The sequence below is a fragment of the Saccostrea cucullata genome, unplaced genomic scaffold (assembly GCF_032062105.1).
Source record: "Saccostrea cucullata isolate Sc308-1 unplaced genomic scaffold, CSIRO_AGI_Scuc_v1 ctg947, whole genome shotgun sequence".
Taxonomy (NCBI): Eukaryota; Metazoa; Mollusca; class Bivalvia; order Ostreida; family Ostreidae; genus Saccostrea; species Saccostrea cuccullata.
In genome coordinates, this window is record NW_026922127.1 from 23,532 (window position 1) to 126,594 (window position 103,063).

Sequence of the window (103,063 nt, forward strand, 5' to 3'; positions counted from 1 at the left end):
TAAAACCTGAAAAAATATTTTCTTTCCTTGGATACGCACCCTTAAATGTAGATTCCCAAAACTTATATGGTTGATATTTATTAACAGCTAACCTGACTTTTAATTTTGACTATCATCCTATCTCTAAGTGGCCATGGATGCAAGAAGTTGGCACACAGGGTTTAATATTGATATAAAGTTCACAAAATCGAACATTTTTCCTCCTTGGTAACCATAGCAACCATGTTGTTTTCTTTATCAAAATTTATCAATATATAATATTCAATTTCAGTTCTAACAGATAAGTACTATTCAAGCTAAGTCCTTTAATTTGTTTCTTGATTAAATGGCAATTTAATTCTTAATACAGCGAAAAATATTTCAGTTTTAAGCACTGGTTCTTTGTTTCCATGATAACACTGCAAAGTAGCAATTATACCCAATTTTTCTAATGGTTTTGGTATTGCAAGGACCTAAGGATGCATATTTGCCAGTCTTGAATTTTCATGTTTTTCCTAAAGACAGTAGCATTAACCCAATCTTAGTTACTGGTTTTGCATGGTTACACTGTGTTACCATGGCAACAATGAAAGTTATTTATAGAATAATATTGCTTATACTTATATACTTAAGGTCAAACATTTTCATTATTTTTCTTAAGTCGTTGATTGAGTTTGAGCATGTAACACCTACCATTAGTGAATACGGAGTGTTTTTTAGCATATCTAAACATTTTCTTTACTGTATAAGTGACATCAAGGTGTCACGTTTTTGTGAGAATGGTTTGTTTGCTTTTTCTAGTTTTTCTTAAGCCACAGTCAAGATTTAAAGTTTCTGAAAATCTCGATTTTTCAAACTTTTCGGGCTGTTGCCATAGCAAAGGAGACACATGGCAACGAAATTTTGTTTGATATTTGTTTCTGGTGTCAAGAACTAAGCATGGGTGAAGTTTAATCAAAATCGGTGACCTAGCGTGGCAACGAAGTTTAAGTGGCTACAGAGAATGACTATTAATATGATTTTATTGATAAAGTAACAGAGCCCTGAACTAAAATAGAGCTCTCTTTTAGAATAATTAATTTGTTTACCCTGATTTTTTTGTCTTTATTTATGTCAACCGATGCTTGAAGTATCTTTTAGGCATGATAAATGTTTTTGTCATCGGTCTTTTCCCCGAGATATGGGGTAAAACATACAGGTAACCCCATTGCAGTTTAATAGCTCAAACCTTTTGCGTCAAAAAAGAATTTTATAAATCAGCTAAAAAGTAAAATATTCTTTTAAAGTACAATTTTTTTAAAATTTAAGCACACTTTCTTAATCACAAACATAAATTTTATTCTCAATTTCATTCTGAATATACTAGTACAGTGGACCTTCAGATATCCGGACCCCAGATATCCGGATGCTTCGGTATCCGGACAATTTTTCATCGGGACGAAATTTTTAAATGTAAACTTGTCTTGTTTAACTGGTGATTCAGGTATCCGGACGCTTCACATATCCGGACAAATTGACTAGGAACCATAGCGTCCGGATAAATGAGGCTCCACTGTATTATATACAGGGAACATGTCCACTACTGATGATACGGCTTCCTGGATGCCTATTACTACTTTCAAAAGATTTTTAGCAAGATATACAAATGGCTTTCAAGCAAAAATTATGTCTAAAATTTCATATACATCATTAGTAGCCTGTGCTGATTTTTTTTTATTGCAACTGAGTACCTTCGCTCGTATGTAGAAAATTTGCCATCAAAAACGAAGGTAGGAAAATCCCATCTGCACAGCATACCAGTTGTGCACAAATGAAGACAATGAACCAAAAGTATTATTTATAACTGATATAAGAGCAATTTATTTGCTATGTTTTCTGTAAATAGGTATCAGAAATATTAGAGTTGTACCAATGCAATCATAAACGTATAGTATCAATATAACCTCCTAGAAAAAAAATATCTGAAATGTCCGGCATTTGACCTCGCGCTTGTGTTTTAAATCAATTCAATTTTCTACATACTGTATAAATCTCGGTCCTTGCACAAAAATATCCTCAATCATCTTAGTACACCCCTCCAACATTTCTGTAGACATTGTTTACGTTTCTGCTAATGTTTTATGTACCATAATTTTAAAACCGAAAACGGCTAAATCCGGCTTCCGGTTTACCACGAGTAGGCCCCTACTTTAATTTAGCATATAATCAAGGGTCAGCATAGAACATTCCACAGCACAAAATTACTCTATGAGCAGTCTGCATTTAAAAATAGGAATCCAAAATTAGCAATACCGAATACTGTGAAAGAGGACAAATTGATTATTTTTCATCTGAAAAACCTTCCGCCACAAAATAAAGTTTCTCTTTAAGGAGACCGACTGGTATTTATTGTGTAAAAACTATAATAGCGAAACTCTTCATTTTTATACCATAAATAACTTACATTAATTTCAGCGTACATGCCAAGTTTGGAAAAAAATCTGCCGTCCAGGTATTCTTTAGGGACCGTCTCAAAATATAGGTACATGTACATTTACTATAGGATTAAATGGGAAAGTGCCACTTTTTAGCACTTTAAAGCATATAATACAAATACTACAATAAACATTTTGTTAAAACTATAATATATGATGAGTAAAACTGTATTATACATTATATGTAAGGAACACATATTTCTATGGTCTTGTTACAACTGTACCAGAGTGGGCATCACAAAATGCAAAAAATTAAAGATTTTTTTTCTGTTTTTATAAAATATTACAAAATACGAGTATAACAGACACATGAGATTTATATAAAAATATAATAAAAATATTGGAGATATTCTTAAATTATTATGTTTTAAATTTCAAAAGTGTATGCTTATTACTTTTTCTTAATTTTTTTTATTACCTACATGTATTTCTTAAGAGATTTAGTTTATCATAACGTCGAAAACACCCTATAACGACGTCAACCTACGTATCCATTGCAAAATTGGTTAAAAAAGCAATTGTATAAAATTGTAATTTCACTTTAAACCTGTTATTTCTTAAATTCGTTTAATTTTATTAATCAAGGGAAAAAAGTTGTTTTAAAAAGGTACATACACATCATTTTACTATGATGCGCGAAATACCGCGCAATGAAAACCAAAGTCGGCCCTCTTAAATGTTTTCTGTATGAAATTTAATCATGGGGTCTTAATTGACAAAAAATCTGTTGAAAAGTTGAGTAACAAACCTCTTTTGACAACTGTGGGTGTAAAATTTCATTGCTTTTTATTAGTTCATATATGCCGCTCAAAGATAAAGCCATAGTAAATGAATTGATTGGAAGCAAGTGGACTTAATAACTGATACACAGACCTAGCATGCATGATGTCTGTTACATATCTGTCTGTACATGTTGTAAGATCGATTTACTGTTTGAAGTTAAAGGTACATTTATTAAATCTAGATCTGGAATTTCCCATGAATTCCGAGGACTGGAAATGAGAGGATTGTATGGATACAGATGATTCAGCTGGTTGTCAGGGGTGTGTGTCCCCATACCAAACCAGGTTATTAAGAAATAATTGGTGTTCCTTTTGCTACAATACAATCAAAATTGAATTATTCTGCATTTAATAATCACTTCATCCTAAATGAGGGAAGAATGTTTTTTTTTTTTTTGAAAATAATTTTGACTCTAAGCCCTTCTATAACATACATGAACGCAGTATAATTGAGACGTTGATTCCTTAAATAGCTGACCTATTACAAAATACAATAGCATAAATTATATACCCAGTGCAATCCTTCACTATCATTAAGATAGGCTGTCAGCAGGACAACGTTGATTTAAACCAGCTTGAATTAATTTTTAGTCATGACACAAGTCTGCTCCAAATATAATGCATTTTATTGCCTTGGTATATGAAGAAAGTTATATATTCTTTTATTTACATATACTTATGTAAATCTGTATTTTTATCGAAAACTTGAAATCAAGAGTCTTGATAAGATGTTTTTTTTCGTTTTCCCGTCTTCCTACATTTTTTTCTGTTTTCAGTTTTTAAAAGGAATGAACTGAGAATTATTTTATTTTTTTCTGTTCTCGACTTGGTTGTCTATGTACTGTATGTGTATACGAGTGCGTATTGCGTAATGTCTTCTCCGTTTCTCCTATAATATAACTGTCCGCGTCCAGCGCATGCTATACAATGAATAAGATTTTTAGACGCATGGATCTTATTCGTATTTATAGTAAATTCTTTATTTCCAAGTGTAAAAGCATTTTCCTCATTGATATTTCATATATCCTTGCAGGTTTACAACGGGGATCGGATTATTTATTTCCTATACATGAATTCCATACGTGAAATGTATAAGTACACAATATTCTTCTTAGGTTTTTAGGTTATCTTTATCAGGTCTTGGCGGCTTCCCTTTTTGTAGGATAGATTTTATCCTCTCAAACCAGAGGATAGAGGTGTCGTCACCTACCCGACTTTTCAAAACAAAAGGCAGTCTAAACCAAACAAATAACAGCAACTCTTGCATTTCTCAGTTTACGAAGGATTCACTGATTTGAACGGGACTACGGTAGGCGGAGCTACCTTCCGTTCTGTATTAGCCTTGAATACTGTTGTTTTAGCCAAATATTCTGTATCTAAAATACAGCACGGTCTAAAAATAGATCTGATTATCAAAGGCACGTACAAATATAAATGCTGATTTTTTTTTATTATAAATTTTGTAGAAATATTTCCCTAGCAATGTATAATGTAAAAAAATTCTCAATTACTTTAAAAAAATTATTCTACACAGATTCTTCACGTTATATGTCGATCCAAACGAAAACGTAAATTCAAAGCTATAGAAAAAATCCTATGTTGGACAAATTCTTGAAAACATGTTTGCTTTCCCTGCTTTTATTGTGTCCCCATCAAAAAAAGTAAAGTCAATGGGTTCAAGGATACATAAGGTGAAATTCGCAACCCCCCCCCCCCCCACATTTTCCTCTCTTCTCGTGCATACTCATTCAAGTCCAATTCAAGCTCCTTTTTTATTTTATCATAAATCTTTCTCGCTGACAATTGTCGTACAGCTCTTTCACTACGTTTTTAATGTCGCACTTCAATAACAATATAAAAATCCTTGACATCAAAGCCCATCGAAGAACTACCGCCCCTCTTATTAATTAAGACTGCCTTTAATTCAATTACGTCTACCCTGTTGTCAAAACTAATCTGACTGAAACTTACTTTGTCTGTGGAAATATATACTGCGGATGCATACTCCCAATAGAGGCCTCATCTAGGAACTCTGGGGGATGTTAGGCACGAGGCGTTTGAAAATTATATGTGTTATCCTCTGAAATCAGAAGATAAACACTCCGATATTGCATAGCGATTTCCATATTTGGTAAAACATTTTGGCCGCCATATTGAATCTAGCCATCCCCCCAAAAACGGAGGTCTCCCAGACCTGTTTATCTGTTGATGAATTAATATTTTATCTAATTCTTTAACATTTTCTCATCCACCTGTAGAATGATGTTGAAGTGGCACACTGTTGGTTGAATATTATACTATTAAAGAATGAAGTTAATGTGACGCACTGATGGGTTAATATTATAATCCTGAAAAAATTTTTTGAAGTGACGCACTGTTGGGTTAATTATATTCCTGTTCTTTGGGTTGTATGTATTTATAAAAGGTAATACTGCTGAATCAATCCCATGTTACACATTTTGAATAATTAACAATTTTTCTCTATTCGATTTCTTTACCATCTTTGATTTCATCCTCAAGAGGATAGAAAAATTCAGATAAATTCTAAGGTGTCACCTGTTTCGTATGACTTAGTGACAGGAACTGTAATAAAGATATTGATGGGGTCTGTAGGTTTGTAGTGCATGTCATGTCCTTAAAAATTTTAGTATAAGGACATGCACATATGAAATGCTTTATAAACTTTCGTTCATTGTGAAATTGATGTCAGGATTTAGATCCAGATCATACATGTACCTAAAGGCTACAGTATTTATTAGATTCGTATCACTGTCTATCCAAATAATAAAACGATCGTCAAGATATTTCTTTCCAGTTTTTTTTTTATTTTACGAGGGTTGTCCAAAAAGTTCGTGGACAATGACGTTTTTGTTAAAATAAATGGTTCTATATTTATCATTTGTATCTCAAAATATTTTTTTATGACAAACAAAGTCACATAGATATCATTTTTACTAATGTAACTTTACATTTTTGTAAAAATCGTGTCTTTAAAGGTCGCAGATAGTGTGTACAGACCAATGTTAAAACGACATAAACTTTGAAATAAAGTGTTAGAACTAAAATGATTTTTTTTATATAAAACAAGTCAAAGCTTAATAGAAATTATATGTAACACAAATAAAGAGGCTTTAATCATTTTTTGGATATCTTAAGTATCGATTACTACATAGACAATGGAAAAACTGAACAAAAACTCTTACAAATATGTGTAAAAACTCGACAGAAAAAGCGACGTCGGTCGTCCGAAAGGGGCAGCTTCCGATTAAAACATGTTTTAATAAGATTGAAAAGACATCAGAGACAAAATATTTGTTCAAAGAACTAAAGTTATATCTCAAACCTATTTGAGATAGGTACATACGATTTTTTAGCGGTGCGTACAAATTCGAAGGCAAAACAAGGATATGAAAGCATGTTATTTCATGAAATGGGACATTTCTGCTCATGACGATGTTATAAATCTAGTGCAATGCCGGACTGAACAGTGCAACCTGTGAATAGTTTATATTGATGACGCTAATAAATTATTATGTATTGTTTTGAATTTTAAAAATTAAATAAATCATAATCTATCATGTCTAAACTAAGGTCAGACGAGACGTTCCTCGAAATCGGTTTCGTATATCTTTATAATGTATGGAAAATATTAAAAATTTTAATTACATTCTGACTTCTAAACCCATTTCTAAACGTCTAAACGTTTTTGCATACGTCGTCTAAGCGTAAAAACGTTAAAAATTAAAGGCGTAACAAATTAGACTAGACATCCAATTTTTGTTCTCGTTTTCTTAAAAATGTTTAACTTTTTACTATTTTTTTTTTATATAAAATTTTATTCATGCGCACATTTTAAAAGTAAGATTTTATTTGTAATAAGTTTAGCCATTTAAAAAAGAATATAGCTCAAATTAATGATATTCGTCCTGAGAAATACCGAAATTCGTATATTTATGTTGTAGTAACAAAACCGACTAGACATCAAAAATCGCTCTATCAATATCTCTTATTACTTGCATATTATTTTTAAAAGAAATATTTGACTACTCCTTTATATGCACATTTCATTTATTCATCAGTTTTACCAAAAGAACCTGTTATATAGAAAAACAGTTAAACCAAACCGTCCATCTTTTCTTGCTACTCGTCAAGATTACGGATACTTCCCTTATTCTTGACGGAAGTGAGGAGTCTCTTTTAGAAACACTGAATACCTTGAACACTTTTTCGAATATGTCTGGACTATGTATTAATTACTCAAAAACAGACACTGTGTGGATTGGATCCAAAAAATACAGTGATGAGGTTTTACTCCCAAATTACCAACTTAATTGGGGAACAACTAGATTTACTTTGTTAGGAATAAATTTTGATGTTGACTTAGAAAAAGTGCCTGAAATAAATTACCAACCAAAGCTAGTACAAATAAAATCCATTCTTAGTCAATGGGGAAAAAGGTTTATAACACCAATAGGAAAAATTACTGTTATAAAGACGTTGGCTTTACCAATATTAAATCATTTACTTATGTCAATCCCAAATCCATCTAATGTTTATTGTAAAGAATTGGAAAAACTTTTTTTCTCATTCTTATGGAATAACTCAACACATAGAGTTAAGAAAGATGTCATTGTTAAAAGCTACGAAGATGGAGGACTGAAAATGATAAATTTATATTCTTTCATTGCTTCATTGAAATTATTTTGGATTAGACATCTGGTTTATACTAATAAAGGGTGGGAAAATTTCATAAAGAATATGAACATGTATAAATTTACATCCTGTGGAATTGAATACATCACTCAACTTATAAAAAGCTTAAAAAATAAATTCTGGATTGATGTGTTCAAGTCCTGGATTGATTTGAATAAAATTTGTAGTAATTCTGAGGTAAATGTGGACTGTCCATTGTTTTATAACCCTAATATCCATATTGGAGGGAAAACCTTTTATAGTAAAAAACTTTTTGAAAATAATATTAGATATATCAATGATATCATTGGAGTAGATGGTACCTTTTATAGCTATGAATGCTTTTGCAATATTTATCCAGATGTAAAGATTAATTTTTTAGAATATTCTAGTTTAATCCATGCAGTTAAAGCTTGGATAAAGAGGAGTAATTTTGAGAAAAATTTACAAAAATCAGAAAATCCTCTTATTACATCTAATTGTTATCTGGTATCAAAATGTAAAAAATCAAAAAATTTCTATGAAAAATTAAATCAAAACTCTTCTGTGTCAGCTGGTTTTAAGAAATGGATTGAATTATTTGAATTAGATAACAAGGAATCCAAAATAATCCATAAATTACCTTTTAAAATTACAAAAAACTGTAAACTCCAGTGGTTTCAGTACAGAATTCTAAATAAGATATTGGCAACTAATTCATTTTTATTCAAAATCAGAAGGGTAGATTCTAAACAGTGTAATTTTTGTCAAAGAGAAGTAGAGACAATTGAACATATCCTATGGGAATGTGATTTTGTACAACTATTCCTTGAAAATTTTGAATATCATCTTCAACAGAGAAATCTCCAGTTGCCCATAACCAAAAAGAACTTCATTTTAGGCATTAAAGGAAAAAATAATGAAATAGCGAATATTATAGTTTTATGGCTAAAATATTATATTTATACTTCTAGATGTACCGAAAAACCTCTAAATGTGCACTATGCAATATCACATTTAAATCAATTTTACCAAACACAAAAATATATATCATATAAAAATGGTGAAAAAGAAAAATTTGACACTCAGTGGAACAGGTGGAACCAACTCTTTTTCTAGCTCTCTCTACTCTCACTCTCTTCCCCCTCCCCCTCCCTCCCCCCTCTCTCTATCCTTCTCTCTCTCTCTCTCTCTCTTTCTCATATATGTAAAAATACACAATTATGTAACAATAACTAATTATGAATATTCTGTATGAAATGAATTGTGTTTAAAAAAATAAAATAAAAAAAAAAAAAAAAAAAAAAAAAATAAGGCAATGAACCGAAAAATTAAAAATTAACAAAAAGACGAAATTGGCCAGTTTGGGAAATTTATTAATGAACTTTGTGTGACATCATCACAGGACGTTATACATGATTTATACAAATTAGCAGAAAAATCAACCAGCCCAAAACGATAAAATGACCAAAAATACTAACGCCAGTCGTTTATAGTGTTACAAGTTACGTAATTTAGAACCCCAATACTCTGGTCCGTGCACACTATCCGCGACCTTTAAAGGCCCTAATTTTAAAGAAAATATAAAGTTCCATCAACGAATATTAAATCTCTCTGACTTGATTTTTAATAAGTAATATTTTGATATACATTAAATACTCATTGTCCACAAACTTTTTGGACAACCCTCGTATTTTCTGAAGTCTGTTGGTGTTCATCAGTTTATCGAACAATTAGTTTTTTATATACATATTCTGCCCTAGATATAATGGTGTAAGTTGTCATAAGCAGGGGACATCTTTGTAGTCCATAAAGTTCATAACCAATCAAGCTTTATACATTTTAAAACATGGGATTCTACATATGCGTAGTACTATTTAAAGCGAAACTAACAAATATTTTATAATAGCCTCATTTTGCGATAAACAAAAATCATTTTTGAAAGATATATATGCCATATTAGTTTTTTTTTATCTTTGATGAAATAAATATAATTATGTGGTATCTCATCAAGTTATATAAGTTTTGTACTTTCTGCAAATAAAGAGACTATCCCTCTCCATTACTTAAAAAAGTTATGAATTATTATTTGGTAAAAATCATTTTCTCTCCGAGTCGGATGTTAATCCGCCTCTTATTGAAATACGAGGGGCTATCAAAAAGTTCTTGGACAAGAGACATAAAATCAAAACCGCTTTAGGTACATCAATGAATTCTAAAATATCTAGTAAGCATAATCTTTTTTATCTATAGAATAACCACAAATCATAAATTTCATTTAAAAAAAGAATTATGTTTTTGTAAGCAATGGTATGTCCAGGCGGCGCAACCTCAATAACAATGCTTTTTGGACCTAATTGTAACTGAGAAAAACTCTCTTGGTATGAACATTTGGCATCCAAAAATCCGGTTAATTCAGGCATGTGTTCGGACACTATTTTTCAAAAAAAAAAATGGAATTTTTATCTCATTCTGGAAGTTCTATAAAAAATTACCGTAAATTTTACATGGATTGTCTGAACAGATAAGGCCTTGAAAATGGCGTCAAAAGAGGGAGGGTTTCCCTTTTCCAACATTTTTTAAAGTTTTGCTCCTGAAAAAAGTGGAGAAGAAAAATGGAAATGTTCAAACTGGGTGCGGAAAAATAAAATGCATCCAGACCTAGAGTTTTTGTTTTTTTTTTTTTTTTTATTGCCAAATGAATTTCAGAGAGAAAAAAATGAAAAGTTAATGTCGATTAGTAGTCAAAGTGTGAAAAATCAATCACGTCAAAAATGACGTTGATCATGTGTGTAGATATTAAAATCCAAAAGCAAAAATATGATGACACTATGAAGCGAGGATCTCTCCAAATGTTTAAATCCATTTGCAATATTTTATGCATTGAAAGCCGTTGTTCATGTCATTGTAAAGTTAAATTAACAAGAAGATTTACGTACGTTCTCAGCTCCAGGGAATCTAGATCTCATCAAAATAAGTGTATGAGGTAAAAGAAACGAACATCAAAAACAATGGCTGTGTCGGACGTCAAGAAACTTAACGGCGACGGCGCCAGGTGATCGCGTAATGTCGGTTTTATTTTAAAATAATTTGGCAAATAATGAAGGTATCAAGCTGAAATTTTCAACATTTCTTTATTTTCTGTTGTTTTAGGTTCCTTTTAAATTTTGAAAGCACAGACTACATAGTACTAATTTCATAGCCTCAGTCCACGAACATTTGATAACCCCTTGTATTCATGCTCTCAGCAAACAGTGGTCCAATCTCATGAATAAACCGAAAAACATGATGGCCTACTGTATGTTTATTTATATTTCTTTTTACAAACACCTGGGTTAGGGAAATTTAGGATGCGATTTGAAATGTCTGCTGGAAAGCCAATTTACAATTTTTTGAAACAAGTTTGAAAAAAATAAGAAAGAATAGATATTTATTAAGAATTCCCATGCTCACAGAAGGAAACAAATTGAGTTTTCCTTGTTAAAAAGTACTTTAAAATACTGCTCACAAAGTCTCCACAAGTAAATAAGACTTCAGTTTTTTAACTCGATATTCGTAAATTTGTAATTCAACTGATTGAATTAGTTGTTGCTCAGTTATTTGTTACTGAAAATTTAAATTTTATGCATTTATATAAAAAAGACAAGTTGCACGTTTTTTAAAAACATCCCCTCTGTATTAATTCTCGTGTGCAATGATCGTATAACGTATATTTTGAGTAACATGTACTGAGTATTTTATGTAGTAACCTATAATCCAACTCATTGAAAATAGTTTCCTCGACGCGATACTTTTCCCGCGCACATGCGCAGATCCAACATAAACGTCAATCCTTCATAAATATGCATTAGAATACCATGTTCTTTTCCTGACTAGTCCTTTGTTAATAACCAATAATATTTCGTCGAATTTGCAAGAATGCTTCATTTTTTTTTTTAGCTTATCATACTTCAGAAATTTTTGTTTAATTTCAGCTGTGCAAAAATACTGTTTAAAACGGCATATATTTCCACAAAAAAGTTACACAGAGAAGTTCATTCTCCTGCTGAATTAAACGTTTGTTAAGTGATAAAGAATTCATGGGGAACATATCGTCTTGATTCCCAAAATGACTCTGATTGTGTGGACGTTAGTTCTCTGTGTTCTGATGTACGGACCTGTGATTGATGCTTGTCCTGTTGCCTGTTACTGTAGATGGAGTTCCTCCTGTAATGGGACATATGTATACTGTTATCATACAGTGTTAACTAAAGTACCTACAAACATTCCTGCAGATACATGTAAATTGTAAGTAACTGTTTCAAAGCATTCTTACGTAGAACAAAAGACATAGATGACTTCTTGTGTACTACTTTTGAATTATTTTCGATGTTCAAAGTTCAAAGTGATGTTAATTTTTATAGCCATCTGTTTAATATAACATTATGGTGATTTTTGGAATAAAAATGACAAAAATAAAGTATAGATTTAATAATTCTTCAAAAATGAAGATAATCTAAGTTTCTAGTATGTGAAAATATATAAGGCATAAACATTAGTTAGTATATATTTAAGTATATAAGCAATAGAATAAATTCTATCATGGGATATTGAGGAAAAATGTATAAATTGTAATATATAAATCAACGAAAAAAAAAACAACAATAAAAAAAAACACAAAAATAAAGAATTAGTAAAGCAAAAAAAATTTTTTTTTTAAATTAATGATTAGAACTTGTCAACAACATGTAGGAACACGTTCGATATTTTTTCTAATGTACTGATACTGCTAGCAGTTTCAGACTATGAATTTTGAGAATAAAATGTAAAAGTTGGTCTATAAAATTCTGCATTAAGGTTACTTGGCACAGAATGCATTTACACTATACACATTGAAATAATATAAAATTACAGAAAAAATCAACAGCGCACAACTTGCTCCCAGCACTCTTCAAAATAGTAGAGATAACAGTGAGCTACATGTGCTCAAAATAACATAATTTATAGTAAAGCAGATATCGTTGAACTTTCAAGATTTTTAAGGGTGTGTGCATGTGATTGTAGTACGTTTGTGTATAAAGATGCATGACTGCGGCTCTATAAGAGACCCTTCCGTTATCAATTTATTAAGATTGTGGAATATTTTTAATTAATGCATTTAAAAATATGACTCAATTTTTGTCAGATCACGCTTATTTAGTTTTAAATTTCACATTTACAAATTTCAATTATAGCCTGATCTTCGTCTCATGTGCAGAGAACCTGCATGTCAAACTAGTCTATGTCGTCATATCTGTCAGTACACGAGATCAAGTTGGCTTTAATTTAACATTCAAATAGTGTTGTAATGACAAGATAAATTACACATTAATTCATGCTTATCATAATTAGGAGAAATCACTGTACGTAAAAGTGTATGAAAAAGAATACTATTATTAATTTTATTCGCCAAGATTCATTTGTGCAGTCTCACAGTGACGTCATAATCGAATTCCCGAAGCTCTGCATAGAATGATCTACCTATGGCAGTCCTTACTGTAATCTAGCTGCAAATGGTTTTGGTAATTAAATCATGATTGAGTTGAGGAAGAATTCACTCATGAAAAGCTTCGTTTACGTCATAAGGATAAATATTTATCAAATGTCTTGGACAAAAGATCGGTTCAGTCCTTGACATTTAATCTAGTGAACATTCAGGGGGATGAAAGAATGGCATGCTCATTGAATTCTTTGTAGTTGACATCTTTTTGGCACTTGATTTTCTTTGTTTCCTACTGAAAAACAAAGATGAAAAGAATAACTTTTATTTACAAAATGAATATTCATCCTCACAATTATTTATACATGTAGTAAACAAAATGTTTATTCATGCATTAGAAGATTTGAAAACTATACATAATCCGAAAAATACAAGGAAATTGTGTTTATTTTTAGCAAAACTTCTATCAAATTAATACTAAAATAATCTATGTATCTGCGTAATACATTTATCTCTAAGTGGCACGACTTTACTGATAACAAAGTCTGGCTATACAGTGAGCACTTTTCAGGAATGTTTACTTTGGTAGAACTCACGTGACTATCAGTATTTTAAATAATTTATTCCACAGGCGGGTTCAAAAGAGGCCATACAGATAAATAGTTTTCGTTTCGTATAGAAAAAACATTGAACTTTTTATACATTTTAGATATATAATTTAGGTACCAGCCTAATCTTTTTCAAACTTCCTACTTTCACACAAGTTGTATAAGTATATAATACGTCTTTTGTCGTTGGGACAATTTTGCACAACGTGAGGTTCATAGTAAATAAAAGCTTAGAAATAAATCATCAATTTTCAAAATCAAAAGTCCATAAAACAAAACAAAATAAGAGCAGAACAAAGATTAGACTGAAACATGCTTTCTGGTCTCTCTTGAATGATATACGAGTCAAAATTTTTAAGTCTCTAGGCAAGCTTTTGCTTAACACAGCGCTTATATTGAATTATTTACACAGTATAATTTAATGAGTATACAGGATAAAAAAGTAGCAAAACAATTTTTTGTACGTGGGAGTCCAGTGTAGATGAAATAGTTATTTTCTGATAATTTTATCAATTTAGGAATTTCAATAAATTTTCGATCTAATGTACAAAAAACAAACTATGTATTTGAACACTAGTATTTTATTAATAATTAGTAGAAAAAATGTAGAGTATGTATAACGAAACGCTTATATACTTATAAATGAAAACAACCAGAAAAAGACTGTTAAAGCTTGAAACCCACTTTATTACTATGTTCCAAATTAATTAATCAATATCATTTTGATGAAATAAATTTAATGTCAGTTGAAAATATAGCTGCAGAACTGTAGCTCTCCGAAAAAATATAATGACAGACCGGAGAACTACAGTGCCACCCATTGAAAAAACTGTATATCTATTGCGCACAAAAAGTGCGTTTTTTCTCGATTTATTTCTCTGTGTTTTTAAAATGTCATCTCAAAATATTACTAACCGTGTGTTTCTAACATATTCTTTCACTGTTTCCCCAACAAAAATTCCTTATAAATGTTGTCAATAGCCCTCCTGGCCCTGAAATCGAGATCATCAAAAATTTCTTCAATATATACTGCCATTTAGGTTTGCAAGATCATTCGGTCCAACGTACTTTGTGCCGATGTCAACTACGAGAACACTTCATAGAGGAGAAAGAATTTTATTTTTAATGTATCTTTTTGGCGATGAGGTAAGAATTTGGAAGAATTAACCAAGAACTTAGTGCAACTTTTTGTGCGTAATAAATATACAATTTTTATAATGGGTGGCACTGTAGCTCTGTGGTCTGTCAAAATATTTTTTTTTTCGGAGAGCTACAGATCTGCAGCTATAAAAAAATACATGTACTTGTATATTTTCATTTCTAATTTTTTCTGTGTTATAACTCTTTGAAAGTTAGAGTTGATTTCTTGATAATTCTACCGGAATGAGATCGGTAGGTCAGGAGCTATGGAAGCGTAATATTACTGCAAATTTCATGCACATCTGTCTCTATGCCTGATGTTAAGGAGGCAAAATATGCATGTAAATTTCGTGCTACTGCCTTTGTGTTTGACTCGAGGACTACTTAAATTGGCATGGAAGTCCTCGTGTAATTTAAATCTATGTCTACATTTACAAAATCGAAATCTACCATTTTATTTCACAACGAAAAGAAATTATAAGGAATCACTGTCTATTTAGTAAAGTATGCCAGGAACCAACCCAAATTGTTGATGCCCTGGCATACTATACTATGTAGACAGAGATTCCTTAAATAGATTATGTTAAATGAAACGAATGCAAATTGTTTATCTCAAAAATCTGTTGTAGGATGATATATTTCAACAGAATGACCAGTATTCAGACCAATGCCTTCAATGGTTTGTCAAATTTACAGAAATTGTAAGTATATATTTGTCAGCTGTAAGTATCTTCTGTAGGTACCATGATCAAATATCTATTGAATTTATAGGTTCGTGTCTTATCTACTCATAATTTGTTTATCTTACCTTATTTGAGAATGATTACGATTCATTGTTTATAGATTTCATTTTTAGATCACCCGAGTAAACGTCCCTTATCGTGCGTCTGTACGTCGTCCGCCGTGCGTTACCATTTTAACATTCTCAGTTTCTTCTCTGTAACCGCTCAACGAATTTCAACCAATTTAGGCATAAAGCATTTATGGGTAAAGGGAAACAACAAGGGTGATTTTCATGGACCCTGCCCCCTGATGCCTAGGTGGTGGGTACAAAATGATAAAAATTAATGCAATATAAAAATATCCTTCTATATTCATGGACATCAAGCAGTCAAATTGTTGGTTTGATTGTAAAAAGATTTGAATCTACTGTCAAAATGAATTGTATGGCCTAGGTCAAGGAGATCTGGCTCACTGGCGGGGCTCTAATGATTATTTAGTAAAAATGCATTGAAAACTTCTGCTCTAAGGTATTTAGCTGATAATTGAAGCAAAATAGTTATAATTAGGCAGGCTGCTTCTTCCAAAATTGGGAATTTCATGACCCCTGGGTAAAGAGTTCTGGTGTTATGGCGGGGCTCTAGAGATTGTCTGGTGAAAATGCATTATATCTTTGAAAATCTTTACCCCTCCTCTTGAGTATTAAATTAAAAAAATTAAATACATAGATATGTTGAGAAAGAGAGTTTCTTCCAAATTTGTGAATTTCATGGGCCCTGAGTCAGGAGTTCTGGTGTTAATGCAGGGCTCTAATAATTTTGTAGTGAAAATGCATTAAATCTTTAAAAATCTTTTCTCTGCTCCTGGATAGTACGCCGACAGACTAAGTACATGGTTATGATTTTGGAAGAGAGCCCAGGGTCAGGGGTTCTGTTGTTCGGTTAAAGTTTCAGATAAAAAGCTATGTAGGTCACAGTCAAGGTCACAAGGCCATTGTCCATGGTGCCATTTGAAATAACTTAATTAGTTGAGTATGCATACCAAATATCTCTATCTTTCATGGTTGAAAAGGTATAGCGACGGTTAAAGTTTGCAAACAAACAAACAGACGGACAGACAGGCAGTCAGACAGACAGGACAAAAACAATATATGCCCGGATCTATCAATTCGGGCGCATAAAAATAATTGGAGAATACGCCTTCTTTCGTTTGTCAAATTTAGAAACAATGTTCATGTTTGTATATAGAAATTGGAGTTTTTTTTCTGAGCGGATAACATATTATAATCAATAAAAATATTGGGAAAAAATGGAATGCTTTAATCATGGGTCATATATTTTAGAATTAATAGGTTTGAATATCTAATTTGATTTTCATGAAAAATGAGAAGATATAATTATTTTTATAATATATTGAACTACTGTTTCTACTACGAAACATGAAATTTTCAAACATGATAGACATAACTCTATGTATTTACAAAAGGTATTGCATTTTTATCGAAAGTCCTGCACGTCAATGCTCGCCATGGCCTGAAAATAGTCCTATCGCGAAATTCAAAATTTCTAACCCTTTATCTACTATATCTTTTTACCTGGACATATTTTGTTAAAATTTATAGAACAAAAGAAGCGTAGAATTTTAAGATCTTTCAAATGATATCTCAAAAAAAGGGCTGGCTCCCAAAAATAAGAGATGTAGTGAAGCAAGAAGTTTTTTCCTGATATCCTTAAACGTATTGATAATTTGCAATTCATCAAAAAAGCAAAAAATCGTGCAAAATGTCTCGTTAAGTCCATTGAGATAATCAAAATACGTCCAATGACGTCTTTTCAGGCCAAACTGGAAGTTTTTTAAAATGCATATTTTTGCCGTTAGTAATACCTTTCCGGATAATATATATCTCATGAAGGATAAAACATTTTTTTTCATCGACGTCACTTTTGGTCAAACTGGAAATAGCCAGAAAAGACTTTCTGTTGCAATAATCAACATATATTTGGGTAATGACTTTTCCAACGATTTATATCGACATATACAGTACCCGCATCGTTATTCTTTACAGGATACACGCACGATACGATAGGATACACGCACGATACGATAGGATACACGCACGATAGGACAGGATACACGTACGATAGGATAAACGCAAAACACGATACATGCAAAACACGATAAACGCAAAACATGATAGACCTGATAAACGATCTTCACGATAGGATAAACGCAAAACCTGATAGGATTGTTTCAAAATGCGGAACGTTTTCTGACAAGACGAAAAAATTATTTTAAATCAAATTTAAAGATTAAAAATTATTTAGATTAAATAATATTTTAATTTAAATACTTGTAGATCTTCAAATCTAAACTATAAAGTACATTTAATTATTATAAAAAGAACCTGATATCTCTGTGGTAATTTTACAAAAGTTGCTTATTTATAAAAAAAAAAAAATGACAGTGATTAAATGGATTACTATGAAATGGAGACTGTATTTTTTCTAAATTTCTTCTCAAGGGTGTGAATTTTGAAACTCTATTCATAAATAGATTTATTATTTATGAAAAAAAAATATAAATTTTAATTTTCTATCTAATAAATTAATCTACACGTACCAAGTTATTTCACGCAATAAATTAAATATTTGTATTTAATGTCTAGAGCTGACAATCAGCGATGTATCCAAAAATCGCAATAAAATATTAATATCTTAGGAAAAAAATTCAAGTAGAAGACCGAAAGAAAGGTTTAAAGAAAACTGCTTTAACAACATTAATAAATTTAACATGAAAGATCTATCAAGAACTAAACAGTACAAGAAAATTAATTTCCTGAATAGAAATGTAAATAATTGTTAAAATAATGGCGCTCTGCATTAATACATCTGCTACAACTGCACGTTCACGCTAAGCTCTGACTTACGTTCATGTAAACATTTATATATCAGATACTTAAAACCTCGTATTTATTAACGAACATTGAATGGTTATATACTTTCTTCTATACAATACAAAACACAAAAATTAATTAACAAATATTAAGAGATTGAAATGCGACTTTTCCGACTAAATAATTATAAATCATTGCTATTAAACTCTGTGTGTACTGTTTCTAATAATAAGAAAAAATAGGTTTAATTCGGCAAATGAATTATTAAACCTTAAAATTCATTTTAGACAGACCCGGTAATCTTATATTAGACATACTCGAAGGGCGGTATGTTGAAAGTCCGCAACCAATTTAAAATTAAATAAACAAGATCTAACCAAATAGCCAAATATAATATTGAATTCTTAAATAAAGTTATATACGTATGGAATAAAATCGATTAATACTATAAACTGATTCGGTGTATTTTTTAGTCTTGCATGGTCACGGCGGATCAGACGACTCCTTTTGTTTAATTTGTATAGTAAGATACCGTAAAAAAAATAATGCGAGCTAATTTTCATAGTTTAGAATGTTAAAACTATTTTATCTGTTTCAACGATCAATGATATTGTTTCCTAGAATTATTTTGTCCGTATTACGTAGAAAACTCGATGATCCGAAAGTGCCTGTACCATAAGTGCAGTATTTTATTTTTAGTTTATTAAAAGACTTATTTACATAAACATAATGAAAACATTGTACGAAATGAAAAAAAAAATCAGCGGAGTGAGTTTAGGGACTTCATTTCATTAAATTGATTTATTTGAATTTTTATTTAACATTCAAGCAATGAGATGATTTTTTAATCCATAAATTGTACAATTATTTAATATATTTTGAATTAAATCTTTGATAAGTTTGTTCAAACAAGTTAGGAACAAAATCCCCAAAATAACTAGATGCGTTTCATTAGAAACAGGTAGTATTCGAGGTTACTAATTGTTCCCAGGTGTGAAATCAGTACAGGTATGTTGACGGTGATCACACACACGGGCCAAGTGTCAGTTGGGGGAATAGTGGGAGAGGGTGGTTGACCGCACAAGAAGGCAGTGTCAGACGTGTCAGTTTTCTGGTAAGGAAAGGTCTTCGATTTATTTTGATTTTCAGTTTATTTCCACGTCGAAAAGGTAAGCTGTTTAAAAACTTCATGTTTTTCCCTGTATATTTTATTTTTTGTTATCTAATGCCAGATAAAATTAATGAAAATCTTCTATTTTATAGTAACAGCCATGGTGTGATAAATTGGATAGAATATTTTCATGCATTATATTTTATAATTTTGAATTTTTTAAAATTACTTTAGACATATGTCAAGGAATTTATAATTAGCTTTAAAAATAAATCTAAAATTTGAACGTATACGGCCAAAATCGTCAACTTGTTAAAATCATCTAGATCAATGTCTTATGTTTTACTATATTTGTAACATCAAGACTTTAAATAATTGTGCATACATGCAGATCAGAGGCGTAAACATATTACACACTAACGTTATTTTCAGACGATAAACAAGGAAAAACAGAATATTGCATGAAGAAAAGATACATATCAATATCCTGCTTATTACTTATTTATTTGCTTTTTGTGTACGCGAACATTGTAGCTTACCAAAAATCTTTCTCCGGTAACTCCGATTCATTTAAGAAAATCATATTAATAGTATTTAATTTTGACAAAATAAATCATACAATTCGATAAATTATTTATTTAAAAAAAAGACCAGGTGATCAATCTACTTATAGTTTCATTTCCGAAAGATAAAGTTACTGTTTAAAGTTTGACAATCACTCTCTGCTTTACCATGATATCATTATTTTATTTATTTATTTAATTATTTATTAATAAATCAATTTATTCATTCATGAAATACGCTATTAATTTTCTTTCCTTCTACGCTTTAATATTTCTTAAATATATTGATGAAAAAGAAAGGGATTAAACTTTATTTTCTATTTTTCGGTTGAATTAATCTTATTTTTATTAACAAAACGAAAAAGAAACTCGGAATAGCTCAGTAGTTTCTTTGTATAGTAAAGATAAAAAGCGAGGGTTTCCGAATATACACGATAAACGCAAAACACGATACACGATAGAACCTGATAAACGATCTACACGATAAACGCAAAACACGATAAACGGAAAACACGATAGAAAACGCAAAACCTGATAAACGGAAAACTCGATACGATAAGATACGATAGGATACACGCACGATACGATAGGATACACGCACGATAGAACACGATAGAATTGTAAAGAATAACGATGCGGGTACTGTATTTGGGTGATATAAATCTTTGGAAAAGTCATGACACATTTTTTTTTTTAATTAAAAGTATCTTCCGGTAAACACGACGGAAGACCTACTCGTTGCTCTGAAACGAGCTTTGTTCTAGTTATACTTATCATGCTTTTTCGTCAGCAGATCAGTTTTTGTTTTCCTTTGAAGCAGAATATATTTCAAACGTATTTGAAATACGAAACCTTTGCAGTCTCATTTAGTTTGAGATAAAGATATTTGTTTTAATTGAATTTTCCCATTGAAAGCTAGACATAAGTCATTGCTGGAAAAAGAACAACTGAATGATATTTTATACATGATTGTCTAAACTGTTCTAAATCAGATATATGGCCGAAATAATGATGACTCTTCGTAAAAAATCAACTTTTTTTTTCGAAAGGAAAAATCTTACTCGGCTATGTTAAGGACCGATATGGAAAATGTGACCTAAGCACTGTTTCAATATGTATAACTTCCTATTAAAAAAATGTAACACAGCTACTGAATATCAGTAGAAAATATATTATAGTTATCCACAATGGATAAGTCTGGGCCGTAAACAGTACCAATTATGTCGCATGTATCAGCTGTTTGTCACGTGACTTGTATAAAAATACAATTGTTAAGCTGAATGAAGGAAACGGGGATAGTGCAAGGACATACGCTTGTTTTTCTAGAAAAAATTGATACATGTTTAAAGATGTTAATTTCCTTTACCACAAAAGTGCTGAGAGCTAACCTTTGGCGTTTGGGAAGTACGGAAAATTTTGCCGAAAATGCGTATAATAGCTATAAATTTCCATTTTGCTAAAATTCTGTTATAAATAAAAATAATATCATTCACACCTTTTCAAAGTATACACTTTATAAGCAATAAATATTCCATTTTTCAGTTCAAACAAAATAGTCTATGTCCTTGCACGTTTGATGTAAATCACGGACATGCTTATCGCTCCAGCGATATTCTCTACATTCCTTAACCCTGTGCAGCTTCAATGCTGCCAGAAAAATTCATATTCTATACAAATGGTATTTAACAAATTATTTTATTTTAGTTTTATGATTATTAAAAAAAATGGCGATGATATCATATTTAATTTAGTACTTTTGTAATTATTAAACCAGTGAAACTTGTCCTCTGGATCACCTGTACTGCGTCATGTCAAGGCTGATGACGTCATATTTGATGAGAAGCTTTCCTCTATCACTCAACTGTATTGCTATCAAATGTTGCAATTTTACAAGATTTTATGAATAATTGATAAAATAAATACGTTCAAGTTGTTTTTTACGCATCACAATGTCGTTAATTAACGAGGCTGAGTCTAAGTATTTCTGCCCTAGGGATTTTGATAATTTTTTGATAATTAATTTTTACTGTTATATTTATTGTTTTAAGATTAAAAAATCGAATGTTTACCACCCCGATTTCTTAGTGAGCCATCTCAAATTATGTCAAACTTTACTATTGGACCCTATGGGAATTTGTTAGAAAATCGCCAAATTATTACATTTTTTCCATATTTTTTGTACTTTTTCCCTAGGGATTTCTTTTTCATTCAAGTAAATGAAAGTTAATGTAAAAAGTCCCCAAATTGTGAAATTTCAAAAAAGTTCACCATTTTGATTGGTCTAGGTAGTAATTAATAAGTTTTTTTTCGAAACCAGATACCTCTAAAATTGCCATATTACGGCATAAATACATATCCCTGCAGATGAATTATCGGAGCATACATTTTTTTCGGCAAAAATAGCAACCTTTATATTGCTTGTATGTATCGTGGGAAGTTATTTCATAAGTTTTCAGTATATTATCCATGGACGTCTTGAACATACAAGTGAGTCATATGTTATTCTTCAGAATCATGCATTGCTTACGAAATCCGAAAATGGTGACGTTGTTAGGGCAATATCAACGTTCTTCTTCCAATTATTGTCGTAAAATCACATTTTCAGATCAGTAGGAGTTATAAATGATGTTAATTTTGTATCAAAATTAAAATAATTTTAATGGTGTACTGTCATACAAATGACTGCATGAAATTAAAGAGCTGCGCAAAGTGTTGCGCACTCGAATTATCCTAACAAAAAAATGCTATAGGTAACTATAGTTAACTATAGTTTACTATAATTAACTATAGTGATAACTTTGACACTTTGAAAACTTTGATTTACTATAGTGATAACTTTGACACTCTGAAAAACTTTGACAAAAACTTTGACACTTTGAAAAACTTTGACGAAAATTTTGACATTTTGAAAAACTTTGACGAAAACTTTGACACTTTGAAAAACTTTGACGAAAACTTTGACACTTTGAAAAACTTTGACGAAAACTTTGGCACTTTGAAAAACTTTGACAAAAACTTTGGCACTTTGAAAAACTTTGACAAAAACTTTTGCACTTTGAAAAACTTTGACGAAAACTTTGACACTTTGAAAAACTTTGGCGAAAACTTTGACACTGTGATTTACTTTAGTTAACTATAGTAAACTATAGTTAACTATAGTATTTTTTTAGGGTATAGACTCGGCCTCGTTAATTTTGTGGCTCGTTAAATTATCCGTGACGTCACAATTAAACTTCTATACAGTGTACCACGAATTTGAACTCTGACCTTCCTTAACATAGCTGAGTAGACAGCTTGACCCTGGTTCAATTATAGATCTTTTCAGGCGTCCATATTTTCTCTGCTTTCTCAGTTTGTTCTGTTTACCATACCATTTCATTAGAGATTTGAATTTAACCAATCAATATTTTATTTAACAGCAAAAAAAAAAAAAAAATGCCGATGCTTAAAAGATAAGGTTCTTTATATTTGTTAATTTAACATAGCTACATCTTTATGATAAAACCCATTCGAGCTTAAATGTACTTGTGTTGCAAGATCCCTCTTTTTTTTTATCTTTAATGTTTAAACTCACTGAAGAATTTCCAGTATGCTCATGAAAAAAAAAATGAAATATTAACTCTCCAGACATCTGTTCTCAGGAGTAACAACAGATGTAATGCTTAAACTGTTATCCTTTTTTTGTTAAATTTTTTTTTTTTTTAATTTGTGTGATACAGTTTTCACGTAGCTATTTCTATACCCTTGGTCCTTTTTAAAGAATGTATGGACCAGGAATATGCAATGCATGCCCTTGTTTTACAACTTGGGACGGTTATTTTAAAAATAAATAGCACAATTTATAATTGCAAACTGAAGACGGTAATGAAGGTATGAGAAATGTTAAATGGTTCCTTAACAACAATTAAAAATATCAATGATTATTAAATTCGCATTTTAGCTATACATATGTTTTTCAGTACGTACGTGTGTATGACTATATGTTTTTGAATTTTTTTTAGGAATGACAATTAATTGTATGCACAAATAACTATAAAAGATAATAACCTGCAATACAGAGTAACTAGAATGTAATTATATTTCTTAAATTTTATCAATTCCAAAAAAAAAAAAATGAAACTGATTTATTTGGGAATTACATTTCAAAATCAAAGTGAGTAACATAGGTAATCAATATTACGTATGAAAGTAATCTGTCTTATGTTTCACCGCTCTGAACAATTTAGGTTTTTACACATCGTATTTTTAAAATAGACTTTTATGAATATCAAGATTTTTAAAGGTATTTATTGTATAAGGACTATCCACACTTGATTTCTAATATTCTTTTAGTAGACATCTTTACGGAACCAAAATCACCATGATCAAACCCATTCGAGTTTAAATCTTTTTGTGTTTGTTGGGTCCCTCTATACTTTTTTTTACTAAAATGTTTGAAATTGATTGAAGGAATACCAGCAGGCTCATGAAGGAAACATAATCTCTCCTGATATTTTTACTGCGGAGTAACATCAGCTGTAAAACTTTAACTGTTGTTTCTGTTAAAGTAGTTTTTTAATTTTTTTTTATTTGCATTTGGATTTCAAGTAGATCGTTGTATACCATTTCTCTATTTCATTTTGTAAATAATGTATGGATATGCATGAATATGAAACGCATACTCTTGATTTTATAACATGTAACTGTAACGGTATATACTTGTATCCAACAGTAACCTTCACCTCAAATAAGTGAACAGAAGTAATTCTTAAAATAAAAAGTAAAATTCATAATCGCTAGCAAAAGACGGTAAGGAGGTAAATGTATGTCACTTTATGATACTTTGCACCTAAATAATAATTCTAAAATGACATTTTTTCAAATTCGAAGTAAAGCTTTTTATTATGAAACATGCATTGTTCAGTAATAACATGCATACGTTGTGCAATTTTCATAGGAATGACATTTTATTGTATGCACGCAAATTATCAAGAAAAATAATTTGCAAAGGACAGTAATTATACTATAATTATATTTCTAACTACTTATCAATTCCAAAAAAATCAAATTAATTTATTTGATAAAATACATTTCAAAATCAATGCAAGTGACAAAGGTAATCAATATTACGTATGAAAATATTCGGAACAATGCTTGACCGCTATGAACAATTGAGGGTTTGATTTATCTTATTTTTGAAATAGGATTTGATACGTATTATGATTCTTAATGGTTTTTATTGTAAAATGACTATCTTCACTTGATTTCTGTTATACTTTTTTGTAGATATCTTGACGGAAACAATATAACCACGATACAGGACAATGCCTTCGCCAGCTTACAAAATTTACTGGAACTGTAAGTATGTCTAGAACTTATTGTAACAGAAACCGTTATATATGTTCTATAAACGTCTAACACAGTCTCTGCATGTGAATCTTTTCCTACCAATTTTCTACTTTTGCTTTCATACATGTTTTGTTTGCATTTGGAGTTTATTTCAATTTTAGTTGAGAAATCTTAAAAAAAAAGCAATGATTTTTACATGACATTTAACCAAACGATATTTAATTCAACAACAAAAAAATATGCATATGATTTAGACAAATACATATGGTGCTTAATACTTGTTAGTTTAATATAGCAACATCTTTATGATGACTCCAATCAAGTTTAAATGTGTTTGTGTTTGTTGGCGCCCACTATATGTTTTTCACCATAATGTTTGAACTTGATGGCTAGAAGAAATACCAGTAGGTTCATGAGGGAAAACATAAAATAGAATCTCTCCTGAAATCTGTTCTCAGAAGTAACATCAGCTGTAATACTTTAAATCATGTTTTTGTTAAAGTCGTTTTTATTTCTTTTAATTTTTTTGTAAAAACCCACCATTGGTCCTTTGTAAATAATGTATAGAGCAGCCTACGAATATGAAAATCATGCCATTGACTTACAACCTGTGACGGTATATACATGTATTGTACTGCAACCTTTACTTCAAATATTTGAACTGAAATTGATTTAAAAAAAAATAGTAAAAACACAAATTTCGAGCAAAAGACGGTAATGGAGGTTAGTGTATCCACTTTATATGATAAGTTGTCCCCTAAATATATAATGAAAATTACGTTTTTTTAAAAATTTGCAGTTAAGCTATGGATTTGTTTTTCTGTATATACTTGTACATGTTGTTAAGGATGCTTGGGGATCAACAAATTAACCACAAATTAACCACCAGGGGCTCGTTTCTCAAAACGTCGTAGATTTGGGCCTAAGTTAGTCCGACTAAAAAAGTTACGCCAATATTTAGGCGGACCTAAATCGCGTTTCAGAAAGTAGGACTAAGACCTCTCCGATAGGTACTAAGCATGCGCAGATCGCATTTTATTTGATGTTTACAGAATACAATGACATGTGGCGGATCAAAATATTACTACACTTGAACCTAAAAAAAGGATGCAAAGCACAGGAAGCACGAGCACGCTTGCATATTAACCCTTTTTACCGTCTTTCAAACAGATCTATTACGCAAACCTATCTGTATTTTCAAGTTCAAAGCAATAACATAGTAGCAGATTCAGAAATCTTGAAAAAGTTGGGGTGGGGTTAGGCGCCCACAGCAACATTTAGCAAAACAGATTGAGTAAATCTTTTATTATAATTTTGGACACAGCCTCCCTCCCCCTCTACATCCACTAGTGTTACATGTATATTAGATATCTACATTAAAACCAAATGATGTTACATACATATTGTACATACATATACTTGCTAAATTCTGAAATAAAAAGTAATTTTCCTATATCATGTATATACGAGTAAAAGTCATAGGAACAGGCTCGTAGCAAAAAGCTTTGAAAGTCAGGGGAGGGGGGGGGGGGGGGCAACCAGTATCTGAACAAGTAAATGTACCGACCATCAGACGTACAGTCAAAAATTTATCAGTTATGAAATCATAATAATCATAGAAAGAATTATTAAAAGATATGGATAAGAGAATGATTTTTAAAAATGATCAGACCTATACATGGTTTTCGTTGGCTCCCGTTTTTTGTTAAAATTTAGACGAAATAAACTTCAGTGAAATTTACACATGTAAAACACTTTCTGAATATGCGCCTAGAATGGCCCATACCATATACCAGTATAATTCTTTATAAAATTTCAATCAATTTATTCAAAATGAATTAGACATATATTGGCAATCTAGGTGATACATGTACCTGCATCTATGATACAGGTTTTACATTTTGGACATACAGTTTTACATTGATATCGTTATAATAATTTACATAGGCCATGTAGAAATAGTATATAATTCTGTATATACACCATTTGCATTATTAACACTCGTATTCTCAATTTTAATGGAAATATTTTAGAAATTTATAAAAATTACTAGATTTTTTGCCTGCAATATGGTTCACAAGAGTTTGATTTAAAACTATTAATCTTTTGCAAGCCATTATGAAAAAAAGGATTAACACATCTACACTTCTCACCGGCACCTCTCGACAATGATTGAACAGTCTTATGAACAGAATACTTTAAGTACAATACTCAAATATTTTACAAATTTAATTTTTTTGTTTTATTAATATCATATTTAAATACATACAATTAAAGCGGATAATGAAAGACGCATTGACTTTATTGATGGTATAGTTATCGAATATTTCTCATTATCTGAAATATATTTTTAAAAATAAATATTGTTTGAGGATTTATTGAATCATTATTCATTAATAAAAATTACTAATGGAACTAAAAACTGACATGAGAGGCGCACAATATTGGCTATCCTCCCTACCTGCAACCAGGAAATCATCTAAATAATGAACTACATTGTTTTTGGCCCGCGGCTAAAGTACCCATTCTAAAAAGGTATAAATATTTTTCAAACATGGAGCAGCTTACAGAACATCCAAAAGGCAAGCACTAATCTTGATCAATAAATATGATAACCTATATTTTGAAACCAAATAATTCATAATCTGATTTGTGAATCGGCAATTATCTGAATGCATTTTTATGTCTAATAGACCTTTCTGTGCGCCTGGACCTAATTCTGCAGGCGTCGTCAAATGATGAGTACTTAAATGAACAATGCTCCTTAATAATAAAATCATTGACGCTAGACCAGGGGGGGGGGATTGATGAATCAATCTGTAAGAATCTGCCTTCTTTTGTACCATGCCTATTGGGGACAACCTAAGATTTGGTACTGTAGAGGGGGCTGCTCAAATAGACCTACAATTCTGCCTGACATGATTTCATAAGTGACAAACTGAATAGCTTAATACTGTTACCCAAACATTGACGTAAGATTATTACAATTAGAAGCTACTCAAGGCCCTTTGTAACACAACCTAGAATCAAATGTAAATCCCTGTAAGAGTTCTAAGCCTAACAATCCAAGTTGGTAATTTGCAAATAATTTGCCTAATTTACGTACATTGATAGGGCTAGCTGCAGTATTAGTGAGGTAGAGGAAGGATATGGAGATAACAAACAGTATTCCATCTCAAAGTACGTAAAACAATACAAAATAAGAGCAGAGCAAACAAGGACCCCCGAAAATCAGAGGTGGGATCAGGTGCCATGGAGGAGTGAGCATCCCCTGCCGACCGGTCACACCGGCCGTGTGTTTCCTTGTCATGATGAGGTCTAGCTGATTGGGTATAAGGAGCTCTAATAGCTTAACTTGGTACAGTGAGTCTCTTGGGTAGCTGAGACCACCATGTTGCTTGACCTAAAATTCAAATTAGAGCCTGGGGATGTCTTGTGTTTAATGTAGGGATGATTTTGTGAACATATCATGCATTCGTGTTTGCATTGACATGCCATTTTATTGCATCCTGTTGCTTTCCATACATATGCCCTTGTAATTAAATTCGTAACACTTAAGAATTGAGGTCTGAGGTGAGAAAGTCTGGGAGCTAGGGGCACTGTACATGTACAAGAGCCATAGTTCCTGGTAGACAACAGCAAATGAGAGAGATGGGTTAGCTTCCTTATTGAGCCTGAACTGAATATCACAAACACGCCACCCTTGTGGTATTTACTCTACCTGTCCCTAACCTAATAGTATGAATAAATTTAATTAATTGATCCCTGCTCTCAGGAGGGGCTGGGGCATAAATGGATGACAAAAGCATCCGTCCATACTTCAATGTCGTTAATTACATTTTCTTTAGTTTTTAGGGCCAGGTTGAGGCTACCTTTTTTCATGAAAACATATTTTGTCTCGTCATTTCGGTCAACACCATTTCAATTTTCGACTAACAGGCCAAAATTGATGTAACAATTTTAAAATTGAATTTATCTGACTCTTTGTGGCCTAAATAATTATCATAGCTTGTTGTTAGAGCAAGATAACATTGTCATATCGGATTGTGTACCTTGATTCTGTTTGCGTGTGGTCAAGGGGGTTTCTAGTGGCTCTGTTGGACCCACTCTGTTTGCTTAGAATATTTGCTTCTGCTTCCGACACCTGTTGTAACTGCTCGTAAGATAAAGACAACTGGCCGCCCATGTTTCCACTAGTTTCAGGTTGACCCTGACTGGCCTTAGAGGGAGGAGCGTCATTATTGCGCTTGGTAGACCTTCTTGGTAATGGCGTCGAATCACGCTTCCTTTTTGGCATTGCCGTTGACGTTTGGATTCCTTTTTGGGTACTCGCTATGAAATACACAAAACAAGAAAAAAAAAATATTAAAATATCAAAATCTGACAAAGAAAAGCAGTTGCATCATTGAGACACTTAATGGAATTTATGCAGATTTATCTAAGACAACGTGTAGCTAGGCGAACAGAAGAAAAAATAAATCAAATTAAAATCAGATAATTATTCGACATCGACGACCGTTTACGGTAACTCAGTCAGTAGAGCACTTGCTCCATGATCGGGAGGTCGTGAGTTCGTATCTCGGCGGCGACTGGCCTAGTCGTTAAAATGGGTAGCAATTGTTCCTTCGCCATGTGCTTGGCACTTTGAAGTGAAAATTTCGGGTCCTTCGGATGAGACTTTAAAAACCGAGGCCCCGTGTCAACGGCAGGCGTTTGCACGATAAAGATCCCTCACTGCTCAATGGCCCTGAGTGCCGAGTACAGGTAAAAATTTGAAGCTCTTCACCGGCATACGGTGATGTTTCCATATGAGTGAAAAATTCTCGAGAGGGACGTTAAACAATATACAATCACTCAATCTATCGACATCGACGATGTTGAAATTGTTAAACATGGATCGAGCACAATCTACAATGCTTCACATGACAAAAAAGAAGGAATTTTAGCCAAAGGCGGTTGTGCACTTAGAAAAAAATCACTGAATAAAAAACAGCTTATCTCTTTGAAATTTTGCAAAATACTTGATTTTTTGTGCTTGGCGTCATGTGCCTAGGTGCTTGGGTTTGACTAATAACCCCCAAATCCCCGAGCACAGGATGACACTAATACGAGGACAGGACCGAAATTAAAAGCCAAAAGACGAAAAATTATAAAAACGTTATTGGCATTTTGATAAATGGATTTAACATTGACTTGTTAAATCACATTAATTACATAAAAAAAAAATAGAATTCGTTTATTTGAGAAATTTCATTTCAAAATCAATGCAAGTGACAAAGGTAATCAACATATAAAAACATTCCAACCATGCTTGTACCACTCTGAACAATTAAGGATTTATAAATCTCATTTTTAATATAATTTTTTATGAAGATAAAGATTTTTAAAGGGCGTGTGTAAAGTTTGTAAAAGGAGTATTTACACTTTATTTCTGTTATTCTTTTCGTAGATATCTTTCCCGCAACAAAATCACCACGATACAGGACAATGCCTTCGCCAGCTTACAAAATTTACGTGAACTGTAAGTATTGCAAGCACTTTTTGTAACACAAAACGGATATTTATGTTCTATAAACGTTTACCACAGTCTCTGCTGGTGAATCATTTCTTAGCATTATTGAACTTTTACTTTCATGCATTTTTGTATATACAGTTTGAGATTTTTTCAATTTAAGTTTTAAAAATATGAAAAAGAGATGATTTTCATGTGACATTCAATCAACAAATATTTTATTCAACATCGCAGCACAGTTAAGGTTACAGTAAAGAGGTGGGGCCTAATTTGTACGGGAAATGTACACTCTGACGTCACACAAAATATAGGATCTTGAAAATACCAAAAAATTAACTTATTTGCTATTTCCTTCTTAATAGCTGTATACTACATAAAAAAATTACTATCACATGCAGTTATGTCGTTTGTTAATAAAAAAACCCCCAGAATATAGACGATGCATCGATCGCATTTCACTTGTCAATGTGACGTCATCTCGCAAAAATGATGCAGTTTGTACATAGTGAGAGACTGATCAAGACACATTTTGTACAATGATAAATGCGAAAATCTACAGATCTAGCGAGGTGAAATTACAGTTATTTTGTTTTTTCTCAAATGATGACGTATAAATATCTATATTACAAAAAAAGCTATTCTCTTTCTTTCTCTTTGCACAGAAATAAAGGGGGGGGGGGTCAAACCCCGGAACCACCCTCTGGTGTGCCAATCTTTTGATATGACATGGATCAATTTTACTTTATTACAAGTGTAATAAAAGAAATAAATACACACCTGAACATACGCACATATTTATATCTTACTGGAAGATGGAACAGAATGATCCACAAGTAACATACAAGGAAGATTCTAGCGAACTTTAGCTTTACCATATTTGGACCATCTTCAGAAGGAACTAACTTTTAGAAGTATGCATAAGTATTTTTTTTATCAATATAGAAAATGCTAAAAAGTTCCTGTAGTATGCAGAAGGAGGGGGTTTACGTTTTCTGTTAATAATCTTTTGCTGCAGTTTTAAACAATATTTTGTTTTGGAAGCTCCCTTCACATCTTTTGTTGCCGGAAAATACGCAGATTCAAGACTGTACCGAGCCGAAAAGTGACACGAAGCCCCCCCCCCCCGCCCCCTCCCCGCCTGTACCCCCTACCCCGTTCCAATTTTAAGGGGTGGTAGTTTAGTTTGTTTTTTGTTTTTTTTTTGTTTTTGTTTGCTTGTTTGATTTTTTTCTCTGAAACTATAGTTAACAACCGTTAAATATAGTTTTACAGATGTAAATTATATTTAACTAATTGTTAACTATAGTTTACGGTTTGTAAACTATATTTCACAGTTGATAAATGTAATCCATTTTTTGTGAATTTGGCGTGCCATACTTACATATATGTTGAATGATCCGATATTGAACACTTACAGGACAATCGTTAATTTCAATACCGATACTAAAAAATCATAACGTTGAGTTTTTTTTAGATAGAATAATTCTTATAAATTATGACGAAATGTTTAAGCTATATAATGAAATAGTTATTGAACTTATATTGGAGAATATTGGCACAAGTTCGCTGTTCAAATACCTTTTGTGTTCTAGTATATAGGTCCCTTAAAATATACTTTTCTCATAAAATAAAGTCATATACATGTATTTTGTATCCACAAGATAGATGCTAATATTACTATAAAAGTATTCCGACCCATGGTTAACCGATGTGAACAATTATGGTTTTTATTTATCTTATTTTTTGAAACAGATTCCGATGAAGATCATGATTCTAAAAAGGGTGTGTATTGTAAAAGGACTACATGTGTATTTACACTTGATGTCTGTTATTCTTTTCGTAGATATCTTAACGACAACAAAATTACCACGATACAGGACAATGCCTTCGCCAGCTTATACAATTTAAGACGCCTGTAAGTATGTATATACTTATTGTAACAGAAATAGTTATATGTTCACTAGATGTCTACCACAGTCTCTGCATATGAATCATTTCCTGCCAATATCTAACTTTTGCTTTTTACATTTTTTGTTTGCAATTGGAGTTTATTTCAACCCTTAGTTTGAAAAAAAAATATAAGAAGTTCACGCAGACAGCAGTTGGGGATTCAGAGGTGGGGAGGGGGGTCAAAATTATAATCCTCCCGGTTTATGATTTTACATTTTAGAAAAGTCAAAATGTTGCGAAAATGAAATAGACTTAATCTAAATCCTTTGTCTTTCAAAAAGGCGTAAATTATACCCAGTACAGTAGGAAATCCCTCTCCGCTTGAACGCACACAGTACACAGGAATCCAACAGTTACTAGGGAGTCCACAATAATTCCGTGCAGCTACATGTACACACTGTGTTTACTTGTACATGTACTAGATCTACCGAGGACAAAATAGGTTTACTTACCAATGCTAGCTACACAAACAATGTAATTTTGATATTGTATTTGGTAGAGCTTTATGAATTGTTTTTTCAGTAAATTTCTTAGTGTATGCCCTTGCGAAAGAACGATTTAATGAGGCACCTCGATGGAAATTATACCTTACATGATCATAAAAATTATTTAAATACATTCTCCCGATAGTTAATGAATAATCGAACAAAACATAGGATATGCATTGGTATCAATAGCCTATTTAGATAATAAAACGCATTTTTCATTGTTAATAAATCCCTCAATCTGCTTTCACTGCACATGAAATACGTCATTTTTACAAAAAAAGACGTCATGATTGACAATTTTATCAAGATCAGTGATTTGTTTATAACCAGCTTTATGGGATTTAACTAGCAACTTTTTAAAATGCATTGATAAGTTTTATTGTTGTTTATTATGCTAATGCAGTTTCAAGTTAAAAATTATTTCATTTTCCGGTATTATGAGGAAGAAATAGAAGTCGTATTTGAGTGTGACGTCACAGTAAACTTTTCCTGTATAAATTATATTCCGCTACTTTATTTTAGCCTTAACAATGCTGTGTAAAACAATAACCGATTTATTTCCGACTCGGGATAAAGATATCATATCAAACACAGTTTAAAGTCATTTTAATCTACATGTATAACTAACCCTAACCCTGATATTTGGGTTCCAAATCGGTGATTTTATTTTGAATTAGATAGCAAATATTATCTTTGTTAAATCTTGTGTTTTACTTTATAGTTCAGATACACCATACCTAGATGTAATTATGTGGCTACATTACTCCAAATATTAAATTAAAATTATTTGTTGCTAAAAATTGCATTTATTCAAATATTCAATGAGACAAATTTCAAAGACATTGGTCAAGACCTGCTTTTCTGACAATAATTATGTTCCCCAAACGAAGTTGGGGAACATATTGTTTTTACTCTGTTTCTTATTATTATTAAGGTCTTCCGTCTTCAGCGGAAGACCTTCTTGTTATTCTTAGGTTTCTTTTCCACTATTTTTATTATTATTATTATTATTGTTTTTTTTTCTTACCGATTTTGTGCACGCGATTTCTCGAAAACGGCTGGATAGATTTTCATGAAACTTTCAGGACTGATAGAACATCAAACAAACCTGATATATAATTTTTTGTTTTGATGACGTCACTTCCGGTTTTGAGATTTCCGCGATTTTATGATTTTCAGGGGGTCTCATTGTCCATCATTTTTCTCGAAAATGCCTTAAGACAGAAACATGAGATTTTCAGCGATGATAGAGCAACATGTGCTCTTTTGTCACACACCACTCTCTTTCTCCGGAAGTGCTGCACGTCGGCGCTCGCTATGGCCCGAAAAAAGTCCTATCGCGAATTTCAAAATTTTTGACACCTTTTTTATGATATCTTTTTACCTGGAAATATTTTGTTAAAACATGTAGAACAAAAAAAGTATAGAATTCTGAGATCTTTCAATTGATACCCAAAAAGAAGGGCTGGCCCCTTAAATCAGGGGCTGAGAGGGGCCGAATGTTTTTTCTTTATATCTCAAAAAGTATTAAGAATTTGTAATACGTCAAAGAAGCAAAGTTGTTCAAAATTTCAAGCTCAATCTACTGGAGTCGTCAAAATACGTCCGGCGAAGTCACTTCCGGCCAAACCGGAAGTAGTCGGAAAACATGTTTTTTTTGCCGTTCTCGACAAGATTTTGGGTTACATTTGTCTCTGGGAGCATTAAAAGTAATTTTTCCGTCCGTCGTCGTCACTTCCGGTCAAACCGGAAGTAGCAAAAATTGGCTTTTTTTGAAGGTTTTGATGCAAAATTGAAATTATAAAGTCACTGGAGACTACTTAGCTCATCGCTTTCTTTTGTTCCGTCACTTCCGGCACTTCAGATCAAAACCGGACGGAAGACCTACTCGTTGCTTTGCAACGAGCTTTGCTCTAGTTATTATTATTATTTTTCTTCTTCCTGGGAAAATTTTGTCCACGAATGATCTAGTAAACTACACATCCGACTTAGGTAAAATGTTTTTAGGGTCAGTAGACATGTTGTGTAGATTTGCCGAACGAAGGTCATTTTGCGCGCACGTGCTTGCAAGAGCGTGCACGTGCAACACGAGAAATGACCAATATAATGTGTATTGCCGTAACTTTTTCAATTTTTAATGAAATGCGTTGAAACTCATAATATAAGTATATATTAGAAGCTTAGACAAGAAGACATGGTCAAAATAGCAAGATCTCACGCGCATTCACGTGCGCTTCGCTCTGATTGGCTAAAACTTAAGTCTCAATATCTTTCTTGTTTTTTGATAAAATCCTTTGAAATTTTGAACATAGTCATATATTAGGGAGATCTACAGCATGATATATAAGAATTATCATGAAAGCACTTACATGCACGTGTGCGAGCAAGAGCGCGCACGTGCAACATGTGAAATTACCAATATAATGGATTTAGCCTTCACTTTTCTATTTCTTGATGGAATTTTTTGAAACTCACACTGCATGGATATATTAGTAGTATCAACAAGATGACATGGTCAAAATTGCAAAATCTGACGCGCATGCACGTGCGCTTCGCTCTGATTAGCTGAAACTAAAGTTTCAATATCTTTCTTGTTTTTTGTCATAATCCTTTGAAATTTTGAACATAGTCATACATTATGAAGATCTACAGCATGATATATAAGAATTGTCATGAAAGCATGCGCATGCACGTGTGCTGCAATCTGATTGGCTGAAACTTTAAATGCCTATATCCCCTTTGTTTTTCGACGAAATGCTTTGAAATTTAAAACATAGTCATGCATTAGGATATCTTTCAATACGATAAAGATAAAAATTTATGAAATCATGCGCATGCATGTGTGCTGCAATCTGATTGGCTGAAACTTCAAATGGCTATAACTCCCTTGTTTTTCAACCAAACAGGATGGGATTTAGAACATAGATAAATATAAGGGACTCCTACAATACGGTGTAGTCATTATTCACGTGCGTGCACGTGAAATGAGTAAAATTAAAAATACACTTGAATGAGTATATTTTTAAATACTTTTGGGTTAAATGCTGTGATATTAAGGATATTAAAATTTTAGATAGTGTAGACAAGATAATATGGTCGTTACGCACTGGAACACGCGTGCAATGCCTATTTTTAAATATATTTTGTATTTTTCTGGGAAGATCTTGATTAAGTCTAAATTCCATAAAGTATTTCTTATTTAATAGAGATTACAGGGAATATGGCACCAAAAGGGAGTTGGGGAGCGTTTGGGGAACATCTGTAACGGTTCCCGTTACAATTAGCACTAGTTTAAAATGGTTTCATAAATAATGGGACACCCTGTATATAGCTTTATTCTTAAATGGCCCCTTATATATCGAAGTACAGAGTACGAGTTAGCTGGAAATGTCTATTTGGACTACTGCTCTAAATATTACTTGTATATACATGTACTTCTGAAACAATGCATCTGTCTTAGAATTACGAAAGGCGGGTCACTATTCATAATTTCCCGTCAAACGTTACGAGTAAGTCTTTGCACCCTTTCTTTGGAATCTTCTATCAAAGAGGTGTGATAGCTTGAATGAAATTAAAAAAAAAACGTTCCTATAGCCTTAATTCGAGGTTTATACTGTATATTTTTTACACTTTTTTAAACTGATTGAGGAATTACCGGTATGGTCATGAAAAAAAAAACATGAAATATAATCTCTCCTGAAATCTGTTGTCAGAAGTAACATCAGCTGTAATACTTTAGCTGTTTTTGTTCAAGCCTTTTTTAATTCGGTATTTCATGTAGTTTTTTGTATACCATTGGTCCTTTAAAATAATGTATGGACCACGAATTTGAAACACATGCACTTGATTTACAACACTTATGACGGTATATACATGTATTGCACTTGTACGATAACAAGCACTTCAAATAATTGAGCTGAGTTACTTTTTAAAATAAACAGAAAATTCATAATCGGATATATGAAATGTAAGTCCCCCCTTAATGATAATGAAAAATAACTTTTAATTATCAAATTTGCAGTTTAGCTATATATATAATGCAGTATGTACATGTATATGACTATATGTTTTAAATAATCTATTTTTAGGAATGACATTTTAGTGTATGCACAAATAATTATTAAGACTAATGAAATGTAATGCAAAGTAATAATAATGCTATTATATTTCTAATATTTTATCTATTACAAGAACAGAAACTCATTTATTTGAGAAATTATATCTCAAATTTAATACAATTGACATTTGTAATCTATATTACGTATGAAAGTATTCCATCTCATTGCTTGATCGCTCTGAACAATTCAGTTTTTCATTCATCGTTTTTCTTAAACATATTTTGATGAATATTAAGATTCTAAAAGGGGTATATATTGTAATAGGAGTATCTTCATTTGATTTTTGTTATTCTTTTTGTAGAGATCTTGACGGAAACCAAATCTCCTCCATACAGGAAAATGCCTTCGCCAGCTTACACAATTTAAGTTACTTGTAAGTATGTCTAGCACTTGTTTTAACAGTAACCATTTTATATGTTTACTTAACATCTACCACAATTCCTAACAATATTTAAGTATTACTTTAATTTATATATTTTTTGGTTTTCAAATGATATTTATTTAATTTTTTAAGGGGTGGGGGGAGGGGGGGGGGCTATGTCGTTCTACGTCAAGGCAGCGTTATGTGACGTCACAATAGCGACGTTTGTTTTTACCTGTTGACTTTTGCAACTGTGATATAGGCATAACATTGTTGATAATCAATAACGTACACAATTTACAAAAAAGAAAAATTATTCATTATTAATAACAGTTTTATTTGATTTATGGATTTGTTGATATTAGAATGCTCTTCCTTTGGTTGATAATTTATAGCAATTTCTGTTGTGAAAAAATACCTCGATAATATGCTGATATAATAGTGCAAATTTATAAGAGATAAAATTCAGCAAAGAAAGCGGCTTAAATCAGGGAAATTTGTTTAGGCTAATTTTATAATTACCATTAATCGATTTTCTGGAGAAAATCAAGGGAAAAAAAAAAGAAATGTACCTGTACAGGTGTATATTTGCTTATTGGTTTATATAGTACATGTAGATTTTATTGTATAAAGTCATTCATTGGTTCTAATAGGCATTGGTTGTTGACGGGGAAATGGGGGGGGGGGGAGAAACAGAATGAATGGAATGTAGAAGAAAATTTATCTAACTATTGTTTCTAAACAAAACAAAATACTCGTTTTCCGCAAAATAGTTTTATATTCAGATGTTTGTCGTTGCTCACTTACCCTTTTTAGTGCAGAAAGGTCGTTATTCATGACACAAGAGTACAAAAATAAAAGAAAACGTCATATTTCTCGTTTATTTTATCATAAAGGTATACTTTTTCCTTTGTTCAAATAAAGAGATGAATCATTTCTTTAAAAAAATATGAATTACATTTTCACACAAAGACTTTTTAAGATATTACCTGTTACGTATGTTGGAATTGTAAAAAATACGACAAGAAAAATGGGGTAATACTTATATTACATTGTGCTCCATTATAGTTTTCCATGCAAGGTGGATTTTAATAAATTTACCTCCATTTTAAAGATACAAGTCAAATGAATTAAATAAGTGTTGATTTTGAATATAAATTGACTTTTTTGGTTCTTTTTAGCACATTTTTTGGGTAGAACAATAATGTCTGAAAATAATCTATTTTTAGCATTTCACACTGTTTTTGCACGTACTCCTGTGTAAAAATAAGCATATAAAGGTATTGTTTTTAATACCTAAAAATAAAGAGCAAGTGGTCAAGAAAGAAATGTCAAAGTTTTGAAAACTTTACACAAAGACTTTTTGGACATAGGTCTCCCCTTAATTTTGGGAAAATTGCGTGCAAAAAAAATTAGAAAGTAAAAAAAATAAAAAATAAGAATATATAGGATCTGATATATGTTTATAATTTTTTATAGGAATGACATTTTGGTGTATGCACAAATAATTATTAAGAATAATGAAATGTAATGCAAAATAATAATAATGTTATTATATTTCAAACATTTTATCAATTACAAAAAAAAATGAAAATCATTTATTTGAGAAAATACGAGGGTTGATCCAAAAGTTCTTGGAATTTCTTCATAATTTAATCATTTTTAAGTGGAATGGGTTGAAAATTACAAATGAAAATATAGACACTTGATGAATATTTAAAATGAAAACACATTTTTAATATCTTTGATAGTAACACTATGGCAGTTGCCATAGAAACGGTTGTTTGGAAATGCGGGGGAGACATTTATGTGTTTATTATTACTTTAATTCTTAAAACGTGAAATGAGATTTAAACCGCCCTATGCGGTATATAAAACTAAAATTATGTCATTATTACGATTGCTTGATCTTTATTATAAACCTTTGTATGAGAGTTTTACTGATTTTACTGGATATTTAGTTTATAAGTTGATGATTTATTGTCCATCTTTAAGTTGTTATACAACGTCAAATACCGGTCAAGTCATATTTTTAGCGAAAATCCTGGGATCACTCTATCTTAAACGCATATACTATTGTCATAGACTTGGGAAAAATACATTTAATTACTGGTTTTCCAGTGGCATAAGAAATTTAAAAAAAATAGAACTTCCATAGATGTTGATTAAAGATGTGGTCGCTTTTTGGAGGCTCTGTTTTGAGTGCATACTCCCCTATACAAATCAAAAGCGTAAATGGACGTTGTGGGCTGCTGCACTATTCTTGACATTGCTAATGATATTGGAACATCATATAGAAAGATGGGTAGTATTTTGAAATATGAGTAAAAAATGGAGATAAGTTGGTGCAAGAGGATACCCAGGCTTTTCTTAAGAAAAAAAAAAATGGAGGAAAGGGCAGCATTATGTAGAATAACGTATTCAAATTGGTCAGTAGGATGAGATACTTCTATAACGTGACGTGACATATCTAACTTTACGTAACGTCGAAGTCTCCCCCGGGTTTCACAACTATCAATTTTCAGAAAGCTCGTGTAACCTTATTGGTGATTAGAAAGTGATGAAATTTTCCTATATTGTTGCATTATGACTCTATATTATAAATATGCCTATTGTTCGTTTTCATCAAATCACGATAAAATTTTAGAAAGAAATTCCACGAACTTTTGGATCAACCCTCGTATATCTCAAATTCAATGCAATTGACACCTGTTATCAATATTACGTAAGAAAGAATTCCATCCCATTGCTTGATCGCTCTGAACAATTAAGGTTTTCATTTATCGTTTTACTTCAACAAATTTGATGAAGATTAAGATTCTTAAAGGGGCATATATTGTAAAAGGAGTATGTTCACATGATTTCTGTTATTCTTTTCGTAGAGATCTTGACGGAAATAAAATCTCTTCGATACAGGAAAGTGCCTTCGCCAGCTTACACAATTTAAGTTACTTGTAAGTATGTGTAGTACTTGTTGTAACACAAACCGTTATATATGTTCACTTAACATCTACCACAGTTCCTACCAATATTTAACCATTACTTTTTACATTTTTTTTTTTTGTTTTCAATTTGAATTTATTTAAACGTTTTCTTTTAATTTTGAAAAAAGCAACGATTTTCAAATGACATTCAATCAACCAATATTTGATTAAACAACGACAAATATGCACAGACTGAAGACAAATACATATGGTGCTTAATACTTCTTAATTCAGCATAGCTACATATTTATGATGAACCCATTCAAGCTGAAAGGAGCATGCGTTCGTTGGATTCTTCTTTATGTTTTTTACCATAATGTTTGAAACTGATTGAGGAAATACAAGTAGGCTCATGAACGAAAACATGAAATGTAATCTCTCCTGAAATCTTTTCTCAGGAGTAACATCAGCTGTTATACTTTAACTATCGTTTTTGTTAAAGTTTTTGTTTTGTTTGTTTAATTTGTTTTTCATGTAGATTTTTGTATAGGCCTATCACTGGTCCTTTGTAAATAATGTATGGAACATAAATACGAAACACTTGGCATCGATTTACAACCCGTGACGGTATAAACATCTATTGTACGGCAACCATTCTGCAAAAAATAGAACTGAAATTATAAATAATTATTTTTTGAAAAATAAATAATGAAATTGACAATTGCGAGCAAAAGACGATAATGAAGGTAAGTGTATGCCACTCTATGATAAGTCGTCCCTTAGATATATAAACAAAAATAACATTTATTTACAATTGCCAATGCAAATTCATTTTGATAAAATAACTGATCTGTAGGACTTCTCATCCTTTACCCTTTCCGTGTACTGTCCTGAATCCATCTCAAAATTTTTATACTATCGCAGAATTTTCAAAAACCGCCATCACGTTCCATTTTCATTAACAACAAGGCACTTAGGTATGTTGCACTTTTTCACTTATGTAACTTTAATTATAGAGAAAACGTGTAAATAATTATGTAAAAATTGGTCAAGAAATCCTAAAAATTACTGATAAAGTACTTATTATCTGCTTGAAAAATTCTAATGAAACCGAATTATGAATATGATTAATATGTCAACAGTGATTACATAAAATGTTGCATAATTGAATACATAATATATAAAACCTTCTTGTGGTCAGAAATCGCCATGTACTTAATTACATGTATGATGTTCACTCAGGTTTCAGAAAACAGAAAGGAAATTTTATAAAGCATAATATGTTAAATCAAAAATTGTTCTAAATGCATAAAATATCCAAGTTTTAACTACATGTAAATATCAATTTTGAAAATTTGACATTTTATTATTCGAAGAAACTAAACGGGAACACAAATCAATGTATGGTAATGCTGAGGAAATTCGGACTTAATTTTTTATTTTTCATTTATGTCAAAATTTATTATTTCTTACAATTACTAAAACCAATAATAGATGACGTTTGAGAACACCTTGGATAAAAACTGAATTTGTGACAGAATTGCAACGTAACTACGACGTGACAATCCATATATTCTTTAACATTCCATTTATCCGTATCTAAGTTTCGTCCAAAACGCTATGCTGTCTCTGTAAACCGTTACTTTCTAAATGGCGGATTAAACGGACACAGCCGCCATTTTGGACCCGCTTCTGATATTTAAATGTTAATATCTAGAGTTTGGATTTTTCAATTTTCAAACAAATTAAATATTAAGCATAACTAGAAGGGTTTCTATTAACCATGCTGTAATAATTCAAAAATATTGAAAAACTAAAAAAAAATAAATAAATAAAAAAAATCGATTTTTTAGGTCACCTGAGTAAAGTCAGGTGACCTATTGCTATCCGTTTTCGTCCGTCGTCGTCCGTCGTTCATCGTGTGTTTACGTTTGAACATTTTCAACTTCTTTTCTGCAACCGCTCAACCAATTTCATCCAAATTTGATACAAAGAATATATGGGTTAATGGAAATAAAAATTTGCCCCTTGATCCTGAGGGGTGGGGCTAAATCCACAAAAATTAATACAATCTTTAAAAATCTTCTTCTTTACTCCATGATATCAAGCAGTTGAACTGTTTCATGATTGTAATCCGCATGTAGTCCTCTACCAAAACTGTGGAATTCATGACCCTTGGATCAGTAGTTCTAGTTCTAGGGCAGGGCTATATAGATTATATAGTGAAAATGCATTATTTCTTTGAAAATCATCTTGTCTGCTCCTGGGCATTAAAGAAACTAACCAAGTTCATAGTTATGTTGAATACGGCTGCCTCTTCCAAAATTGTTAATTTCATGGCCCCAGGACCAGGGGTTCTTAAGTGCTAGTGCGGGGCTCTATAGATTATATAGTGAAAATACATTATTTCTTTGAAAATCTACTTCTCTGATCCCGGGTATTTTATAAGCAAACATATAGTTATGTTGAGTTAGGCTGTTTCTTCCAAAATTGCGAACTTCATGGCCCCTGGGTCATGAGTTCTGTGTTAGGGTGGGGCTGTATTGATTATATAGTAAAAAACTTTAATTCTTTAAAAATTTTCTTCTTCTCTGATCCCGGGTATTACGCAGATAAACTGCCTATTTAGTTATGATGAACAAGGGCCCTTCTTCCAGAATTGTAAATTTCATAGTCCATGGGTCAGGGGTTCTGGTGTTAGGATCGGGCTCTAATGATTAAATAATGAAAATGCATAAATTCTTTAAAAATCTTACCCTTTGCTTCTGGGTATTCTGCCAAAGATCAATGTACATATTTTTGATCAGGAAAGGTGCTTCTTAAAAAAAAAAGATTAATTCTAGGGCGGGGGTGGGGTTACATATTCTAAAAAAAATAATGCTTTGAAATCTGCTCTTTTGGTAATTATCATCCATCTATGATGAAATAGAATTTATGGTAATATGTCCAGAATTTTTGAATATGTGGCCCCAGTGTCAGGGGCTCCTGTGGGATGGGGTGCACAACTGGTCATACAGTGGAAAAGCACTTTCTCTTTGTTACTCTAATATACCTCTGGGAATAAAACAATTAAAGTACAATTAAAGTGTATAGTTATGATAAGCAATTGCGCTTCTTTCAAAATTGTTAATTTCATGGCCTTTGGTTTAAGAAAAGAAGAAATTCAATTGTTGGAAAGTTATTACTTTATACTCAGGAGCGTTTTCACCTCGAACTCTAGTTTTGACTCTGGTCACAAGAGTTAAACTTAAAGAGCGAGAGTTTGAATGCGGGATTAAATCGAGTTCAACTCTCACACGATGCTGGGTTTGAGAAAGAAAGACGGCGTAAGGCGGTAAAGAGCTCATGTGAGTAATATCTTTTTTCTTATATTTCGAATCAGCAAAGGGATTTTTTAAGATTTTTAAAACGTAATACAGACCTGTAATATTATTATCAATATTTTTGTTTTCAAAAAACGATCGGCAACGTAATTGCCGTCTTGTACCCTGATATTTAGTTATTATGAATTGTACAGTAAAACTCGTTTAGTACGAACACGGCTATAGCGAATTGACGGATACAGCGAATTTTTTCTGGGTCCCCGGCAAAATTCTTAACAAATCTTTGTAAAATGTTACGGTTATAACGAACTCTGATATAACGAATTTACGGATATAGCGAACTGATTTTGAGTCCCGTTGGTTTTATTTAATGAAATTTACATCTTTTATAACGAACTTTCAAAGATTATTAAAAAATGATAAAATGAACTTACTTTATTTCCTATTAGCATTTGTATATAAAATTCAAATCATTAGAAAACCTTACTTATCGAGGATTTGTTTTGTAATATTTGCTTCACTAACATAGTTGGTAGTAATACTTGAAGGAAAAAATGCATAGTGCGAATTCGCTATAATGGTTATACGAATTCCTTATACGGATATAACGAATTACGGAAATAGCGAATTAAATTCACAGGTCCCCAGGACTTCGCTATAACCGAGTTTTACTGTAGTCCGAAAAATCTGACGTTTTCCTGGCTTATTTACGAGTTTGATATTTTAAATGTCAGAAAAACGTAAAAATTTGTTGACTACAGTTTATCATAACTACAAATCTGACGTTTTCCTGGCATGAAAATATAGAATCGTAAAAACTCCCGGAAAACGTAAAATTGTTGGACTGTATGAACCAGATGAATAGAGCTGTCGCATAACGGGTTAAAAACGGTTAATGAATAGGTTGAATATAATTTTTCTGTATTAAAGGCATGAAGATCTGGGCAAGAAACATGTGAGTTCTATAACTAATAAATTTAAATGTAGATCCCGTTTTTTTCTCTATTTTAGGGTAGAAATACAGATAGATGGACAATACTGTTTGTTAGATGAGAGTTCGGCTACAATTTTTCTGTCAGAAGATGGTAAGTATACAATTTAAATATTATTTCATAAATATATATCTCAATCAGTAACATATTTTATGCGGCTGAAGAAACATCATTAATTTTATGTGCTTATTTTACTAAAATTGATTTAAATGAAAAACTTTTTGTTTAGATAAAAAAATTCTTTTCTTATAAATTTAGCTCATGTATTTTTTTAATGTGATTATGAATAACATCATTTTATACACAGATCCAGAGACAAAAGGGGCCATCAGGGAAGCAACGCGTGCATCAACTTCTTGAGAACTTCTCCCAGTGGATGTGAGATCCCCGGGCCTTCTGAGTCACGCTCAGCTTCACCGGAATTTGCATCTGGCCGTTCTACACCCTCCAGTGTCTCAACTTCAAGCTTCGACTCACAGGTAGACTGGAATTTTGCTGAAAATTTTAGAGAAAATTCTTCCTGACTTTTTCTTAATTTCAACATGTGCCAGTACAAAGTGCTTCTCTTCTCTATTCACAAACTCATTCTCTAGTCAGTCTAAATCTGAAAAAGATGTTGATTTAAATTGTTCTGAAATAAGAGTGAGAGTATCTAATGAAATTGTTTTAACCTGTCACAAGTTTCACAATTTTCTTACTGAAAAACTAAATTTACTTACAGAGAACAATGCATGTGTGGACGGAGAATGATGAAAAATAGTTAATTGATTTAAGGCTTCAGAGGGAAGATAAGTTTACAGGCACAAAATACCATGACTCCTTATGGGGAAGAAATAGAAAGCGAAATGCATAAAAAAAAAATAAATAATATCCAAGTTTCCAAGACACAATTGATCAATAAATGGAAGGCATTGAAAAAGAAATACAAGGAAATAAATGACGAACATAACAAAACTGGAAATAAAAAAACATTCCTGGAAATATTTAGATCAGTTCAGCGAGGTATAACAATAAGGCCCCCACCAAGGTAGCTGTTTCCTTTGACACAGGACGCCCTAGAGAAAAACTAAAAATCGACAGTGCATTGGACAAGGAGGAAGACATTATGATAGTTTCTGAAGAAGAAAAGCAGTCAACATCAGCAAGTGACACAGATTCCAAATCCACAACTCGTACTAAACTATGAAATCAAAATCTACCAAATGCAAGATATCCGATAGCACCAAATTAATTGAGAATATCCAAGAACAAAACAAGGAACTTATGGACTACATGAAAACACAGCATGAAGACAAAATGCGACGCATCGATCGTATGCCAGAGCTAATGGAGAAGTCTTTGGACAAATAATTATCTACACAATGTACTACAATATGTGTATATTTTGATTTGAATCAACAAAAATTCATGGTTTTGTGCAGTTTTAACGTTGCATAAATTTTGGTGAAATCCACACCATTGATTTTATTTATTTTAATTTTTGCAGTAGTTTTTATAACTTTTGTGATTCAAATATGATGACATTTCAAACTATTTATTGATGCTGTATAAAGAAGCCTTAACCATTTTTTTTAAGTGAAAATACATTTAAATGGGACTCAACAAATCAAACTTATAAACTATAATAACATGTCTTAGCAATCAAAATTATACCCTGGGCCTCTTATTGTGTTTAAATTTGCATTGTATTGTTGACAATTTTTTCTCTATATTTGTTTTGTTCTTTAACAAAAAGTGAATAAAAGATTGACAACATTTCAGAAATCTTTTATTTAATATCTTGATTATACATTTGTGTACTATATACTGTAGAAGAATCATAATCAATTTAAAATCAGTGTCAATAAAATCAGTTACAATGGCAATTTGTTAAGTAACTGTTGTCTGAATAAGGCACCATCCCTTCCATCAACTAGAGGTACTGTGAGCGATGAGCTCACTAAATGATACCCCCCGCCTCCCATATGGTTATAACTGGTGAAAAAGTCCATCTTTTCCTGTGGCCGGGAAACCCAAAATATCTGTCGGATCAAAAAGTAAAATAGGAGGTGCACAATGGCAATATGTAATAAAGATTCTGTGAAAGTTTCATCAAATTTCATTCAGTGGTATGAGAGGAGTTGCGGATAAGAGATGGGTACCCCAAAGCGTAACAGACGGACGGACAGACGGACGGACGGACCCACGAAATGCAGGTTATGTGACTGACAAATTTATGTGACTTTTTCCAAAAAAATTATGTGGCGCAAAACATGATACATGGGGTAAGGGAGGTAAATCTCAAAACCTTTTGACGGACGTCCATATACGGACAATATTGTCCGTATTTTTTTATGTGACACTTCTTTAGAATGATTTTTTAAGTCACATAACACTCATTTCTGCTAAAAAAAATCAAATTTGTATGTGACAGTCACATAAAATAAAAGAGTCACATAAATCTTAAATGGGCACAAAAACTGTCACTTAACCATTATTTCGTGAGAACGGACAGACGTACAGACGGACGGACGGACGGACGGACGGACGGAAATACCGATTACTATATACCCCCACTTTTCAAGCGGGGGGTATAATAAAAATGTTGAGGAAGGCATTGGAATGCCCATTGTCATCATTGTCTATAAAGGTTTCAACGTCATCATGATGCAAAACACATAAATCATGCAAAATGCATCCTGAAATAATCAGTGAAACTATACGAGATAGCTTTCGAACGGTTAATCCCCATAGTCTCCGAAACCTTCCTTTTAAGTGTCCATATACCTGTTCAACAATTTGTCTGGCCGAGGACAACATCTGACTAAATCTGCGTTGCTGTGCCTTAAGTCTTCCATTATCTCGGTAAGGTGTGATCAACCAATCCCTTAATAGATAGGCACTGTCTGCAATAATAAAATTTCAACCACAACACGTCCGTTTTCGGCTTTGTCAAACAAAGAGGAATTTCTGAGGACGCGTGCATCGTGGATGCACCCAGGCCAGCCCGTATATGCATCTCTAATCAACATTTCACAGTCTGCAACAATCTGTTCATTAAACAAAAGGCATTTTATTAATGGTTTTTTTCCACAAAAATAAGTAAATAAAAGTAAGTTTTATACAGTTTACATTAATTACCAGCTGAGGTTTATTTAATGAAATAAAAAAAAAAAATAGTTTACATGATGTCAACTCACAGTAAATAAAATATTTTACCGGTATCTGAATTGAAGGGAATGTTTTTTCTTGTTCAAATAGTCCTTGTCTCCACCAGGAGCTGAAGCTAACCTACTATGTCTGCCAACCAAAAGGCCGATAATACCATGTAGCCCGAACTGGAGTTGAAATTGTCTTGATAAAACTTGCTGTGTTTATTAGCATCTGGCCAGTTGATCACCTCAAATATTTAGAACACGCATGGATGAAAACCTTTATTGATAATTTTATAATTAAGGGGATTGAAAATTATCTTTATTTTAAAATATTGAAATAATCTTATCCACAAATATTCACTTACATTAACTAAGTTTTTGTTTATTGGTTCTGACACTTCCATTACAATTTCATGAACAGTTGTGCTTCCTATTGCAAATATATTGCTAACTTCTCTTAATGTTTCCTGATTTGCCATGTACCACAGAAACATTAAAAGTTTTTTGTTAGGAAGTATCGGTTCTGATCCACCGGGCCATGCGTTATCATCTGTGAGGGAATGTTCAATTGCGTTCATGATTATATCAAAAATTTCTGGGCTCACTCTGAGATGTCTTGAAAACTGTTTGCTATCAAACTGCGGCACAATATTTTCGGAAAATCCTCCAAGTCTTGGAATAAAATTATGCTGCTCTAAATTTAGGAGAATTGCGAACCAGGTCTGCTCTATCGCAAGGAAAAATGAAATGTCCGTGTCATCCTCAATAAATAAATCTCCGTACAACTGTGGTTTGATAACTTCCGCCATTTTGGAGAATCTAACCAGTCAAGTAAAGTCATTCTCGTCTTACTTTGCGTGCGCATATCGAGTTTCGTATCCCGGGTTAAAACCCGAGTAGGACAAGAAAACGCTCCAGGTGACCTATAAGGCCTGTGGGCCCCTTCTTAATTTCGCATTTAGTACCGATAGGTAGTACTGATGACGAACGAAAAGCCGCATCCTGGATAGTGTTTATCACGATCTATGATTCCTGAAAGTGTCACATTGATATCTTTTACCGTTCTAGAGATTATCCGTAGACAAAATGTCAATTTTATTTGAGAATTTGGTCTGTGACTTGGCTCCAGAAATGAATTTCCAGTTTTACTGACCGTTCACGGTAGCTCAGTCGGTAGAGCACTCGCTCCGTGATCGGGAGATGTTTAGTTCGTATCTCGGCCACGACTGACCCAGTCGATAAAATGGGTAGCAAATGTTCCTTCGCCATGCGCTGGGCACTTTGAAGTGAAAGTTGCGGGTCATTTGGATGAGACTTTAAAAACCGAGGCCCCGTCTTAGCGGCAGGCGTTGGCACGAAATAGATCCCTCACTGCTCATGGGCCCTGAGTGCCGAGTTAAGGTCAAAATTTGAAGCCCTTCACCGGCATACGGTGATGTCTCCATATGAGTGAAAAATTCTCGAGAGGGACGTTAAACAATATACAATCAATTAATCAATCCAATTTTACTCCCAGATATAATAAATTCATGTAACAACACATCTGTCTTTACATTTTCGCGTAATTCGACCAGGTAGTCTTCAAGAAACTGCGTGCACAAAAGATATAATAAAAACTAGATACGATCTCGTTGCAAGGAACGAGTAGGTCTTCAGATTTCTGGATTTCGTAAATTTCTCGATAAGATATGATATGATTATGACTGAGATATTCGTTAACGACGACGGACCTAATTCATTTCTACAATAGAAAATTTACCCAAATTTTAATATGAGGTAAAGTGACTTTTTGTGAGTTAAAATCGATGAAAAAAATATATGGTCATCGATATAGATTTTTAATAGGGAGCGTTTCAAAAGTAGGCAACGAAAATCGATGATTACTATAGGAAGTAATGGGAAAATGCGAGTTTATAGTATAAAAGTGATGATTAAAAAAATTCTGCAATAGAATTTTTGTTCATATTAAGATACAATGTTAACAAGATAATTTACTAGAAATTATGCCAAAAAATAAATAGGTCATCGGCCTAAATTTTTAAGGGGGTGTGTTAGTTTCCGGTGAATGGCATATTTTTGGAAAATATATTGGCAAAAGAAATTGTGTTGTTTTTTTCCCTATTCTTCAATTTACTTTTACACTAAATAAAAATAATAATTTAAAGTTGTTTAAAATTTCTAGGGATGGTGATTAATAAGGATTTATGTGAAATAAATGCGTATAATACTCTAGGGATTGTCTCAAAGTACGATTTTGTGACCCACATCCCAATGGAATCAATATTTGAAAGCCTGATTATTTCATTAGTTAATGTTTTCTTAGCATACCTGTAATTAACTAAAATACTTGTACCTGATACAGTGTTTGTCAAATTTAAAATAAGCATAGATAGTAAAAGTTCAAGTATAAGGGACTGTTTCAAGATAGGTGTTTTTGATTTTTCATTATATGCGTGCTTTACTGTATATGATCAAATAGTCAAATACTGATGCATTCATCACGAAAATAGTACAGAAAAACAAAAGGCTCATGGGCGACATTGCTCATCTTAGCACACTGGCTAGAGAAAAAAAATCACTTCAGTATTGAGAGTTTACATTGGGGGGGGGGGCATTGCTCATCTTAGCACACTGGCTAGAGAAAAAAAAATCACTTCAGTATTGAGAGTTTACATTGGGGGGGGCTTGAATCTTTGAATTTAAACAACCTGATGATGCTTCCATATCAATATAACAACTGGCTTTGCTGTTATTGAGCAGATTTTTTTTTAATATAGCAAGACCTTTCATTTGATACTAATTACATTGACCTTTTGACCTTGATATTGGAGATTTTTGTACTTATTAAAAAAACTTTAACATTGGCTTACTTTCAAATTTCACAATTGTTTTCCAGTGAGAATACCCTACTCTTGGTACCAATGAATTAAATTTGCATTTAAGAAAAGCTTAATCTTAGCTATGTTGCCATACGGGGGCATCAGTGTTTCACAAACACATCTTGTTTCTTGGTATTTCTAGGTAAAACTTTGATCCCCTATTGTGTCCCACCTTAAACCCCCCTCCCCCTGAGCTGAAATATCTATCAATTTGTAATCTGGGAATGTTTTTGCAAAATTTGACAATAATGCACCTGTGTTATTTTACTCTGAGTCTAGGTTACTATAATTGTAAAAGTTTAAGAATTTCACACACAGGTAAAAAACTTTATTGATAAAGTATTTCACATTTCAGGAAAAAATGATGACAGGTATAATAGATTTAACTATGGAATATCAAACAGTACCATTGGGTATCAAATACATGTATTGATGAAATTTAATATACAAAAAGATTTTTGTTGTATATGTTTGTTTATAATGATTTCACTCAGTCATTTTAAATAGCTACATGTATTAGCTGTTACCTTATAAACAAACTTTGATTTTTTGAACTAGTTTTTTTATGAGATATATATATATATTATTATAACAGTAACTTGATCCGAAGGGTCGTATCACGTCGAGTTGATAGGCACGGATCCTCAGATCTAACGAGACGCGAAGCGTCGAGTTTGATCTGATGATCCGCGCCTGTCAACGAGACGTGATACGGCTCTTCGGATCAAGTTACTGTTATAATGATAAATTTATTATATACCCCTTTATAACTAGCAAAATATAGCAAAAGAAAACTTTAGAGAACAATTGCATAACATTTATCCATAAAACAAAGCATAATAACAAGGGACTTTTTTAATGCGCAAGAAAAATAACGTCATATTTCTGCGTACTACTTCATCAGTTTCAGAGAGTGGTGATATGGATTCAGAAAACAACATGTTGGTGATCCGGAAAATCGGATCACGACGTCATGTGATAACGTAAATTCAACAGTAAAATTGGGTGATACACATTAGGTATATAATTAAACATATGTACAAGTGGGATAAAACTAACCGTACACAAACTAGAGTTCCTAATTATTTCATCACATCTGTACGTATATCTAAAAAATGATGTACATGCTGTTTACATGTAGAACAACACTAAAAACTTGCACTATTGTTACATATGAAAAGTTTGTAAAAATTTTCCCAGTGGCTAATCATATATTCTGGTGCTGTAAAGTTGGAGGTTTTTGGTTGAGAGAGTAAAGGTTGGAACAGCAGACATTGGCACAATAAAGAACCCTCACTCTTCATTGCTCCCAAGTGTCATTCACTGCATCTTGTGACTTCTCATCAGGGTTGAATAATCTTGTAACATGTGTTAAGGCTTAAGCTACAACAATCAATCCATGCCTGCAAGGTGCATTTTTGGAAATGCTGGAAATTCAAGAAAAATTCCTGACGATGATGGGTGCTCCAATAGATGCAGCAATTTTAACTATCTGCATATTGTTGTTTCTACCTGAAATACACAAAAAGCTATGTGATACTCAGATAAATCAATAACATTCAATCAATCAATATCAAGTGTACACATTTTTTTGCATTTTGTTAACAAAGGTAAAATAAAAAAAAAAAAACACTATGCCCCCAGAGGCAACAAAGATTTGAAAAGCTATTTTTAGCTTAAGGGTCACAGTCAAGGTCAAACTAAGGGTCATTTACCATTTACCTTGGTGTCTTTTGAAAACTTAATTAGTGGATGATGCATATCAAATATGAAGTCTCTATCTGTTAAAACTTATGGCTATATAAGGCTAAAGTTGACAACAGACAGACAAACAGATAAACAGACAAACAGACAGGACAAAAACAATATACACCTCTGATCTATCGATTAGGGCGCATAAAAAACAAAATGTGTTTGTTAAACACTATGCGCTTGGCGGCAACAAAGTTCGAAAAAGCTATTTTAAGAATATAGATTACAGTCAAGGTCACAAGATCATTGATCTTGGTGTCGTTTGAAAGCACTTGATAAGTGAAGTATGCAAACCAAATATAAATTCTCTACCTTTAATGGTTTATAAGTTATAGCAAAAGTTCGAAAAATCTATTTTTAGCAAATAGGTCACAGTTAAGGTCACAAGGTCACTGTCCTTGGTGTCAGTTGAAAGTGTTTAATTAGTGGAGTAATCATTACAAATATGAAGTCTCTATCTCTCATGGTTAAAAAGTTATGGCGAAAGTTCGAAAAAGCTATTTTTAGCATAAAGGTCACAGTCAAGCTCACTAGGTCATTGACCTTGGTGTCAGTTGAAAGTATTTCATTAGTGGATTACACATATCAAATATAAAGTCTACACCTCTTACGGTTCAAAAGTTATGACGAAGGTTAAAATTGACAACAGACAGACAGACAGATAAACAGACAAACAGACAGACAAACAGACAAACAGGACAAAAACAATTTGGCTCCGAAAAAATTCAGGCGCATAATATATGAATAAACTGAAAGACTCCAAATAAAAATTAATATTCACACCCTAATAAAACATATGATTAATCAGCATTGTCAGTGTACAAAGAATAGGAGAATGACTTTTAACATTTACCTCCCTTTTGAAAAGTCACGTCATTGAGTGAAGTTTTCATTTTAAAGGACTTCAAAAACATACCTAAACAAGTCTTGGGTAATTTTTTCTTCAACAGCAGGTATTTCCTCAGTACAAGTATCTCAGTCTGCAGATTTTTTCTGTGGTAAAAAAAATAAAACATTAAATTTGAAATGCAAAATACATTTTTGAGTATTGTGATCTACATACATGTACATGCATCTTAAATTTGTATAAAATAGTATTATAAGTGTGATTCAGTTTTGAGTTGTTAATTTTTTAAAGCCGCGAGTGCATGTACTGTAAAAGATGAAGGCAACCTATTATTATCTTTTTTGGAGGAAACAATTATGAATGATACACAGCTTTTTGCATTAAAACAAATGATTCAAGGGTTCAAATACCATATAATCCCTATTAACCGCCCGGGCGTTTAGAAAATTGTAAAAAGGGGGTGTTTTTTTTTTGGTACTCTATTTATGATATCCAATGTCATATTTTAACTTTAAAAAATCTTTTGAAAAAAAGAAAAAAATACAAGGAACCAATAAAATAATGTCTAACTTTACGTAAAGTGAAGATGACCCATGCACCCAAATTATGCTAAATTATTCATTACCATTGAAATATTGGATAATAGATAAGTTTAATTTTCACTTTCTTCAATATTTTGATACAATTCTTGTTTGATTTTAATTACTTTACAGCCAGAGGGCCCTTATTTCCTGACAATTGAAAAAGACCTAAGGCGCTTATAGAGGCAGGGGCGGTTAATATGGATTATATGGTATATAACGTATAAGATAGCATACTGCCATACTTGATTCTAATGATTACATGTTGGTAACACAGGGGAATTACCAACAACACATGTGTAAAATATCTTTAAAGAAATTTGCTAGTTTAATTTCATTGCTATATAGGAAAAATTTTATCAATGATTGAATGAAGCTAGCACAAAATACATGTACATATATTTAAAAATAACGTGATTCATCTCTAAGCAGGTAAATAGCCAGGTTTATCTGCATGGCTTTATATTTAAGCTTGGTTGAATATTCTTTGAGAATTAAGTATGCTTATAAATTAACTCAGCTACTCTAATAAGGTATTTTGCTTAACATTTACAACCTATTGCAATTGCATCCAAAATTTTTAACATTTTTACATAGACCTAAAGATGCATTAAAAGAAATATATTCAACAATAATAATAAAACATAATGAATAAATGCAATATTTAGCCTACAACAAAAAATCTATTTATGGGTTACCTGTTCCAAATGAAATACTGAATAGTGTTGATATCACATCAGAAATTTCAAGCTTTGGCAGTTGTTAGGTACTGGCATTCCGGGCTTTTGTTTTCTCCTTCATTTACAAACACTTTTATGTTCATTTAGCATCATGCATGTTTAGTTCATCTTTAGGACGAAAAGGCAACGTAACAGACATTATTCAGAAAAAGATCTTTACTTAAAAATCATCGCCATCAGAATTGTCTCAGGCCACGGTCCAGAATCCGCTCTAGAATCTTATCGATAATGAGAGACAGGGGTCGTACATTTGGCCGTAGTTTATGACGATGTTTGTACTTGCTGCACTTCATTTTTTAATGAAAAACGAAGCTTCAAATGAACAAAACCAGCCTAACCGGCGAGTCAGGAAAGTCATCAACATCAAAACACGTTTTTGTTTACTCGCCATGCGCTTATGGCAAATGTCGTAAAATAATCATTTACTTACAGAATCAACAAATAAATGTAGATCGAATTGTGTAAAATATTTTTGAATTGGGAATAAAGGTATGAAACTCCTTGTAAACATTAAAGATGTATATCAATCATCTTTAGCAATACATAATTACGTCAATCTGATTCAAGGCAGATGCGCGACTTCCTGCGCAGTTACGCGAAATTTCGAATTAGGTCTGTCGTCCTTAAATGAGATTGGCATTAAATTTTCCTTCATTAAATTTAATTCTTTTGATTTATATCACAATATCTTGAGCATCAAAGATTTAGTATTCTGTTCTGACCCATTGTGACCCCCTAATTACGTAACGTATGATTGAAATTTTATACTATGTTGTTGCAAATCATTGAGATGAATACCCTTGCTTCGGTAGTGCATTACAAAATATTGTTCATTAGAAAGTTTAAGATGAAATATATTTTGCCCCTCTGATCCCCTTATTTGAGGTGTCACCCTCTTTTTCTTGATTTCAACTGAAAGGTCTCGTGATTTTTATAAACTTTTTGTTCAACACCTATTCACAGATTTCTTCTCGTTGAAGAAATATCCTGAAAGGAAATATTTAGGGACCACCTCACCAAGTCCTTAATTGGGCTGTTTTTCAAAAATTCAAACGGTGCATATTGTTTGGAACATTAGTCTGAGCATCTTTTGTTCCATATTGCTTATCAAAATATTCCTCAGTTTCGACATATAAAGCCTCAAAGATTTAGCATTCTGACCCCTTGTGACCCTTATTACGTATTGTATAATTCAAATTTTATTACGTTATATTGCAAATTGTTAAGATGAATAGCTTTGCTTCAGTACTGTATAGCAAAATATTGATCAATAAAGAGTTGAAAATAAAAGACGTTTGACCACTCTGGGTCCCTAATTTTAGGGGTCAGACACTTTTTCTTGAGATTAATGGAAGGCCTCATGATTTGGAAGATTTTTTGTTCAATACCTATTCAGAGAATTCTTTTCGTTGTGGAGATATACTAAATGGAAATGTTTAGGGGCCACCACTCAAAGTCATTAACGGGGCCGTTTTACAAAAAATTAAACGGTGTGTGCACACTGTTTAGAAGATTATTCTGACCATCTTTTCTCAACATTGCTTATCAAAATATTCCCCTTTTTAGATAGAAAACGTCAAAGATTTGACCTTCTGGCCCCTTGTGACCCCTAATAACGCAACACATGATCCAACTTTTATCATATATTATTGAAAATCGTTACGATAAATATCTTTGCTTCACTAATGTATAACAAAATACTGATCATTAAAGAGTTAAAGATAAAAGACTTTTATCCACCCTGGGCCCCTAATTTGAGCAGCTAGTTCCTTTTTCTTTATTTAAAATGAAAGGTCTAATGATTTTAAAGATTACGCTATTTTTTATTTTTTTAGGGATGACATTTAAGTGTATGCACAAATAATTATTAAGAATAATGAACTGCAATGCAAAGTAATTATAATGTAATTATATTTCTAACATTTTATCAATTACAAAAAAAGAAGAAACTCATTTATTTGAGAAATTACATCTCAAAATCAATGCAATTGACATCCGTTATCAATATTAAGTATAAAAATATTCCATCCCATTGCTTGATTGCTCTGAACAAATAAAGTTTTCATTCATCATTTTTTTTTCAAACATATTTTGATGAAGATTAAGATTCTTAGAGGGGCATATATTGTAAAATGAGTATCTTCATTTGATTTCTGTCATTCTTTTCGTAGAGATCTTGACGGAAACAAAATCTCCTCAATACAGGAAAATGCCTTCGCCAGCTTACACAATTTAAGTTACTTGTAAGTATGTGTAGTACTTGTTGTAACACAAACCGTTATATATGTTCACTTAAAATCTACCACAGTTCCTACCAATATTTAACCTTTACTTTTTACATTTTTTTTGTTGTTTTCAGTTGAAGTTTATTGTAATTTTTTCTTTTAATTTTGGAAAAAAAACAACGATTTTCAAATGACATTCAACCAACCAATAATTAATTCAACAACGAAATATGCACAGGCTAAAGACAAATACACAAATACATATGGTGCTTAATTCTTGTTAATGTAACATAGGTTTATCTTTATGATGAACCCATTCAAGTTTAAAGGAGCTTGCGTTCGTTGGATCCTTCTATATGTTTTTAACCATAATGTTTGAAACTGATTGAAGAATTACCAGTAGGTTCTAATATCTTAGATTTAATCTCTTTTGAAATCTGTTGTCAGAAGTTACATCAACGGTAATAATTTAGCTGTTTTTGTTAAAGTCGATCGTTTTTCTGTTTTTTAATTTGTTTTACATGTAGATTTTTGTATAGGCCAGCACTGGTCCTTTGTTTATAATGTATGTACAAAACACGTAATTTTAATTTACAACACGTGACCGTATATACATATATCTTTCAGCAACTTTGAATATATATACAAATAATTAAACTGAAATTATTTTTTTAAAAATAAATGATAAAATTGACAATTTCGAGCTAAAGACGGTTATGAAGGTAAGTGTATGCCACTTTATAATAAGTCGTCCCTTAGATACATAAATAAAAATAACATTTATTTACAATTGCCAATGTAAATTAATTTTGATAAAATAACTAATCTGTAGGACTTCTCATCTTTTACCCATTCCGTGTACTGTCCTGAATCCATCTCACAATTTTTATACTATCGCAGAATTTAAAAAAAAACCGCCTTCACTTTCCATTTCATTAGCAACAAAACACTATGTTGCACTTTGTAACTAATGTGACTTTATTTTAAATTAGAAGAGAATACTTGTAATTAATCATTTAATAATTAGTCAAGAAATCCATAAAATTACTGATTCTGTTTTTATTATTTGTATCAAAAATTCAAATAAAACCGAATAATGAATATCATTACTATGTCAACAGAGATTACATAATATGTGGCGTAATTGATTACATAATATTATAAAATCTTCTTGTGGTTTAAATTGCTATGTACTTAAAGATGACGTTTACGCAGGTTTCAGAAAACAGACAGGATATTATATAGCATGATATCTTAAATCAAACATTGTTCTAAATGAATAACATAAACAAGTTTTAACTCAATATCAATTTAAAAATTTGATATTTTATTTTTCGAAGAAATTAACGGGAACAAAAATCAATATATGGTAATGCTGAGAAAATTCGGACTGAAATTTTCATTTTTCATTTATGTCAAAATTTATTATTTCTTGTCTCAATGTAAAATCAACATGTATTTTTAAACATCATTTTTCAAAAATTATATGCGTTTAAGCTTATAAATTATTTCAGATATTTGAATGCTATGAAATTAGGAAATTCAAATATATGAACAAAAACCACCCCAGACAATATATCTCAATAATTTGATCATTGAACCCATATTATATTATTACAATGGAATTAAAGACAAAAAAGTAACCTGAGGATATAAATAATTTAGAGTTCTTATCATTAAGACTTGTTAAATTTTCGATAAAAAAATGGGAAAATATAAGTATGATAGAGGAAATTCGGACTGAAATAATTGTTAAGTTTATGGCCCAAACTCTAGTGGTTTCTTTAAATGAATCATCGCTGTTCAATTGCTGTAATATTTCATTTTTAAAGAGTTGTGCTGCTTGTAATTTTTGAGAGTAAAGAAAAAAATTGGTCTTAGTGTAAAAAAAGAGGTATTTTCTGAGAAATACTCAGGGGCCACTAGTATGAAAAGTTGGTTATTAACCTAGGTATTTTAAATTGAATTCTAACACAAGAATCATAATTGTACAATGTGTAAGAGGTGGTTTTTTGTTCTTTTTAGTGGATTTTTTAGTCATCTGAGTAAAGGTATTACTTAAATTAAATTTAATCAAATGTGCATTTTAGCTAATTATGCATATATCTTTCAGCATAAACATGTATTTGTATAAAGTGTTAAATGTTCATATGAGTGACATTTTATTGTATGTTCCAAAAATATCAAGAATAATAAACTGCTATGCAGAATAAATAATTATGTATTGTATTTTAATTTCTAGCATTTTATTAATTACATAAAAATAATAAAACTCGTTAATTGGGGAAATTACATTTCAAAACGAATGCAAGTGACATAGCTAATCGATATAACGTATAAAAGGTATTCAAATCAATGCTTGCAGCGCTCTGAACAATAGAGGGTTTTATTCATCTTATTTTTCAATATAGATTTTGAGGGAGATCAAATTTCTTAAAGGGTGAATGTTGTAAAAGGACAATATACACTTGTTTTCATTTATTTTTTTCGTAGATCCCTCTCCAAAAACAAAATATCCACGATACAGGACAATGCCTTCGCCAGTTTACACAATTTACGTGAACTGTAAGTATGTCTAGTACTTATTGAAACATCTACAATAGTCTCTGCTGGTTAATCATTTCCTACAATATATTTCTTCTTTTTCTTTCATTCATTATTTTGTTTGCAGTTGGATTTCAATTTTAGTTAAGAAATCTCTTTTAAAAAGCAATGATTTTTAAATGACATTTATCCAAGCAATATTTTACGTAACAACGAAACAAAAATTACCCATGCTTAAGACAAATACATATTGTGCTTGATACTTGTTTATTTAACATAACTGCATCTTTATGATAAACCCATTCAGGTTTATATGTGCCTGTGTTTGTTGGATCGCTCTATATTTCGTTGATCATAATGTTTAAAATTGCTTGAAGAATAATTAGTATGCTCCTAAAAAACATGAAATATAATGTATCCTGAAATCTGTTCTCAGGAATAACATAATCTGTAATACTTTAGCTTTTATATTTGTAAAGTCGTTTTTTTTGAATTTGATAAACTCCGTTTTTAAGTAGATTTTTTGTACCATTGTACCTTCATAAATAATGTTTGGGACATGAATATGAAATATGTGCATTGATATAAAACCCGTGAAGATACATATTGTACGGCAATAACTGTATCTATCTTCACTTCAAATAATTAAACCTGAGTAATCTTTGAAATAAGTATTAAATATCATAATAACAGATATGTATTTTGAAATGTCCTTTTAAATAAAAGTTTAACTAGTTTACGCATTAGGTGTATTTGTGATTGATTTTTTTTAATTCGTTACTTTTTATTAATGTAATGAAGTGTTTAAAACGTTTGAAAAGAAAAGGTTGAAATTCGTTCCAATATTTTTTCGCTAATCCATGTGATATCCAATGAATTGCAATTTAGCATTCCTTTCCGACAAGCCAGAAACTACCAGCCCTCTGGAAATCCCATGAATATGCGCATAGTAGCATATAATGAAACACCTTTTAATACATTCCAATTGTAATAAAGATTCGTTGTATTTCATAAATTAGTTTGTTCTAACAATAATACATTACACTTAAATACTAATGTCAACAAAAAGATATGTTATCTAAAAATTGTGTAAACTATTCAAATCACAAAAATCACAAAAATCATCATTAATTGTGATAAATTGTTTCTTAAATAATACCAATTTTACTTTCCGACTTAAACGATGAGCGAAAGGTGAGTGAACGATGTGTGAACGCTGAATGCAACTTAATGAATGATATGTTAACGGTGAGCAAACGCGAACGGAGTGCAAACGCAAAGTAAACAATGGACGAACGATGAACGAAAAAAGAACGATTTATTCGGAATGCCTTATTTTTTTCCTTTCATTGAAACTATTTTTTGCATTCTTATGACAGGTGCTAAAATATGAATAAACAATTAATAATTAAATAAATAGATTATTAATAATAATAAAGTTTCCAAAATTGTCGTAAGAAAGACGATACATGCACATTAAATGATGTCATTAAATTAAGTTTCTTACAATATTTTCTGTTAGTAAATGTTTCAAAGGGGACCGACAGTAGTTTTAATCGCACAGTATTTCGTGCATCATAGTAATATGAAGCGTATTCACTGTTTTAATGAAACTTTTTTTCACTTAAGGGGGATTACTGGGGTTTTATTGTGTAAAAACTACTATAGCGAAACTCTTCACTTTTATAGCATATATAACTTACATTAACTTCAGTGTACATGCCACGTTTTGGGACAACTACCGTCGAGGTATTTTTAAGGGATATAGATACATTTACAATAAGATTTTTTAAGAAAATGCCGAATTTTAGCACTTAAGGAGGAACAGGACCTTTAGCTGAAAAAATTCCTGTCAATGAATTTTTTTCGTATTTTTCATAAATATCACAGGGTGAAGCTTACTTCAATATTGCACAGGACATCGATGAATTAGACGTAAGCATGGTAAACACGCTTCACGTTCGTATTTTCCGAGTGCGGGAAATCAATTGTGACGTCACACGAAAACATAAACATTCAAAATTATCTAAATAGAGAGAATCTCTGATACTTAACACGAAAAAATATTAATTAAAAAAAAATGCTTCAGAAATTGATCACGATACATTGACTGTGACCTGTTTATTTAAGAAATAAGGTATCATTTTTTGAGTTTTATTAGGTCACCTGAGTAAACTCAGGTGACCTATTGCTATCCGTTTTCGTCTGTCGTCGTACGTCGTACGTTGTACGTCGTTCGTAAACTTTTGAACATTTTCAGCTTCTTCTCCGCAACCACTGAACCAATTTTAACCAAATTTGGTACAAAGCATCTATGGGTGAAGGGGAACAAAAATTGTGAATTTCATGATCCCTGCCCCCCTGGGGCCTGAGGGGTGGGGCCAAAACCACTAAAATTAGTGCAATCTTTAAAAATCTTCAGCTTTACTCCTGGACATCAAGCAGTCAAACTGTTTGCATGATTGTAATCAGCATTGAGTCCTCTACCAAAATTGTGAAATTCATGGCCCTGGGGTCAGGGGTTCTAGTGCTAGGGCGGGGCTAAATAAGTAGGTAGTAAAAATGCATTATTTCTTTGAAAATCTTCTTCTCTGCTCCTGGGTATTAAATAAACCAACTAAGTAGATAGTTATGATAAGCAAGAGTGCCTCTACCAAAATTGTGAATTTTATGGCCCCAGGGTCAGGGGTTCTGGTGTTAGGGCGGGGCTCTATTGATTATATACAGTGAAAATACATGATTTCTTTGAAAATCTTCTTCTCTGCCCCTGGGTATTAAATAAACTAACTAAGTGCATAGTTATGATAAGCATGAGTGCCTCTACCAAAATTGTAAATTTTATGGCCCCAGGGTCAAGAGTTCTGGTGTTGGGGGGGGGGGAGGGGGGGCTCTATTGATTATATAGTGAAAATAGACGAATTCTTTGAAAATCTTCTACTATGCTCCTAGGTATTAAATAAACTAACTAAGTGCATAGTTATGATGAGCAAGAGTGCTTTTACCCAAATTGTGAATTTTATGGTCCCAGGGTCAGGGGTTCTGGTGTTGGGGGGGGGGGGGGGCTCTATTGATTATATAGTGAAAATACATTAAATCTTTGAAAATTTTCTTCTCTGTCTCTGGGTTTGAAGCAGATGAACTACCTTTATATTTATGATGAGAAAGGGCCCTAATCTTGCAGAATTGTGAATTTCAAGGCCCCAGGGGTCGGGGGGGGGCGGCTCTACTTATATACTGAAAATAAATTAATTGTTTGAAATCTGCTCCTTTGTATTTATAAAACATTTATTTATTTTTTTGATAGGCAATTTTAAGGGTGCCTTTTTAAAATTTGTGCAATGTGTGGACCTAGGGTCAGGGGTTTTTTTCACAGTGTTAGGGGCACTACTGATTATTGCTGAATATTACTGATTAGTTGGAATGCTTTTTTGTTTCCCTACCTTGTGTATGGGTATTCAGTACCCCTGCGAGGTGATCATGAATAATTCATGAATTTCCTTGAATTTTTCATGAATTTTATTAGGTCACCTGAGTAACTCAGGTGACCTATTGCTATCCGTTTTTGTCCGTCGTCGTGCGTCGTCCATCGTGCGTCGTGTGTTAACATTTGAAGATTTTCAGCTTCTTCTTTGAAACCACTGAACCAATTTCAACCAAATTTAATATACAGCATCTATGGGTGGAGGGGAACAAAAATTATGAATTTCATGGTCCCCGCCTCCCTGGGGCCTGAGGGGTGGGGCCAAAACCACTAAAATTACTGCAATCTTTAAAAATCTTCTTCTTTACTCCTGGACATCAAGCAGGCAAACTGTTGGCATGAATGTAATGAGCATTGAGTCCTCTACCAAAACTGTGAAATTCATGGCCCCAGGGTCAGGGGTTCTAGTGCTAGGGCGGGGCTAAATAGGTTATATTGTGAAAATGCATTTATTCTTTGAAAATCTTCCCCTCTGCTTCTGGGTATTAAAAAAAATTACTAAGCACATCGTTATGATGAGCAAGAGTCTCTCTTCTGAAATTGTGAATTTTATGGCCCCAGGGTCAGGGGTTCTGGTATTAGGGTGGGGCTCTATTGATTATATAGTGAAAATGCATTTTATTCTTTGAAAATCTTCTTCTCTGCTTCTGAGTATTAAATCAACTAACTAAGTACATTGTTATGATGAGCAAGAGTCCTCTTCCAAAATTGTGAATTTTATGACCCCAGGGTCAGGGGTTCTGGTGTTAGGGTGCGGCTCTGTTGATTATATAGTAAAAATACATTAACTCTTTGAAAATATTTTCCTTTGCTTCTGGGTTTTATGCCAATGATCCAAGTATATATATATTTATGATGAAGAAAGGTGCATCTAGTAAAGTGGTTTTTTATGCCCCCTGGGTCAGAGTGGTGGTGGGGGGGGGGGGGTTACATAGTCTGAAAATAAATTAATGCTTTGAAATCTGCTCTTTGGTATAAATTAACCATTTTATGATAAAATTTGCAAAATTTTGAAATATGTGGCCCCTGGGTCAGTGGTTCCTTTGGTGTCAGGTGCACAACTGGGTATAAAGTGGAAGTGCATTTTCTCTTTGTTACTTTGATCTACCTCTGGTTATTAAGTAAATAGAGTAAGCATGCTAAGTTTATAATTTTGATAAGCAGTGGTGCCTCTTTCAAAATTGTGAATTGTGAATTTCATGGCCTCTGGTTTAAAACACGTACCAAATTTAATTGTTTGAAAGTTGTTACAAAATACTCAGGTGACCTATAAGGCCCGTGGGCCTCTTGTTGAGATGTAAAACGGGTTGGTTACGTGATCAAATCCCATAAAGCCCGATTGGTACGTAAAACATAGAAATTTGATAAAACCTCCATCATTTTACTTATATTGTCCTTTAAATCCTTCGTACATGTCATGTTTTGTAATACTCTATAGAAACAGGAAAATTCGTTAATTTTTGGGCATTTTTAGATGCCCCCTTTGGTAACAAGAAAGTAGAAATTTGTGTTCCTTATATATATTGCACACTGTAGTATAACTCATCATATATTATGTTTTGAACAAAAAGTCTATTGTAGTATTTGTATAATTTTTTAAAGTGATAAAAATTGGTACTTTCCTATATATTCCTATAGATAATGACCGTTCACGGTAGCTCAGTCTGTAGAGCGCTCGCTCCGTGATCGGGAGGTCGTGAGTTCGTATCTCGGCCGCGACTTTGACCTGACCTGGTCGATAAAATGGGTAGCAACTGTTTCTTCGCCATGCGCTCGGCACTTTGAAGTGAAAGTTCTGGCTCCTTCGGATGAGACCTTCAAAACCGAAGCCCCGTGTCAGCGGCAGGTATTGGCACGATAAATATCCCTCTCTACTCAATGGCCCTGAGTGCCGAGTAAAGGTTCAAATTTGAAGCCCTTCACTGGCATACGGTGACGTCTCCATATGAGTGATAAATTCTCGAGGGAGACGTTAAACAATTTACAGTAAAACTCGCTTAGTACGAACACGGATATAGCAAATTCACGGATAAAGCTTTTTCTGGGTCCCCGGCAAAATTCTTAATAAATCTTTGTAAAATTTTACGGTTACTACGAACTCTGATATAACGAATTTACGGATATAGCAAACTCATTCTGAGTCCCGATGAGGTTAAATATAATGAAATTTACATCTTTTATAACGAACTTTCAAAGATCTTAAAATTTGCTAAATTGAACTGATTTTATTTTATTGTAGCATTTGTATATAAAATTCAATTCATTATAAAACCTTAGTTATCGACGGTATGTTTTGTAATATTTGCTTCCCTAACATATTTGGTAGTAATACTTGAAGGAAAACATTGGTATTGCAAACTCGCTATATATGTTTATACGAATTCGTTATACGGATATAACGAATTACGGATATAGCGAATTAAATTCACAGGTCCCCAGGACTTCGCTATAATCGTTTTTTACTCTACAATCAATCTATCAATCAATCCAATAGTAAATGTACCTTCATTTTAAGATGATCCCTTAAGAATATATATCTGAACGGTAGATTTCCCCCTAAACTTGGCATGTACACTGAAGTTAATGTTATATTTGGTATAAAAAAGAAGAGCTTCGCTATTGTAATTTACATACAATAAAACCAGAGTCAGTGCCCTTAAATCAATATTTAATACGATTTGATTGCTGAAAAACGTGTAATAGTTACCAAAATAATGTAGTTTTTGAACAAAAAACCACATACATAAAATAAAATACCGCGGTTGTAACAACCATTCATATATTTCGTGTCAAGGGGATTCCGTGTAAAATAATTTTTTTTTCAATAACAAAGGATTTTTAAGTATTGAATACATATTCATATTTTAATGCAACGATATATATTTATGTGTCATTTTTTGTTGTTTTCTCATTTTTAGCAAACTTCTACAGTGTACATGTATCTTTCGACGTTTCCCGGACGTTGTTTATAATCGTACAAAATGATGCAAAGAACATTTAATTTCTTTTAACATATTAGATAACTACATAAGTAATAGGCTGTGATAATTGTTATAGAACAGACAAATGAGAGAGAAAAAAAAGAGAGAGAGGGGGGTAGCCTTCTCATTTCTCAGATATCTGTTCGTGTATCAAATAAAAATTCAGATTTCTTTCCCTAAATATACTGGGCAGGTAAGGTAATCAATTTTTGAAAATCAGCTATTAAATCCATTTGTTAAACAGTCATCGTTGGTTTCCTTAATTTTCTTAAAGTCTACAGAGTTCACACATAGTCCACATTTTTTTATTACCATTAACGTGTAAATTCTAACCTTCATAAAAGATAAGTCCTTTCAATTTAGAGTTCCGAATGACAATAAAGACTGAACGATAAGTGAACGCTGAACACAACGTAAACGCAAAGTGAACGGACCGAAAAGCCAATGCTGAACATTTTGTGAACGGTGAACGCAAAAATGTGAATGGAGAGCGAACGGTGAACAGACGATAAAAGAACGGTGAACGCACGCTGATCGAATGGTGAGCGAACGGAAAGATGGGAAATAGATCGTTTCAGGGACTGTATGATGTAATGCATTTTATTTTTGTGACGTTGTTATCAGGTGTGAACAAGAAAGTGTCCAAATTAAAGAAATTGCGTTCCAAGTTCTAACCCTTTACATGGCATATACGCATTTCTACGGATCTGATTTTTTTAAAAAAAGGTCTACACTGAAAAAAAAAATTCATAACTTTGTCAATACTGCAAATATCAGAATAATTCCTGCACCATTAGAAAGAGACCATGATAAAAATTAATTATTGTAAAAAAAAGATAGATTGAACCAGTTTTTTGCTAGCTTAAGTTAGTCTTAGTGCACTATTTGAGGGATTTTGCGATTCGTTTTGCCGTCATTCAAATCAACACAATGGTAGTGCGTGTGTTGTGTTATGGGATACAGCATAATATAACAGCTTTAGAAATCCATGTATTAAGACGAATAACTTAAATGATAATATTTAAACTTACATTTTTGAATTTTAAAAAAGCAAAGAAAAATCTAATTTTTAAAAATATTTAATCAAGAAAAAGACAAAATGAAACTCATTTATAAATAAATTATTTATATATAATTAAAAGTATCTGTAACACCAATGGGCTTGCAAACATGCTTCTTCGACAATAATAAGAAAAATAAACACTGAACAGGCTATAGCGACGTCAAAGTTTTCCGATTTTGTAAGCAACAGATACCGCTGAAGAATGACACGTTGTTCAGTTGTATATTGAAGATGTTCATGGATATTTTACTACGCGGGTATGTAAAGGCAGCACGTGGATCAGAATTCGGCGAACTAACACTTTTTTAATAAAATGTAACACTAATAAATCGGAAAAGTCATGGATAAATCTTTTGTTATCATATGCATTTTATAGACGCCAATGAGACATATACTACAAGAGGCACTACACCACAACGTCACCACGTGACGTCTATAATTAGAAAAAATGCCTTAATGAAAAAGTGAAAAGTTCAACACTACCCCGGGGATAATTAATTTCAATTTGTACTCATAGTTATGTTATAACATCTCTGCACCATGAAAAGTGCTGCTAGAATCCTACTGTCCTATCACAGAAATAATTATTCAACACTTTCGGAGGAAACCTTCCCAAAATCTTTACATTTTGTTCATAACATCGAGAAAAATGCATCAATTCCTGTAAACCATATGATTCTAGAGCACTTTCCAAAAACAATAGAAAAAGAACTTTAGATAGAAACAAAAATTAAGATTCAAAGTATGTGGCGTAGTGTTGAACTTTTGCATTTTTTTTTTGCTACGAACGATGAGGAAAAGCTGATTGGCATGTAAACAACCTTTCTGCTTTTATTTTACGATGACACTGTAGAGTTATATTGCATACCTTATCCATAAGCTTTATTCCCACATGAATCACACATGATATTCATTCTAAATGCTTTTAAACTCCGATTTCTTGTGTTTGTTTACATGGATTCTCGTTACATTTCACTTTCACTCTGCTACTGCATGATCAACAGTTATGACGTCACGGGTTTGGTATTAAACCCCTGTGATAAATACAGAGACCCAGAAAGAACAACATTCCGTTTATATTATGACTCTGCATATTTTGATCCAATTTACGACCTCAAATCAATCTTAGATATCGATTTTAAGAAATTGTTATCTTTGAAACTTCACGTCATATAGCTTACTATGACGTCATATCATACAGGCACGTAGAATTTTTTGTTGTAACCTTAACATACCTTCGTAAAATTTCTGACAGAACATCAAAAGAAACATACAAGCACACTAAGGTAGATGTATTTTTACCATACCAATTCATCTGCGCCGATAATTCCTCTGTTATGATGTATTCATATATGTATACCGCATACATATTTAGAGGTACAAGTATTGGGCATTAAAAAATCTTTGTTATAATTTCTACACATACCTAGAGGTCAACATATTTGAAAATGCACAATTTTATGACTATTTACAAAGCTTTCATGTACTTGACTGAAAAAGAAATCTCTAAAACAAAAAACATGAAAAATATGATAATTTGGAGTTTTTCCAATAAATTCCCCAGGATCTTGTAGTATTAACAGGACAACCTTTGAGATGGCCCCTAAGGAATCGGGAGTTAAATATTCAATATTTAAATCCAAACATAATATATATGATAGTGTAACAGGGTTCTCTATGAGCTTCTATATTGTGTTGGTCCCGTCGCAGTAACATTTTCTTCGTCTCTGTAACGATTCAAATTGCATGCGTGCGACACAATAAAGACTCAAGATACATGTATCTGATTATCGCAAAATCCAAGCATTAAATTCTCTCTATTTGAAACTTTGATCAAACATAACTCAGGGCCCTAAAAGAACATTTGAAACGCTATCAATATTTGACTGAAACAGCAGTTACTTTAGCAAACAGCAATCAGCAGTATTCGCAAAAGGACAATATTAAGTTCACCAAATGGAATGAGCAAAAAAACGAAAATCTGCGTGCAGATCTCTGTGCAATCTTGAAGGAGACAGTTAACGTTGATCTACAACCAACAGATATACTGGCCATACACAGAGTGCCAGGATCGGGTGGTAATGTCGGACCACGGCCAGTCATCGCCAAATTCAGGAATACCGAGACGAAAGTGATGGTCATAAAGAATCGCTCAAATGCGGAGTTGAAGAAGCGCTTTGTGATGCACGATCACGTAACTCCTATGAACGCCAAACTTATAAAAGACTTGAACGAGGACGAGCGTATTGAAAGTGCCTGGTACTTTAATGGCAAAGTGTTTGCGTTGGATTACGATGGAGACAGACACCGATTTGACATCCTGGACAGTGTGTCTGACAAACTTAAACACAAATAGCACGATTTATGCGTAAACAGCTGGAGCACGAAAAACTTCCAAGAACTTTTAAGATCGGGATCGGGAAGCAGTAAACTTTGTGATCGTGATTGATTGAAGCGAGAGAATGCGAAAGTGTGTGACATGGTATGTGTGTGAAGATTATCCACTTTTCTTTTGTTTTGTTGCTTATTTCTCCAAAAATTATATACTTCAATCGTCATCCGCTTCCTTGTCTAGGTACTATTCTTTTATTTTGTACAGATTTAATGTCAGATAATATAAAAGTTGTTACAGTGAACTGTCAGGGCCTTGCAACACAATCAAAACGACTAGATGTTTTAAATTTTTACAGAAAAAAAGGATATTCAATTATATGTCTGCAAGATACTCATTTTACTACAGAAATTGAACCATATGTTGAAGCACAGTGGGGTTTCAAATGTATATTTAATTCTTTTAAATCTAATGCAAGAGGGGTTGCTATAATGTTTAATAATAATTTTGAATTTAAAATACACAGTATAAAACGTGATAATAGTGGGAATATGCTGGCATTAGACATTACAATTGAAGATAATAGAACTACTATCATAAACATATATGGTCCTAATTCTGATAATCCAGAATTTTGTGATATAGTTAGAGAAACTTTTCTTGAATTTGATAATGAATATCTGTTACTTTGTGGTGACTTTAATCTTGCTTTAAACCCTTCTTTAGATACTTTCAATTATCGTAGTGTCAGTAACCCAAAAGCACGTGAGAAATTATTAGAGGTTATGGAAGATATTCAGTTAATTGACTACTATAGAATTTTAAACCCAGACAAAAAAATATATACCTGGTTGAAAAAAAATCCATTAAAACAAGGTCGCCTTGACTATATTCTTATTTCAGAAAGTCTTTCAAATTTGGTTGAAAACTTTGCTATTAAACCTGGTTACAGGTCTGACCATTCTTCAGTTATAATGGAATTAAAATTTAATTCTTTTGAAAGAGGGCGAGGTCTATGGAAATTCAATAACAGCTTATTAACAGATAAAACATATGTTGGAAAAGTGAAAGAAACTATAGAAAAGGTAGTTGCCCAATATTTACATGTTCCAAATAATGACGGTAATCAATGTAATGTTCAAATTGATGACAGTCTGTTTTTTGAAGTTCTTTTGATGGAAATTCGAGGGGTTACTAATTCTTATTCATCTTTCAGAAAAAAAGAAAGACAAAATTCAGAAAAATTATTACTAGAGGAAATTGAACATTTAGAAACAATGACAGAAATTAATTTTGAACTTTTAGAAGAAAAAAAGCTGAGTCTTGAAAATTTGAGAAAAGAAAAATTGCAGGGGCATATCATAAGATCACGAGCTCGATGGATTGAAGAAGGGGAAAAACCGACAAAGTATTTTTGTAATTTAGAAGCCAGGAATTTTTTAAATAAAACTATTAAAAAGGTAGAAGTAGAGAGTGAGGGTACAATATATAATCAGGCAGAGATCTTAAATCATGTGAAATTATTCTATAAGCATTTATATATAAGTTCAGATTCTGAGCTCTTAGATATTAATTTAGAAGAAATTATTCAAGGACAAGATGTCCCAAAGTTAGATAAGCATGCATCTGAGAAACTTGAGTGTGATATTAATGAAAAGGAAGTAGCAGAAGTGCTTAAAAATATGAAAAATAACAAATCTCCAGGTAGTGATGGTTACACGGTTGAATTTTTTAAATTCTTTTGGAATGATTTAAAGGCTTATTTACTTAAGGCAATTAAATGTATTTTTATCAATAACGAGCTCCCAATATCACAAAGATTAGGTATAATTTCATGTATTCCAAAAGGTGATAAACCTAGACAGTTTCTAAAAAATTGGCGCCCAATAACACTTCTAAATGTTTTATATAAAATAATATCAGGATGTCTCGCACAAAGAATTAAAACAACATTAGATTATTTAATATCAGATACTCAATCAGGATTTATGAAAGGGAGGTATATAGGTGAAAATACAAGATTCATGTATGACTTAATCCACTACACAGATTCCAAAAGCATCCCAGGTCTATTAGTTTTGATTGACTTCGAAAAAGCCTTTGATTCAATTTCATGGACATTTACATACAAAGTTTTGAAGTATTTTGGTTTTGGTTCAAAGATTATAAATTGGGTCAAGATTCTAAATTTTAATTTTAAAGCTTCTATTTTACAAAGTGGATTTTTATCTGATCAGTTTGATATACAAAGAGGTTGCAGACAAGGTGACCCTGTTTCTCCATATTTATTTATTCTATGTGCAGAAATTCTGGCAATTCTAATTAAACAGAATAAGGACATTAAAGGTATTGTGGTAGATAATAAAGAACATAAATTATCTCAGTATGCTGATGACACTTTTCTTGCTTTAGATGGTTCACAAAAATCCCTTTTTGCTGCTCTTGATACCATTGATTTTTATTCAAAACTTTCAGGATTGAAAATTAACATATCAAAAACTAAAATAGTGTGGATTGGATCAAAAAAGTATTCAAAAGAAGTTTTCCATCACACAAGGTGGAAACTAGAATGGGGAACTACAACTTTCAACTTACTAGGAATTCAGTTCTCAGTTCATCTTAAAGAAACTGTTGATATTAATTATGACTTACAACTACCTAAAATAAGAGCTTTGATTAAACAATGGAAGCGAAGAATCCTAACTCCAATTGGTCGCATAACTGTTGTTAAGACGCTTATCCTACCTAAGCTTAATCATTTATTTATTTCTTTGCCATCTCCTAGAAAACAGCTTTTAGTTGATTTGCAAAAAGATATTTTTGAATTTATATGGAAATCCAAATCGGATAAGATAAAGCGATCCCTTGTCACACAAGACCATCTTTCTGGAGGTTTAAAAATGGTCAACTTAGACAATTTTATAATTGCTTTAAAATCTTCTTGGATGAAAAGGTTAACTCAAAAACAAAAACCATGGATGGATTTCTTTTTTGCATTAAATGGAAAAGGTGTTATTGAGAAGTTATTTCATTTTGGGGATCTGTTTATTTCAGAGCATTTACTTCCTAAAAACAATTTTTTCTGGCAAGATGTATTAAAATCATGGCTGGAAGTTATGAAGTGTTTAAATAATTGTAAACATGTAAAAAGTAATTTTTTAAATATCCCGGTGTGGTACAATTCTAATATCTTGGTTGGCAAACGGTCTGTTTTTATCAAAAATTGGTACGAGAAGGGTATCAGAGTAATAGGAGATTTTTTAGATAGCGAAGGAAAATTTTTATGCTTTGATTCTTTACAAAAAAGATTTTGCCTCTCACAAACGGATACAAATAAGCAGATTATGCAATATAATAGTGTTCTTACTGCAGTATCAAAATATTTGAAATGTATGTCTATTGACAACCACTTATTCACAAAATCTTACAATACACTTATGCCCTTTTATTATGAATTGTTGTTACAGTCAGAAAAATGCACTAAGCCAATTTACTCCATATTAAACACAAATAATGTTAAACCTACATCTATATCAAAATGGATTTCCATTTTGAGTATCTATGGGCAGTGTAATTTTGAAATACATGATGTTTTTAAAGTTTGTTTTAAAGTAACAAGTGATACAGCTGTTCAATGGCTGCAGTTTAGAATACTGCATAGGATTCTTCCTGTAGGTTATTATCTTAAAAAGATTAATATCAAAACTACTGATTTGTGTACCTTTTGTAAGAATGAAAGTGAAACAATCCAACATGTATTTTTATTTTGTAATAATATTTTGGCATTGTGGAGTAGTCTTAGCCAACATATATATAGAGCTACTTCAAAAAGGGTCGGATTTAACATTAATAATGTTATATTAGGAGAGATTCCTTTGTCAAAAAATAATAGAGCTGTGAATTTTATTATATTATACACTAAACAATATATCTTTACTTGTTTGATGCAGAAGAAAATGCCAAATCTCAATGCACTCTTATGTCATCTAAGAATCAAATATAATGTCGAAAAATTTGTTTCAATCCAAAAGAATAAAATTGTGTATTTTAATTCTATATGGTCTACATGGAAACCTGTTTTTGAGGAGTGACAGTTCAGATGGCATTCACTATTGTTATTGTCTTTTATCCGCATATTGATAAAAGAATATATGTATAATTCAGATAATTTATGCACAATGTTATAAGGCGTTGGAGGAAATAGTGACGAATTGAATTTTCATTTATTATCTTTTTTTATCTCTCTTTTTTAATATTATCTATAGATGGATAGTGGATAGTGTGAAATGGTGAGTGTGTTTGTGTGTAAGGCATAAATGTAAATATGTTCTTCTATCTCTTTGTTTATTATGAGAAAAAATATAAATGAAAAAAAAAACAAAAAAACTTTGATCAAACATTTCTATTGCCTTTCAATTCTTAAAGGTAAGACACTTATATAGAGTTTCCCAAGCATAATCAATTATAACCTAGACCCTTGCTGGATTTATAGACATGAAGGAACAAAGAAAAATAATTTTTTCTCAAACTTCCTGTAACGTTTAATTGGTAGTTGTAATAAAAAATACATTGTATTTTCTACTATACATATATTTTTAAATTCAAAAATTTATTTTCAAAAGAGCCACGGCTCTAGACTAGAATTATGTTTGTAAACAATCAAACATAATATCGTATCAAAATTATTTTATTGATATGAATAAATAGTTTTAAATTCACATTTTTAAGGAACTCGTAATTTAAAAAGTGTTATACTATCCTGAAGTTTCTTTTTTTTTTGTTATTTGCTAATTCGATCAAGAAAACTCGGACTATCTCAGGACAGCACTTGTGGAAGAGAGCTCTGTAATTTCTCATTTATTTACCTGTTTGGAATTCCTTATCATTCTCGCTAGAATGCCTTCCACAATATTTCGAATTATAAGATGTCGATATGTTTTGAGTAGGATCCAGTCTTGCTTATTTTTACCTTAAAAATTATTTTACTTAGAATCAGGACTTTTCCAGGGCATTCATTTAAGCATTTTTTCTGCTTTTAAAAAATTATTATTATTGCCTTTTCCCTAGTAAAACACACAAACTGTTTCCATTGATATACTTAATACATGTAAGTATATGTTAATGAACATAAGAAAGCTACACTTACAAGACCTACATACTAAAACTCAGTGTTATTTTACGTTGACATAAGAAGACATTTATAAAAATACCAACGGCTTCATGTAAGATATACGAAACACGGACAGGGATTCTCATGACTCAATTCCAAGGCAGTTCCTTGTAAACTTAATTCACACAAAACCTTGTACATTAACGCTAGTTTTTGTGCAAAAATGGAGCAGTTATAAGCACTAAACTTCATGATTGCCAAATCTTTAACGACATTGCAATATTTATCATTATCTTCTAAATGTACTTTTGTCAGCAATATATTACCAAATTGTACACAAAGAGTGTATAATTTCACGTAATGTTTTTGGAAATTTTTTTTAATTTGTATTATTAACTTTTTTTAATTCAATGCATAAAACAATGAATATGCAAGTTGTTTTTTAAATTATCATTTACTTAACATAAAATATCAAATTGAATGCACGAATATTATAGATTTGTTGTCAATTAATAAAATGCATTTTTATTGTAGGTACATTCAATACAATAACATTACCGTATTGGACAAAGATATTTTCCTGGGACTTTCAAAATTAGAGACTCTGTAAGGATGGTGTATATATATAATTTTTCAATATTTCCAGTCTTGATAACATCGAAAAGCCTAATTAACATTGTTTTTGTATTTTCTGTTTCTACAAATTAATTCAATTGCTTTATGTTTGTATCAGTTGATATGCTTATCAAATGATTGTGATATTTTGATACCAAATTTAAGCACGCACATTAAACTTTTAACTTATTATAGGGCAGTAGCAAACAATCCTCTGCACTGTGACTGCATCTTGGCCGATTTTGTCAAGTTTGCCCAATCAAAAAACTTGACGTTAGGATTTTGGTCTGAACCGACATGTTCAACTCCCAGTAATCTGACAGGAGTTTTTTTTAAAGATCTATCCTCGGAGGACATGAATTGTGAAGTCACTACATCAACAACACCAATAACGGAAACAACAAGTAAAATGATCATTTTCTTACTTTAAAAATCTCTCACTGCTTTCTGCGTTTCCTCATAGACAATATATCTTTATAAGTACTTAGTAACTTAATATGTTTACTTGCAATATTCTACCTTCGTGTAAATTGGTAAAATCCGATTCATCAAGAAACATTTCCTTAAAAATCAATTTTACCCGCTGAATAATGAAGCTCCGCCCTCCAGCGCAGCAAAAGTCGGCATTGCTTGATTTCAGATGATAAATTCCAAAATAAATGTTGACTGCGCGGAATTTATGCGCTCAAGGTTCTCTGTAATATGTATTTGTATAGAACTTTCTGTATAATATGATAAAAATTATTGTCACTCGAAAACCATCGTCAACAATTGCTGCGTTTCGGTTGACAATCGTTTTTGGGAGAAAAGTTTTCAATGTTACTCTCATCTACATTCAATATTTATATATAATATCATTAATCTTTATTTTATGAATTCTTTCCCATAAACTATGAGCTATATTTAACTTCATATTCGTCCTACAAGGTAATCATAATGTTCATGTTACCAAACATGGTAATGAATGCAATTTTCTATGAAAATCTAAAAAGGGATCTTGTTTAATCACTTTTATCAAATTTTGCACGTCAGAATTGCTTCATTGATACTTAGTATTCTTTGCGGACTAGAAAAGGGATTCTATGGCTTACAAGATAGAAATGAACTTAGATTGAATTTGAGGAAGAGGGGGTTGACTGAAAACCAATAAAAAAAATCTACGTGGGGATAAATACTTACTTAAACGAGTATTGTAGCGTGTCTGCATACAATTTCTTAAAGCTGAATGAGAAAAAAAAATGCTCGTTTGCTGAGAGCATAATCTTAATTGAAAACATTGATTATCAATATTATATTGTTTGTTGAGAAATGAATCTGAAAAGGTATCGCAGACTGTATTTTTATTTTCAAACCAAGCGTGCTTTTTTAATAGTAGATTCGATGTCTTCAGTTTAATGAAGGGACGTGTTACTAGCCATATAACACATTTAACATACTCGTACAAAACACTTTCTTCCCGATAAATCATTGTGTATTTGTAAATTTTTAATAAAAATAATGTCTGTGAAGAAATATAAAACCAAATATCATTGAAATATGACCCAAATAAATTCTCTTTAAAAACACTTCTATATAAGTTATATGCTTATTTTGCAAGTGAAATCCAAGAAAACACTAACAGAAAAAAATAAATTTATTCATAAAATAGATGATCACAGTTACAAATGATTGAGCGTTTTTTTTTCTTTTTATGATCAATTATTTTCTTATTTACATTTTATAATAATTTTTCTTGAATTTATAATTAAGGTCTTCCGTCATCACGGAAGACCTTATAGTGATTCTATTGTTTCTTCTTATTATTATTATTATTTTTCCGTACACTAAATTTTGTGCACGCGATTTCTCGAAGACTACTGGGTGGATTTTCATGAAATTTACAGAAATTATTTGTTGTTATCTGAAGTTATTTTTTCCGAGAGATTTTTTGAAAATTCTCTTCTGGTGCCAAGTTACGGGACATTTTCTGAATTTAAAATGACATTTTGTCTACGGTTAATCTCAAGAACGGTAGAAGATATCAACATGAAACTTTTAGGGATTATAGATCGTGATATTCACTATCCAGGACGCGACCTTTCGTTCGTCGTCAATACTTCCTGTCGTTAGGAGATGCGAAATTAAAAAAGTGCATTTTCTAACTTTTTTGTTCTTCAATATTTTTCATTTATTTTTGGAATGTTAATAGTGACCTTTCCATTGATGCTTACTATATAAGTTGTTTTAGTATTGGTTAATTTGAACTCTAGATATTAATATTTGAAAATCTGAAGCGGGCCCAAGATGGCGGCTGTCTCTGTCTACTACACCATTTCGCGAGTAGGGGTTTATGGAGGCAGCTGAGCGTTTGATTGAACCATTCTGACATAAGGATACATGAAATGTGAAAAATTACCTGGACTTTCACGTAGTAGTACGTTGCAATTGAGTGTCAATCTTGAAACTTAATTTCCGTTTCACTGCTTTAGTGTAACTGGGCTAGATACGATATGTAATGTGTACAATGTGTTAAATATACTTTCTTAACGTCGAAATAAAATAAAGGCCATAAGAACGTTTTATTTATTTAATTTCATTGAAGCTATCACACCTATTTAATAGATCAGTCCAAAGAAAAGGCGCGAATATTTATTCTTGGCGTTTAGCGCGAAATTATGAATAGTGGTCCGCCTTTTATAATTCTTAGACAAATGTACTGTTGCAAAAGTATACAAAAGTATATTTAGAGCAGTGCTCCAAATTATAGCATAATGGTATGCGCGTTAGGGATAAAAGAGAAAAAAAGTGCATTCACGTTGGCGACCTGTGTTCAATCCTCCTTTTGACCAAAATTTTGAATCACTTTTCAGCTTTATTTTACGAGGTTTTTTTTCCTGAATCGGACGGAAGACCTCTCGTTGCTCGCAACGAGATCGTATCTAGTTATATTTATTTTGGTGAAATTGAAAAAAAGGTAAAAGTATAAAAATAAAACTATATTTATCCGGCAGTATGATATATAACGCCAGTCGAATCTATCACATACGGTAGTCGAGCTACCCCGATCTGATTAGAAACAAACTGATTCCTGTCCATATATTAGCCAGGGAGATATGGTTGGCTGCCATTTGAAATATAGTTATACACAACATTCAATATGGTGGTGACTGTCTGTTTTTCACATTTTACGGTAATATAAAATAAAACAATAGTTAGTGTATGACTGACCTTTATAATGCTTTGGAACCTCGTGTGCTGTATTAAAATGCACAGAATCCTGTATTCAAAACTAAAAACAAGTTTGGCTTTCCAGAAAGCCTTTAATGTCATCTCTTTGGCTTCTTAATGTCAAAGAATAAACAGTGAAGTGTAAATTTTCTCAGTTATAACAGATTTTTCTATTACTTTAAGGAAGGGGGTAGGTGGTTTACAGTTTTAGGTATAGGAAAAAAGTAAGGATCCAACTCAAAAATCCTCTGTTGCAGATAGAAAGGAAATATTTTAACAACTTGATTTATTTATTTATTTACATGACTATGCTCCAGCAAACAGTATACATGTAGATAAGGGAGGGCTTTCGATGAACAATTACGACAGTACAAGGCTGCTAAAAGAACCAGGACACAAATTAACTAAAATAATGTTTTTAAAAAACCTTTTTTATCTGGAAATTATCAGAACCACAAAGCTTTGGACACGTTGTTTTATGGACATATATATATATCGCACTTTCACAAAGTAATTCTTTTTGTTGTGTCATTGTTTATTGATCCTTCAAGTTCAGTGCGTATATACGAGTAAACATGTATATATTTTCTATATTTTATAAACAGGAAAACTCCTTAAAAATGCTAGAAAATACCCATTATGCCTCTTTGTGATCTTAATCTTTCAATAGCTGTAGTTTCTTATATAAAAAATTCACAATCAATTCATATCAGTAAATGCAATTAATTAATAAATATGAATGTTTTAAATTTGATGTTTTTCTGTGAACTATTGGATCCACGCGTCGGCCGCAAATGATCTTTACACACGCGCTGACCTAGTTAGAAGATTCTATCGAGTTCTGCATGACCATCATTTACGTGAAGACTATACATGCAGTACACATGTATATTTTTGAAGAGCCCCCGCCACCCAGGCGATCTCGATGATTTCTGTGTAGCTTGTATTTTTTCTCAATTGATTAAGGCCGATTGCTCATTGTTTACGCCTCGATCTATATTTAGAAATCCGCATCATCATCAAACTGACCAGTCGATGATCCTAGAATGACCTCGCGCTTTTTGTATGGAGCGTAGTGGAGTCAGCCGAGGATTGCCGATTGATAAATGTGCAGCTTACACTGAAGACTTCACATCCGGAAATCAAACTTAATGTGTCATCTCTCGTGAGAGATGACAATAATCTGCAGATTATGCCCGATCAAAATAAACAATTTTACGGTGTTTTGCATCATTGATCAATATTAGAGCATGCATATGATTAGTGAAATGCTGGAAAGGAAATTACGAAAATGTCATTAATTTCCTTTGTACAAGGTAAGAATAAAAAAAAATATTAAAATGTAAATCAAGAAAACCATTTCATGGCGAGAGAGAGAGAGAGAGAGGGGGGAGTTTAAAAATCAATAAATTACATAAAACGTTTATTGACAACTGTTGGTTTCTTTTTCACAAAATCTTATGGATCAAGATTAAACAAGAAAAATACCGTATAAATGGAATAAAATCCCTTCGTATCTTAATATTTTTCCCTAATTAATCGTATATATATAAAAGCAATATGCAACTACGTTTCTTTTTTTTTAAATTTCTGCGATTCAACTTTAGGGAAGTTATTCATTTGTACAATACTCAATTCAAAAAAGTATCTAATTGTGAAAAATATTTGATTAATTTATATAGAAGAAATTATCACCTCGTTTTCAATAATGTTCAGCATAATTTGGGAATCATATTTTACGATATTGTGATTTAAAATAAATTGTCACAAATGAAGGTTCCAAAACAGGAAAGATTTTTTTAAATATACATATTCAGTTATATTTACTTGTACATATGTACTTCAAGACCGAGTAATTTATAGAAAATGAACATGATGAATTTAAAGTGTTTCTTATGATTCATATATTTCAGAAACAGTTTTTGAATCTATTGAAGGTAAATGCTTGCAAAGTCTCATTGGTAAAAGCATTTGTAAAAACGTTGAAAAATACTCCATCCTTCACAACTTTACTTGTTCGGCACATTGTTTTCTGTTTTTCCTCCCTACTTTTTGTTTGTTTTAAAGGCATGTTTTAATTTTAAAATGTGCAAGATAACGATTTTTAATTCAGATATTTGTTTATGTTTTATAAATTTGTCATTTTCCATTTTTTTCCTACAGAGTTCAAAGAAAATATATTTATTTACATGTATTACTCTGATACGAACTGTTTTTTTAGAAGACTTGAAAATAAATGAATAAAAAAAATTTAAGTAATAATTCATGTCAAGTTTTTTTTCTTAACTTTCATTTGACCTTGACTTGACTTTTTATAGTAGTGTTTCGCTCAGTTAAACGATTCCGTTCAAGATAATTTTATAAAACTCTTTATGCTGATATGCACCTGGATGAGAATTATTCATCTGCACCAGCATTTTATGACCTTGTCCGTTCCATTTATTTTGACCTCATTTTTCATGTGCAAAATTTCTTATTTATAGGATAATTAAACAAGGTCTTGTGAAATTATAAACATGTATAGATATGTCTATCGACCTGGAGCAGCATCGGTACGTCTTTTTAACGTCATGTCAGTCGGAGATGTACAACTGCATGTATCGGTGAGTTTTTGCTCTTATTTATTATTGTATATAACATTTCAGAAATCAAATGTCTCTTTTCTTAAAAAAAGTTTTTAAAAAAATATATGAACTGTCATATACACGTTGAATTAGCATCTTGCATTACCGATTAATGCAACGCAGGTCAACGTTATTTATAATTTGTAATAATTCAGGGTTGAATATTTCGCAAGCTAAGAATCAAATCAATGAAAAAATAAAACCTTAAGGCATGTTTTTCTTCATTGTTATCGTTTTAGAAGGTCGTTTAATTTAGGAAAAGTTCTCCATAGCTCTACAAAAAATTTCAGGTTTCCTCGCTGCACCACCTTGACGTCAAAATCCATTTTGTCGTCGTTCTCAGATATCTATGCTTAAATTTATTCATGCTTTCCGCATTTCTCATCAAAATTCTAACAAATGTGCACAAAATAAAGTAAAAAAAAATATGTGCATGAATTGAACTATTGCGTTCTTACTGTGGTACATCCGAGCGTTTTAATGTCAGTGTTACATTTTTTCCATTTCTGATTTTGTTACTGCGCCGGGTACCCCTACCATTGACACATTACTATAAATGTACCACTGTAAAGAAGAAATAGTTTTTTAAAAATATTTTTTGCCATAAATAATTCTTGGTATTTGTCAAACTTATGATATGCAAATTTTCACCGGAAAACATCCATTAAGAAAAGGAATATTACACATTGTCTCAATAATTTTCAATATTTTCAATAACAACCCTCGTACATGTACACGAGAGCTATTAAACTTTTTTCACTTTGACCTTTTTTCGACCTAGACCTCAGTATTCTTAGTTTCTAACTCCATACGCTGATACATACTATGTAACTGAATCACATTTTATGACCTTGGCCTTTCTTCTCCTTGACTTGGCTTTTTTCTAGTGCCACACCTCATTAACTGATACATTCAGAACTTCAAAATGTAAAGCTTACCTGAGCTAAAAGCTCAAGTAAGCTTTTCTGATCATATTTTATCCGGCGTCCATCTGTTTAAGGATATTTATGGCTGTAAAGAATTACGAATATAGCGAAGTAATTTAAATGCAGCATTGTTAAGGCTTGAAAAAGGAGGGGGGGGGGGCTAATTTATACGGGAAAAGTTTCCTGTGACGTCACACTAAAATATGATTTTTATGGATTTCTGATAATACCTGAACATGAAATAATTTGCACTTTTTAACTGTATTAGCATAATAAACAATAATTTAACTTATCAATGCATTGAAAAAGTTGCTAGTTTAATCCCATGTAGCTGGTTATAAACAATGCACTGATTGCGATGAACTTGTAAACATGACGTCATATTGGTCAAAATGACATATTTCATGTGCTGTGAGAGGCAGACTGAGGCATTTTTAACAATGAAAAATGTGTTCTATTATTAAACGGAATATTATCAACAGGTTTTAAATAGTAGATTAATACCAATGTATATCCCTTGTTTAGTGCGATTATTTATTAACTATCAAGAGAATGTATTTTATTCATTATGTCGTGTTTTTATTTACAGGCTACGTATATTCTACATCGAGATACCTCATAAAATCGTACTTTTGCAAGGGCATACACTGCAAGATCTGAACCATTTTTAAATAAAAGATAAAGATATTTTCCCAAACTTGAAAAGTGCTGCTGCTCTTTTTATATCGAGAGCGTGATGTTATAAAACAAAATATTTGGTATTAAAAAAACAAACATGTTTCGACATTCGACTATTTACTGGAAAATATAACTATTAAAAAACGAATTCTGTTCAAAGCAGCAGCACATTTCAGAAATTACAAAGTATGAAAAAGCAAATAATAGCTTAAATTTTTAATTTCAACTAGTGTATGCCCTTGCGATATTGAAATGTGTTAATGACCTACATTCAGTACACGAACTATGCATCCATCACGTGACTGTCCATCGATTGGACTAAACTTCATACAGTACAGAGTGGGTTATACTATACTATTTCCATAAGTATTAAAGTTCTGTGATAATGAAAGAGCTTGATTTAAATAAATTCAGTTTTTAAAAAAATCTCCCTTTTTGCAGATATTTTTCCCGCTGATTTCTCATAGTAGATCTTAATAGTGCTGCGAAGGTTCCAGCGACTTCGTTTTAACCGAGTTTTACTGTAATTCTTTATTTTTATTTACACTTATTCAGCTGTGAATAAAATACATGAGTTTGATATTTTGAAATGGATATGAAAACATTCAATACTTTTGTAGATGTACAGGCTGTACCATAAAGTGAAAACGAGAAATTGGCGTTAGTAGTAATCTACTATTAGCTCCTCTTCTATAGCTCAACCTATAGACGTTCATGTCAACGGGTGATTTGCCCCAGAGGAGACTGAAAATGAGCGGAATGAGTTTGAATTGAAACTGACTCTTCCCGTCGACCGACCGATACTGATGAAACTGTGGAGAGTGACCTTGAGGAATCCTGGTTTTTCTTTGTCTCTTATGATTTAAATCTCAAAAAATGGAAATTATAACTCTTTGATTACTGTTATTTTTTCCTTAACAGTGCTATCTCCTTCCAACAATGATTGAAGTGTGGAGAGACCAGCAAGCCTCTTTGGTACAAGGAGCATGGGTGTCGGGGCGGCAGTTACATGTACATTTAGGTGGAGATGGAAGTGCAGAAACACCTGGCCATTGTGCCAAGTTTGATAGCTATACACGCTAATGGACCTCGAAGAGAATGTGGTGGTTAATCTGCAACTCATACAGTTGATGCAATTATAGGTTACAAAATGATATGTTTTTTGTTTAATGATTATGTAAGGATTTGTACTTTTTATGCGTTGTAAAGTGATATTAGAACTGCAAATTATTTTCAAATTCATTTCAGAGTAACGAAATAGATGGTAGTTGCCATATGGAAAAAGAGGATTTAATCCGAAGAGTCCGTTACTTTGAGCAGAATGGGTTACAAAAAAATCAAAAAGTCTCTGATAGACATCGTCTGGTTGCGAAGTTGATGTGTGAACCCACCAGATAGACACATAGTATTGATGTGTGGCATGTAGCAACATATGTGAAAATAAAACGTTACTTTTACAATTTGTGCGAGAAACTACTGCACATAAATCATGATGACTGTAAAAGTATCACATAAGCATTGCTTAATGGTAACTTAACTGGTCGGAATAAACATTCAGTTTTAAAAGTTTTATATTAAATTTTAGGATTTAAGAAGAAGCTGTTAGCCCCAGCAAAAAAAAAAAAGGATTGCGAGTACCTAAGAGAGTGGATAAAAATCTGAAAAAACTTTTTTATTGGGTCCCCTCCTCAGCACCTGATGAAGACAATGAGCTCAAGTGGGAAAAGTGGACCAATATAACCAACCATGTCCAGAACATTCAGAAAGGTCATGGGCAACATTTTCAACTGTGTGAACATAGGGACCTTTGCACAACTGCTAGACGGAAGAAATTGTTGAGACCAGGTAGGATCCTTCTTTCAATCACGTAAGTTCAATTAATAAAGTCTTCAGATAAAAAAAATATATCATGTATGATATGGCTATCATTTACTGTAATGGAACAAAAGCAAATTTGGTGGTTGGGTATTACTTAGTGCATACTAGAGACTTTTTCATATTTAAATTTAAAAATTTTTTAAATCGAAACATTTTTGTGTCTTTCAGGAACCAGACTGATGGAGAAGTTAGAAATCATTGTAGAAGGCAGGCAGAAGAATAATGACATCCCTATACTCTCGTCATCATTTCAAAACTTCATGTGTAAAGGCATTCCATTCCGTCAAAAACCAGTTTGGACCAAAGATGTATTAATTCTCCTACTTTTGAAAGCAAAGTCGGTATTTTGTCTTGGTTATTGAACAATACATTTACCATTTATATTTCTTATGGTACTCAGTCACTATAAAGATATATTTAACATAAGGAAATAATATGATTTATTTACAAATAAATTATTAACAAAGTGTTCTTAATTATAGCTTTGCATTAGTGGCACTTCACTACAACGTGAATTCCAGTAAGGATCAGGCAGTTACAAAAGAGGGAAATCTTCAATACAGGAGTGTATTTCCAAAGTACAAAAAGGGGGACCAAACTGAGAAGGTCAGGACGCAGAGTATTTATGGTTACGCATCTTCGCTAGCCAAGGGTTTCTGATACGCTCCTCTCCTCATAAACCCTTGGCCTACGGTGTTCAAAGAAATCAAGATTTTTTTCCAGAGTTCTGATTGGATTTCAGTACACCCAGGTTGACCAATCAGCAATTGTTTTTTGTAAATGACGATATTTGCGTTCGGAATACATCTTCACTCTATAATCTCGGAAATGAAAAACGCAAGAAAACAACTATCCGTAAAATAACATTCAATTCTATGAATAGCCATGGTGTCATCCAATATCTTCTAAATATATGATTAAGAATCTATATTGAAGCTTCAGATTTGTTCTATAAATAATGAATAAACATAACTCAATTATTGCTTCTTAATTATTCTTGAAAAAAAAATTTGATTTAATTTTTTTTAACACGTGTCTTTATTTGTGGCGATGACGCAATTCGTGCGTACCTGATAGATTCGAGATCACGTGACGGAAAACAATCCCGTCTTTTGACTTCACCGTATGCCAAGGGTTTATGAGGAGAGGAGCGTATCAGAAACCCTTGGCTAGCGAAGATGATGGTTACGCAGCATTGTTAAGGCTTGAATAAGGGGGCGGGGCCTAATTTATACGGGAAAAGTTTACCGTGACGTCAAACAAAAATATGACTTTTATGTATTTCTCATTGTACATGAAAATGAAATGGTTTGCAACTTTTAACTGAATTCGCATAATAAACAACAATAAAACTTATCAATGCATTTAAAAAACCTACTAGTTAAATCCCACGCGGGTATGTTAAGGAAGCATATAAGTCATTTTTCGGAAAATTTAGACCTTTTAAAGAAAATTAAGTTTGATGAATTACCAAAATCGCTGATAAATGTAAACTGTTATTAACTATTGCATACAGATAAAAGAGTGTCTAACGCAAAGACGTGCACCACCACCACAGCATCACGTGACTTCTATTAATAGCGAAAATTTCCTTAATAAAATAGCTAACAGAACAACAATACTCGGGAGTTAAAAATTTTTTTGAGTAAATAATATTGTTGAAAAACATCTATTTTGCTGAGAAAGTGCTGCTAGAATCCCGAAGTTCTGTCAGTAAAATAATTATTCCACATATTCGCACGAAACCTTACCGTAGGTTTTGAATTTTATGCATATGAACCGAGATTTTTCGTAAAATCATGCTTAACTCGGGATTCTAGCAGCACTTTCCATGTTTGCTATAAGACAAACTTTCTATCTATACCAATTTTGTGTTTTGAAATATCCAGCTTATTGTTGTTTTGTTGCATTATTTTTGTCACGAACGACAGAGGAAAGGTACCGGGATACGTATATAGCTGACTGTCTTCGGAAGAAAATATAATCAATGAAAATAAATTAGTTTACCTGTTTATTTAACTGAACTCCATATGAATTTCACCTAATATTCACGATATTTCCTTTTAAACTCCATTTTACGTATCTTTGTTCATGTCATCTTAGCCAAATTCTCTTTACACGACATGATCGAATCCCAAGTTACTTGATGAACACATATGACGTCATCGGTGGTAGATTTTAATCAAGATGACAGATAAATCATAACAAAATAAAAACATTTTATTTTTGTGAATGTTTACACGTTTCTATTCATTTTCTGGAGTTAAATTACATCTCTAAATACCAATATTACGAAAACTTGTGTTCTAAAATTGACGTCATCTCGCCTTCTATGATGTCATAATATAGCACTGATTTAGTCAAGGTAGAATATTTTGTATGCTTCCTTATCACCCCTGCGCATGTAGCTGGTTATAGACAAAGCACTGATCGACATGAACTTGTAAACATGACGTCATCTTGGTAAAAATGACGTATTTCATGTGCTGTGAAAGGCAGATTGAGGTATTTTTTAACAATGAAAAATGCGCTTTATTATTAAACGAAATATTATTTACAGGTTTTAAATAGTTGATTAATACCAATGCATATCCTCTGTTTAGTGCGATTATTAATTAATTATCAAGAGAATGTGTTTAATTAATTATATCGTGTTTTTATGTACAGGTTACGTATATTTTTCATCGAGATGCCTCATAAAAGCGCACTTTTGCAAGGGCATACACTTCATAGATCTTAACCATTTTTTGAATATAGATAAAGAATATTTTTCCTTAACTTGAAAAGTGCTGCTGCTTTCTTTTAATCGAGGGCGTGATTTCATAAGTACACAAAATATTTGGTAAAAGTCAAACATATATCGACATTAGCTTATTTACCTGAAACTTTAACTATTGAAACGCGAAATATATTCAAAGCAGCAGCACTTTTCAGAAACTACAAAGTATGCAGATACAAATAATAACTTGAATTTTTAATTTCAACTAGGGTATGCCCTTGCGATATTGAAATTTGTTCATGACCTACATTCAGTACACAAACTATGCATTCATCACGTGACTGTCCATCGATGGGACCAAACTTCATACAGTACAGAGTTGGTTATGCTATGCTATTTCAATAAGTGTTTGTGTTCTGTGATAATAAAACAGCTAAATTAAAATAAATTCAGTTTTAAAAAGGTACCCCTTTTTTGCACGTCTATTTTCCGTTGATTTCTCATAGTAGGCCTTAACAGTGCTGCGTAATTTATTTTATACCTTCATTCTACTATCACAGATAAATATATATACAGATAAAAAGTAACATAAACAGATTTAACATATAGTCATTTAGATTTAATGGACTTATTTTTTTCAGAGTATGTCGATGTTATTACAAATGCTGCTAAGACAAGGGCCATCAATATGAAGATGCCACAGTGTGGGGACCCTGGAGTTGTGTTATCGACACTGTGTGACCAGTTATAATTAGTACCCACCACACCTCGAAAAAAGACGATGCTGGGTCAACTGCTGACACGGTTCCGGAGGTATTCACCATCTTCCGCTGGATATGATTGTGTCCCAAATTTTCTGGACTGCACAAGCAGGAAGTTGTATACGCACTTGTCTCCCATACCATCCCCAGCACCATCTAGCAAGGTGTCTGTACCCTATGACCCTATGTACATGTTGCACATCCGTTTGTAAAATATTACAAGATTAAAACGTTTTTGACGAAAAAATCAACTACTCCTTTCATTATATCTTTTATAATAATTATTTTATCTTAGTATGTTAGGTCATATGTGCGTTTAAGATACAATTATTGACTTTTACTGTTGTTCTTTTTGTAGTTTACAGCTGTAGGTTCACTTTTTAAATTTTTTGTTTTGATTACTTTTTAAATATTCTTCACACTGTTCATATCTTGTGAGTTTTATTCTTTATTGAATTTCAAGTTATTTCATATTGTTGGTGATGTCTGTTGTTATGATATTTTTAAAATTGTTTTTATTGTAACATTTGTTTTCTAATCTTATTCTTCGTTTGTTTTGTGTATGTTTTCTTTTTCAGTTAAGTCTCACTTTTTGATTTATCTTTGCTGTTTGGTTAAGGCTAAGTACTTGCCTTTAGGCTATAGGGTGAATTCACCATGCATCGGATACCCTTGTACTTCAACAAGTTCTAGCGATCTCGCTACCGACGGAAAATTATCAAAATGGAGTTTAACATTTAGTTTGAAATTAAAATATCAATTTGGGACACAATTGTATGCCCTTTATTGAGAAAATATCCCATAAATTCAAGTTTTTAGGAATAACTCAAAATTCACCATGGATCGGACATTGTTTACCATGCATTGGACAGACGGTGTTTTGACCGGAAAAATACCATACCTTTATTAAAGTGCTTTAAAATCCTTGATATGGATATATTTTTATATTTTATCTAAGAATTAACCCTCACCTAAAATTTAATTGACGACATCGTTGCACAAATGTAGAACGATTCTGGAGACCCCACTCTGCCTAAAAGATGCTATAAAATGCTTATAATGCGGTAATTCGCGCCTTTTGCTTATGGTTTATCATACTCTGGTTTGTAGAAATAAATTGAATCAAATTCCAGACGTCATAATCTATAACTTGTATTTTGACTGAAAATATAGAGTTTTTATTTTCTTTTTCCCCCAAAAACAGCTGTCAGCTGGGTTCTGTATGAAAATGGTAGTGCTTACCTTTGCATCGAGAAGTGTCCGATGCATGGTTAATTTTTGTCCGATGTACGGTGAAATTAGCATACTAGTAAAACCCAGCTTTAATAAGAATTAAGCAAACATTGAAGTGAAATTTCTTTATAATTTATGTAAAATTACCAATCCCTGACAAAATTCACCAAAGTCTGACTCTTTCCGTGGAAGTCGAATTTAAAAGAACGATAACTCTAAAAATTGCAAAATCATAAATTTCAGGTTATTCCCCTTTAGTGATGTAAAATATGACGTAACTTCAAGGCCAATTGCGGGGTATTTTTATCACAACATTATAAACACAATCGGTATCATTAAAAAAAATTAAATCTTCATCTTTATGACAGAAACAAATAAATACACAGAACTCTTAAGTTGAAAAAGAGTTTATTGCCTAAAGTTGTCCGAAGCAAGGTATGTGTCCGATGCATGGTGAACTCACCCTAGATTAAGATAGATTATACATGCATTGTTGATGACTTTTTACTTATGTACATCCTGTATGGGAGTGTGTAATTATTCAGTTAATTTTACATTTTTTTTTTGTTTTCTATGTAATTGTTATGTTCTTGCGTTAATATCTAATTGTGAATCTTGTAACATTTGTTTGACTTTTAATGGTACGTGTTTGATAAGCATGTATATGCAAATCAGTTTTTGATCTATAGAATTTACAATTCATAAACACTACTGGCTTTTAAAACCCCTGTCCGTATGAAAATCCCCTGTCTTTCTCTGTATCCTACAGCATTTTCACAGTAATCTACGGTATATCTACAGTATGCTACGGTATGCTAGCTCTGTATATACAGTAAATCTCTGTATGCCACTGCATGTATCCCCAGCATGCCACAGTTACATACAGTAGGCCCCAATACGCCTACAGTATGCCACTGTGTGGCTACTGTTTCCTACAGACACCTACGGTAAACCACAGTATATGCCCCAGTACGCCCCTGTATATGTTCATTGAAGCAAAAAGAAGAAGTTTACACACTCCCAGAGGACTGTACGGTTACCGAAGATGTGGGATTATCAATTTAGTTCACAGAGTTACTTACCTAAGAAATTTTTCAACACTATTTTATACACATAGTAGTATTTTTTTTTTATTTGTTAGGAAACTTATTTTGTTCTTTTATAACTCTGAAATTCCGTCAGCCCCCGGCGCTTTGCGTAATTTGATGGTATGGGTAGCTTGAGATACTTCTGATTCCGAGATAATTATGAAAAATTAATAAATCATTGCTTCAAAGAATATTTATCTATCAATTTTTAAATTAATTAATTATTTAATTTTTCTTTGAATTGATTTATTAGTTGATTAATTTATTTATTTTGCGAACACTTATTTAATCCATAAAATACTTGGTGTGACTCTGTTACTTGTGTTAAAAAAAAGAAAAGGAAACAAAGAAAAAAACAATGCCGGGGTAATACTTGATTTTTTTAAACTTATTGATGTTCTTTTTTAAAAAAAAAATAATCTAATTAATTGCATGTAGTCAATCATTGCATTAATTTTTTTTCTTATTTCTTAATTGAATATACAAACAAAATTATTAATTGTATACCCGAAAGTTGGATTTATTTGGCTAATTTTATATAAAGAATTTTACGCTAAAATATGTTTCAAAGTCTTTTTGATGCATATTTAAACTACTTTTAATTATTTTACTTCCGTGTTGGTAATCAAAATAATCGTCTCATTATGCACAATCTTAACTCGTCAATAGCTTTTTGAAACTTTTATTTTGTTTTGTATGACAAAAATCAGTTCTCATACAAAGAGAAACTAATATTTCAGGCAGCTGCAGAGTGGACACGGTCGCTCTCTGTCACAAAATAAACAAGGTATAGTGATCAGTGAACAAAACAATAGGTGTCATTACTGTGTACCCCGTGTCTCTGGTAAACAATCAATGGCTTTGAAGTTTTTTCATAATCATGTTAGAGTTTTGAAAACCTATTTTTTTTTCAATCAAATCAAACTAAAAATATGAAATTGCAATTAACAAATACAAATTGTGCATAATCTGACTATTATTTTGATATCCATCATGGACGTAAAATAACTGAAATTCGCTTTAATATGCTTAAAAAATACTTTGTAAGGTAGTTTAGGATAAAAATATTTATACCAAAACCCTTTTTGGGGATATAAATAATTGATTATTTTGCTGTATTTTCAATTTAAAAAATATGTAATTAGATTTGATATATTTATGGTGAAAAATAAATTATCTATTTTATTTATTTACCATTTATTTATTTTTTTCTAACACCTGTTTAATCCATAAAATACTTGGTATGGCTTTTTGAACCTTTTGGAAAAAAAAAATTAACACACACACCTTTACAACAAGAGTAATACTGCATTAAAAAAAATAATTAGTTTTTGAAATCAATTCAATAATTGATTTTAAATGGTTAGTGAATAAATAAATAAAACTGATTTAAAGCACGTATTCAATCATTGTAAAAATAACAATATATTTTATTTTAAAAAAAGAAAAATATATTTAATTTTAAAATTGACAATACAAACAAATTAAATAATTATAATCCCGAAAGTTGGATTTATTTGGCTTATTTAATGTAAACAAGTTTCCACTAAAATGTCTCTCAAAGTCTTTTTGAAGCATATTTATGCTACTTTTAATTATTTTACTTCCGTGTTGGATATCAAAATAATCGTCTCATTATGCACAATCTTAACCCGTTAATAGCTTTTTTGAAACTTTTATTTTGTTTTGTATGACAAAAATCGGTTCTCATTCAAAGAGAAAATGTTATTTCAAGCAGCTGCAGAGTGGACACGGTCGCTCTCTGTCACAAAATAAACAAGGTATAGTGACCGGTGAACAAAACAATAGGTGTCATTACTGTGAACCCCGTGTCACTGGTAAACAGTCATGGCTTTGAAGTTCTTTCATAATCGTGTTAGGGTTTTGAAAACCGATTTTTTAAAAAAATCAAACCAAACTAAAAATATGAAATTGCAATTGACAAATTAAAATTGTTCATAATCTGACGATTATTTTGATATCCATCATGGACGTAAGATAATTGAAATTTGTTTTAATATGCTTAAAAAATACTTTGTAAGGTAGTTTAGGATAAAAAATTTTATACAAAAAAACCCTAAAAATCTTATTTTTGGGGATATAAATAATTGATTATTTTGCTGTATTGTCAATTTAAAAAAAATATAATTAAAGACTTTAACATTTTTATGGTGATAAATAAATTATTTATTTTATTTATTTACCATTTATTTATTTTTCAAACACCTCTTAAATCCATTAAATGCTTGGAATAGCTTTTTGTACCTTTTGGGAAAAAAATTACACAAACACCTACATAACAAGAGTAATGCTGCATTTAAAAAAAACTAGTTTTTGAAACCAATTCAATAATTGATTTTTAAATGATTAGTGAATAAATAAATAAAACTGATTTAAAGCTGGTATTTAGTCATTGTAAAAAATAACAATATACGTGTATTTATCAATTTATTTTTAATATTGACGATACAAAGAAATTAAGTAATTATAATCCCGAACGTTGGATTTATTTGGCTTATTTAATGTAAACAAGTTTCCACTAAAATGTCTCTCAAAGTCTTTTTGAAGCATATTTATCCTACTTTTAATTATTTTACTTCCATGATGGATATCAAAATAATCGTCTCATTATGCACAATCTTAGCCCGTTAATAGCTTTTTTGAAACTTTCATTTTGTTTTGTATGACAAAAATCGGTTCTCATACAAAGAGAAAATGTTATTTCAAGCAGCTGCAGAGTGGACACGGTCGCTCTCTGTCACAAAATAAACAAGGTATAGTGACCAGTGAACAAAACAATAGGTGTCATTACTGTGTACCTCATGTCACTTCTAAACAATCAATGGTTTTGAAGTTCTTTCATAATAGTGTTAGGGTTTTAAAAACCGATTTTTTTAAATCAAATCAAACTGAAAATATGAAATTACAGTTGACAAATAAAAATTGTTCATAATCTGACGATTATTTTGATATCAATCATGGACGTAAAATAAATGAAATTTGTTTTAATATACTTTAAAAAAACTTTGTAGCATATTTTAGGAGAAATATTTTTCATATAAAAATTAAAACTACAAAAAAAATCAATTGGGGGGGGGGGGGGGTGGTGGTACATAATTGATCACTTGGTTGTCTTGTCAATTACAAAAATAAATCAATTTTTTTTTTTTATTTGTATTGATTATTTATGTATTTGTAGATAAATTGATAAACAGAATAAATAAATAAGACAAATAATTAGTTCATTTATTAATTTTGTATTTTTAAAGTCATTTATTTTATTTATTTTTCACTTACCACTTCATCTTGTTTATTTTGTGCCGTGTCTACTATGCAGATCGGCATTTTTCAAGAAATAGATTGATTTGTTTTTACAATGATAAATTTCATGCCATTTATTAATTATATTTATTTTTTTCAAAGAAACTATATCAATTTTAAAAACAATTATTTTCCAAAATGCAGCATTTTTTTTTTCAAAAGTTACAAAGTCACACCAAGTATTTTATGGATTAAATAGGTGTTTGCAAAATAAATAAATTAATTAATTAACTAATAAATCAATTCAAAGAATGAATTAATAATTAATTTTAAAATTGATAGATAAATATTTTTTGAAGCAATGATTTATCAATTTTTCAGAGTTATAAAAGATCACAATAAGTCTCCTAACAAATTAAAAAAAAAAAACTACTATGTTTAAAAAAAAATGGTCAAAAATTTCTTAGGTAAGTAACTCTGTGTACTAAATTGATAATCCCACATCTTAGGTAACCGCGCAGTGCTCTGTGAGTGTGTAAACTTTTTTTTTGCTTCGATGAACATATACAGGGGCGTACTGGGGCATATACTGGGGTTTACCGTAGGTGTCTGTAGGAAACAGTAGCCATACAGTGGCATACTGTAGGCGTATTGGGGCCTACTGTATGTAACTGTGGCATGCTGGGGATACATACAGTGGCATACAGAGATTAACTGTATATACAGAGCTAGCATACAGTAGCATACTGTAGATATACCGTAGATTACTGTGAAAATGCTGTAGGATACAGAGAAAGACAGTGGATTTTCATACGGACAGGGGTTTTAAAAGCCAGTAGTGAAAAGGCATGATATACATCTTTATATGAGAATTTATACTATTGATCTCATGGAATACTGTTTATATATTTAATGTTGTCTTATTCATAAAAGATTCTTAAACTGATGAAACCTGACTTCAGTGTTTTGTCTTCATTTTAAAAATCTATTTATTTTTCTACTGAATAATATTCAAATTATAATCTGCATTTCAAATGACAATGTTACAAGCCTATTAGTTTCGTGGAGTTCCTCATCCTGTTGTCGACACTATAATATGCAGTACGTAGAACTGATGGATGGAGACAGACTGGTTGGAAACCATTACGTTCTGTGATGCATGCTTTCCTGGGAAACTCCTCAAGAACAGTCATTACTTGTGGAATTTCCCGACAGTACACAGTCTCTGCAATAGTAGTCATGGGGGCAGCGACCACAGTTGCACCTAAAAATATTTTACTTTTTATGTAAGTTTAATAGGAGAGTATAAATATTTTTACTGGGGGGGGGGGGGGGCATACTTTACTTGTAACAACTGACAATTGATAACTGGTACAATAAATTATTCGTTTCAAATTCCATAAATCAATATTTTTTTTATTATGAATGACGGATTGCATTAAAAACTTCAAATTGGCTTCCAAAAAAAAAAAAATTATTCCTTTTTACGTTTTCGTAAAACATAGCTATGGTCTGGTTAGCTGCAGATCTGTAGCTCTCCGAAAAAAAAAAAATATTGATAGACCGGAGAGCTACAGTGCCTCCCATTGAAAAAACTGTATATTTATTGCGCACAAAAATGCGCTTGATTCTTGATTAATTCTTCCAAATTCTTACCTCAATTGCAAAAAATGGAAGATTTCAAAAAATTTCTCTCTCCTCTATCAAGTTCTCTCGTGGTTGACATTTGAACAAAGCATATTGGACCGAGTTATCTTTGAAACCAAAATGGCAGTATAAATAAGCAAAATGTTCAATGATTGCAATATCAGGGCCAGGAGGACTATTAACAACAATTATGAGGAATATTTTGTTGCGGAAAGAGTCAAAGAATATATTAGGAACACACGGTTAGCAATATTTTGAGATTACAGGTTTAAAAACATGGCGAAATAAATCGAGAACCTTGCGCATTTTTTTGTGCGCAATAAATATACAGTTTTTTCAATGGGTTGCTCTGTAGCTATCCGGTCTATCAATATATTTTTTTTCGGAGAGCTACAGATCTGCAGCTATGGTCTGATAATTGGTCTACAATTGGAATTAGTGATTCTTAGAAGTTAGAAATGAAGTTGATATTCAAGTTGAAACGTTTTCTTTCGTTAGATACTAAAATTCTATAGGATAAATACTGTAGATTTTTCCTAGGCCCCCATTAGATTTAGAAAATATTATTGCTTGACTTATGTAGGAAGTTATGTAAAATCAAACCCAACATCTTGTTTCAATGAAATAAATACAGTCTTCGTTAAGAGCCGTGGAAACCTTTTTTTCAGATAGCCAGTAATTCAGAGCGGTAAGAAGACAAAATATACCAGTCTGAAGTGTATTATTTCGGTCCGAATTAGTATGTTGCAAAAGAGGGGCATGTTTTGGAGGTCCGTGTTTGCTCAGCTCAAATTATGTATTGCTTGATGGACTTGAATGGACTTTGAGCTTGAATTTTCTTCGTTATTTTCATATCTTTCAATCCTTAATTTTCAAGAACAACAGATAATAAATAAAATGTATAATGCAGAAAAAGTTTTTATATGAATAATCTACAAACAATTGAAATTTATAATTTAAAGCTCATGGACCAATAAGCACTTACCTTTTAAAATATAGAAAAATATCACGAAATATCTGTCCATTCTTCTTGTTATGGTTGAAGGTCAATTAGGCATATACTATTACAACATTAAGAAAGTTCAAACAAGCAAAATTCCGAAACAAATTTGAAAGGCATAGCAAACATTTCAGCAGATGTTGTGATTGAAGGTTAATCAATCTTTAGAATTTATGTTTATTGTTTATCAACACTTCAACATGACCAGTGAAATAAAGTTTTCGATTGATTTCTTCAATTTTATAACAGACAACATATTGAAACAGAAGTTCCTAAATCAATAAAAAGGATTGTTTCATTATTATGTTTGGTTTCAAATAAGTGAAACAGTGAACCCTCAGATTTCCGGAAGCCAGATATCCGGATGCTTTAATATACGAACGACTTTTATTTGGAACAGCATTTTTTAATGTTATTTTTTCTTGCTTAACTGGCAATTTAGATATACGGAAGCTTCACATATCCGAGCCACATAGCCCAAATGTCTTTTTTTTCAAAATTTTTGTTTCGATAAGTTTTCTTCATTTACGTATTTATTTTTTAAAATCCCCCATATAGCCCGAAGGAATAATAAAATTAAAATAAGTGAACATAATTATTTTTGGCAAATGGCCTTGCTTCATGTTTTCTAATAAATGGAAAATTATTTAATACTTAAATTTTGCTATATTGAAAAGAGTGTAAAAGTAGCTTTTTAAATCTTCTTACGCATAACACAGTATCGTTACATGTACTAAGATTAATCCTTCCTCCACCTATTTTTTAATTGATTGTCTGTGTATCATTTTTTTAGGGCTGTTCGATCGATAGCTCATAAAAATAAAACTTATACAAACATTACATAATTATATAGAAAAATAAATGTTTTAATTTTTTTTTATAAAAATATTCCTACTCTCCAAAAATCCAAATATTATTAAATTATTAATCTAAATTAAATAAAGAAAAGTAATTGAGGAAGGCAGATATTGAATATGAAGCAAAAGTTGGTCTAATATTGTTCTTGAAATCGAGAAAATCCCAAATATAATAGTACTACACTAAAACAAACCCTCTATACAAAATGTGCAGTAGGATAAACTTTTGTAAAACGCATTTTAATTTTTAAAATATATTTTTTCGATTTTTGAAATGATATACATAATGAAAAATTGTAGGGGGTCCTGTCCGCAAGTACATGTACATGAGTAATCCATATACAAGTTTCAAAACAAGATTTGAAAGCTACAAAAAATATATAGATCCGTCTGTCAGGAGTATATTTTAAAACACAATTAATTATAAAAATCATATCATAATTTAAGTACAGCCTATTGTACGGTTTTTGAAGGTATGCACATTAAATTACCTTGATAACAAATGTCTTTTTTACCAAAGCAAAGAAAAATCGTGCATGTTAACGATCCTGAAAAATGAAATTGTTATTACTAGTACTTTCCGGTAAAGAAACATACATGCAAAAAATCTTTCAGTCTTTCAATCTTGGTTAAGTATGTATAATGTTAAAAATATTTGAACTAGCTAAAAATTATAAATTAAATGATCCTTCTGCTATGCAAGATCTTGATTAAATGGTCTCTTCCGAATTACCAGTCTTACCATTTCTTAGAGGAATGTTTTATTTGGCACAAAAGGGTACTGCAGACATTTTCCTCAGTCCTGTCCCCAAAACTATAAAGTGAGAGCAGACTTAAGTCTAAATTAAAATTTGGACTATCTCAAATTTAATTCAACAAATATTTTTTGAAAAGTTGTAAGTTTTTAATATTGTTAAACATGTTAATTTAGTGAAACTTTGGTTTTATTTTCTCGACCACTTCAAATGTCACGCAGACATCTGCTACGTTTACATACAATGTATATATTCAGAAAGTACATGTTAAATCAATACTGCAAAGACATGCATATGTCAACGATGCATATGATATTGTTGAGCACAAATTCCTGAGGATTTAATTGAGCAAATCCACGAAATTCAATGTACTATGATTTATTACATAATATGATATTTAGTTGTCAAATAATGCCTTTGTTCATGAAATAACGTATCCTCGAAAACATCTGTTTTACAAAGTGCACGAAATTTCATGCCAACGAAAATTAATGAAACCACATTATAAAAGCACTACAAAAAATGATTTTGCTTCAAACATTATAAATTTATTCCATTTACATTCAATGAAGTCTGTTCTCAGTTTATGGATTTGGGAACTGTTATCTTTTTATGCCATGTATGTACATATTAGAATTCTCACCATCCTGTCTCTTTAGTATCAATCCCACACATACCTGGTTTTATTATAAAAAATTAAGATTCTCTTAAGGAAAAAAAAAACTTCTAAACAAGTACGGATTTGTCGGACAAATGAGAGAGAATTATGTTTCATAAAACGTGAAGTAAAATTTTCTCTCCAAGATTTAGAATTCTTTTAGACGTACGGTACACAGAAAAACCAACCGGAATACTCTAGCAGGGAATTCGAAGTACATGCAGTGCACGCTGTTAGACGCCATATTAACACCGTGCCCCGATTCGAATACGTCATGAAAAGATATATTTTTTCAAAAAAATTTTGTTAATTTTATTTTTTACTCATTTAATTCTATATTTCATTGTATTCATTTTTTTTCGTTTTATTCAGTGTTTGCAAAAAAAAAAAAATGTTTTCTTGTCTGATTTAAATTGATAAATAAATTTTCTTTACAGACTGCTGCAATTTTTATCCATCATCTCCAAAGCCAAAAAGAAAAAGACGACGCCGCTTTCATTTTATTCTTCGTTAACAGCTAGCATCGTTTTTATATGCCTTAGCTGTATTACTTTTAAATTTCTTGACTTAAAATATGTACATTGTTAACTGTTCAAAGAATTTCATGCCAAATCATTTTTAAGTGGCATTATGATGCTAAAATATTATATTCTCTCAGTACTATCATTATTGACATTTTGTAGAAGTATTGTTGTTGTTCACTCTAGATTAAAAATATAAAAAAATGTATAATATAAATATTGCATGTAGTTGAGTGTAACATTAAAAATTTTCGCCCCAAGAAAGCCATTGAAAATGTTCAATGTTACACTCGATTACATGCAATATTTAATATATTATATTGAATGTTTTATACAAATACATATAACAGTTAACCATGCGCGCATAAATTCTGCACAGTCGCTATGTTTTTTGGAATATCACCCGTCGTCAAGCAATGTTGACTGTTGCTACGAGGGAGTGGCTTCATTATTCATCCGGATATAGTACATTTCAACGAATGTTTCTCGACCAATTAAAATCAATTTATAGACATGAAAGTAAAATATATGTGGGTAATGTATATTGAAATGTATTGAAATTGAATTGTAATGCTTAACCACAAGTTTCTTCAATTTTTGTGTATTTTGTAAAGCAGACATTTTCGAGGATTTGTAAATTTGTGGACAAATACTGTAGAAGTACTTTTTTCCGCGTGGTATTAATTTACGCTATGTACGCGGTCACTCATTTTCCGCGGAAATTTGTCCAAGCGTACTTAATATAAATATAAGGCATATAGTGACAGTCTAAGAAATCCGCGTAATTTTCTACCCGCGGATTAAACAGAAATTGAGACTCCGCGGAATTATGACCCCGTGGAAATAAGTACGTCTACAGTAGTTTTGCACGAACAAATGAATATCATGATATATATTAAGTCAATCAATCGAATTGAAATTTGACGTTAGATCTACTCAAGTTATATTAACCAATAAAGTCGTCGCCTGCAACAGCATGGTTGAAGCGAATAAGTCTAAAGTTGTTCTGAATTTGACATTTGACGTGACCCTCTATGGCATGTTGTTAGATTTAGTGTGGCAAGTATCCGAGCGGATCTAACATCCATTTTTTAATTAAATTGTAAATCAGTGGAGATCTGTTTTACAACGAAATCCTCAGAAAATCTTGCTCAAAGAATATTTATAAAACCACAGTATTTAACCCTTTTAACCTTGATATGCTCCCGCAGTATTGATTATACTTCCTTTATTCACTATCAAATATATACATTTATGTTAGTTAATATGGTGTTCACAGTTGCAAAATCAATTTTGAAGTAACTAATGCATTTTGATGTTCATTTCTTTTCCATATTCACTTTTAATTTAAAAAGGTTCCTGTGCCCTATCGGGATTCCATCAAGTTGTTGGACAACTCTGAGACAACACATTAAGTTTTGTCAATAAGGAACTCCAGCATCTTATAACAAACAATTTTAGAATGCTTATATGATCAAGTAGGATTTCAAAAGTTAAAACAATAAAATATATATACTCTCTGATTATAAATACGCAACTGAATCTTTGCCCGATAACATACTCAGATTCAATTCAGTGACGTATACTCTTGAACATGCTATTAAAGATTATAAACAGAGAAAGAATCATTTAAATTTCTATGATTTTAATTAACTTTAGAATACATTTTCAAGAACTGGATTAAGGATTCTACAGAAGTTTTCGATATTTTGATGAAACTAAGAATTGTCCTCCGTCTCCTGCCAATGATATATTACGACATCATTTTCATCTTTTTTCTTCATGAAGTTTTCTGTGGTTCTTTCAACGTTTCTGTTATCTTGCATTTCAATACATGAATGCGCCAACATGGGTTGAATGCTCTGAAATTGAGATTATACGACAGCGACAGCTATATTAAATCTAACTTGAACTTTATAACTCTATGAATTTTTCAATAAAATGAAAAAAGAAACGTATCATATTTCATCCATTGAAAGATTAAGAAAGACAAATTCGAGACACATCCACAATTAAAGGTACTTGGACACAGATTTGAAGTTATTATTTTCTCTATAATATTACGACTTATATATTTTGATAGCATTTTACACAAAAATTATTTAAAAATCTTATTTCATTTAAAAGATATTGAAATTTAAAATTTTTCGGCGGGTTTGATTGACATATCCTTGCACTCTCACAAATTTAATTTTATTCTTAATCCTTAGGAAAAGTGGCAATCTCGTTGTGTATATATGAAAAATATTAATGCTATAATCCAGAAAATTCAGAGTAGACATGTTCGAAAGCAAAACAAACACGCAATATATTGTCAGTCCGTGCAGTTGTGGTAGGCAGACTGTGACGATTGAACGCACCCGGTGTATTCTAAATATAAACAATAACAGAACTCGAGCCCTGTTTACAAAAACTGTTTACATAACACGAGTGTGCTCGATTTGCTAAACTCTGTACGCATCTCTTAGTTCGGAATGACGATACTTGTGAAGGTGTTTTGCTTTCTAACATTTCTACTCTGAATAAAATTATTTTTCTTGATAAAAGTTTTAATGTTTCCCATTAATACACATCAAAATTGCCACTTTTCCTTAGAATTAAGAATAAGGTTAAAATTTTGCATGTGAAAGTGCAAGGATGTGTCAATCAAATCCGCCAAAAAATTTGAAGTTTTAATAACTTTTAAATGAAAAAAGATTTTTAATTAATATTTGTGTGAAATGCTATTAAAATATATAATTCGTGATATTATACAGAAAAAATGAGAAAATATTAACTTCAATTCTGTGTCCAAGTACCTTTAAACATAGCACGCCTTCACATACATGTAACCTTTTACATATGTCATCCTTTCTTACATTGTAAATGCATTTCTTTCAATTAAGAATTAATTTTACATTTAATAAGTTTCTATTATCTATAAATCTAAGACCATCTTTTGAAGAACTGATGCAATTATCATTAATTTAACTATTGCAGGAACATTGTTATTCAGTAAGCAAATTTTTATTCAAAAAATAATATGAATGAAGGATATGGAAATAACGAACAGTAATCAATATTAAAGTCCATGAAACAATATAAAACATAAGCAGAGCAAACACGGACCTCCAATACATCGGAGGTGGGATCAGGTGCCATGGAGGAATGAGCATCCCCTGCTGACCGGTCACACCCGTGGTGTGCTCCTCGTCATGATCGGGAAAATACGGGAAAAAACCTTGTCGTCAATTCAGGTATATCAGAATCTCACCTCTCTCGTTTCAGCTGTACGATGCAAATTCGGATTACTCGGTAATGCCTCTGTGTTCATCCTGTCTGTAGTGTTGGCAAACAATGGTGACTCGGGACATTTTCTAGATTAATAAATAAACTTTTTGTAACTTTGAAACCCTGAAACCATTATCAAAATGAACAAAATTAATAGAAATGTTTCATACTTCTCTTCAGTTTTCCTATTCCGCGCTTTATGACATTTAGCTACTGCAACAACTGCAACGATAGCTGTTATGATAATGCATATGACAAGTCCACCAAAAACCAATCCAACTATCATACCGTCAAAATATTA

The 103,063-nt window shown here is 31.8% G+C and overlaps 2 long non-coding RNA genes and 1 pseudogene across 2 annotated transcripts; 1 reads left to right on the top strand and 2 right to left on the bottom strand.

Annotated features, from left to right (window-relative positions):
- Positions 1-25,677: 25,677 nt before the first annotated feature.
- LOC134261236 (uncharacterized) lies at positions 25,678-76,055 on the top strand. The gene is made up of 4 exons (XR_009990772.1): positions 25,678-25,736; positions 31,177-31,248; positions 75,599-75,670; positions 75,875-76,055. It is a non-coding gene; the product is annotated as an uncharacterized LOC134261236 (long non-coding RNA).
- LOC134261234 (putative nuclease HARBI1) lies at positions 47,249-49,190 on the bottom strand (annotated as a pseudogene).
- Positions 52,473-55,746, bottom strand: LOC134261235 (uncharacterized). Its single transcript, XR_009990771.1, has 3 exons — positions 55,287-55,746; positions 54,077-54,153; positions 52,473-52,920 (listed from the first exon to the last, which is right to left on the bottom strand). It is a non-coding gene; the product is annotated as an uncharacterized LOC134261235 (long non-coding RNA).
- Positions 76,056-103,063: the final 27,008 nt, after the last annotated feature.